Consider the following 144179-nt stretch of genomic DNA (forward strand, 5'->3'; position numbering starts at 1 on the left):
CAAATGCAGTTTATCTGCGTGGTAACTGCCAGTTACTCTCTGTGTTTTCTCATGACAATAAATCCTTGGTTAGTGTTTCGGTTGAAACACGAAATTTCGAAACAAAAGATTTTTTGAATATTCATTTATGGAAAAAATGCTTGTCATACAATTTCATAGTATGGAAAAAATTCTTATCATACAATTTCATATATGGAAAAAATGCTTATTTTGCTATTTTCATACATAAACTTTTAGTCTATGAAATTGTATGAAAGAGTATAATAATCATTTTTTTCAGATATGAAAAATGTATGATAATCATTTTTGTCAACCCGGGAAGTGTTTAAGTAATTCGAAAAAAAAATTGGCAAATTACGAAAAAAAGTTCAAAGGGTACACTGAATTTGCTTTTACTAATTAGAAACTTAAAGAAGCGAATTAAGTAAAAAATTCGTTTCCATGTACCATGTTGGGGGACGGAATGATTTATTATATATCCTGATTCAGCTTCAAAAATTATCGACCAAGTTCCCCGTATTTATCAAATATTTTTTGTGGTGATATTTTTTTCCTCTGTAAGACTTTCTTTTAACGACCTAATGATAAACGACTTTAAGTAAACATACCCAGTTTTTGTTTGTGTCAACAGGTTGCGATTTCATCTGTAAAAAGATCAGATTAATTAATTCACAAAACCAGCTGAAGATTTTTCTTGAAATTGAATTAAGAAAATTATTCAACTAACTGTTTTTGCCAGAAATTTCTGAAGTCGTAGACTGGTTATCTGAAAAACAGTTCATTTATTATGAAATTTGAAATTGATCACAATTTTTGAGTTGAAATAAAATAAAAGTCCATTTTTCGAAATCAAAAACGGTATCTCCAAATACGCTCCAAAAATATTTCTTCAGATCTTTACCTGATTTTTTTTTACCAGAGCGGAAGTTTCTGTGAAAACAAAGAAATTTCTATATTCATTTTCTATATTTCTATAATCATCAACAGATACTTCTAAACTTTGCTGAAATGCTTGCTATGTTATGACAAAGTTTGGCAAAACGAATAAATTCAATTGTTTGTTTTCCTAAAAAACTGAACTAACAATGTCATCTGATCTGGTCAAAACATTGATAGTGACACACAAGTCTGGAGTCAGCAGGGCTGCTCTGGTTTTCGGGATGGCATTCAACTTCTGATGAAACGCCTTAGCTGCATCCTTCACAACCGCGTCAATTACGTTACTCGCTGAAATATAAAAAAACCATGTTACGAAGCCAAAATTTTGTTTTGTAATCAAACAAAATTGAACAAAATGACGTATTTGATTAACGATTTGTTAAATCAAACTTTGCTCCAAAAGCACCCAATAGTTGTGCCAAATTAGTAAAACAAACATCACCACTACAAAAATAGGCTCTTTAAAATTCGTCGATGGGATTTGTGATTCATAGTTGCTTTCCTTTTTGCTGAAAAGAGTTTGACTAAAACTTCCAATAAGATGGCTCAAAAAAATTCCGGAAACACCAAAGAAATTTCGAATGACATTTTTTGTAGAAACTTGGGGTTTTCATTCATGCATTCAAAGTTAGCATCGGCTGTTAGGACTCATCAAAAAGATTATAGTTGGTATATAATACAGCACCCGTGTATGCTTATTTTGAGATGGAGATGTGGTGCTACATAAAAATGATTTATTACATCATAACCGTCCTAAAGTGTCCAATCAAGGTCGACGAAATTATCGGTGTCAACAATTTTTTTTTCTAGTAAATAAAAACACCTACTAGCAAAAATCCTACATCCTGCGTTGTAATATGGCACTACCTAGGAACATCATTCGGAAGGAGAGATGTTGGCTGAACTCCTCATTCGGCCACTTGAGATCATCGATGAAGTTCTTCAGTGCTCGCACCTTCCAGAACACGTCTTCACTCGAGTGGGTGCTAGACCTATGTGATATTTCTATGCTACGAGTAGGTAAGAGCAAAAGAGAATAATTGAAAACATTTAATTCTGTCTTTTAGATTTGCTTAGTTTTGTTAGAGATCACGTTCATGTGTCTTCTACGATCGCAACCGTCCAAATGACTGTTACGTTTGGCCTGCATGGATGGCCTTGAATAATACTAACAATACATAACAGAATATTAATAACACTTTATCCAAGGTTACTGTGGCAACAGTACTACACGGTACCACATTCCCCTGAGGACCACAAAATTTTATATAAGACCTTATAAAATTTTATAAATAGTATATAAGTCTCAGTTTACTAAATTGTTTTCATTTTAGCTCAGTTTTCCTTGTTTGTTTTCTTCATCACTTCCGCTTTGTTTCTTGCAGCGTTCCACGATCCCGACTCATCCAACGATGTAGCTCCGAATTTCCTTTTGAACAAATGTCTCTCTAGTAAGTCAAACGTGTTGTTCTCCAATGTTGTCTCTTTGTTATTGATGTTTAACTTTGCCAGTCTCATCCTGTAGGCCTCAAGTGCTGCCAGATTTAGCTCTGTTACATCGTCCTCACAACTGATCAACTTTACAGAGTGTGATACGGGGCTGCCGTATCTCTTTGGTCCCTGGTTCTTTGTTTGTCGACTGCTTCGTCTGACTGTCGTTGTATCCTCTTCTTTGTCCGACTCGTCCGCAAATACTGCCGGGCTTTTGTCAACTGGTTCCGCTTGTTGAGTCAGTAGTTTTTCTGCTTCGTTTTGTACCCGTCGGGTCAAAACCTGGTTTGTGATTTCTTCCCATTCTTTTGTTGTCATATTGTTATTCTGGAGTGTGTCCAGAATTTCCTTCTCACTAGTTTGCCGTGTGATCCTTTTACTCACTGGAGCTTCTTTCGGTGCAGACGACTCTATGTAGACGGCTTCATTACTCGTATCCCGCTTCTTAGATTCTTTTGCTGTTTTAACAGTCTTCGTTGTACGTGGCTCTTGCGTCTTGGTTTTTCCAGATCTTGCACTCTGGACTAGTGGTCCTGCCCTATTTGGCTTCACCCTTTTTCCTCCTAGATTTATGCCCCGCTTGTCTTTGTTTCTTTCGACGTAACAACGTTTGGCGAGTTTTGAAACTTATCCATTAGTCGATTGTCTTCTAATTCTTGATCGGTTGGCCCGTGGTCTTTCGCATCATGTTCTTCAGCCGACTCACTGTCTACTTCTTCATGATGTGATACTGTCTTCTGTTGTTTGCTCCTAGGTTCTTCCCCCGTTGGGCTCCTCTTTTTCTCCGAGCTTTGTGCTTTGGGCTGTGTATGCAGTTTTGATCTCGCTATATCGCTCTTTCGATATACTGCACCAGCAGCCGTTTTGATTGTTGACGGTGTCTTTGCCACTGTTTTGCCTTTCAGCGGTATTGTTAGGGCCTTTCCACTCTTTCTTTGCTCATGTTTTCGGAAGAAGCTTCCTGGCCAGCTATCATCCGATGTAGTCTGCTTGTCTTCGATAAATCCTTTTTGCCATGAGTATAGGAATTCCTTTCGCAGTTCGGGGTTTATCGTGCTCGTTTCATCTACAATTCTTCGTAGTTCGCTATCTGAGATATCCCGTCTAGTGACATTCCATCTCGCATTGGCCTCTAGTAGCTGCTTTAGTTCCTTTGCCCTAGCTCTTTCTTTGGCCGCCGCAGTGTTGCGTAGAAATAGTGGGCTGACGTCCCGGCTATTCTGTCCTTTTCGTATAATTTTTACATTGTCCCTGGATTGATCGATGCGTCTCTTCAGCTGCGATGCTGTTAACGCCGATCTCTCCAAATGTTCTTTATCTAAACGATCAGATTCCTTCAGAAATTTATCCCTTACAATTTTAAACTCAGTTTTTGGTAATCGACCGAAGTGCGCTTCAAACGGGGTCAACTTTATTGTTTTCTGTTTATTCCATCTTAGGTCCCTAATTATTGTGCTCAAGCACAAGTTAATAGATTGTACTTTTTCTTCGAGTAGCATTACTCCCAATCTTCGTTTAATAGTTTGTATTGTCCGTTCGACTAGTCCACATCCTCGATGATCACCGACTGGACCGAATTTTTGAATAATATTATTTTCAGTGCAAAATTTTTTCATTGTTTTTCCTTTAAACCCGGAAAACTGATCCGTTTTAATCAATTCTGGTATACCATGTGTGTCAATGTAGGTACGTAGAAATTTTATTGTTGATTTTCCCCCTGTAGATTTCGTAACTTTGACTGAAATTTTGAGTATCTATCAATAGCAACTAACAAATATATCTTCTTTCCCTTATGGTCTTCAAGTGGACCCGCATAGTCTAATTGTAATTCTTGACCAGGCTGTGTCAACAGTGGAAGTGGTTTGGCCGAATTTTTTGGGATTATATATTTAGCATTCTTACCATAAAGAGTGCAACTTCTACACTCTTCGGCCATATTGACTATGTATTTGTGCATGTGCGGCCAACATAAGTAATTGGAAACCTCCAACATTGCTTCTTGGCCAGGATGTCCTTGATGAAGTCGTCGGAGCACCGCTTGTCTCAGCTTCTCTGGTACGGCTAACTGATTGTCCACCAGTAGGCAGTCATCTACTACCGACATCTGGTGCCACAGAGTACCCATTAGCTCGAATCCATGTCTATCGTTCCGTTCCACCACTCGCCTGAGCCGATCCATCCAAGTATTTTCTGATACTAGTTCCGCCAGTAGACTTTTGTCGAATAATTTTTCGAGTGACAGTGGCCCATTTGTTTCCTTTAACTGCTCCGACAGTTGGTAATTGCTTTTCCGCGAATTATGTCCACCTCTCGTTTTCTGTTGCGGTGTGACCATGCAAGTCTCAGTTCCTGAACTGTAATCCGGTTGATCAATGCTGTCCATCGTTAAATCCACCTCAACGATTTGTTCAATCTCAGTTTCATCTCCTGATTGGGTTTGTCCCGGTGGTTTCGGGCTTTGCATCACCGAATTGGCTTCTAATTCCATCATTGATCGTGGTTTCTCATTCTTTTCCGATCCTATTAGTTCCCAAAATGAAACTAACATTGGTTGTAGCAGTTGATGTTGACTGACCACTATTTCCCGTGTCTGTTCTGATTTGTCTGTTCATCATGTTCCAATTCGCTTGTGGTATTTGTTCAAAGTCCGAATTCTCTGATTCTGATTTGTTTGGAGTCCTTTGTATCATTCTGGTTCTTTGGAACGTCGTTTCTGTTATTTCCTCCCTTAATGTGTCTATGTTATTCCGATCCTGAATTCTGATCATCTTCTTTTCTCCTTTCTTTGCTGTTTCGCCTGAATGCATATTTTATGATTCACGATTTGATAACTTTCCGATTTTTTTAACTGATTCGACCGACTGTATTTGTTGACGATTTTGAGATACTCTAATTTTTGAGTTTTCAAACTTTTCTCGTTGAAACGAACGTGAATCTTCATTTCTTTCGTTCCGGTCGTGCTTTGTCCGTTTTGGACCGTTTTGGTTGCCATAGCAACGGGTAGATGACGTGTTCTGATTGGATACATTTTGATCAATTCTAGAATATTCTAGAACGTTTTCGTTCCGGTCGAGCCTATCGTGATCACTCAGTCGACTGTTTAAACAGTCAAGAGCTTTATGAAAACTTTCAATCGATGTGACTACAAATTTCTCATCCAATACTGACTCCGGCCATGGTCCACCCTTCGGGTTTCTAGATAGGTAATCTACTATACCCATATCTTTCCCTGGTAAATGAATAACCTTAAATTGATAGGGTAGTAATCTGTCTACCCATCTAGTCAACCTAGATTGGTAGGTTTTGTTTGACTTATTTTCATCCAAGGCAGAAACCAGTGCTTTATGATCCGTGGCTATCACGAATTCTTTTCCTAACAAATAATGTTTAAATCGGTCAACAGATCATACTACTGCTAGCAGTTCTAGTTCATTTGTGTAGTATTTTTTTTCTTGTGTGTTCAAATATCTGGAGGCGAATGCAATCGGTATCCACTCCCCCTCCCCGTTTTGTTGTTCCAACGATGCCCCCAGCCCACTATGGCTGGCGTCACATTTTAACCTAGTAAGTAACTTAGGGTCGTAATAATGAATTTTTGTTATATTCGCAACCGCTGCTTTTATCAATTCGAATATCTCCGAATGTTCTTCTTTCCATTCGAATTTTTTTTACTTGAATTTTCACACTTTTGAGTTTTTTTTTTTCATTTTCTTCTCGCAGCAGAGGTCTCAACTTTTCAGTTAACGTAGCTGCGTTTGGAATGAATTTGGCCAGATGATTTATACTACCCAGAAATGATCTGAGTTGTTTCAGTGAAGTTGGCGGACTAAGCTTCAAAATCGCTTCCGTTTTTGTTATCTTTGGAGAAATACCCTCCAACGATAATTTATGTCCCAACCAATTCACCTCCTGTTGAATTCACATTTCGAAAGTTTTAGTGCTAAGTTTTCTTTTTCTAACTTTTCCAGCACATTCATGATCAATTTTTCATGTTCTTGTTCACTTCCCTTAGACACAATGAGTATCTAGAATGTATTTTCCGCATGGTTCAATGTTCTGTCCATAGCTTTTTGAAACTCCGCTGGCATATCTGCCAGACCGTAAAATCCGGTCAAAAATCTGTATGTTCCAGTAGCTTGCCCACCTATGATGTTAAAACTGCACTGTTTAGCTGTCTCTGCAGTCAGCTTAAGTTGACTGTAGGCATACTTCAAATCTAATACTGAGAAATACAGTGTACCGTTTTCATTTGCTGTAATTATTTGGCTGACCCCATCCAATAACTCATCCACATTCGGCATTTGGATATTTATTTTTGAACAACTGTCTATTTACGGGTTTGGCATCTAATGCCAATTTTATGGAGTCATCTTTTTTTACTGTTATTACAATAGGTGCTATAAAACAATCACTAGTACATTTGTCTAGACGTTTTATATGCCCCTCTTTTAACAGTTTTTCCATTTCCTCATACACGTTCCCTTGTATGTGTATTGGGATGCGTCTCTCTTTTTCTTGTAATGGACGAAGTGGGTATTTGAACTTTGAGCTGACAACGTGATTTTTCGAACACCCTTGAAGACCAAAAAGGTTTTTAAATTTACTATAGAATTTGTTTTTCCAACCTTCTGACTGTTCGCACAGTATCACGTCAAATCTCGTCTTTTCTTTCGGTGCCAACTTCTGTGTTGTGTGTATCCCTACTTTGCTCTGTAAGTCCAGCCCCAAAATACATTGCGTGCGTCGTTCTGTGATTAACAACGATCCTCCCACCACCTCCCACCCTGCTGAACGGATGGTCGTGGTGATTGTACCCAATATATTAATCGGTTGTTTGTTATAGTCTACAAATTTTGTAGTCAAGTTGAGATTTTCCCGTGGAATGAACCTCGTGTTTTTTGAAGACTCCAGAATTTGCTTTGAAGTCGCCCAATTCAAAAATGATACAGGACTGCCCGTATCAATAGTCATGTTTATAATTTGATGATCTATTCTCACCAAAGCTTTTAATGAACTTATTTGTTTTGATCGGGTATTTCTGCGAATATCAACCTTCTGTATGTCCTTGCTACTCTTTTTGATATCTCGGTTTCTATTTGATTGCTGTTTTATATACTCATCTATTTCTTCCATCGAAGACAATTCTGATTCAATAGCCATAATTTCGAACTCCTCACACGAGTCAAATGACTGAATTAAATTGCACTCTTCATCTGAGCTGGATCATTTTTCCGCAATCTCATTTACTTGCTGTGACTTACACATTTTGCAAAGTGATTTGGTTTAGAACAATTTTTACATGTTTTGCCCATGGCCGGTTATTTCTTCAAATGTCCTTCCCCAAACAGTCGACCACATCGAGTACACGTTTTCGTGTCTGTAAAATGTTTCCCCTCTTTTCTGTCTGATGATTTTTTCTTGTACATGTTGTTCGTTTGTCTCCTACCGTAAGCATTTTTATTTCCAATACTCATAATTGGTTCTTGTTTTATCTTCATTGTTCCATTTACCTGAGCTGTACTTGCAGTCGCTGCATTAGTTTTCTGAAATGCCTGAGTTGTCTGTTTACTTTGTTCAAACTTCAACGCCCTTTTCAATACCTCCTCTGATGAAAATGTTTCAAACGTTAGTGTATCTTGTAATACCACATTTTTCATTTTCGATATGAACAGGTCACGCACTAGTTCGTCTTCTAGTGTCCCTAATTCTGCTCTGGCTGCTTGAAATAACTTGTAGCGTTCATACACAACACTCTGTGATTTATCAAATGAAGTCTTGGCCAACGCTACCATCTGCTTGAATTCTAATTTTGAAACTTCTACATGCGGGTTCTTTTGTACAAATTTCTTCTTTCCTTCTGTCCCCAACGCCAGGAATAATCTAGAGGCTACTCTTTTCTCTACCTCGTTGTAATATACGTTGTGTCCAACCTTTGGTCCTCTAGTTTTTCTTTCTTCATTTTCCAGAAGAATCTTATCCCGGGCTAGTTGGTCTCGAGCTTCCCATTCTGTAATCGCCTGAGCGTTTTCATGTTCTCGTGGAATCTCTGGTCTTGGTAACGGTTCCAATAACACTTCTTTCGGTTCTTCTAACAATAGTTCCGGATTCACGCTCTCCTTTACTGTAACTGCCAAAAAAAATTGGTCTAGCCAGATCTTGAAATTCTAAGGAGGGTCGGAATTCGCGGTCGTCCAAAATACAGGGATTCCCATATCTGTTCTATTGTCCTGGGACAGAAATCCTGCTGGCTGCGCCATGTGATATTTCTATGCTACGAGTAGGTAAGAGCAAAAGAGAATAATTGAAAACATTTAATTCTGTCTTTCAGATTTGCTTAGTTTTGTTAGAGATCACGTTCATGTGTCTTCTACGATCGCAACCGTCCAAATGACTGTTACGTTTGGCCTGCATGGATGGCCTTGATAATACTAACAGTTCATAACAGAATATTAATAACACTTTATCCAAGGTTACTCTGGCAACAGTACTACACGGTACCACAACCTAAAAGGGAGAGTACACTCAATTAGCCTAAAACATTGAGAACACAAAGATTCTTTGCCACAAAGTAAATCGAATTGAAATAATATTTGAACTGGTGCCAAATAAAATATTGATTTACTCTAGAATTCTGTTAATTGGAGATATTTAAGAATTAATTGACGCAAGTTAGATGTCATTAAACTGTACTAAGGAGTACTTATTAGGCGGTAAGGGGTCAATTTCCTGAGGAGAGAGTGGGCCCTAAATTCGCCCCATGCAATTCTAAAATTCTAGAAATCTTTCCTTGCCAAAATTTTAGTCGACCTAGTTTTTAGGTCGACCAAATTGATTTTCTGAGCTCCCAGAACACTATTAAGACCCTATTTAGGCAAATAAATTTGCACCGCAGGCAATTTTTTGAAAAAAAAACAGGTCAAAATGCCGTTTTTGGCACTTTTTGGAAATTTTTGACCGATAAAAAATCGCGTTTTTTTGGCGCGCGCTGCCCTTTAACATAAGTATTTATTGGCGAAGGCGCCTTTAGAAAAATTTTAGGGTTGCTCGGCCGAAAATTGATGTCATAAAATAATACCCAAGGGGGGCCCTTTGGTTGGTGAGGGGTCCAATCCCTGAAAGGGAAGCGTCCCCCCCTAAATCGCCCCTGGATCCATATATATATATATATATTCAAATACTTATTTATTGTTGCGACTTGTCGTTTTCCTTAAATATTGCAAGTTGTCTGTTGTTGTGATTTTTTCTGGGATCTGTTCTTATCTGTTGTCTTATTATGGCTAATCCGAAAGGCTGAAACGGTTTGAGCCCATCGAAAAATAGATCTTTTCCATTATTAGCCCCTAATCTAGCAAATTAAACCCCCCCATCCCCACCTGAAATCTTTCTGGTCTGAAATCTATTTAGAAGGGATGCTACTAAAAGCGTGTTTGTATAAACGAAGAGACCGTATATCATCCCTGGTGTAGAGTTTGTAATTTAACTGATATATGAATATATGTATCCGAGTATAAATATATTTGAATAAATATAAATAGATTTGTCTAAACCGAAATCCAAACTCAAATACCCCTGTGAAATCCATTTCTCTGTCTGTATGTTTTTGGTGTATGAGTGTGCGATCGATGACTCAGTCGTGTCCATGTATCTGATTACCACTGGGCCGAACAGGTCACACAATTGGCGATGGAACCGACCTCGACACAGAAGACCTACAACAAGTTATTAATAACTTTTTTTAAAGCCGCGAAACTTATAACTAAATACTGATTTACAATTTAGTTAGGCTCGGGAGAATACAAAAAAGCACATGAGAATTTAATATTAAACATAAGCCCCCGACCTCGACCCGGGCTACTATTAAGTTGAAGTAAGATTAAAAATAAATATAATTTAGTGAAGCCTATTCAGTCGTAATAACTTGCATGTCGAGAAAAACAGGTGTAAACGTTTTGGTATTAAGATATATTTTTATATACATTTTACCACTTTAGATCGATGATTTATTGACTTACTGGCTCATTTTTTGTTCCGATCATTTGAAAAATGGGGAAGAATTTTGTATTTGGGTGTGTTTTAGCTTTTTGTTATGGGTCAAAAAATATATCACAAAAAAGACGTTTGAGTCGTGATTCGAGCGATGTTAAAAAGTTTTGAACAAATTTTCTCAGTGTTGAGAAAAACTTTTTTGATTTTTTATCTAATTCGAGCAAATAAAGGCGAGCAAGCAGGTATACATTAGTTTAATAATTTTTAAATTCAGACGTAAAAACTTGTTTTCCTGAGTATTTTTGGATTTTTTCAGCAAAATTATGGTTACCAAAAACTTTGAAATTTCAAAACCTAAATGTTTTTTTTTTCAATTTTGTTTAGCAATTGTTTTGATTTTCTTGTCAATTTTTGACCAAACTTGTTGTCCAATTTTCTATTTTATTGTGACGAACTAACTGTGATCAAAGCTAATTTGAAAAATTTTCGTTTGTATTTTCTTATGTCTTTAATTGACAGTATTTGCACAGTAACCAGCTATCCTTGTTGGAAACTAGGGCTTTTTGACAATTTAAGGGCCTGTTTTCACTATTTTACATTGTTTGTCCGACTTTCGAAAGGACGAAAAGAGTGACGAAACATTTGTCCGCGGGGTTTCCGACCAATTTCGAACTTTCAACCGGCAATTTTTAACTTAAGGCTTTCTATATAATGCAAAAAGATTGTAGACCTGAGCTCAATTTTTAACAGATATTTCAACCTAATTGTTTTTTCATGAAGTTATCGGGGTTTAAAGAATGCTAATTTGGCCATTATAGGACATCTCAACCGCGATGTTTTTCTTACTATTAACGCGTAAACCGAATATTAATCCGTCTTAGAAATCTTTCCAATTAGAATTGACGCATAGTATGTAATTAGATTAGTATGATTAGACAGTAATGAGAGTTCAAATCTGTTTGCAAGCATCCTGGCTCAATTGTTTTCATCTTGGTCCAAAAAAGTGTAGTTATGAATCAGTTTTGGTTGCTATGATTTGCATTTGAGTACTTTGTTGATATTTTTATGTAGGTTTTGTAAATTCAAGCCCTGAAATGAATTAGTTTTTGTAAAGCCGAAGCGGCACGTATTTCACGAGGCCAATATTCTAATTCCTTTTGATATGAGAATCTTCCCATGTAGTCATTTGGGAACGATATGACAAGGAAAAAGTTTCAAATCTCAAACTGCCACGTAATGATACAGTCGCGGAACATAAAAGAGGCAACTTTTTGATTTCAACAATTAAATAAACTGATTTTTTTTTCGCGTTTTTGTCGTTTTCTCTGCAAATAATTAGGATTTAGGGATCAAAATTTGACATATGCTAATTAACTATTTAAAACGGCTTCGAAGGGACCAAAAATTGATGTTTCTACAACAATAACACCTCGAAAACTAGTTGTGATATACTGGACCCACTACGCTATTACGAGGTTTTTTCATTTGATCTTTTCTGCTGTTTTGGATTCCACAAAGAAATATTTTTAAAAATTTTGCCTAACTTTGTTTCAAAGTTAGCCGATTTTGCGGAATCTGAAACAAAATTTGTAAAATTCGGAACAATTTATGGAACTCTTTTGCAGGAACTATTAAACTTCAGTATAATAAACAAACCTATGGAAGCTACTTACATTTGCGGAATCCACTTACATTTTGCGGAACCTTGAACATCCAGCTTTACGCTCGTTGCGGATTCCACGACAAAACAAAAGTTTACATTACAAATACTTGTCCGGAGAAAACACGGAAATTATGTAAGTGGAATCCACTTACAATTTGGAACATGTTTAAAGATTCCAGTGACCTTCAGAAACCTTTTTGTGCGCCTATGCAGTGGACAGATGGGCTTCGCGATAACCTTCAACGCAAGATTTCCCATTTTTTAGCCCGGCTAGGCTCTTTCCAATAAGTATTTCATCTATCTTTAATGATTGCAGTAAAAACGGCAAAAACGTGAAGAAAAATTTCATTGATTTGCTCAATGAAAACAAAAATTTGCAACTTTAATGTCCCATGAGTGTATTTTATTTCGAAATTGCAACTGACGACTTTGCATGAAGAAAGTGTTGATCTGTTGGTAGACTGAGAATAGATGCCAGCAGTCGAGTGGCATGGTCTGCATGAAGGAGTTGAATCTGCTGTAGAACATACACACCACTGTCTCCAGATAGAGATTCAGCTGGCCAGGGAACGACTTGAAACTCTGCCAACACAACAGAACACATATAATTATGTTTTGCGACTTTTTTGACTTCCTCATTATTGTTTTGAAAAACACTTCCTCGACGAAAGAAAACAATTGATGTATACAATGTGTTTTGTGAACACGTTTTTTACAGATTTCTCACTCATATTGAAGACTTTTTTAATTCCTCATTATTGTTTTGAAAAACACTTCCCCGACGAAAGAAAACAATTGATGTATACAATGTGTTTTGTGAACACGTTTTTTACAGATTTCTCACTGGCTATTGAAGCCATTCTGTTTGCAGTAGGCAGTAAACATTTGCCGATTTCTGTTGATGTTTCAGCAAACTTGATGTTTTCGCGGTTTATCCAAATTTTTTGTGCTGAATAATCCTCTATAATGCTGATTTGAAATCAACTACAAACAAATTTTCAAATTCATTATCTTAAATATGGTTAACTTTAGCGAAAAATCGATTTTACAATAAATGTTTGAATTTAACCAGCTTTTCGGTTGTGCAATTTATTTTTACGCTTAACACGGTTCTATTGATTTGGCTCAAGTTTGAGGACGGAAACACGGTGAATTGTAGTATTCTTACATAAACTAACTTTGTTTCCCTCCTTAAGATTTGACCCAATAACTTCGAAATTTTGCAAAACAGTTGCACCATGAAAACGCTGTTTAAATTCCAAAAAAAAAAATTGTCCTGATAAATTTTTTTGCCAAAACAAACAGTTTTTGAGGAAAAGATTTCGAAAAGTTTATTTTTGTTTATTTTATCAGGCATATTTTAAATCAACACGATAGAGGTTTATTCAGCGCAAAAAGAAGTGAAATATCGATAGACAGCGCGAACATAAGAGAACAAAAAACAATCAAGTTTCTTGAAAAATATCATCAGAAAGCGGCAAAATTTCACTGACTACTGCAAAGAGAATGGCTTCAATAGCCTAAATATTAGGGAAACCAGAGAGGATTCAAAAAAACTTGTTTTGAAAACATCCTGTTTCCAGTTTTTTCTTTGCTGTTTTTTATAAAAAAAAACACTGAATTTTTCGTTGTTGTGTAACACTTATACAAATGACACAAAAACAGGCAGTGTACAGTTTTAGTATAGTTAATATTATATATCAGCAAAATTGTACGTATAATAGATGAACCTAAACTCTTTCCAACTTAATTTACCTGGGTCTTTCTTAAATTGATCAAGAAAATTTTTTCGGGTCTTATCTTAGTTGTTGTACTACTCGTCTTACGATTTGAATGGGATGTTGTTGTGATGCAGCATGCCTTTCCTAATAAAACTGTTATCGAGAATCTTACTGTGAGAGCGTTTGATGCAAAAGAGCTTCTCAGCTCGAGGATGGCAATAAATTTCCGATTTTGGTAGGCTTAGAAATTTTCCGAAATGACAGCGGGTTTCTGCTGAGTTATTTTTTGTGTACTATATGTTGATATTCTATAATCAAGAAGATATCTAATTGATAATATGCAAAGAGGAACCAATTTTGCATTTATAAAGGCAGGCGTTGACGGTCCAACTTATTTGCTTTTCAAGTGTTGAGATAAGATTTTGATCTTTTGTCCCAATGATCAATGCCAAATATTGTAGATAACTTAAGACCAAGGCATTGATTAGCATGAATCTCATTTTGTTGGGTATACAGCCTCTGACATTATATAGTTCTTTTACACCCTGTGCCATTTTCAATATTAATGTTCTTGGTGTGTCAAATTTTTTTCACTAATTATAAATAAATAATATATTTCTTTTTTTCCTTTATTAGCTGACATCAATACGGTGCTCACGTTTTTTGATCTTTTTTCGTTACCAAATACTATAAATTCAAAGTTGTACAAGTTAGTTTTCAGATTAAGCAAGCAAAAGTAACCGAGTAAATTTTTAGCTGAATTCTCAAGTTTTCAAATATAAAGTTCTAGATTTTTTCTACCCGACAGTAAAATTGTATCATCTGCATACCGTAAAATCTGGCAATCTGAGGTGTTTTTCAAGTCGTTATTTTATAGGTTGCAAAGAAGAGTCCCTAGAATGTTCCATTGCGGCAGGCCTCTGTTTACTACGATTCAATCGAATTCAGCATCTGTTATTACTACCTTTTGATACCTATCAGTTAAGTAGCTTTCTATAAGATCAAATGAAGAATTCTCGAAACATATGTTTTGTAGTTTCTGAATTAAAAATTGATGATTTTCGAATCAAAAGCTTTCGATAAGTCTAGTAGTGCGGCCACTACAAACTCATCTTCATTAGTTTTAGCTGGAATTGTTTTAGCCAAGTATACTAGAGCTTCCATGCTTGAATACTTTTCCTGAACCTGAATTAAATTCGTGCAAGATTATTGTTTTGACTGAGATTTAAGGTGATTTAACTTTTAAAAAATATCAGAAACTTTTGACATGACCGGAAAAACTGATATTGGTCTGTAATTTAGTGGATCTTCAGTGCATCCCTTTTTATGTAAAGGGTTAATGTTTGCTAGTTTAAATTGATGAGGAAAACAGTTTGTTTTTAAGCATTCCTTGATTAAATGGCTGACTGGTTGCGATAGCTCATAAGCAACGTAAGCTGGAATAGAAGAAGGACCCAGGGGTTTCATTTAATTCGAAACAAGAAGAAGTTTTTTGCGTTCATATGATTTAAGGAAACGAAAAGAAGACATTTTCAAAGTAACCGGGATGAAGAGTATGTTATAAAAACTTAGTGGTAAAACAATTTTGCCAAGTTAACTGACTTTGTAATTGAACAGAATTAAAATTTTGTAGGCTCATCTACGATATCTTTAAAACAATTCCTGAGACATTCTTTATTGGTTGATATTCTTTTGTTGTTCCTCATTTCATTTATAAGGTTCCACTTAGAACTTTTTTCACGAAACCAAATTGTTTTGCCCTTCTTTGATTTCAAATACAGGAAAGTGTATATCCTTTTCAATCCACAAACCTTTGGACAGCTTTCATGCAGGTTTACTGTGTTTAAAAAACAAACACAGTACATAAAGCAACAAAAAACGACGCTGAAAACTGTACTTTGATAAATAATAGCTCTCTAATTGTATGAAATGAAGGAAATCTCCTCATACAACTCCAGAGAGAAAAAAATCCACCCTGTAGTTTTTACACAATTTTTTAAATGCTATGAATGAAATGGCAATGGAATGAAAAACTTTTCTTACTTAAAATACTTTTTTCTACTGCAAAAAATTCGCTTCTCAAGAGATTTTTGTCTACAAATATGAGACAAAATCGGAAAATTTTGCTTTTTATGAAGTTTTGTAATGATGATTGAACACTTTTTACAAATAAAAAAAAAACAAGATGCCCGCAAAAGTAAAAAGTCAGTAGCCTCAAATATTAAACAAAATACCAGTTTTGGGTCGAGACAGTCAAAACATAAAAAAAGCAAATCGTTTCGGGTTGAACTGACCTCCACAAAGAATGTCTCAACTGTCTGCAAGTGCTCTGCGATCCTCCCGAAGAACCGCTTGAACTCTTCAATCGACTCAGTCACAGATTTAGCTGAAATAGAGGTAAATAGAGGTAAAATAAGCCAAAAAACATAAAATTTTGTTGGTTGCTGACAAATTGTATCAATTAACTTGGAGAGGAAACTGCAGCTCAATTAAACTGGAGATGAATTATCAGCTCAACTTATGAAAACAATTATTTTTCTTATACTGACCACCTCGCGAAGGGAAAGAAAAGAACTATGATTTTACAATCGATCTAGAAAAAACTTTTAGGGGATAAAATTTGGCATCATATGAAAGCCGCCCTCTCAATCGTGATTTCTATTACAGAGCAAAATGTTCGAAAAAAATGTCCCAGCGTCGAGATACAGTGGCCTAAAACTTGATTCGAGCTTAGTTTTCATTCGTTTTTTAACATTATTTTAGATACAATTTTTCTAATTTTGCACATTTTTGTAAACCAATTGCTAATTATTTGAAAACAATTAAAAGAAACATTAAATAATGGCTTAAATTAATTGAACATTTTATAAATGTGTTATTTCCGACTTCATGAAAAAAGTTTCTGAAGATTTTTTCAATAAACTCCTGGGGTTCTGAACCTTCCGTGAACTTTCGTAGTTATCCGCACTAACCTCGTTAATAATAAAGAAATAGTTGGTGAACCTCCAATCAATTTACCTGCAGTGTCATCGCTAATTGAGTTATAAGAGCATAGATGATTGAAATCGGCAGCAGCCGCTTTAGTCAGACAGGTTTCCACCATCAGTAACACAATGTGCGTCATCATTCCTTCTCTGTCTGATTGGTTTTTGCCACTTCCTAAAAAAATAGAATGTTACGCGATTAACGCCATTTTTTCCCCAATTTTACACCCAAAAAAGTGTTGTGCATAGAACCTTATTTGTGCAGAACAAAGATGCGTTTGACAAGGTGCAGATTTATATTTCGTGCTTTTTAAGTAGAGAACCGTTCATGCAGAAAAAACTGAATGCCCGAAACTTATTTAAGCCAATCCATAATCAGTATCCAAAAATTGGAAAAAAAATGAGCGAGAAAATCAGGCAGTTTTGGGCCTTCCTATCATACGAACAGTACTCAATCATTGTTTATTACACTGTCCAGACTTGACACCATTTTTCATGCTTAATCCTTGCGAATAATGATTTCTCATTGTGGATACAACTTAACTTTGAGTAATCGGGCTTTCTATTTCTCAATTTTTTAAACAGTTTTAAGCTAGCCTTGTTTTTAAACAGTTGGTTGAAAACTTTTTAGGTAGTTTGTAAACAAGAATGTTGAGTGTGCACAAGTTGCAGATGACTAACCTTGACCTTCTGCGGAAGAAAGTTTCCCTGATCAAAAACGGTGATGTATTACAAAATACAACTGATTTACTCAGCACAAAAAGCTGGTTTTCAACGGAAATCAACCCGCGCATATGGGCATTAAGTCAGATAGTTTAGAGAATAAGCCCACAAGTCTGGGGATTGAGCAGATAAGAGTTCAGAACTTGTAACCCATATGTTTCATCTATGTGTCCCGGGTTCGACAAGGAATTCAAACAATTGTTCAACAAAACGGATCGTATTTTTAGTCCAGTTTTGATCTAGTATTTTTTGTACTAACTTCTCAGCAGATGACGAAAAAAAAATTTGAGGTTTTACCCACGCTGAGATAAAAAAAATTTTGGGTTTTTGAAATCTGATTTCGTCCAATAGGGTTTGAATATTATACCACACTTCGCCACCTCCAAGCATTCCTTAAAAAACTGAAAAAAGGGCGGATACAAACTACAGGCTAAACCGTAGTTCCTTAAAAAATCTTTAGGGTGGTCGGAACAAAAAGTTAACAAATAGTATGACCCAAAAGCGCTTTTATTATTCATTATGGACTTCTGGATGAGCAATTATGTACCAGAAGTCTGATTAGAAACTGTCAGCTGGTTCGAAAAGATATATGCTGTATTTAGTTTATGCTATTTTTTTGTGTTTCCTGCAAAAAAAACAATTCAGCTTTTATTTTCTTTCAAAAACAAACAAAACTATTTGATTCGGAATTGCAGTTATACTTTAAAGCTAATAGTAATGTATTTGCATTATAAGGCTTCGACTTTGTAACTAATCATAAAAATCTATGCTTTTGTGAAATATTTCACAATACGAAGCCAAATTGTTGTTCCGACTTTCGATACGAAAGTAACGGAACATTTGTGCTCGGGGTGGCTTTTTTTCAGACAAATTTCGACTTTTTAACTACTCATTTTTAAATCATTCAAAAAGTATTGTTGTCCTGAGCTCAAATTTGAAAAGATATTTCACCTGTGATCAGTTTTTGTAAAGTTACGGGGATTTAAAGATTGCCATTTTGGCCAATTTGGGACAATTAATCTGCGATTTATTTTGCGCTTTTAACGTGTGCGGAGAGTTAATCCGTCTTAGAAATCGTTCTAAATTTGTTGAAAGAAGCTAATTTGCCATAATTGATTTGTTCAAAGAGCGAAATCTATTCTTTTTTACTTTATATGGCGTTTGGGGGATGCTTTTCATAAAAAATTTCAATTTAAAAAAAATATTCATACTGTTTATTTCATTTAATTGCTCCATAAACCTTTAAAGGCAGTCGGAACATTCAGGGCTTCGCCCTGATAAGAGCAGTTTCGTTTTATTTTTAAGAATTACAAGTAGGTACAAGAACGGTTTCTTTGTTCTTCATGTGTTCTTTCATTTTCTTTGGTCGGGTTCCGACAAATTTCGATAGATATAAAGACTTGATTATCCAGAGACCTAAATACACTAAATTGTGCGCTTATCCAGGTCCAATGTAGAGCTTAGCCTCAATGCATAAGGATTTTTTTACCAGAAACACAGATTGAAAATTGAGTAAATTTCAGCAGAAATGAAAATCTAATCGATATAGGTAAGAAGATGTTTGCAAATTTCTTGTAAATTGTGCTAGTCAGTTGGTAGTACTTACTTACAAGACACGCGTTCTTTATACACAGTTGTATATCAAGTTGCATGTAGGCTTCAAGAATATACGATAAATTTTCGATAACTCAGCTAAAAACTAATTCTAGAAATCTAGTGCTTTTTTCAGCAAACTCACATGGCCATATATTGCTTTTGAGTAAACGTTAATGTACTATGTGACAGCGGAGAATTTTTAAACTGGTGATGTGATAATTCAAAAAACTAATTTGAACAATATTACGCTGCCAAAGTTGCAAAATTTGGTGTTTTTAGGTCTCTGGAAACTAAGGCACGTCTTCAAATATTTTAAAATGTTGCGGGAATGATGAAAGAAAAAGAAAAAATAGAAAAACAAAGGGAGAATTTTCGCTGTTTGTTCAGTTAGCGAATTGTAAACGCAAGTTTTACGCATTTTTTGGTCTCCATCTGGGTTCTTTACTACCCAAAGGTCATACTTGTAGTTGAGAAACATCTTCCTAGTGCAGACGGCTTGGATGATTCAGTAAAATCAATGATAACTTTTGCAAAAAAAACAGCAATTTAAAGAAAGTTAATTTATCCGTTTCTGTAATGAAAATGAAACTGCAAAAACTGTTCAATTAATTTGTTTTCCATAAGGGAACAATTTGTTTATAATTTTCAACTTTTTCCCAGAAAAACGAATGCCTACCCCCACCTGACTTGCCTGTAGTTGCCTTATTTTTGAGTTGTTTCTGTTTCTGGGCAGTTATGGAGTTCCCATTCGCATGTGACATCTCGATGATCTCAGCCAGGCTTCGACTGGTCACTCGATTGGCCACTACGTGAGCATAAGGGTCTTTCTAAAGGTCATTACAGGATTCTTCTATGTAAATATTTTCATAGAAAAACGTTTTATTTGACTAAAATTAGTTAATCAACTAATTAAATAGTAACTAAAATTAGCTATTAGTTAATTTTAAACAAAGTAGTAATTAACTATTTCATTATTTCCTTTTTTGTATAAAAATGGCTGGATAACTTACGCGTGAATTTTCGAATGGGTTCGTTTCGTTCATAATCTAAAAATCAGCAAAGCAGATTAATTTAGTGTTTTTTGAAAGAATTGAATTTTCTGATTTCAATAGAATATTTTCTAACCCTTTCCAAGAAGGCGATGCATGACTCCAGGACTCCTGAAGGCTTGCCAAATGGAAACATTGTTCTGAAAAAGTTTTATTAATTTGACAAAAGTAAAAACTGAGTTTTTCCGTAAAAAGTTTGTGAAGTTTTTGAGTCGTGAACGGCGTTGTTTGCTTATGAAACTTCTGCTTATGAAGAAAAAAATGTCAAGGAGTTTTCTATGGGCTGGTCAAATTTAGTATGTGATGGCGCCTAAGACGCCATCAAAAAAAAATTATTATCGTTTGGTCCAAAATGGATTTCGTTAAAAACTCGAATGTTCTCGGAATGTAAATCTTGCAAAATGTCTTGCAAAAAATCTAAGAAAGAAAATACGATATTTTGGCTTTTTTTCTTGCGAAATTTAGCTTTTACTTTTGCAAGATTCTTGCAATTTTTGCCTTCCGAATACAGTGGGGTGTACCAAAGGAGGGACCTTTTATTTGCTTAGGAAGTGGGATTCCTGAGAGCCCCTCCCCTCACGACACCCCCCCAAAAAAAAACTCGCATAAATATAATCAAGACTGCTCGTATCAGGGCGAAGCCCTAAATGTTCCGACTGCCTTTTAAGGTTTATGGAGCAGTAATAAAATTAAAAAATTAAATGTAATAAAACAAAGTGAAAATATTTTTTGTAAAATTTGAAATTTTTTATGAGAATCATCCCCCCCACTCGCCATATAAAAGTACAAAACTATAGATTTCGTTCCTTGTAACAAATCAATTATGGCACATTAGCTTCGTTCATCCAATTTGGAACGATTTATAAGACGGATTAAATCTCCGCTTACGCGTTAATAGCGCGAATTATATCGCGCGTTAATTGTCCCAAATTGGTCAAAATGGCAATCTTTAAACCTTCATAACTTCACAAAAAATGATCACAGGTGAAATATCTTTTCAAATTTGAGCTCATGACAACAATACCTTTCGAATGGTATAAAAAACTCCGTCAAAAATGGTTAGTTAAAAAGTCGAAATTTGTCTGAAGAAAAAACCCACCCCGAGCATAAATATTCCGTTACTTTCTTATCGAAAGTCGGAACAAAAACTTCAATTTTTGTTGCGATTCTTTCATGCTGTTAATAAAACGCTATGAAATTACGCTAATAAACCGCAAAATTAATTTTAAAAAGTTGAATTTTGACACCAACTAACGTGAAGTTGGATATTTTGGACAGCAAATATCCCACAAGTGTCTCTAGTAAGTTCTCCTCTATGGCCGCCTTGAAGTCACTTGTGATCTGTTGGAAGTCCCCATTGAGCAGTTTGTCCACCGGGAGTTGTTCTTCCGGGTAGAAACAGTCGTACTCGTCTTGGGTGAACAGACCAAGCAGGGGGTTACTGAAATAGGAGACAATGAAAAACTGAAAACGTTTTTGACAAGCAAAGAAAAAATTTCAGAGGGGTTTTTTGAAGAAAAAAAAACTAAAAAGAAACCTTCTTCCAAACTAAAGTTTGAAATTTACTTGAAGTTTTGTTCAATTTCAAAGGGAGGTTGAATAAGTTTTGATCCAAGTCTAAATAATGATGAATCAAAAACTATATTTTGAAGTAATGTTCAAAGGTTAATTTCTACTGTTTCCTCGAAAAATAGCAAAACGGGATATATTTTATATCCAACAATCCTGTTTTCTTTACCAAAAAGCCAAGAACAACGTTTGCAGCTTTAATAATTAATTCGACCCCTGCCGACCCAAAGGGTCCCCCTTTATACTATTTTCAGATGTGCAATTTTGGCTGACGGATTGGAACCTGATCTAAACTACATTTTATGATTGGATAAATTAGATATTTTACCACTGCAAAGTATTTAATATTAACCAATCATGATCCATCAAACTAACAACCCACTTATTTGTAAGTGCTGAAATTACTTGTAATTTCAGCACCAGAGAGAATTGAATTTAACTTAGAAATTAGTTGCCTCTCCAAGAGAACTTCAGCAGCCGCAATAAACCAGTATACCCTAGATCTATTGAGCCTAACAGAGACTAGTTAAACAACCTGAGACTAGATAGTATAAGAGTAAGATTAGGATCGGTATTAGACTAAGAAGTTGCACGAATCTATCCGGCCGAAAATAAGATAGCGTGACGAGCAGACGGTGTACCCTATCCGAAATTACTCTATGAGTTAAGACCAAATAAAATATAACTCATCTGGTGCGACCATAAGTCTCGAACAAGACCCTAATAGCTTAGAATTAACCAAAAATAGATTAGAAATTAGACAAAACATTTTTTAAAATGTTACACGACGATAATTTAATCGAAATGTCTCTACGACTCAATAGATCAGAGCCAATATTCCGAACGATAATAGAACTACCCGGAATTGGAAGAAGACCTCGAACCAGAGACGACATACGACAAAGAAGAAACTTACCAAATAGTTATATGATAGTACGGCAAAAGCCAACACAAACTTTTATATTTAGAATTTTATTAGCAATGAATTTAGATTTTCATTTGCAAACCTAAATCTTGAAGCCAATCTTCATGCTCATTACAGGCGCTAAACAAAATATTAATATACAATAACGATTGATAAAAAGATCTCAGATCGTTTTCCTAAAATTCTGCAGTATTATATAAAACATGTTTGGAAAATATTTATTGAAAATCAAAACAAAAATTAGTAGCATGACAATAAACTGTTAGTAATCATAAAATCATCAGTTGTCCCAGCTTCATCACCTAAAACATAGCAGCAATCATAAGCTCACTAATATCATTAAAACACTAAATCTTTTTCTTAAACAAATTTAAACCATTTTAAACTTAAATTCACTTAATTTTAAAATCAGATCATCAAGGCTTATCCTTGGATCTTAATTAATTTTCTATTTAATTAAATCTAAAACTTGATCATCAAGGCCTATCCTTGGATCAAAAAGAACAATTTTGTTCTCCCCCACCCACTTAGCTAGTGTCTAACGACCTCAAACGTCGATTCACTATCCAACCCTTTCAAAAAACCCAAGACTAATAGAAATTTTTGAACAAAACTAATCATTCAAATTAGGATAAACAGTGAAGAACTTCGGTTATTCATCCTTCACTTGAACCCTCCTCTTATCAGACCCAGGATAAATCTTAGACTTTGTAAGTTTAAAATAGTATCTAACGAACTACTCGCGTTCTAATTATACCTGAACCTTGTGGATCGATTTACTATTCTCCAACCCTTGAACACAATCACTACCCCTAAGTAAGATTAAGTAAGTTAACACCTTAGCTTATACTAGCCACGAGAAAGTAAAAAATCATTCTTCGGAATCGATATACTTTTCTCTCCAACCCTGAACAAATAGACCCAGGTTAAGCTAACCAAAAAATCGTAAGGACTAACAATTTAGGAAAATAGAAATCATCTAACAATTTTTTGCATCCGTCATCCTAAACCTTATGTCATTTAAAAATCTAGGAAACAAACAAACAATCGTTTTACACAACTGTGAAATAGATAACAAAAAATACGATCTTTTAATCACACCTCATACACAAACAGTTGGATATATTAGAACAAAACGACAAACACTAAAAAAGAAAATAATAACCAAACAAAGACAAAAAACACGAAAAAGATTTTCCAAAAATAGAAACGCATTCTCAGAATCAGAAGCCAGCAGTTTAGACGAACTTTATAAATTAAAAGAATCCATTGATAAAAATTGCCCCATTCACGATCAATTATATTTTTCCGACTCAGAAACGACTTCAAATTCATCGAAAAGAGGAAAAAGAAGAATAAAAAAGCAATATAAACACAAAAAGGTACACTTGTATAATTGGAATCAACCAATTAGACACATCGATAATTACCTATTAACAGTCATTAAACGAAAAAATGAGCCAAACACACACTCCAAGTGAAGATAGTCCAGATGATGACGATATCTACCCCTTCCTCGTAGATGCACCCGATAATAGAGGACAATATGATCTTTGCAAGAATTTCCTCCTAAATTTGTTTGAACCCGGAATCAGCCCATGTAAAGCAGAGTTCCCAGATGTAAAAATCAAAAGACAAATTATTGATCACTATCTGAAAGATATATGTAATTTAACACAACAATACGGAATCTACACCATAGAATTCAGTACACCAAACCCGAATCACCGCAGATATGTAATTCAAACAGACGATCTTGACTTAGAATTTTCAAAAGTATTCTTAGAATATATAAAAAGCATACAGTATCATAACTCACAAAGAGCAAACTCCATATTTACTAATGAAGTTTTTGCAATAATATATAGTTATATTTCAATATTAGAAAACGAAACCCCAATCTCAAATGTCTCACCGACAGAGACATCCAAACACATAAGGGTACGACATGAAATCACACTAATTTCAACTTTCCTACATATAATTAAAGAAAATTTCACTAAAGATGAAGTTTCACAACATACAAAACATGACTCACAAAAAATTTTGGCATGGTTTATAATAGATTATTTCACACATAATAAAGATCTAATTTCACAAGCAAGAAAAAATTTCAGACCTCAAAATTCAAACGATGATACCGCCATCACAGAACAATCAGACTACATTTGGGACCCCGAATGGTCTCATCTTGCATTCATAAATATCCCACAATCAATCTCAAGTCAAGCAATAAGTACAATATCTTATGCAAGAGATTATGTAAGAGTAGTACCACTAACCATTGATGCAACACCATTAAATTACAATAAATTTTTACCTGACACGCGAAATAACAGTTTAAATTCAACCGTCATACACAATGAAAACCTTAATGGAACTAGGAATCTCACTCAACAAGATATTCAGACACCATCACACTTCATAAACGAAGAAATCGTCCAAACAACAACAACTACACAACAAAGTATTTCACCAATACGTCCAAATTTAACAACACCAAGAAATACAAACACTTCACTAGCACAGGTAGCCTTAGAATCAACCGTTAAACCTTCGGTTGCTCCAAAATATTCACAAATGGATTATCAAACATATAGACCCATGACAATACCGTCAAAAGCACGCAGAACATTCACAAGAAACACTTTTGCGGAACACAATTATAATTATGCACATTCATCAAAAACAAACTATCCCCCACGGAAAAATAATAATAATCAGATTAGATCTCAATATTGGGATAATCCAATGGCAACAACCAACTCAGTAAATTTTCAAACTAATCCACATCCTCCACAGGATCGTAGTGAAAATTACCCATTCTTTCAACAGAATAAAAATAAAAAACAAGCACCTCATCAAACGGATTATCTATCCTCTGATGATGATTATTTACAACCAGATATATTTGCACCATACACTCAAGAATATCGTGGACAAAGAGTACAAAAACCACATACATATCATAGAATTTTTTCTCCACACCCAATAGATACACAAAATCAACAACCAATACAAATGCAAAACCCAATTAATACACAATCTTTTCAACCAATTCAGCCACAAAACCCAATGATTACACACTCGTATCAACCAACACAAATGTAAAATGAAATACCACTCCCATATTACCTGCAACAACACGAAATAACAAAAAATCAACTTTCAAATTTTTCACAAATGCCAAATGCCGCAGAATCATTACAAATGGCAATAAATCCCTACCTTATGGGTGGATCATCAATAACATCAAACAAACCATTAATGGTATTCACAGGAACAGACCCTGAATATTCTCTAGAAGATTATTTAAATGCAGTAACAGCAAATTTAATTTTAAATATAGGACCTGAACCAATTAATACGCCACTACATCAAAATTGGATACATCGACGCACAGCGTTGATACAGACCACCTTAGACGGCGCAGCCCAAAAATGGTTTTCAGTATTGCCTATAGAAATAAAATCAAATTGGAAAAGATTTACACAAGAATTTTCAAAAATGTTTGACTCCGAAAGAAACAAACAACAACAAAGAGTTTTATGTAATGAAAATCGCAGATTACCAAAAGAAACCATCAAACAATTAGCAGTACGTATCGAAACACTAGTTCGAAAAGCATATTCATTAAATACACACGACTATAAAAACACAAAAATGACAGAAATCTTAATGATGACCTTAACACCTCAATTAAGGAAAATAGCAATAAAAAAAGAGAGCATCCCATCCCTCCTCAATTCGAGAGCCCGATTTAGATTTTCGAAAACTAGTAGACAAACTAGAGCAATCGGAAATCACAATGAAACTTGAAGAAACAGAAAATCTGAAATTACAATATGTTAACCGAATTGAAACAAATACCACAAATATCAACAATATCCAGGAATCAGATACAGACCTCATTGAAAAAATCACTGAAATACTCAATGTTTATGAAAAACACCCAAACTTTAAAGGCAAACCATCTTTCAAAAAATGGTGTAATTATTGCCGACGATACGGACATAGTATTTCTGAATGTAGACAAAAACAACAGGACAATCAAAACAAACCTCAAAAATATAAAGAACCAAATAAATCATTCTATCAATACATGAAGAAAGATCAAAATCTACCAAACAAAAATGTATACAGCAACAATAGTTCAGGAAAACCACTTCCGAACAATACCAATTACACGAGAACTCAATCACCATATAACTCAAGTTATAGAGGAAGATCACCAGAACGAAAAAATACACAAAATTCGTCACAAAATCATTACTATAGACCAAATAGTCGAAATAACTATTCCAGATCAAATTCGAACACAACACAATTTGTTTCTAGATCTAATTCCAAATCAAGGAATAAATACTATCCAAACAATCAGTCACGAAAATCCTCATATAATAGAAATAGAAACTACTCCAATAATCGAAATAGAAGTTATTCAAACAACCGAAATCAGAATTACCCGAACAATCGACCAAGGAATAACTCATATAACAGATCAAACTATAACAGACCAAACGATAATTATCAAAACAGATCACGAAACAATTCACAAAATTGACATTCAAGTTATAATAATCGTTATAGAAATTATTCCCAATCACCACACAGAAATAATAACCACTATAATAATTCTAACAATCGCCACAGAAGTAGTACACCTAAACATCAAAGACATATTAATCACGTACAATCAAATCCAGAAACAACATCAGACCCCCCAGGTATTGATGAAACAGTAAATGACAAACTACTACTAAATCAAATAAACTGTGGATCATCAGATTCAGAAAGTGATACAGAAAACACTATCTCCATCAATATGATAGCAGTCGAAAATGACTACGAACCTATTATATATGAACAACCTTTTTCATCACATATATATGAAAATCAATTAGAACTCCTTCACAATTATTATATTGAACTTATCCATTCCACACAAACGGCACAAGAAACTAACGAAATTAACACTACAAATCAATCCAATGAAAATGACAAAACAAAATGCTTGAATACAAATCACATCTATCAAAATATACAAAAAGAACAACCCAAAGAAAAAATTTGGACAATACCATTTCTTTTAGAAAGTCCAAGAAACAAAGAATTTCAACCACCAGATCTTGAAATTGATTTTTTAATTGATTCAGGAGCAGAATCAAACATAATAAACATTCCCACAAGGAATGAGATAAAAACATTACACCCGAAACTAACACCTCTTAAAACCTCCAGTAAACTAGCAACAGCACAGGGGTCAACATTGGTAAACTATTCAATTATTTCTTCTCCCCACAAGGACAATAGAACAAAATAAAATTTTAAATAAACCATTTAAACAAATATTTCATATCACTGATATTAAACACAATATCATTGGAATACCATTCATCTCTAAATATATACCAACAATCAACATATTGAATAGTAAAATACTAATCAAAGATAAATACACAAAAACAAAAGACACATCCCTAACATTTTTTCAAAGACTAAATAAACAACCACCATTCTTTTCAAAATTTTATCCAATATATAACCAACAAAGGAAACACCTGAAACCACTATCAGGAAACATATATAATTTTTCAATAAAACAAGTTCACCAATATGATAAAAAACAAAATACACAACAACTCTATATGTCAGACTTTGAATTCAAACCTATCCATAAGTTTTTCGAAATCACAATTTCATCCATCAAATAATTGAAAAACTCGAATTCAGATATTATTTCGTTACATGTATACAACAATACACCTCATCAAGTGACATTACCTTTAGGACTTTTAGGATATTGCGAAACCAACGCTACGATATCACCAGTACACGAAAAAGCATACCGCGTAAATGATATACTCCAATTATTAGATATTTGTAAATCCACAATTCTTAATGAAGAATTATCCATAAATAACATAATAAGTAATGAAAAAAGAAATACAGATTATTTCACAAAAACCCCATATTTCAAACCTACATTCAACATAAATAACTATACAGAGGATCAACAGAAATTTTTAACAATGTTTAACTTCCAACATTCACAAATAACACAAGACGAATTTGATAAGTTAGCCAAACAGCTAATAAAATATTCATCAGTCTATGCAACATCCAATTTTGATGTTGGTAAAATCAGTTCATCACTACATCTCCCATTAAAACCTGACGCAGTTTTCAAAAAACAAAGAGCAAGTAAAGTACCAATTCATTTACACGATAAAGTGAACAGATTACTCGATATCTTAGAACAATACAAAATTATCTCACCGGTAAACAAAGAAGAACAACCAAAAGGTAACACATTTATCAACCCTGTTATCATCCTAGCAAAAGGAGAATCATTAAAAATAGTTCTAGACGCCAGATATCTTAATTCACTAATAGACGAATCAAAATGCAATTGGCCTATTGAACCAATACAAGTTATTTTAACAAAAATAAACGGAAAATACTTTACAACCGCAGATATGAATAGTGCATATAATCAAATGCCACTAGATGAACAATCACGACGCTTAACACAATTTGTTATTGGAAATCAGCAATATGAATTCAACCGCTTATTCTATGGAATATCCATAGGACCAGCAGCATTTTCAGCTTTTATGAGCAAAATTTTTAGACCACTAATACTCAAGAAAAACGCAGTCACCTATTTAGACGATGTTTTTATGCAATCACAGACAAAAAAAGAAATGTTCAATGTTTTAGAACACTATCACAAAATACTTCAGAACGAAAATCTGAAGGCCGCCCCCAATAAATCACACTTCTTTTTAACACGAGTTAAATTCTTAGGACACAATATAGAAAGAAAAACAATCACTCCATTAAAATCACGCATTGATGCTATTCAGAAGCTCCAACCACCAACAAACAAAAAGAAAATCCAAGAATTCCTTGGAATGTTAAATTTTTTAAGCAAATACGTCTATAAAATGCATTTATACCTAAGACCATTCTATAATATACTTAGACAACAAAATAACTTTGAATGGAACACAGAACATCAAGCACGATTTGAAGAAAGAAATTAAAAAACTCTTAACTGAACAAATTTAGAATACAATTCCAGGTCCAAATCAACCATTCTATGCAATGTGCGATGCTTCGAATTTTGGCATCGGCGCAGCATTATTACAATCAGACAATGGTACAAACAAAATGAATCTTATATCAGCAAATTCTCGATATTCACTCAAGCAGAGCTACGACTCTCAACTCTAATGAGAGAATGTACAGCCATAATATATACACTAACAGAATATGAATTTCTGATACTTGGATCAAAACATCCAACAGTTCTATTCACAGATCACAAACCAATCATTTTTCTCTTTACACAAAAATCCAATCCAAATCACCGAGTTTATAGATTTCAATTAATTCTAATGAAATTCCCAAACTTACATATAGTTTGGACAGCAGGAAAGAATCTTGCATTACCAGACACTTTAAGTCGAAATACACCACCTGAATTACTTACACGTAAAACTACAGTTGAAATACCCAAAAATATAAAATTTTACCTTGCAGAAAACGAAACATCACCCCGACTAGAATGCAAATATGCAGTAAAAACTGACGTTGAACAATCACAGATAAATAATCTACAACACTTCCCACTTTATTTAGATTGCCAAAATAACCACTACGAAGTTGATCTACTTGGAACATCAACTTTCAAACCAATTCCATATCCACAATGGATCAAAAATAACACCCAACAAAAAAGAGTAAAACAACACCCGCATAAAAAAGACTTTTTTCCGTTAATTGAAAAGGAAAATCTAACTGATAAAATAAATTTATCAGGACCACAAACAAACGATTCAAAATACACAATAAATCAAGTTTTTGACCTCCATGACCCACTTGATACAATTCCCTTATCTAAATTAGAAATTGAAAATATTTTTCTCCCCCCAACAGATAAAATTACACTTAATACTTTGAAACAATATCAAAATCTTGACCCAATAATTAGACAGCTAAAATCATGGCACAAATATAAAACTAAACCCGTAAAGGCAGATACAACAATTTTAGGAAATAAAACACTCCTCCGATATTTTCGAAAATTTAATAATACAACAATTAATGAAAACACAGACCTTCTAGAATACTAATTAAATGAATCTACAGTTCCCTGTCTCCCTTTAAGTATGATTCTCATAGCTTTTAATATTTCACATACACAAAATATTAAAGGACACTCTGGATCAGAGAAAACATATTCAAATTTCATACAAAACTTTTATTTTCCAAATGCACCAATTTGGATAAAAGTACTATGCAATGATTGTATAGTATGTCAACTAAATAAACCTTATCCAAATCAAAAACAAATGGCACAAAAATAAGATTTTAAAGGACAAAGTTTGTACTTTAACCACCGTATTTCATTTGACACAAAAGGACCAATTTCACCATCATCCGAAGGAAACTCCTACATTATGGTAATTGTTGACGCATTTACACATTATGTAGCACTCAACCCAGTTCCATATTGTAACGCTTCTTACGCTTACACAACACTTTATGAACACTGGATAGCCAAATTCGGACTACCAGAAATTTTAGTTACAGACAACGGTACGGAATTCATAAATAATGAAATCATCACACTATGTCATTTATATAACATCAAACACAAACCACGTACATCTCACGCACCTTGGACAAACGGCTTAGTCGAAGGTATGAACCGTTCACTACAAGAATATCTTAGATGTATCATCAATGGAAATGATACAAGATACACCGAATGGTCAGCAGATGTAAAACTATTTCCCTTAGCATATAATTCACAAATCACGACAACTCTAGGAATGTCACCATATGAAATGGTTTTTAATCAAAAGCCACGAAAACCAATTATGTTTACAGCAAACTCTCATAAAAATGCACAAAGTCATTGTCAACCGAATAAAGACTCAATTTGTTATAACCTACCTTTACACTCACACGATGAAGATCATTTTCATCACCCACAAATTCTTAAATTAGCCTCCGGTACACACACCGAATGGATCTTAAACAGAGATAAAAAACACAATGAAATTTACCATAAAGTAACAAAAAAGTTGTTACAAAGGCAAAACATTAATGAACAAATAAATTCACGCTTTACACCAGCCTCCGATTTAAAAATTGGAACATTTGTTTTAATACCCAATTTTAATACTCCAAAAGGAATTTCTAAAAAATTACAACCCCTTCGTAAAGGACCATACCAAATAATTGCCAAACCCACTGATGTCACATATAAAACCACCGACTCAGACCAAAAAGAAATTATTCAACATCGAAACAACCTATTACCTTATAACCCAAAAGAATACGCAATACGCGAACTAACTCAATTATATTCTTTCACAGGTTTAAAAGTTATTCAAAATAACCCACATACGGAAAATAAAACAAAGGAACAACATGACATTCACATCGAAAACCAAAATAAAAAATCAACTACAACGAAAAACAATACAAAAAAGCTAGATCAAAATATACCTCAAAAAGAAAGAAAAAATAGAAAAATGACAGAAAAAATAATACCCCAAGAACAAATCGACAAATCAGAACATAGAAAGTCATCACGACTTAGAAATCAACCACGTAAAAACTATAAAACATTCATCCCACAATCTAAAATATTAAAGAAAGTCGAATTTCAAAAACAGCTTTAATTTTATATTTCATAATCTTTACACCTCTAGATATTTTGAACTTTCATTTTTCAAAATAACATGCTGACAAACACGCAGCGACTGTAGTTCATAATTAGCCAATAGGATTAATCCAATCCGTCACCTTCTCTAACTCTAGCACAAATCAACTAGACGAACGATATTAAACTCCAGTCATATCTATAACTATAACTTTGCGACCTCCAGGTCAAAAATAAGCAAACCACTCCAATTTGACATCTAAAATAAATACCACCATAATATCATAACCCTCCCTTATCTAATAACCCAAAGATCAACAATATTTCCCCAACTCAGACCTCAAATACCCCCCAAAACAAATATGTTAAATTAGCCTAAAGTAAAAGAACGACCATTTTAATTAGCCTAAAGTATAACAATCTCAAAAATACCCCAGATCATTTGACAAATAAAAATAAAGAAAAAGAAGACCTCCCGATCACTATAAAATTTGCCCCCAACAATTTTTCACAAAACTCAACCCACTTGTCAAAAAACCAATAAATAATTCGACCACACTTGAAAATTGCCTCAAACAACAAAAAATATTCGATCAAGAAGCCATTTCTTAAATGCTCTTCTCTCGACCAGTCAACATAATTCTGAACATTCTCATAAACTTTTAAACGATATTTAAACTTTTAATCATATTTCTTTTTGATACATTTGAATCTTTTGTAATAATCTCAATCATTTTTTGCAATATTTTTTAAATTTTCTATTCCATATTTGAACTATACCTCCAACTTTTAAAAGCTATTGACTATATCCACAGGTACGATTCACAAAACTTATCTAAATGATACGAACCATTTTTAGTAGAACAGATATTTTTTTACTATTTGTAATTTTTATAACATTTCTATCATCCCTCATCTTGACAATATGCAAATGTATAAAGAAAGCAATCATCACATTCGCTCTAGCAACAATCCTCCTAATTCTTTTTCTAGAAGAATACTATAATAAACATAAATTTTTTCACTAAAAGAATAAATCAAAAACCATCAAAAATTGCTAACCAACAATCACACAGTCAGTCTTCACCGACATCATCCCAAGATAACCCAACACCACATTCAACTACCCAAAACCCCCAAACATCTACACGAATTTCCTTTCAAGATAACCCATATACCTTTGAAGAAAGACACGCTCGCTTATCTGAACCACTAGAACCAGTTCACCGACAAGCACCTCTAAGTGAACCAACATATAACTTATACCCAACACTACCACAAGAATTAAGTAGAATACGAAACATTAGTCAAAACCAAAATACAGTCGAAATAAATAGACAAATAATACATCCTCGACGAAACAGAAATTTTCAAACCCCCCGAGTTCATTTTGAAATACCTCAATCCCCATCACAAAGTACTCCAGAAAACCCCATTGGTATATTACCAGAAACACCTACGCTTCTTTCACAACGTAGCACCTCAAGCCTACCCTCAGATTACTTAGATTCAACACCAACATCTGAACAAATACGTGAAATTCCCTTTAACCCCACAACCCAAACATCACGACTACCATATTGGACAACACATTCATTCACACAAGGTGAACCAAATTTAATCAATGATCCAATAGATGTTTCTACGGATACAACAACATCCTCATCACTACCAGAAACATTATCACTACCATCAACACCATCAATAAGCCAGATTTCACCAACGCCTTTTAACTTAAATTTCCCAAATAACCTCGACGCTAGATATCGAGAACAATCATCAACAAATATTCCTTTAAGACTAGACTGGAATACATTCACAGCACCTCCACCATTATTTGGACAACACCCAGAAAGTAACCGATTCCACAACTGGGCACTCAATAGACTACAATATAGACAAGACATCCACGAAGACATTCGTGATCATAACATCCAAATACTCCAAAAAAATAGTCTACAATTAAAATTTGAAATCACGGTTAAACTAAACAACATTACTCAACATCCCTACCCATTAAACCCACCAAATATAACAGCTCAATCACTACCACCACCATTTATAACGACTGAAGTAATATACAAATACGACAGATATACCAAAAAGACAATTGGTTACATCACATTTTATAACCCATACTCAGGATTATCATACACATGTATATTCTAAAAATTTTAATTTTTCTCCAACTCCTTTTTCTCGTAATCTCCAATCAGAACATAAACCCTTCCCCCCGCACAGGACCCCAAGATTTATTAGTAACACATTACGATTGTGAAGAAAATGAACAAAAAACACTACACAAATATGCAATAAATCAGGTATCACAATGCGAAACAGAACCACAAGCTATAGAAACTACAAATGTAATAGCAACACTTTATTCAAAAGCCCGAGCAACAACAGTTATAGGATATAAATTCACAGCAACATTTTCTGAAAAGAAAGTACATTGTTCACAAGTCTCAAATGGAAATAAAAACCGACTTGACCACGAATCATTCTACCAGAGTAATATCGAACGACTCTTACATCTCAATCCCGAAGATTGTAAAAACGAGTTACTCCGACTAAATATCACAAGAAATAAAAACGCAGATAGAAAGTTAGTATATTTCCAAGTTTTTTCAGATTCTGTACATCAAGCAGAACTTGAAAGATATCAAGGACATATAAAATTAGATGAAAAATACCCATACAACGGCGCACACGGAAGATTAACGTATGACTTACACGATAAACACTGGATACCACATATTGGTATAAATAACCCATCAAACTGCAAAGCAGACACAAAAAATAAAGGATATCAAGAAATAATGTTTTTCGATTGGAAAATACAACTCGAAAAAATACAACTCACACGCGATTTATCTGACAACACAATGATCTATCAAGGAATTAGATTACCTTGTAAAAACGATCAAGGCTATTGTGACCCTACAACACGAACACAAGCAACAATTGTTTGGTTCCCCGAAGACACATGTACAACATTTCAAGTAGCTAAAATACACGCTCGTATGATAAAATTTCACGAGAAATATTTTATACAATCAATTCCATATGAACAAGTAAATCCATCACGGAAACAAAGTACTGATTTTCGAAACATCCATAATATAGAAAATAAATTGACACGTTTTCAAATATATCAAGAAACAGAACTTGCGTGTAAATACAGAAATCCACTACACAAAACACAATACTCCGAAATATTAGTTGAATATGAAAAAGGATTCGACATGACCACTGGAAAAGTAAAAATCGACACATACGCCACAAGTCACCCTATAAACGAAGGAACATCATATATACCAGTTAATTTTCAAAGAAGTAAAGGTTAACCTGGTGGACATCTAAAGCCCCATGACACTAGAAGCACACGTTTACAAGAACTATCACTAATGAATAGTACATATTTCGGTAATATCCACTATGATATTCACTTAGATATGAAATTAGACTACACAATTAGCCGAATTTTTCAAGAAATGTCACTCTCTGAATTAGAAACACTCCACCAACTATGCGAATTAGAAAGGACACAAATCCTACAATCACTTGCACTAGCAGTATTAAAAATACCCTACGCAGGATATTTACTATCAGGAAATAGATCAAATTTTTTAGACTATGAAGGAAACATTTTATGGTTTTATACCTGTAACAAAAAAGTATCACCACTATATGTTTTTGAAGTTAAACGATGCTATAAAAGAATCCCTATCTTTTATAAGAATAAAGTACATTTCGTTGACACACTTTCAAGACGAACCTATTTCTGGGATACCGCAGTCCCATGTGGATCAGAAAATAGCCACAATGTAGTACAACTAAACCCTGATGAAGATAAATATTAACTTCTTACCCCATACCCCACATTAATGCAATCACTCAAAAAATTTTCACCTGAAAGCATTAGAGCTGGTGCTCGAAACCCAAATATTGACCTACAATCAATTGGAATATATTCAAAATCCGATATCCAACATCACATTAGAACACAACAATTCCAAGAATTATTAACACAAATGGACACTATACAAAGACAATCAATTGACCAAAACTTACGCAAACTTGCCGAAACCGCAGGATTTGCAGATATTTATACACAAGACTATAGCGGATATTTTAAAGACATTAAAGACTATATATATCTAAACGGTGAAAAATACCGACCACAAGATATTTCACCTATAAATATTTTTAGCTTTGTTACACTCAAAAATGAAATTCTTGATTTTCTAGGATGGCCCTATTACATCTTAGAAAAATTAACTATTTTATACGCAATGTTTAACTTTATAGGATTTCTTTTTTCACTTTTAAAAGGAATTTATAATACATGCGCTATACACACACAAGTAAATAGACAAGCAAGTGTAGCACGCATACTATTTGCAGGATTTTTTGGAATTTTTTCATCATCAATAAACAAAATTCTTTTAGACGCACAAATAAAAGAATACAACACAAAAATAGCAACAAGACAGAACACATATGACGAAGAACATAACAATATAGAAATAACGCCTACAGCACCACAGTTACCACCCCTACCACATAACCATCCATTATCCCTAGTCCCACGAAATTTTCGAAATTTAGCAATAACACATAATCCAAATTTTAGACCAACCATATCACAAAGTCCCATCCAACATATAATGACAAATCATTCACTAGATGAAAATACATATGAACAAATTATAGAACAACCCCATACCACCGCTTTTCAGTCTCAAAATAATAATTTTTTTAGCCCACGATGAGCCGACAACTTGGATCCCTACACCGCTCAAATTCCCACCCAACCAACCTCAATACTCCAATTACAATATTTCCACTTTTCGCTTTCCCGCCACCCGATTTCCCAACCAATAATATAACATCAGGCATGAATTCAGACACTAATTCACATATCTCAGTTTTATACTCTATTTCACAACTCAATAACCCAAATATTGAAACCCCTGATGAATTTGCAGACTCTGAACCATCTCCATCCAATAATTTTCAAACCAACTCCTCAGTTTTTTCAAAACCCCCCTTTTCAACCGATCCCACCAAATAACCCACTCCCATCCAATTCTACACCCTCTTATGCTTCACAAGTCACCCCAACCTACTCTTCATTTCATTCAGACCGATCAACCAATTCTCCAGACACTCCCCAAATCTCCCAAGAACTAGATACTTTTATCACCCTACAATATCAACCCTTTCACCTTGACACCCCCACTATCAACCAGATTTCATCCACAATAGAATCATCAAACCCACCTACCCCTACACCCTCTTCAGCTTATACCGCATCATTAGCACCATCATCCACATCCACCGAATCATCAAATAGCACTAATAGAGCTTACCGCACTTTCAAAAGAATATTCCCAAACCATCCATTTCCAACAAAACCAGGAACAGCCCGTGAATATATTAATCATCCAAATCACACTAACACGAAAGATTTTTTAGCAATCACCTTACCTTCATTTCCACAGTATACTTTGAACACCCCTAACGACACTAACGACACACGTAGTTTTGTAGATGAACAAGTTTTAATGCCTACACTTCATTGGACATCATATTATCATTTTACTAACCCCCTTTGCCTACCTTTATCTAATACTCACATCGATATAGAAAGAAATCAAGATATGCTATAACGACTCACCACACCACTAACACATAGACAATTTACTTATATAGGATATAAAAAGTCACTAAAAACATACACTGCACCCCGAGCTAACGAATACACGCTAGAATATTACGATCATAACACTCAATATATTTGATCGCAAATTCGACCACATCATTTCTGAAGCACTAACCGACACACAAGCTTACGAAAGTTTTAAAGAAAGATTTCAATTATTTTCACTAACCTTCAATTTCCTTGCACCACATGAACGCGATTTGCACTGCTCACACGACATTATGTTACGCACTAAACAAACCCACACATATACATATTATCGCTTCATACAAAATCATTTTGATCTACACACTCCATCAAGACAACCACACCACCGTTTTCAGTTTATTAACTCTAAATATACTTCACCATTTTTTCTTAACTTCACATATTGCATCAAAGATACTAACCTTTACGGTATTCTTCGCAATTATGACCCCATAACCCAAATGTATATTTTTTTGTCCTATCACGAAGATCTTCAACGCAGAAAAATCCAGACCCTTCCTTATCCCACATGAATTAATTCAACCTATAGAAATCCCGATATTAGAATTCATCCACAACACTAAATACAATCATAAATTATATAATCTCATCCAAAACACACCTTATGAGTTTGCAGTTGGCACTGAAGAACTAAAAACTATTAAAGCACTTCAATTGCTTTGGCCACTGCTTCAAACTAAAAACATCATTCGCATACTAGCAAAATTACTAACAAATTCCGACATAATCCACGACATCTTCCCCCACGGTTTTTTCCCCGACGACTAACAGGTAAGTATGATTTATACATATTCTTCACTAATAAATTTGAAATAAATACTAACCCTTCTTTATCCATGTCTTATTTAGATTTTTAGTCTTCATCCCACGATCATAAGGAAATTACACAAAAGAAAAATAAAAAATAGAAAACTTCTTCAAATTCTTCAAAACTCTATTAATATTTTGCACTAGATAAATTCAATAAAAATCATACCAATGTAGTAAATTAATTTATAAATTACTTCCCTAAAAGCAGTAATTCTAATAATGATGAAAATTTCTAACTTAATTTTTTCCAAAAAGCTAGCAGTAAAATTGAAATTCTATGTAGTAAATTGATAAAACGAAATTGCAGTACTAACCTTTTGATATTTCCATTCACTCGCACAAAAATTCTATCCAAACTCGCACAGCTCGCCCACGAAGAATTGTTTAAATAATGAATTTCAGTTTCAAGCTTTCACACTCAACAACTCTAACACACGATAACACGTTTCAAACTTTCCTTTAACCCGGTTGGAAAGGAATTATATACTAAACAAAACTAACCAATGCAGCTTACTAAACACCACAAATCATAGAATAACAGCATGACTAAGGAAAGGAAACTAACGGTACCCAAACCGGATTAACCCAGTTTAAAACTGGATAATTTATTCTTTTTAAGACTATTATAAAGCCTAAGAAAGAAATAATAAAACACAAAAAAGTCGAAAGACAAACCCATACCAAAAACAATTTGATTTTTGAAAAAAGGACACAACCAACGAAACATAAGAAAAACCACAATAAACCCAACATAAAACGTTATCACATAACAGGACCTCTCACAGAAACTGCACGAAATCATACTCCCACTCCTGGCCTAACCCACCAGAGAGGACGTCCTGAGCATGCTCTATAGCCGGCCTAACCCACCGCGCTACATCCACGCTTTGTGACCACACTCCTATTTTTATTAGGAGGTACTCAAGGGTGAGTAACTCTTCAAAATAACCGAACTAAAACAAAAAGCTTTTGTGAAAACAACTAACCAAAATCATAATTAAAACACCGAACTAATAAAAATTTTATAAAATGTAAATTTGACCTTGAAGTATATAGATCACTTACAACACCAAAGACGAACATCCAAGGACAAAAATGACCCCACTACACTCGAAAAAGAATGGCCAACCACAACCGATATGCCGTCCACAATCACAACTCAAAGGATTTAGAGTACGACTTGACTTCGCAGAAAAGGACTTCATTGAATTAGACCAATGACCACCTCGATGTTCAAGTATACGTACAGATCCGAGTAACCAGGCATCCCCTCCACGCACAATCCCCACGCCATTCCCAGACTAGGTTGAACACAAAAGAAGTTCTCTACATGAAACAGAAAAACCTGTCATAGCAAATCATTCTGAACTCAGATTTGAGTTTGTTGAGAAAACCCAGTCGTTGTCATGAGAAGATACAACGATTGATCCTGGAACTTCTCTAACAGGAGAACCCAGAAGAAATATGATGTTCGCCAAATACCAACGTCCATCATCCATCCTCTGAATTACAGAAAAACTATTCTAAAAAACTCTGTAAAACCCGGATGGGTGGAACCTGATCTAAACTACATTTTATGATTGGATAAATTAGATATTTTACCACTGTAAAGTATTTAATATTAACCAATCATGATCCATCAAACTAACAACCCACTTATTTGTAAGTGCTGAAATTACTTGTAATTTCAGCACCAGAGAGAATTGAATTTAACTTAGAAATTAGTTGCCTCTCCAAGAGAACTTCAGCAGCCGCAATAAACCAGTATACCCTAGATCTATTGAGCCTAGCAGAGACTAGTTAAACAACCTGAGACTAGATAGCATAAGAGTAAGATTAGGATCGGTATTAGACTAAGAAGTTGCACGAATCTATCCGGCCGAAAATAAGATAGGGTGACGAGCAGACGGTGCACCCTATCCGAAATTACTCTATGAGTTAAGACCAAATAAAATATAACTCAGGATGTGCAATTTTCTAAAGGCGCCTTGAGCGCCTCATATACACTAACTTTGAGTGAAAAACGCAATGAAAAAACATTTTTGGCATGTTTTTTTTTAAATTTGGTCAAATTGGGGTCTTTATACCAATTTGTGAGAGCTCGGAAAATCCGTTTGGTCGACCTAAAAAAAGTTGACGAAACTTCGAAAACTTTTTGAAAGTCCCCCCCCCCCCTTGAGAAAATCCTAGATCCGCCCCTGCTTTAATTTAAGACTTTATATAGGACAATTTTTCCAGCTGATACTTATAACAGTTTTATAGTCACCAACACGAATCAACACGAAAATCATTTTTTAAAAGAAGTTTCATGTCTGCAAGTTGGTCGACTAAAGAGGTTGGAAAAAATGACCAAACTTTTTTTTGAAAATTCGCACCCATTAAAAAGTTCCTGCATACACCACTGTGTGCAACTTACACATTTGAGGTCATAGCGGGTAGTTTGATCTCTCTAAAGGACGCACTGGTACACACGAATGCGAGATGCAAGAGAGAGGGGTCAATTGGGGATCCCTCCAGAGCCCTTCTGAGGAGTATTTTGAGGTATTGGAGGTACTTCTCAGTACACCTGATGCCATATCGCATGCAGAACTCATCTATCATCAGTTCCTGGCCAGCTGTGTACCAGCCCTGCAAAATTACAATTAAATTTTAGTTCTCAAAAGTATTATAATATAAAATCAAATATGACAATGGATTTGTTTTGTGTTTATCCAGTTTGATGAGAAGGACTGAATTGTTTGGCATTTTTCAAACGATTCATGAATCATGGACAAAATTCAAGGAAAGATTACACGGAAGATTACAAGAAATTGCACGCGTCTTCAAACACTTTCAGACATTTCTGTTATTTAATTAGTTTTTACTTGTACGCATTTTGAACTTCGCCCACAGAATGAGATGGACCCATGAAATTTCTGAAGTCAACTTTTGCAAATTGGTTCGAAAATCCTCAAAAACGGAACCTTATTTCAGAAATTTGTGAAAAAATGTTGTAAAATTTGTTCATTTTGAGGGTTTAGGATCACCGCAATTTTTGAAATGCCTGACTCAAAAAAAATCGTTAAAAGGGCGTCAAAATTATTTTTTTGAAATGAACTTTAATCATAATGGTTGTATGCGCTTAATGACTATGTAGGTACTGACCATGGACCTGTAGGGGTCTTTGATCTTGTGATCGAGTAGTATCTCGAGGAGAATGGTGAACAGACGGTGGGTGTCCACTTCGTCCGAGGGGGACAAGTAACTCAATCTACTGTACATTTCTATCTCCTCCATATTGATTATGGCCTCTGAAAGCAGGGAAAACATTTGAAGAAAAAAAGAACATTTAACGAACATTTTTGGGAAAAAATCATCATACTGAAAAATCTATTTGCTAATAAGATGGAATTCATTGCAAGAATAAAGTAATTAACAAACAAAGAACAATCTAAAAAGCAGAAATAGTAATCAAATAATTAATTTTCGTGGCCAAACAGTATTTAAAACTGTGAAATACATAAAGCGTGAAAATTGATCAATCAGTTTTTATAGTTTGAATTTTGAAATTGCTGGCAAAAAGTTGCTTTGAACACATTTTTGCGTGAAACGAGAATTGCGTCAAAGTTTAGTTTTCAGGCACTTGCGGGTCTCAATTAGGCTCAACATGATTAATAATAATAACTAGCTTTTAATAACATTTACAATGAAGTTCCAATTTTATAACTCTTACGGTCTTTTGGCGTTTGGACTGAAAAGTAACTCATCAGCTAAAAATATATCACCTTAATGCCATTAATTTGCTTGCGTAGCTTGCTTGCTTGCGTTGCTAGGTCTGTAATTCTTTAGGTCTGTAATTCTTTAGGTCTTAAATTCTTTAGGTCTGTATTTCGCGGGAATTGATTTTAATGACTCACCGTCGTTGGCTGAGTTGTCCAGATCCATGGGTGGCTCTGGTTTGAATGTCTGTCTGGTAGCTGAGGATAACTTATCCAGCCATAGATCTCTGCCGTCACTGGTCAATGCACCTAACTCAACCTGCACTCGCAACAAGTTTGTATTTGTTTGTTATTGTTTCATAAAAAAACATACGATTGTGTAAAATTGAAATTAATCAAATTTTATTTATATTACAGTAGTTTCTACTGGCGTACATACACAAACTTTTCGAGTTGCAATAATAACCTTTTTTGCTACTTCCAATCCTACTCAATTTATTTACAGAAAAATTTTTAAAGAACTTTTAGCAATATGTTTGTACCTTAAGTTTCCCTCTTTTTGCTGAGAAGTAGAACAGTTGGGAGGACAGAGTTCCTTCTGGGAGATCCTTGACTGAAACAGACTCTTCGATAATACAAATATAACTATCTTCGCGTAGGGAAGTCACAATATGAGAGTTAAGAAGATTGGATCTTCATTAACTAACTCGATTCTTTTACCCCCCCCCCCCCCCCCCTCCTGTCATCTATCCGGATTTATATAACAATGTTTCAATATGTTACTTTCAACCCTCTCACTGTCTAAACCATTTAAAACAAGGTAATGATTAATTAGTATGCGTAATGGTAATAATCGGTCATGTTTTTTGCATGCCCAGTTAGCGGGTTTTCACCAATGCATCGCACATAAATTCAGCTTTCTAACATTTATTTTCTATTTTTCACGAAGGTCTCAATTTTGTTCAATACTGTTACAGTTTTCCTACGGGGTTCATAGAAACAACTACTCCGAAGAAATTCAAAATTATTCGACTTGAAGCAAACAAAAACTAAAGGACAAATCTCAGTATTTGGTGTATCCCCTCGCGCTGAAATAACTGCTCTAATTCGTCGAAACATGCTGTCAATTAGGTTCAGGCATGTTTGTTCAGGAATGCTAATCAATTCGAACTGAACCCGTTCTCGATCCTCGTTTATGCCTCTGGGGGGCATCGGGATATGTCTGTTGTCTACGCTTGAGGTGACGCCACAAATGCTCGATCGGACTAAGATTTGGTGACTGTGCTGGTCAGAATTTAAATCACATTTTTGCTGAACCAACATTTTGTCACATTGGAAGTATTTTTTGGGTCCTTGTGCAGATAAATTACATCTTTTCTGGGCCAGATGAAATGCTCGATAGTTCCAAGTAGGTTATCTATCAGAATTTCTAAATAATGACTGGCATCTATATTTCCTTGGTTTTTGCAAGCATGGCCTGCCCCTTGCTAAGTCATGCAGCCCCAGAGCTTCAAATGTCTGCCTCTATATTTCAGTGTCTCTTGCACATGCTGATTGCGAAGGGGTCTATGAGATTTTTCCAACCCTCTGTAACCTATTAGATCCCGATCAATTAATTTTAGTTTCATCCGACCAAATTACACGCCTCCAATCCTTGATAGCTCGATGATGATAAAGACACGCAGAACCTAGTTTTTGAGATTGATATCCGGAAAGTAAATTGGGCTTTTCATTTTTGATCAGAGACTTCATACAGGCATTCCTGAGAATCCAGCGAACTTTCGGCAAAGAAACCCGTTTTCCTGGGTCAAACAGCTCACACACTGCAGCTATTCCTGCATCTGAAAAATCGACCCTAGCAGTTTTTGATCATCTTGGTCCATTTAATTTTGCAGACGATCATCATTTTTTGCAGCTGAGATACTTGTGTTTTCCGTATTCTGCATATAGTAACGTGGTTCAAATTTGACTTCCGGGCAATCGCTTAAATTGAAACTCCCCGTTGAATCAATTGACATACATATGACTGCATTGAAGCTCCAACTGGCTTCATTTCGTTAATTCAGCATCCTAACGTTTATACTCCATTTTTTCGAAAAAGTTTTAAAAATGTTCAATTTTGTTACAGTTTTGAGTCATTTTTCTTCATTTAAATCTTTTTTCATTTGCTCTTTACTCGCTAAGTTTCAACTTTTATAACATTTAACTTTTTTTTATTTGCGTGTTTATTTTGGATATCAAAGATCAACCAACCTAATTTAACAAAATGAAACCAGTTGGAGCTTCAATGCAGTCATGTGTACGTCAACTGATTCAACAGGAATTTTCAATCTGAGCAATTGCCCGGAAATCTAATTTGATTTATATTATAACCAGAAAACCGAAGGCAAACGTATCTCACTTGCTTACAAAAAACGATGGTCGTCTGCAAAATTAAACGGAACAAGATGAGCAAAAAACGCTAGGGTCGACTTCTTCAGATGCAAGATCGTATTATTTCAGATGCAGCATCAGTATAAACGTTAGGAAGCGAACATGCAAGTGTGGAAAAATGACTTAAACAGTAGCAGTATTGAACAAATTCAAAACCTTCGTGAAAAAAAAGTGTGGTATAAACGTTAGGAAGCTGAACTTACGTGGGATGCATTGGTAAAGGCCTGTTAATTAGGCATGCAAAAAAAAACAATGACACAGCTTTTAAATGCTTAAGATGTGTGAGGGCTGAAAATTTAAACATCCTTACAGTTTTGTGAGGCGCTAAATATACTTATTATTATCACATTTGTAAATAGTCATCCTAAGCTAACTGGTGTACTAAAATGTTTATGTTCGGCCTTAAAAGCCAAATTTTTTTAGAGAATGTTTAACGTGTGAACATTGTCGACCATTTATTTATGACCTTCAGTTAGAACAGAAGACGTTATGTTCATTGAGAATGGACTTAATCAGCGGAGGGTAATTCCTACTGGTAACAAAAGTCAATGCTACCCTTAAAATAGTAAAAAGCTATATGGTATCTACTAAATAATCTCCAGCTCTATAGATAAAAACAATAATTTAGTACTATTGTTTTCTATCGAGAATTCGATTTCTGCTGCTGCGTTCTGATTGGCCTAAACTTAACCGTTTTAACAATCTCCCCCTTTTCTTTTGAAAGATGGAGATTTTCGAGTAGATCCAAAAGATTTATTCCCGAGGAAAAAGTCCAACATACCGGCTATTCAGCTCGTCCAATAGAAAACCTTCTTCTGTTGTGCCCTCGGTTAGGAATTTCTAGCACTTTTTTGGGTACGTTCCTGATCTTGATTTCTTTCTTGAGGAAATTAAGAAAACCACAAATTTTACTAAACTTTTACTATCGACAACCCTGTTCCTACTTCAAAACTTAACTTTCGAACAGCTTTTGACATCCAATATCATTTGAAACAGTTCGATGGCGTAACAAGAGTTCAGAAAAAACTTTGAATCAAAAATTTTTTCTTTTTAGCTTTTTCGATTAGTAGCATGAAGTTTCAAAGCACTTTAGAGAGTGTTTTCTTACTTTTCGGATACTCCACCACATCATCCATGGCCTCGTCCTCGTAACTCAAATAGTCCACTGTGAAACCATCCAGGGGCAGAACGTCCGTAGGCTGGCCACTATTATCCAACAGGTCATAGCATACAATAACCGACCATAGATTACAATTCGTTTTTCTAGCGTTGTCGGATCTAGGGAGGAGACATGCCCCCACTCTCGGGGATTCGACCCCCTGAGCGCCCAAAGGGTGTCCCTGTTGGTACTAATTTATGACATCCATTTTTGGTTGTCCAATTGACTTAAATGTTTTCTAATGAGCGCATTCGGCGCAAATATATTTCTTTTTTATGGGGGCTTGGAGAGCGGGGGGGGGGGGGGCAAAGCAATGACTAAATTTTTCAGCAGAACTTTTTCGCCGATTGGGTCTGTTTTTTCTCACATAATTATGTCATTTCATTATTGTATCATGTGACCTGTTGTCCTTGTAGCAACTGAGCACAAAGTTAGCTCTGGATGCCTCGAGGAGTATGACGTAACGTCTCTTCCACGTCTTGTTCGTCATTTCCTTCGAGGAAATGAAGAGTTCACTGAAATTTTTTAAATAAATTTTAGATCGACCATACATATCTAGAAAAAAATTATTCAATCACAATGGCAGTCAACAGCTAAGATCTCTCGCTTTGGCCATAAATGGTCCTTGCTGATCTGCTGGCTCGCTAGAAACATCATGTTCAAATTGTAGCAATTAACCGAGCTAACGATTTTATGAACTGAACTATGCTTTGTGGGCACTCAACTCGAATTCTACAACCCAAGCTTCCGTGAATATATAATTTTAAGCATTCATCAGGTGATCTTATCGAAAGAATAGATCTCTGGCAGCTAATACAAACTTAATTGAAGTCGCTTTTGACACCTATCTGGGGATATGCTAACTCTACCCGTAAACTTTTTCTTTGCAAAATTCGATGATCCGAGGAGCTCTTGTTCCGACCAGTGAAAATGGGGAGGCACTTTGTATTCGAGTGTTTTTTTTTAGTTTTTTTCTTCTTTTTTTCCATGCAAAATCAGCTGACACAAACAATCATTGGAGATAGCTGAATGATATGTCATTTTGAAGCACTTTCAGTCTAGATTCGAATGACATTAAAAAATTTTGAAAAAAAAAGATTTTTTTTTGTCATAATTCGAGCAAATAAAGCAAGCGAGAAGGCTTACAAGCTTGCAAACGAGCAGGCTTTAAGACCTTAAAACTTAAATTTATGCAATTAAAACTACCTTTTGGATCAAAAATGGCAATATTTCGAGGAAGTCGTCCCAAACTGCCCGCACCGATGTCTCATGGATCAAATCGAATATAATGGATTTTGCTTGGTAAAAAAATTGTCTAAATATTCGATAGTCGTGGCAAATTTAGACAGCGTAATTTATTTTAATCCATTATAAACGATCAACTTCAAAAAATATAAATCCATTTAAATACAATTTAATCGATTATAATTCGTTTTTGTTTTCAATGTAATCGAATTTTTTTTTGTAGATAAAATTCATGAAAATTAAAAAGGAATGAGTTAAGTGATAGGGGTATAACTCATAAAGTAATTTCGGATAGGGTACACCGTCTGCTCGTGACGCTATCTTATTTTCGGCCGGATAGATTCGTGCAACTTCCTAGTCTAATACCGATCCTAATCTTATTCTTATATCTACTAGTCTCAGGGTGTTTAACTAGTCTCTGCTAGATGCAAGAAGTTATTAGTGATTTTAATTTTCCTAGACTGTTAGTCCTTACGATTTTTTGGTTAGCTTAACCTAGGTCTTTTTGTTCAGGGTTGGAGAGAAAAGTATATCAATTCCGAAGAATGATTTTTAATTTCTCGTGGCTTGTCTAAGCTAAGGTGTTAACTTACTTAATCTTATTTAGGGGTAGTGATTGTGTTCAAGGGTTGGAGAATAGTAAATCGATCCACAAGGTTCAGGTATAATTAGAACGCAATTAGTTCGTTAGATACTATTTTAAACTTACTAAGTTTAAGATTTATCCTTAGTCAGGTAAGAAGAGGGTTCAAGTGAAGGATGAATAACCGAAGTTCTTCACAGTTTAGCCTAATTTCAATGGTTAGCGTGATTAAAAAATTTCTTAAAAGGTGGGTAGTGAATCGACGTTTGAGGTCATTAGACACTTGATAAGTGGGTGGGGGAGAACAAAATTGTTCTTTTTGATCCAAGGATAAGCCTTGATGATCAGAATTTAAAATTTAAAAGATAGAAAATTGATTTAGATCCAAGGAAAGCCTTGATGATCTGGTTTAAGATTAAATAAAATTAAGTTTAAAATAATTTAAATTTATTTGGTTAATGATTTTAGTTTTTGATAATATTAGTTGATTTATGATTGCTGTTATGTTTAGGTGATGAATGTGGAACAACAGGATGATTTATATATACTAACACTTTATTGTCATGCTACTAATTTTTATTTTTGTTTTCAATAAATACTTTTTCAAATATGTTTTATATATTACTGCAGAATTGGAGGGAACGATTTGAGATGTTTTTATCAATCGTTATTGAACAATAATAATTTGATCTAGCGCCTGAAATAATCATTGAAGATTTCCTTCAAGGATTTTATGTTTGCAAATGAAAATCTAAATTCATTGCTAGTAAGATTCTATATATAAAAGTTTGCGTTGGCTTTTGCCGTACGACCATGAAACTAAATGGTAAGTTTCTATGTAGTCGTATGTCGTCTCTTGTCCGAGGTCTTTTTCCAATACCGGGTAGTTCTCGTATTGTGCGGAATAGCGGCTCTGATCTATTGAGTCGTAGAGACATTTCAATTAAGTTATTGTCGTGTAACATTTGAAAATGTTTTGTCTATTTTCTAATCTATTTTTGGTTAATTCTAAGCTATTTTGTTTTTTAAGGTCTTTATTCGAGACTTATGGTCGCACCAGATGAGTTAAGTGATAGGGGTATAACTCATAGAGTAATTTCGGATAGGGTACACCGTCTGCTCGTCACGCTATCTTATTTTTGACCGGATAGATTCGTGCAACTTCTTAGTGTAATACCGATCCTAATCTTACTCTTATATCTACTGCTCTCAGAGTGTTTAACTAGTCTCTGCTAGGCTCAATAGATCTAGAGTATACTGGCTTATTGCGGCTGCTGAAGTTCTCTTCGAGAGGTAACTAATTTCTAAGTTAAATTCAAATCTCTCTGGTGCTGAAATTACAAGTAATTTCAGCACTTACAAATAAGTGGGTTGTTAGTTAGATGGAATATGATTGGTTAATATTAAATATTTTATACTGATAAAATGTCTAATTTATCCAATAATAAAATGTAGTTTAGATCAGGTTCCAGGAAGTTCTGCAAAACTCGAACCCGAAGGAACACGATAATCCCAATGTTCACTACCCCTCTCCCTCGTACCCCCGCTACGTCAATTGTCACCCCACGTTCCTCCGCTGCTGCACTCCCCCTTCCCCGTTCCTCCTTTTAGCAACCCATCCCCCCGCGCCGCGCCGGATTAGGTAACTTTGGGGAAGTGTTAAACGTAGGTAAACGTGGGCAGATTGTGCAGTTGGAAAAAAAACTGATATAAAAGAATAGCAAACTTACGTATCTCTATGAAAAATTGCAATTGAAAAAGAGACATCAAAATTTAGTAAAAAACGAATAAATTAACAAACCTAACTATAACATTTTCATAAACAAATGATAAAAGCTCGCAAAAATATTTTAAAAAATTGATTACAATCTGTTAGAATTGATTAAATTGGAATATGTCTCTTTCGATAAAGCTTTTTGAAATTTAGTTGAAAGTAATCGATTAAAATTGATCAAGAATGAGTTTCATTGCTACAGAAAGTAATGACAATATAATCCACTTGTAATCAATTGTAATAGTTTTTCACTTTTGAGAGACAGACAATAATAATCCTATGTAATCGACTTTTATCGATGAAACTTCAGTATGAGTGGGCATGTTTCGACCGACTGGACTGAAGCAAAAATGTGTTCGACTGTGTTCGATTTAAGCGTGCTATGTTTCGACTGACTCGACCTAATTTGGTTTGTGTTGGACTATGTTTCGATCACACATTATATTCGAATTTTTGTTCGACTATATTTCGACCACACTTTCTGCTCGACTATGTTTCGACCGTAATTTACTTTCTACTTTGTGTTCGACCATGACTCGAACTAGTGTTCGACTATGTTTCGACCACGAATTTAGAGTCGAACAGCATCCGTGGGCTTGATCGAACTCGGTCAAAACCTAAGTCGAACACCTTAACCCGGATATAAGTGAAGCCTTTTTGGTTGGTCGTCAAGATGGTGGTGTTAACTCACCCTGTGCACTTGACGTTTTCTGGGATGCCGAAGGAGATGGAGAGACTGCAAGTGAGAGGGGGAAAAGTTTTCTTCAGTGGCATCATCTTCACATCTCTCTTTGCGCCCAACTGGTACACTAGTTTGTACTCTGGGAAGTCCGGGTTGGCCTTCATGTAAAATCAGTTCTCGAAATTTTAAATGGAATTACTATACGATAAATTCGGGACTTTTGAAAAGTGATTAATGATCGACTTAGATGCTTCAATTTGACCGAAGTTCTATTAGTCCTTAGAACTAATCGTCACAAAAGGGATTGTTTTTAAAAATGAACCGACGAAGATGAAAACCAAAGAAGCAAACTTGATAAGTCAAAGCAACTTAAAAAAAACTGTTCTAGAAAATTTACTGCAAGCAAAAAAGAAGACACTTAAGAGTAGATGTGTGAACCTCAATTCTGTCCGGGTATATCTGGAACTGAGCAATGGCTAGTTTGTGTGTGGCAGCCAGTGACTTCCCAATCGGCCCCTCTTTCCTGAAGGTGCAGAAGGAGACTTCGAGCAGAGGGCGGGGACCGCCAAAGGAGAAGGTTGCTTCTTCATTCACACCTTCCAAATAACTTCTAAAATGAAACCAAACATGAAAATACGTTAAACTGGAAATCAGTTTAGACAGAACCGGAAATAGATCAATCGAAAATAGAGGCGGAAATCATATTAAGTTGGGAAAAATGGGAAAAATCAACAACCAAAAACAAACATCAAAGTTTTTGACGAGTTTAGTGGTTTGTAAGTCTTCAGGAGAGCTCGGAATATCAAATTGGTTGAAAGGAATATCAATTTAAAAAAGGTCGGCAAAACTTCTCATTTTTTTGGAAAAACTCCCCCTTCCCTTGTATCATCGCACGCCTCATCTTCCTGCTTCAAAACTCCTGTCATAGTCAGAGTAAAACGTAAACTTCTCTAGAAAACCAACTGACGGGTCATGAGTGGGTTCCAGATTGAGTCGCCGGGTGTTATCTTTTCCTCTGGCCGATTTGAGATGGGCTATACTCATGCACTTGGAACGGGTGAAGTTCACGGCCACATCACGCATGTGTTCTATCTTCACCTGAACAACAAGATGAACTCGTGACCAGTCATTTCAGCCCCAAAAACAGTCTTTTCCCGAACTGACTGCTTTTGGAGAGGAAATGATTGGGAGCCAGATGAACTAAATAATGATAACAATTACAGAATGTCTGGAAATATTTTTTAAAAATAATTTTCAATAGGTCGTATTGCAACACAAAATGTTCTCGTAAGTAGCAAGTATTAGACCCACTCTTGATCGAAATAAGCGGAACCCGCAAAACATTTGAATGAGAGGGAAAGTCGATTGAGAAGTAGATCATTTAAAAGTTGTTGATTGCTAAACACCCCCACCCCCCCCCCCCCCCCCCCCTCAAACACACATATATTAGGCACATTTTATGCTTTTATAAGAAACCCACAATCTTTGAAAAGGAATCCAAATATTCGCCGATAATTGTTTTTTTTTTTCTAAATCCAGTATACGTACTGTAACAGTGAATACTGGAATCACAGCTCCCATTGCAAAGTCAGCATCAGGGGATCCAAAGTAGCTGGCTCTGAAATAGCGAACAGTTGAAAATCGAAAGGTTTCAAAATATTTCATTTGAATTTAGTTGAGATAGTTCACCTTTCTTCCATCCATGTTTTGGACTTGCGTATTTTGTAGTTCATCCGGGAGAGATATCTAAATGGAACAATGTTCAAAGAGTTAAATTAGTATTTTAAACAAAATCGGGGTCAAGGGATAATATCAATTTCCTTAAATTTAAGCAAAAAATATTTTGAAAGGGCTTCAGTGCCTTGATTATAGGGACCTTGGCATCATTCACATGAATAGTTTTGAGCGAGGAGTGCACGCTAAAAACTGCTTTTTCAAATAAAACTATTCATTTTTTACCAAGATATTGCCACACATTTTCATTTTAAAATCTTTAATTTTTACACGGTAATCAGTTTGTTATTTTTATATTATTTGAAAATTAATCAATTGAGCTCGCCTCTTGAGTTCGCCGTGTGACTCGTCTGCCATGTGATCGTTCTGACTAGCCTCTACTGACTCCAAATTCTTCATGAGGTCATCCGTCTGTCTGCTCAACTCCCGCACCACGTCATACTCCATGTCTTCATTCGCCCAATTCACCGGCATCTTCTGCAAACACACACGAATCAATGCAGTCCAAAAAACATGGGATCAAGGGATCGACTCCAGGAACAGGCCTAACTCATAAACACTGACATTAACTCAAAAGACATGAATAATTTTAAACCTGCCTTAATCACTGGCTTCTTCTAGATCCGTTAAAATTGAGCTTTTGAAAAAAAGCGGCTCTTTTCCACTCCCCCTCACCTTTCAAAAAATTGATTTTTAAGCTCGTTTTACGTGTTTTTACGGCTAAATGCGTGATGATACGATAAAGAGTCTGGAAAACAAATCTGTTCATAATTGTCAGTTGTCACTTGGTTCACCATGACAAATTTCATTGCATTATGACCAAATTGAAGAAGTTTTTCAAAATGAATAAGAAAAGTAGGCGAAAGTCACCAGCGGATTTAGGGAGGCGGGTCCCTCGTCAGGAATTCGACGCCCTTCCAACCCAAAGGTTCCCGTTTGTGCTATTTTGAGATATCGATTTTGGCTGACTGACCCTAAAATTTTTCTAACGGCGCCTTGGCGCCAAAACTATACTAATTTTGAAGAGGGATAGCAAAAATGCTCTTTTTAGCCCGTTTTTAAAAAATTTTGCGTGCGGCGCAGAAAATTTAGTCAAAATTGGGTCTTTATAGTGTTTTGGGAGAGCTCAGAAAATCAATTCGGTCAAACCTAAAAAAAAGGTCGACCAAAATTTTGGATTTTTTTTGAAAATCTGCCCCCCCCCCCTCTCGTCGAGAAACTCCTAGATCCGCCCCAAGGTAAAACAGAAAGGAGCCGAAAATTTTCCAAGAAATAAACACAACATAGTGTGAGTCCGAAACCTGGACTTAGCCAATTTTTCCTATTAACTATTCTACTACTGGAACAAAAATTAAGTTTTATCCGTATAATGCACTGACATTTTTGCACAAAGAAAAAGAATCTAGTGATCAAGAGAGCAAGTATGGTGAAGTGTTAAGTCTCTCCGCCTATCTGGTCTTAATGCTCACATGACATGATTGCTGGTTCAAATCGCAGGTGCGCTGCTATTTGCTGGGTGAAATTTTGCATCTACGTCAAAGCTTAATGTGCGCTAAGTATATGCGCTCTTGTTAGTTTAAATAATTAACATGTGGGTTACGCCTCTGGGCCGGTTGGCAAAAAAGTCTGTCAACAATTGGTGTTCCAGGGCCTACGTGTGATGCAACAGTTTTCAGTCGACGAAACAACCAAAAAATGTATGTGGTAACTAAATCAGGGCACCAACGGGGTCGTATTTTTCTTCTTGAATTTAATCTGAGCGCACGAGATTGAGGGTTCAATTCCAGGGTTTTTCCTATTTTTTTTGCTCAAAAATGCATCAATCAGTTTAAACTACTCACTCGCAAACTACTCGCAGAAATCAATTTTACAACTGCTAGGCAGATATTCTTTAGGGTGTTAAAAAACAAAGTATCATATATTTAGATCTAGCGCATAAAGTAACAACTCATGGTGAAACACATAATCGTGGTTGAAGTTTATAAAAATTAAAAGTTTATTTAAAAAAGGAATATTTGAAGCCTAATATCTAGCAACAAACAAAAAACACCCACAAGTGTAATTTTTCTGCAATTATGCATAAGTCGGAACTACAAGACAAAAAACTGCCCAATCATGCAATAATTACTTCTCTGTCATAATTTTTTTCAATGAACTATTTAGTTTTGACCAATGAATTAAGTTTTCACACCAAGTTTGTTTATACTCTGACTTGTTCAAAACGAGCAATCTCCTTGGGTTGCGCTGGAAAAAAACGGATGTTGATGTTATAGTATCAAACAGATACTGATATAAGAAACGCGCCAATTTTAAACAGAACGGAGTTATTTACAACAAAATTGGCTACTTTTTCTGGATAAAATTGCGGCCTCTCTCAGACTCAAGCTTTGATTGTCTGATCATGATAATTATACACGTTGTCCAAATGGAACTCTTACAAGAATTGTTGCAAGAAATCTTGCAAGGTTACTGCAACAAATTGCCTTCAATTTGGAAGATTTTTGCAAGATTTAGACTTCACTCGCAAAATATAGAGCAAGACTTCAATTACTACTACAAAATGTTTTCGACTTTTTTTTGCTGTTTTTGGTTTGTTCAGTTCTTTTTAAAGTTTCTGCTAGTCTCTTACAGATATTCAACAAAATCTCACCACAGTTATAACGATATTAGGTTTAATATAAGGCACCAAAATAGCCCGAATTGTATGCAGAACATTTCGACCGCTAATTGATCTCTATTAAAATGGCAATGAATTGTAGAAACTTGCAAATTCAGATGCTTGAGCGACATGCATCAGTTATAAATCAACAGTGAAAACTCTTCCTCGTTAAAGGAAAGCAAATTTTGCAAGTATATTGCAAAACTTCTCACAAAGTTTGCATGTTTTAGGGACTGAACTGAATCGTTTTTTTTTCCTGCAGATTCCACTATCAATCAAATCCGCAGTTATCCATACCATAACATAGCTTGGCTTTTCAATGAAACAAGTGAATTTCTATCTGAACTTTAGAAAGATACTTGTGAAAAAGCTTACAAACATCTCTGGGTCGTGTTCGCATTGTTTCCGCTCTCTCAGCTCTGCCTTCACTAGAGAGATCAATTTAGGCTGCTTGTTGAGCTGAAAAGAATCCACAGATTTGATTGACATAGAGTCCTTTCTAGGTCAGAAGTTTTCGCTGGTATGATTTTTATTCAGAATTTTTCAGCGGCAAAAATCATATTTCACAGCATAAACAAAGAGTAAGACAGAAAAAAAATCTGAAAAATCTGATATTCTTGTCGCTTGTTTACATTGAATTTTTTTTAAAGAATGAGCTTTTACTTTAGAGCTTTTTTGTTTGATCTCTTTGCTACCTGCATGAGTGTGGCCAATTTGTTGTGTATCTGAGTCCTGATCTTGAGAACCAGTCTCAGTTCCAGCATCATCTTCTCCTTGTTATAGGACAGCGCAGACACATCCGACGCCTTCTGACTTCGATCTCCTATACATTAAATGAAATAGTAATTGAATTCGTTTAAATCACGATAATGTACATTTTTTAGCGACAGAGTGATAATAATAAATTGTTTTCATGCTTATAATACAAAAAATGCAGTTTTGTGTTCTTTTTGTAAGCCATGTCTGAAACTTGAGAGAACTTCGTCTTGATTTTTCAGCTATTCTAGATAAGATGGCAGGCGTGGATTGGATTCCATGCCCTGATAGATAGAAAGAAATTTTAGTCTTAGGTTTTTTTGCTTTCGGCCGCGTCATTTAAATGGGCCCCTGTAAATGTTCGAGGCGTTTATTTTTCAGTTCATCCGATATTTAAAACTTGCTTTCCAAAGATTTTTGTGTCACACATTTTTTTCTGCAAAACATGCATACCGCGAAACTTTTAATATAATACATCCTCATAGATTTTTGAAAGGCTGAGCTCTGAAAATCAATTTGGATGTCAAATAGTAAGTTTTCCAGCTAGAAATCCGCAGCTCCTTTTTGTGGCAATTGTTGGCTAAATGCTCGCTCGGATCTTGCCTTCAATGATGAGGTGGAAAAATGAGTTCCACTTGTTCTTTAGCTGGTCAGCACTGGATACATCCCGGAAGCCCATGTTCTCCACCTGTCTGGACACATTCAGAGCAAACACATCTTTCAATTCCGCCATCGTCATCGCTAAAACGGGCGAATAAGAGAATAACACAATTGTCTGTTAGTATTTTTTTAAGACTCAGACCACTAAAAGTAACATTATTGATCAACATCAATAATAAAACTCCCAAAAACGGCGCAATTTGCATAAGTCAAACGCAATGGTACCTCCGCTCTTGACACATTTCTGCACACTGTAAAGCCGCATGTATTTGTCGAAGAAGTTCTCAATCAAGTCAGCCAGTGTTTTGTCCACACTTCGAATCCCGTTTAGGTCACCTCTATAAACAAATTGGCTTGTTTTCTGGCTCACATAGAACAAAAAATAAGTCGCAATCTTCCTTCAAAAAACAAACGGAACAAGTTAGAAACAATTTTGAAATTTTTTGAAACTTTTCATATATTTTTTTATCAATTTGGTCAAAAATTTTATACTTGAGCAATCAGCAAACATTCGTCTATTTATCATAGAACACTATTTTGAAACTAAAATTGATAATCTTAACAAAACCTAATGTTAAATGATAAAAAAAGGCATTCAAAACAAAAAAAAATCAAAAAAACTCGAACCTGATTATGATCACTAAGAAAATGATGGTTAACTTTTTCAAATTTGAAACCATTACAAGTGGTCGCCAAATAGATTTTTTTCCCAATACGACTTATTTTTAATTGGAAAAAGTACAAAACCAGTGAGCCTTGTTGACAAAAAATGCTTATCATACAATTTCAGAGAATGAAAAAAATACCCTTCACACAACTTTATACCCGAGTGTAAGTGTCGTTAACACCCGCGCAAATTGTTGATATTTTCTGTTGCAATCCAAATGTAAGCAAGAGTGGGTCTAGGACAACAAGCCGACGGGACTTCAAGCCGACGGGACTTCAAGCCGAAATTAAAACTTTACAAGCACCCCAAAACGCTATTTTATCATCTGCAAAATGTTGCTTTTCTAAAATTTTGGCGAGTTTAGTCCATAGTAAGCGTTATTCATGACAATGCACTACTTGTGATTCGCATCCGTTAATAACATCAGCCGGTTTTGAAATGCATAAATTATAAACATGAAAAATGCCTTCAACCATATTTTCCTTTTCAACTTTCCGGAACATCATTTGGAGGCTTAAATTATGAGCAAACGCCAATAACTAGTGAAGAAAGATCATGAAATTGAGAAATTCTTCAAAAAAGTTTTCAAATTGTTCATATTTCACGACTTTATAAGGAATTATTCGGCTTGAAGTCCCTAATTTTACAATTCGGCTTGAAGTCCCGTCGGCTTGATGTCCGGCACCCAGCAAGAGTAACAGGATAAAAGAACTACTCGCCGAGCGGCCTATTCTAGATGTACTAAAAACAGACTTGCCAGTTGGAGCGGGTTTGGATCCCCTTACCGATCCCCTAAATACATGTAAGAAAACTCGATCGACTATAGCCCTACTTGCCTTTTTAAAACCGTTTTATCGCTCTAGTTTGGTTCAGCCTTGATTATTGCTGGCCGTAAAAAAAGCAATATGTCTCAAGGACAATCACCTGATGTTTTCGCTAGCTTGCACCAATTTATCATGCAGATTTGTCACGAAAAAGTTAATGTTATCAAAGCGACTTAAAACAGGTTTTGAATTGCGACACGAATTGTTTGTAGTACCGAAAGTACGAAAAAAATGAATTTGTCCGAACAACTTTAAGTTGCTTAAAGGAGATTGAACGCACATTTGCCAAAAAAAAATTAATGTTAAGATTTTCACACTGAATTAAATGCATTAAATTTCACACTGTCTTATCATTTTTTGCATGTAAAAAGTGTTTTTACGATGGTTTTTATTTTGCTTAGAAACGAGTGTGCAATGAAAATAAAATTTAAAAAAAAATTGTTTCCTCTTTTTTTTTTATGGAAACGCTCAAATCAAACAATTTTCATACACGAAATTTTTATGACAAGCAATTTTTGTATTTTTTTTTCTATGCCAGAAATGCTAACATGTAACAGCCACTGCCACAGTAGTGTTTTAATTGAGTTGCAAATTAGTTTAATGCAAAATTAGAAAAACTTTCGATCAAAAAAATTTGTTAATTTGTTTATTTTTTTATTTTCTTTATAGTTATCGTATGACACGCATTTTCCCATAGATGCCAAATATGAAAAGGTATGATAGGAGTTTTTCTTGTATGAACGTTGACCCGGGGAGCCCAGGCGAAGAGGATACCGTTGCTTTCGAAATTCAGTCAGATATAACAGAGTTATGCTCCTTCTTGTATTTTATAAAAAAAATCTGTTTCTGAACGTTATAATTGTTTCCCAAATGACGGGGAATAACCTACCACAACAATTGCAGTAGCCATAGCTTTCTAGAATATGATTAGAACCTAATCTGTTGCCGGTCCAGGTCAAAGTCGTACTGAGACACTTGACAAAGACTACTTATAAATTCAGTGTGTAAATAATCTATACAAAAACTATGCAAACTCATTTAAAATTTTAGCTGTTTTTATGAATTCAATTTTTCAATTTCATCATTTATTCATAGGGAGAAAACTAAAAATATGGTTCCAAAAACTCCCAATAGTCCCATATATAATTGGCAGTACAACATGACGAGGCCAAACTGTGCACAGGAATGGCGCTTAGTTTCGTGTCTGTATGTTACTGGATTTCAGAGACAAGTCCTTACACAGTTTGGCCTCGTATTGAAAATGTTTTTAAGAAAATGTTTGAGTTTTTCCGAATTAGATTGGTCACAGAAAATACAATGCCTAATTGCCATCGGGTTATCATTCTGCCTTTGGCGAAGTTCAATTTCTGTCATAGCAAAATTAAAATAGGTAACTTATAAGGCGATTGGTTTTGTTATAAGTATGCTCCCGCTGTTTTTGATTAGTCCCATTCAAAAAATTTGTGAGTTATTTACTTGAATATAGACAAAAAAAACTTGAAAAAACTTTAGTTATATTGACTAATTAGGTTTTATACGAAAAAAATTATCAAAATATATCTTACTGGCCAACCTTAGAATCAGTAAAAGACAATTGAAACTTCAAAACAACCAACCCAACCGTTAACAAATGCTCGTTTCATTATGAGGCCAAACTGTGCACTGGATAGGCGCTTAATTTTATGTCTTTATGTTCCTGGATTCCAGAGACAAGTCTTTAAACATGTTAAAATTTTGTCAGAACGATCAAAGAAAAAGATAGAACAAAAGAAGAACAAAGGCAGCATACTTGATGCGGAATGCGCTTACAATTCACAAAATACACAGTTTGGCCTCGTAATGTTTGTTTGGCCTCACCTGAGGAAGTTGGTGACCCTTGACCTGATGTGTTCGAATTGGACTGGGGTGAGAGTGTGTTGCATCTTATCAGACAGACTGGTCTGTTTCTCAGCATTGAAGGGAAGGGCGATACACCTGGACAGCAGGACATACAGCGCGTACCTAGAAAAACAGAAACGCAAAAAACTGGCTGTTTTATTAAAAGTTTTAATGAGCAATTAAGCTCAATTATCCTTAGTTCTGGATTTTAAAACAACCTGGTGCTAAACTACTTATGTATTACTTCAGGGTATTGTTAAAATTGATTTGTACTTTGTTCACTTACCTGTCATGTCGCGTAACTTCAATCACAGAATCATAAATGCCACCAGAAGAGCTCCTTCTCAGTGTCCTTTTCGTCTTAACATCTATTTTCGGCTCACTGTATGTCGGGTCTTCTTCCGCTTCAAGCATTACACGCAGATTTGCCTCGTTGGCTGTCACGTGACCATCAGACACGTGATCATTATTCACATTACTGAATGACTTTTCCCGACTTGCGTTGGGTAAGAACTGTTTGGGGGGTCGAACAACCCCCCTCGCATCAGGTTGAGCCATTGTTGTATTTTCTGTTATCTCCATGTAAGCTGCACTAGACGATGTTGGTTTGGTATCAGATTGAGAGGAATTCTCTTTGCTTGTTGTTTGTTTGGGGATCTGTAAATACTGTTTTGATCCCCCTGCTTGTTCATTTGAAGGTGATTGGATGGCGGGAGCGAGGCGTGAATAGCCATCGTCTTCATCGTCACTATCAGAAATCATTGTTTTCTAGTGGTCGCTAATAGGAATTCAATTTTGTAATTTTTTTAGCAAATTTTTTTTGATAAAACGGAATATTTTTCTCAAAAGTAAACTGAATACAAAAAAATTGAGTCACTTTAATTATCGTATGAATCAAAACGTGTATGCTACTCAAGAAATTTCTACTGTATTCAAATCTCTTTTTTGCTACAATCTTTTACTATTATGCTAGAACATTGTATGTAAAAAACCATAAACTCTCTTACACCATTTGCCAATTTTTATTTGACCGACTCAAATCAGTCATGAAAATTCTGTCAAAGTTAGTTTATAGTCACGAAACTAAGTTGAATTAAGATTCAGCGGCTGACCGAAACAAACATGGGTCAATAAAATTGCACCTCCTTTCGAACTGTTTAGATTGTTAGCTAAATTAGCTAATATCGTTTTTGTTTCGACCAGCGGCGGATCTAAGATTTTCTCGAGGGAGTGGCTGATTTTCAAAAAAGTTTCGAAAAATTTTAAGACCTTTTTTTAGGTCGACCAAATTGATTTTCGGAGCTTTCCTAAAGCACTAAAAAGAAGGCGCCTTTAGAAAAATTTTAGGGTCTGTCGCCAAAAATGGATTTCTTAAAAAGTACCAAAGGGGGCAGGGGGAGGGAAGGGCACCCCCTCCCTAAATCCGCCACTGGTTTCGACTATAACAGTGTCGGTTTTCGCGGAGCAACATTGGCGTTTAACAATGAAAAACGATTTGAAGTAAAGGGTTAGCTATGTGCACAGAAACCAATCAACAAGAAAAACCGCTCAAAAACCGCTCAAATCTTGCGCGGTTTTTGAGCGGTTTTTTTAGATAAACCGCTCAAAACCGTTCAAATCTTGCGCGGTTTTTGAGCGGTTTTTTAGGTAAACCGTTCAAAAACCTCTCAAACCGCTCATTTTGAAGCAAGATTTTGAGCGTAATTGTCTAAAAAAACCGCTCAAACCGCTCAAATCTTGCTTCAAATAAGGTGAAAAATCTCGACTCGGGACTCAATGTCCATTTATTTTACAGAAAAGTACAATTTGTCTCTAAACTTTTTAAAGAATGGGACGGACTGTTTATGTTTCGTTAGAGTTTTCTCCACAACAACTTCGAGTTATTAATTAATTTGAGTAAAATAATTGAGCTGAGGGATTCACCTTGATAGGAGCAGTCTTGTTTTATTGAAAAATGTCTATGTTTAATCTTCGTTTTCTTTTCTTACCAATTACACTTGGGTCTAAAACAGGAGTTTTCGATTCAATTTTTTACAAAAGGATATGTTGTGGGCCAAGTTTTTCCGTCAATTCGAGATTATCATTGCGCGATATTTACCGGTTGACGTTTAATGCGTAGCTAGAGGGCAGCCTAATTCATCCAATTAATTTATGAAAGCGAGGAAAAATTTAACCACCCTCTCAATAAAAACACAGAATTAAAACGGAGCTTCGCATCACTTGCGATACAGTACAAACAACAAAACATGTCGAAAAAACGAGAAAAAAAACAAAAATGAAAAAAAAAAACGAAGTATTCTAAAATGTTTGTACTTCACAAAAATAGTTCATCTAGGCAAAATATCAGGCAAAATACTTAAACGTTTAATGGAAACAAAGCCGACTCAGGGCAGACACCAGTTGGGCCTAAAAACTCGATTTTGTACGAAGAATCTACAATGAGCTATTCTTCCAACTCTAATGAGTTAAGGGTGATGTTCATAACACATAGAGTAATTTCAGATAGGGTACACCGTCTGCTCGTCACGCTATCTTATTTTCGGCCGGATAAACTCGTGCAACTTCTTAGTCTAATACCGATCTTAATCTTACTCTTATATCTCCTAGTCTGAATAGATCTAGAGTATACTGGTTTGTTACGAGTCGGTCTCTTGGAGAAAGCAACTAAGTTCTAAGTTAATTTCAAACCTTTCTGGTGCTGAAATTACAAGTAATTTCAGCACTTACAAATAAGTGGGTTGTTATTTTGAAGGAGTATGATTGGTTAGTCTTCAACATTTTATAGGGATAAAATGTGTAAATCATAACCAATGATAAAATCTAGTTTGAATCTGGTTCCACCCATCCGGAGTTTACAGTGTTTTTGTTCTTTGACATTCTTCTGTAATGGAGGATGAATGATGATCGTTTGTATGTCGCGAGCATCATTTCTGTTCCGTTCTTGGAGAAAGATGTCTTATCCGTCTGCTCCAGGAAGCTGGCATTGTCGATATGAATTGTCATTCGACAACGACAGTGACCGCCAATTGTTCTTTGTTTCTGGAAATCATTCTGATTTTTAAATGGTTTGTTATGATCATTTATTCTTGTTTTGTAAAGAATGGTGTTCCAATCTCGTTTGGGAATGGCGTGAAGTTTTGAACTTGGAGGATGTGCCTTGTAACTCGGATCTGTACGTATACTTGAACATCGAGATGGCCATTGGTCTGGTTCAATAGAGTTGCTTTGCTGCGATGCCAAGTCGTACTTAAAAACCTTTGAGTTGTGATAGTAGGCAGTATATCGGTTGTGTTTAGCCATTCTGTAGTTTAAGTGTGATGGGGTCGTCTAGTTTCTTGATGCTGGTCTTTGTGCTGTGTAAAATCTATATACTGCATTATATCATTTACATATACACATTTTTGTTAATTCTGTTTTTAGTTATGAATTATTAAATTTTATTGCAAAAGCGTTTTTGTTTAGTTCTGTTATTTTTAATGAGTTACTCACCCTTGAGTATTTCTCTTCAAATTAGGGAGTAAGTCACAAAGCGTGGTTGGAGCACGGTGGGTTAGGCCGGCCATAGAGCATGCTCAGGACGACACTTCTGGTGGGTTAGGCCTGGAGTAGGATATAATTTCATGCTAGCTTCTTGTGGGGTCCTGTTTTGCGTTAATTTTTCATGTCTTTTTTATTACTGGTTTTTCTTTTGTTGTCTGGTTGTGCCCTTTTCTTAAAAATCAAATTATTTGGTTTGGGTTTGTCTTTCGACTTTTTGGTGTTTCACTCGTTCTTCTTTGGACTTTTGAATAGTCTTCAAAAGAATAAATTATCCAGTTCTTAAGCTGGTTTAATCCGGTTTGGGTACCGTGGGTTTTCTTTTCTTAGTCATGCTGTTAGTTTGTGGTTGGTCGTGTTTAGTAAGCTGAGTTGGTTAGTTTGGATTATTATATAATTCCTTTCCAACCGGGATAAAGGAAAGTTTGAAAGTTGTTAGTACTGGTTATAACTGTTATCAGCGAAAGTTAAAACTTAAATTCTCTATTTTAAACAATTCGTCGTGGGCCAGCAGTGCGCTTATGGATAGAATTGCAATTTTAATACTTTGTGCGGGTTGAAATTTTTAATTTATTATCATCTTAATTAGATTTACTGCATTGGAGAAAAGAATTTATATAACAATTTACTGCTGTTTGGGGGTAGTTTTACTGCTTTGTTCATTCCGGTTTCTTAATAAAAGTTTATATATAATGGAAAAATAATTTCTGTTTTTATTCGGTTTTTCTTTTTGTAGATGATTGTGCTCTGAAAGCCAAAAAAAATTACTTTTGATGAAAAATTGTTGATATTGTTTTGAATTTGTTAGTTTAAATTATTCAATTCAAATAACCTTAATCATCGGGGAACAAGCCATGGGGAAAACATCGTGAATGACTTCTGATGAGGTTAGTAATTCTGCTAATATGCGTATGATTTTTTTAGTATGAAATAGTGGCCAAAGCATTTGAAGTGCTCTGATGGTCTTTAGTTCATCGGTGCCAGGTGCAGATTCATACGGTGTATTTTGAATAAGGCTGAAAATTTGATGATTATTTTTAGTATTATGAATAAATTCTAGAATTGGGACTTGGATGGGTTGTAGGAATTTATGTGGGACAGTTAGTGGGTGGAATTCTTCTACATTAAAGGTCTTGATTAGGAGACAGAAAAAATACATTTGTTTGATGGGATCATAATTGCGGAGGATGCCTTGGAATTTAGTATCATTAATAGTATATGTGAAGTTAAGAAAAACTGGTGAAGTTTATTTGGGGTTAATAAACTGATATCGATGGTGAGGTTGTCGTGATGGTGTATGCAGAGTGTAATGACTTCGTATAAATCTGTAGTAAGTGTATGTATGTGTTTGTTTAGTACGTAACATGATGTCGTGTGAACAATGCGAATCACGTTCTTTGGGTGTGAATGAAAGGTTAGTGAGAAAATGTTAAATTTGTTATAATAAGATTCATAGGCTTGGAAATCACAAAGTGCTTCTGAAATGAAGTGGTCATGTTTTTTGTCTAATGAACTGAGGGTAAAGACATCAGGTGTTTGAATGAAAAAGTTTTCTATTAGTTTTGTGTTAGCAATTTATCGTCATAAAGGAAGTGATCTTGGTTAGGTCGTATGATGTCAAGATCATAATGTTCGATGGAATAATCGTTAGCTTTATGTGCGGCGAACATTTTTTAAATTTTTTGGTATCATAAGTGTTTGAATTGTCTAGGGGTTAGTGCTGTAGTTAGTCGGAAGAGATCGTTTTTGCATCTTTCCATTTCTTTTGGTATGTTAATTAGTGATAAACCATGTGGTATTTGAGAAGTGATAAAATGATGTCCAAGGGAGGGTGGGAATTAATACATGTTCATCGATTTAGTTTGACTGTTCATGGTTAGGGTCGGAATAAGCATATGTATATTGGGGAACGGAAGGTAAACATATTTGGAGGTATTCATTAGTATTTGTGTGGTTAGGATGATTAATGTATGATTTTGCTGTTACGGGTTGAGAGAGAAATGGGTGATTTGGGAAATTCCCTTTCAATGCTTTGTAAGCGCGGTTCGTACTGGATGAATTTTGGTTGGATGTGGAAAATTGAGCTAGAGATGCGGTGTAATTTGAAGAGGATGTGGAATTTGGTGGGTTTAATCATGTTAAGGATGATGATAGTTGATAAATGGTTAGGATTTGAGGGTGCTGTAATTGTTGTTGGAGTGTTAATAAATTGTTTAGTTAGTTCATAGTTATTAATATGATAATTGTGTGTCATCTGGGGAAGTTTCGTTGGAGCGTTCGTTGGTGAAAGAGGAGTAAGTGGTGTCAAGTTGGAAAAATGAGAGGGAGTTGAGGGAGAGTCATCTCTGGTTTGGGAGTAGATGGGTTGAAAAGTGGGGTTGGGAACGGACGGGCTGGATTCAGAGTTTTCGATTTCATCTGGAGTTCCACGGACTAAAATTTCAAATTGAGAAATTGTGTGGTAAACTTTGATATTCGAATTAGTATCAGAATCCATGCCGGACGAAGTCCTAATATGGGGTGATTCAGGTGGGGGAAAAGCAAAAAGTGGGATGATGGGGATATTTTTTTGGAGATTGGCTGGGTGTGAAATTGAGCGGTGAAGGGATCCAACTTGCAGGCTCATCGTGGGCTAAAAAGATGGTTGTTATGAGAACGAAATCTTGTGGTGTGGTGTTGTTCGATTATTTGTTCATATGTATCGTCATTTTGGGATTGTTGTGTCACTATGTGGTGAATTAGGCTTTGGTGTAATTAGGTCTTGAAGATATTGTATCTGTAAGTGCTATGTTTCGAAAATTTTGGGGTACTAATGATAATGGATGTATTTGATGTAGGTTTGGTAATTGTGGTGCTGTGGGCGTTGTATTTGTGTTGTTCTGTGAATCGTCATATGTATTTGGTGTAGTTGATTTTTTTGTATTGTATCTTTTATTTGTGCATCTAAAAGTATTCTATTTATCGATGTAGAGAAAATCTGAAAAAATCCTGCAAAAAGTATGCGTGCTACGCTTGCTTGTCTGCTTACTTGTGTGTGTATTGCACATGGGTTATGGATTCCCTTTAACAAATAGAAAAGAAATCCGATAAAATTAAACATTGCGTACAATATAGTCAATCTTTCTAAGATGTATAGGTCCATCCTAGAAAGGCAAGAACTCGTTTTTTAAGTTTACAAAACTAAAAGTATTGATTGGTCAAACATTTTGTGGTCTATTTTTTTCGCCATTTGAATAAATGTAATCTTTGATGACTTTAAAATATCCGCTGTTATCTTGTGCGTAAATATCTGAAAAGCCTTCTTTCTGCAAATTTGTTTAAAATTCCATCTATTGATTGTCGTTGTATTGTGTACATTTTGGTAAGTGAAAATTTTGTTTACAAATGTGATGTGGTATGTCAGATTTAGAAGTTATGCCGATCAATTGTAAATCGAAATTTGGATTGCGGGCAATAGCCCTAATGCTTTCGGGTGAAGACCTTTTTAGTGGTTGCATTAGTGTAGGATATGGTGTGAGTAGATAAAATTTGTCTTCTTCGGGATTTAATTGTACTATAATGTGGCTTTTTTCTAGACCACATGGGACTGCTGTATCCCAAAAATGAGTTCTTCGTGAGAGTGTGTCGACAAAATGAACTTAATTCTGTAGAATATTGGGTTTCTTTTGTAGAATCTTTTATCTTCGAAAACATTTAAAGGTGATAATTTTTTGGTACAAGTGTAATACCATAAAATACTTCCTTCATAATCAAGGACGTTTGATCTGATTCCGGATAATGAATATCCTGCATATGGTATTTTTAGAACTGCTAATGCGAGTGATTGTGAATTTGTGTTCTTTCAAGTTCGCATAATTGATGTAGTGTTTCTAATACTGATAAGGACATTTCTTGAAAAATTCTGCTCATTGTGTTATCTAATTTCATATCTAGGTGTATAACAAAATGAATTGCACCAAAATAGGTATTGTTTATTAGTGAAAGTTCTTGTAATCGTGTACTATCTTTGTCTTGTGGTTTTATTTTTCCACCAATGTTTCCTGTGTTTTTAAGGAGGTTTACTGGTATGTATGTGTTTTCGTCATTTGTTGTAAGATATGCTGCATGTAGATTTTTTATGTTTTTTCCTGTATTCATGTCGAAACCTTGTTCACATTCAACAAGAGTTTTTGAATATTGTGTTTTCTAGAGTGATTTATAGTATTTGCATGCAAGCTCCTTTTCTGGATACATTTGGAAGCGTGTAAATTTGTTTTCTACATTGTGAATGTTTCTAAATATAAAATTGCTATGTGTGGTTTGTTCAGTGCTTACGTTTTCAAAAGGGATGGATCCAGTAAAAAATTGTTGATGGAATTTGATCATTCTGGAATGTATTCTCGCTACTTGAAATGTCGTACAAGTGTTTTCAGGAAACCAGACAATTGTTGCTTGTGTTTGAGTAGTAGGATCACAAGATCCTTGGTCATTTTTGCAAGGGAGTCTGATTCCTTGTTAAAGTATAGTGTCATCGCTTAGATCTCTGTTGATTGTACTTTTTCAAATTTTTCCAATCAAAAAACAAAATTTCTTGATATCCTTTATTTTTTGTGTCTGCTTTGCCGTTTGAGGGGTTGTTTATTCCAATATGTGGTATCCAATTTTTGTCATGAAGATCATAAGTTAATCTTCCATGTATTTGTCGTCTAGTTTAATATGGCCCTGGTATCTTTCAAGTTCGGCTTGTTGTGCGGGATCTGTGAAAACTTGAAAGTTTACTAATTTTCAGTTTGTGCCTTTGTTTGATGTGATTTTTAATCTTAGAAGTTCATTTTTACAATCCTCAGGGTTGAGATGTAAGAGTCTTTCGATATTGCTTTGGTTGAATGATTCGTTATCTAATCTATTTTTGTTTCCATTTGAGACTTGTGAACACTGTACTTTCTTTTCGGAAAATGTCGCTGTGAATTTATATCCTATTAGTTTTGCAGCTCGTGCTTTCGAGTACAATGTAGCTATAAATGTCCTGTTTGGTGGGAAGCATTGTGATTTGGTTCGGAAAATAAAAAGAAAAAAAATGTTTTGAAAAAAAAATACCTTTAGAATATACATGTGTATGATAATCCTGAATAAGGGTTATAAAAATTTATATATCCAATTGTCTTTTCAGAGTATCGATCGAATTTGTAGACAATTTCTGTTGTTATAAATGAGAGAGGTAAAAATTGAGCTGTTATATTTGGAGGAGCTAAGGGGAATGAATGCTGAATGATATTATTTAGTTTTACTGTAGTTTCGAGTTAGAGTGTCAAACTATTTCGTTGTAGTATTTGTATATTATGTTCTTGTATATCTTTGTGGATACCTTTTCTATATTGTAATCTGTTTAGTGCCCCGTTGTGTAGTCTGCTACTTTCTTGATGTTGACCAAATAATGGGGGAGGTGCTACGAATGTGTTCCAGTCTAATCTTAGTGGGGTATTATTAGATGATTGTTCTTGATATCGAGCGTCAAGTTTTTAGGAAAATTCAAATGAAAAAGTCTTGATGATATTTGACTTAAAGAAGGTGTTCAGGGAAGTGAAAGTGTTTCTGGTGATTTTGATAATGTTGTATCAGATGAAACATCAATTGGGTCGTTTACTAAATTTGGTTCACCTTGAGTGTAGGTGTGTGCTGTCCAATAGGGGAGACGTTTTGTAGTTGCTGGGGGATTAAAAGGATTTTCTCGAACTTGTTCCGATGTGGGAGTTGAACCTAAGTAATCTGATGGTATATTTGAAGTGCTTTGTTGTGAAGCATATGCTGGAGTATCTTGAATTGTACTACTAGAAAGGTCTAGAGGATTTGATGATGGTGATTGAGGTATGTTAAAAATTACTCTTGGGGTTTGGAAAATTCTATTTTGTCTTGGATGTATAATTTTTCTATTTATTTCGAGTGTGTTTTGATTTTGACTGATGTGTCTTACTATATTAAGGTCTTGTAGGAGAGGGGGGTTTATGTTATATGTTGGTTCGTATTGTGGTTCGCTTGAAGGTGCGTGGCGAACGACTGGTTTTAGTGATTGGGATAATCGTGCGTGTCTTTCTTCAAAAGTATATGGATTGTCTTGAAAAAAATGCGTGTTGATGATTGGAAATTTTGAGTACTTGTTGGCGTTGTTGGAGATTCTTGGAATGTTGTCGGTGGGGACGGGTGTAGGGGTTGTTGATTAGCAATTTTGGAAAATTTTCCAAGTAGATTTTTCATGAAGAAATTTTATGTTTAATGTAATATTCTTCAATGAAAAGAAATAAATGTATTGTTGCTAAAGTCAATGTGGTGATTGCTTTTTTGTACATTTGCACATTGTCATTATGAGGGATGTCAAAAATGTGAGAAAACTTATGAAAAGTAGAAAACATCAGTTCTAATAAATAGATGTTGTGATCAAGGTGTAGGTGATCAAGGATTTTGGCAAGATTTATATAGGCTTCGAATAGGGAAAAATATTAGGAAAAATTGCAAAAAATTATTAGGAGGATAATTAAAATTTCTAAGGTATCAGCTAAAAATATTATGAAAAATTTCAAAAAGATAGAATGTTTTATGAGAAAGTTTCAAAATATTCATTGAAATTTATTGACCGTCGCAGAAAGAAGCAGAAATGATTCCTTCTGCCGACTTTTTTTTTATTTTTCGAGGCTAAGTTCGAGTGTGGTCGGATTATTTATTGGTTTTTTGACAAGTGGGTTGGATTTTGACAATTTTCGTTGAAGGGTAATTTTATCGTCTCGGGAAGGTCTTCTTAGTTTGGTTTTTATTAATTGGATGATTTGGGGTATCTGAGAGATATCCGTACTTTAGGCTAAATGATCTTTTTCATTTTGTTCTGTAGACTAATTTAATTTTTTTGCTCAGGGGTTTTTTGAGATCTAAGTTGAGAGAAAAAATTGTTGATCTTTGTTCTACTTGATATTAAGACTTTGTTTATTTCATTGTCAATTTGTAGTGATTTGCTTATTTTTGACCTGAAGGTTTTGAAGTTATAGTTATAGATACGTTTGAAGTTTATTATTTGTCGGCTAATAACGTCGGACTGAAAATGAGATGATGATTCGGAAAGATTTCTATTGGCTGAGTTTGAACTAGATTTGTTCAAGTGGTTTTTCAGTATGAAATTGAGAAAATGTACTGTGTTCAAAATGATAGAAAGAGCTTTCAAAGCTATTTAAAATTGAAGTGGTTTCTGAAATTCGACTTTCTTTAGTACTTAAGGTTGTGGAATGATTGTTTTATAATTCTTTTGTGGTTGATTTCGAAGTCGTGATGATTGTCTATGTTCAGACTTTTCTTTTTGATCTTGTGATAGAATTTTTTCTAAGAATTTTCTATTTTTTTTCTGTTTGAGATGTTTTGCTATCTAATTTTGGGAAGTATTTGAGGAATTAATTCTTTTTATTTTTGTTGGGGTGGTTTTGGGTTAAGATTTATATCAGTGGCTTAACTTTGTTTGGAGTCTGAATTGTTTTGAACAATTTTCAGTCCTGTGAAAGAGTATAATTGAGTTAATTCGCGAAGAGCGTACTCTTTTGGATAATAGGGTATGAGGTTATTTCGATGTTGAACAATTTCTTTTTTGTTCGAATCTGATATTTTGTATGTTACATCAGTGGATTTATCAATTATTTGATATGGTTCTTTTCGGAGTGATTGTAGTTTTTTAGATATTAATTTTTGTCTTGTAAAGTTTGGAATTAAAACAAATGTTCCTACTTTTAAATATGTAGCTAATGTGAATCGTGAATTGATTTGGGTATTTATAATTTGTCTTTGTTACAACTTTTTTGTTATTTTTTGATAATTTTCATTGTGCTTTTTATCTCTGTTTAAAATCCAATCGGTATGTGTACCGGAAGCTAATTTTAAAATTTGTGACAGATGAAAGTGGTCTTCATAGTGGGTATGTAGTGGTAAACTATAACATATTGAATCTTTGTTTGGTTGACAATAGCATTGTGTGTTTTTGGAGGCGTTTGCAGTGAACATTATCGGTTTTCGTGGTTTTTGGTTTAAAACCATTTCGTAGGGTGACATTCCTAAAGTTGTTGTTAATTGTGAATTATAAGATAAAGGGAATAGTTTTACATCTGTTGACCATTCAGTGAATCGTGTGTCATTTCCATTGATGATACTTCTAAGATATTTTTGTAATGAACGTTTCATACCTTCGACTAGTCCATTAGTTCATAGTACGTGAGATTTACGTGTTTTATGTTTATTATTATAGTGTGTTAATTCCGTAATTAATAAATTCAGTGCCATTGTCTGTTACTAGGATTTCGGGTAAACTGAATTTGGCCATCCAGTGTTTGTAGAGTGTTGTATATGCATAAGAAACATTACAGTGGGTTACTGGATTGATAGCTACGTAGTGGGTAAATGCGTCAACTATGACCATTATATATAAGTTTCCTTCTGAGGTTGATGATATTGGTCGTTTTGTGTCGAATGAAATTCTGTGATTGAAATACAAACTTTGTTCTTTAAAATCTTGTTTTTCTGCAAATTGTTTTTGGTTTGGGCAGGGTTTATTTAATTGACATGTTACTGCATAACACTTCAATCCAAAATGGGGCTTATGAATAAAAATGGAGTATGTTTTTTCTGAGTGTCCTTTAGTGTGTAGGGTATGTGAAGTATGGAAATCTATTAGCATCACACTTAAAGGTAGACAAGGTACTCTGAGATCAGCTTCTTGATATTTTTAAATATTTGTGTTTTCATTTATCGAGGTATTAATAACTTTTCTGAAATATCTAAGAAGTGCTTTATTTCCTAGAATCGTGATGTCAGCTTTAATGGGTTTGGTTTTATAATTGTGCCAAAATTTTAGTTCTCTAATTACTGGGTCAAAGTTTTGATGATTTTGTAGTAATTCTAGTGTAGTTTTCTCTGAAGTTGGTAGAAAAAGTTTTCATTCTATCTTTGATAGGGGTACTGTATTAAGTGGGTCATGAAGGTTAAAAACTTGATTTTTTGTGTATATTGAATCATTACACATTGGGCCTGATAAATTTTTATTATCAGTTAGATTTTCTTTTTCTACTAAGAGAAAAAGATCTTTTCTAGATGGTTGTTGTCTAATTTGTTTTTGCTGAGTATTGTTTTTGATCCAATTTGAGTATGGGATTGGTTTAAATGTAAACTTACGTAGTAGATCAACTTCATAGTTATTGTTTTGACAATCTGAATATAATGGAAAACGTTGTAGATTGTTTATTTGTGATTGATCTATGTCAGTTTTTACTGAATATTTACATTCTAATCGTGGTGAAGTTTCTTTTTTTATAAGAAATAAATCACTTTTTGTGGTATTTCAACTGTTGTTTTTCTTGTCAGCAATTCTGGTGCTGTATTTCTCTTAAGAGTATCTGGTAGTGCAACATTTTTTCCTGCTGTCCATACTATGTGTAAGTTTGGAAATTTCATTAAAATTAATTGAAATTTATAAACTCTTTGGTTTGTGTTCGATTTCTGTGTGAATAGAAATATTAAGGGTTTATGATCTGTAATTAGGACCATTTCGATGTTTTGATCCAAGTATTAAAAATCATATTCTGTAAGGGTATATATAATGGCTGTGCATTCTCTCATAAGGGTAGAAAGTCTTTATTCAGCTTGTGTAAATAGGCGAGAATTTGCTGAAGTGAGATTCTTTTTATTTGTACCAATGTGAGATTGTAGCGTGGCTGCACCGATGCCAAAATTTGAAGCATCGCACATGGCATAAATTGGTTGATCAGCATCTGGAATTGTGTTCGAAATTTGTTTTGTGAGAAGTTTTTTGATTTCTTCAAATCGTGTTTGGTTTATTTTCTCTAATCAAAATTGCTTTGTTGCTTAAGATTATTATAGAATGGTCTTGGGTATAATTGCATTTTGTATACGTATTCACTTAAGAAGTTCAACATTCCAAGAAATTCTTAGATTTTCTTATTGTTAGATAGTAGTTAAAATTTTTGTATTGCATCTATGCGAGATTTCAATGGGGTTGTGGTTTTTCTTTCTATTATTTTTCCAAGAAATTTTACACGTGATAAGAAAAAATGTGATTTATCTGGGGCTGCTTTCATGTTTTCGTTTTGTAATATCTGATGATACTTTTCTAAAACGGTGAACATTTCTTCTACGGGTTGTGATTTCATGAAAACATCGTCTGAATATGTAATTGCGTTTTTCTTTAGTATGAGTGGTCTGAAAATTTTACTCATGATTGCTTAGAAAGCTGCTGGTCCTATGGATATACTATAGAATAATCTATTGAATTCATATTGTTGATTTCCGATAAAACTTTGTGTTAATCGTCGTGATTGATCATTTAACGGCATTTGATTATATGCACTATTCATATCTGCTGTTGTGAAATATTTACCGTCTATGTTTGTTAAAACTACTCGAATTGGTTCAATGGGCCAATTACATTTAGATTCGTCAATAAGTGAATTGAGATATCTAGCATTTGAACTATTTTTAATGATTCTCCTTTGGCTAGAATGATAACAGGAATAATGAATGTGTTTCCTTTTGGCTGTTCTTCTTTCTTTACTGAAGAAATGATTTCATATTCTTCTAGAATGTCTAATAGTCTATTAACTTTGTTGTTTAAGTGATTTGGTACTTTGCTTGCTCTTTGTTTTTTGAAAACTTCGCCAGGTTTCAAAGGTAGGTGTAGTGGTAAATTTTTTTGTCCAACGTCAAATTTAGATTGTGCATAATTTTTGTTCATTTTAATAGTAAATCAGCTAACTGTTCAAATTCAATTTGTCTTATCTTAGAGTGTTGAAAATTGATTATTGTTAAGAATTTTTGTTGTTTTCTTAAATATATTTTGATATTTTAAATGTTGGTTTAAAAGAAGGTGTTTTTGTGAAATTGTCTGTATTTCGTTTTTCATTGCTTATAATATTATTTATCGATAAATTTTTGTCAAGAACTGTTGTCTGGCATATATCTAAAAGTTGTAATATTTTTTTTACTCTATACGTTAGTTCTTTTGTGGGGGAAGTTGTTGCGTTTGTTTCATAATAACCTAAAAGTCCTAAAGGTAGGGTTATTTAATATGGTGAATTTTTATAGACATGTAAGGAAATGATGTCTGATTTTGAGTTTTTCATGTACTTAATAGATGAAAAAGTTACTCGAAAAAATTTATTAATTGATCTTAATTCAAGGTCAGACATATAGAGATGTTGTTTGTTTTGACTTTTGTCATATTGATGAACTTGTTTGATTCGGAATTCATAAGTTTTACCTGAGAGTGGTTTTAGGTGTTTTCGTTCTTTATTGTATACAGGGTAAAATTTTGAGACAAATGGTGATTGTTTGTTTATTATTTGAAAAAATGTTAAAGCTGTGTTATGCATTCTTGTATTTTTATCTTTTATAATGATTTTGCTGTCTGAAAAATTAATAGTTGGTATATATTTTGTCATAAATGGAATTCCAATGATGTTGTGTTTTATATCTGTTATATAAAAGGTTTGCTTGATTGGTTTGTTCAAGAGTATGTTTTGTTCCCTTGTTTTAGTGGGAACAAGGAAAAGTTGGATTGTTCCATAGTTTGTTAAGGTTGAGCCTTGTGCTGTGGCTAATCAGCTTGCTGTTTTTAAAGGTATTAATTTTGGATGCAAAATTCTGATTTCGTTCCAGGTGGGAATGTTTATAATGTTTGATTCTGCTCCGGAATCTATTAAAAAATCAATTTCAAGATCTGGTGTTTGAAATTCTTTGCCTTTTGGACTTTCTAAGAGGAACGGGATTGTTCAAATTGTTTCTCTTGGTGGTTCCTTTGATACGTTTTGGTAAATGTGGTTTGTATTAGAACATGGTACTGGTTTGTCTACAGGTTCGATTACTGTCGTTTCTTTTTCTCTCATTTGCTCTTTTGTTTTGTTTTTATTTCTAGGTCTTGTATAATAAATTAAAAGCAGGTCTGTATGATAATCATAGATATGAAATATGAGAATGAATTGGTTGTTCGTACATAAAAGGTTCGTAGTCGTTTTCAAAATTTATCATCTTAATCAAGATTGCACTTTCTGTATCGCTTTCACTGTCTGTGGATTCGCAATTGATGTGATTCAATTGTAATTTTGTACTTTCTGTGTTGTCAATATCAGGGGGTTTGAATTGATTTCTTCAGTTATTTGTACTTGATTTATTTGTTTTGATGTTTTGGTGTGTTACTTCTATATTTGTTTTGAGAATCTGGATAACTTGTTTTATTCCTATGGGGTGATTGAGAGTAGTTTCTTTGTCTATTGTTTTTGTTCGAATTTCTAATTTGTGATTTATCGCGTGATCTAATTTGATAGTTGTTGTAATAAGGTCTTTGATAATTTGATCTGTTGTTGGAATAATCTCGTGATCTATTGTTTTGATATCTTTGATTTCGATAATTTGAGTAGCTTCTATTCCTATTGTTGGAATAATTCCTATTCCTATAGTACGAGGAATTTCTTGATCTATCCTTTGAATACTGTCTATTCCTAGAGTGTGAATGGGAATTAGTTTCAAACGAACATTCTAGTCGGTTTGATTTTGATCGTGAATAGTTGTTTTGATACTGTATATTTCGACTATTTGATTGACTATATCTGTTTTGTGAGAAATTATGCAAATTTCTCACAAAACAGATATAAAAGTTAAACCAAAGAAATTCGAAAATCAAAGAAATTCGAATAATTTCTCACAAAACAGATAAAGTCAATCAAATAGTCGAAATATACAGTATCAAAACAAACTATTGATATCTTTGATTTCGATAATTTGAGTAGCTTCTATTCCTATTGTTGGAATAATTCCTATTTCTATAGTACGAGGAATTTCTTGATCTATCCTTTGAATACTGTCTATTCCTAGAGTGTGAATGGGAATTAGTTTCAAACGAACATTCTAGTCGGTTTGATTTTGATCGTGAATAGTTGTTTTGATACTGTATATTTCGACTATTTGATTGACTATATCTGTTTGTGAGAAATTATGCGAATTTTTTTGATTTGGTGATCGTCCTCTGTAGTTGGAATTATAAAGTGATAGATTTCTAGAATATTTTGAAATGTTTGGAAGTGATTTTCCGGTACCATTATTACTATGAATATTTTTGTTGGGTGAATTTTGATCTTTCTTCATGTACTGATGAAATGATTTGTTTGGTTCTCTGTATTTTTGTGTTTTTTTTGTCTTGCTGTTGTTGTCTGCATTCAGCAATGCTGTGTCCAGACCTTGGGCAATAGTTACACCATTTTTTGAACGATGGTTTACCTTTAAAACTTGGATCTTTCTCGTATATATTTAAAATTTCAGTAATTTTTTTGGATAAACCTGTATCTGAGTCTTGTATGTGATTTATTTGTGTAGTAGTGGTTTGAATTTTATTTACTTTGTGTAGCTTGAGAGTTTCTGTTTCTTCTAGTTTCATAGTGATTTCAGCTTGTTTTAAATTATCAGTTGGTTTTCTAAAGTTTAGATCTGGTTTTCGATTGAGGAAGGATGTGATACTCTGTTTTTGATTGCTATTTTTCGTGAATGAGGTGTTAGAGTCATCATTAAGATTTATGTCATCTTTGTGAGTTTATAATCATGAGTGTTGAGTGAATATGCTTTTCGGACTATATTTTCAATTCTTACTGCGAGTTGTTGAATCGTTACCTTTGGTAGTCTACGAATTTCATTGCATAAAACTCTTTGATGTTGTTTGTTTCTTTCAGAGTCAAATATTTTTGAAAATTCTTGTTTTAATCTTTTGCAATCTGATTTTATATTTATAGGTAAAACTGAAAACAATTTCTGAGCTGTGCCATCAAGTGTGGTTTGAATTAATGCTGTGCGTCTATGTATCCAGTTTTGATGAAATAGTGTATTTACCGGTTCAGGTCCTATATTTAAAATTAGATTTGCTGTGACTGCATTCAGATAATCTTCAACAGAGTATTCAGGGTCTGTGCCTGTGAATACAGTTGGCGGTTTATTTGATGATATTGATGATCCACCCATTAGGTATGGATTCATAGTCATCTGTATTGATTCCTGCGGCATTTGGAATTTGGGGAAAATTCGTAAATTGACTTTTTGCTATTTCGTGTTGTAAATAATACTTTTGAAAATTCTATATATACATCATCTGTTTGAAATAGATATCTAACATTAAATGTATTTGGTGAACTATGGCATAATTTCCATACTGTTGTGAAATGTTACAAACTCCTTTTAGATAGTGGTCTAGAAGTTGATTTTTGATTTTTACTTCTGGAAATTCTCTTGTACCTGGACTATCTCCTTTTTCGAATAAATTTGCAATTAAATTTTGACAAAAACTGTCTTTGTCCTCTATCTTCAGCTAGTGAGTTTACACAAAATGGGAGAATGGAGTTTTCTTCTTGATTTTTTTTTACTTTGGGTCATTGTTGTGTTTTATGACTGTTAGTCTGTAATTTTCAATGCGTTTTATTGGTTGATTCCAATTGTATAGGCGTACTGGTTTATTTGCGTATGTCTTTTTTAATCTTCGTTTTCCATTTATTGATGACTGTGATGTAGTTTCAGAGTCAGAAAAATGTAATTGATCGTTAACTTGTTTTTTTTTATTTATCGATTCCTTTACCTTGCAAAGTTCTTGTATTTCATTGGTTTCTGATTCCGAGACTGCGTTTCTTCGCTTTGAAATCGATTTCGAATGATTTGTTTTTGTTTGCTTATAATTTTTTTTCTAAGTGTTTGTCGTTTTGTTTTTATGTATCCTATTGTTTGTTTTTGTGGTGTGACTACAATGTCGTATCTTTCGCCGTTAATTATTCAATTGTGTAGTATAATTGTTTGTTTCTTTCCTAAATTGTCTCTCGACATAAAGTTAAGTATGACGGATGCAAGATTGGGGTTAGTGATTCCTAATGTCTTAAACTGTTAGTTCTTACGATTTTTGGTCATCTTAACTTGGGTCAATTTTTGAAGGGTTGGAGAGAAAATTATATATCGATTCGAGAGAATAGTTTTTACTTTCTCGTGGCTAGTCTAAGTTGAGGTGTTAACTTACTTAATCTTACCTAGGGGTAGTGATTTGTGATCAAGGGATAGAGAAAAGTAAATCGATAAGTTTAAAATAGTTCGTTAGGTACCATTTTAAACTTACTAAGTTTAATTATTATCCTGGGTCCGCTAAGAGGATGGAATCAAGTGAAGGGTTAATAACCGAAGTTCTTCATTGTTTATCTCAATTTGAATGGTTAATTTTCTGAAAATTTTCCATTAGTCTTGGGTCTGGAGTAAGGGTTGGGTAGTGAATCGACGTTTGAGGTCGTTAGACACTTTGTAATATGTGAAGGGGTGAACAAAATTGTTCTATGTGATCCAAGGATAAGCCTTGATGATCAGGGTATAAAAGTATTTAAAGTTTAATTTTAATTGAAGTGAACCGTAATTAAAGATCCAAGGGAAGCCTTGATGATCTGTTGCTATAAATAAGTTCAATTTAAGTGAAAACGAGGAAAAGCCTTGATAGTTTAATTAAAAATTTAATCGAAAACATTTAGTTTCAATTTTTGGTGATGGTAGTAGTTTTATGATTTGCTGTTATGTTTTAGCTGATGGAGCTGGGACGAAGAAATGATTTATATTTACTAATAATTTGTTTTTTATACTAACTAATTTTTGTATTTTTATATTCAATAAAAAAACTTTCCAAGATGTTTTTAAAATTTACTGCAGATTTTTGAAGAGAACGGCTAGAGATAATTTTATCAGTCGTTATAGTACAACTATTAGGTTTAGCGGCTTTAATGATCGCTGAAAAATTTTCTTCAAAGATGTTATGTTAGTAAATGAAAATTTAAATTTACTGCCAATAAAATTTTCTGCTAAGATTGACCTTCAATTAAAATTAGTCGATTCTAAACTGCTATTTTTGCTTGCCATGAATTTTAAACATCGCACACTTATTCAGTTGCGAAGCTCAGTACTTTGTTCGACGAAAGAAAAAATTTAGTAAATATTGATCCTAAATTGAAAGGCCTATTACAAGGGCTAATTGAGAATGTAACTGCTAAGGATGATATCATCGTTGGATTGCAAAATCGGGTGCATTTTCTAGAGAATTAAGTTAATGAAATGGAAAGATATAGTTCAAAAGATTGTGTTATTTTGCAAAATGTACCTTTACGTTCAGGAAACGTTACCCAAGATGTCCTGGCCTTTTTTAACGAAGTTATGGGCGTGGAGGTGAACAGCTACGACCTGAAGGCATGCCATCCTTTCGGCCCTGTGAATCAAAACCAAAAATGTGTGGTTATAGTGAAATTTGTCTATTCTGATATAAAAAACAGAATTTATGACAGAAAAAATTTATTGAACGATTTTTTGCACCCTGTAAATAAGCAAACAGTGTATATACTAGAGAGACTTACTCAGCGAGATTCAGAGCTTCTTGATTATTTTCGGGGTTTGCAAATGTACACAGTTACATATAATTGTGCTCCTCAAGTTTTCGTTTCGAAAGCAGATGGTGGATTTCAATGGCACAACTTTGTTGATATTAAGGATGCTGATCAAAATTTCAAAAACAAGAACCCAATGATGGCAAGACAAGCAAATAATGCTAGAAAACAAAATCCTCGTGTGGTATAAAATAATCAAAACAATTTTTCTCGCTCTCCTATTGTTTCAGTGAGGAAACGTGACAGAGAAGTTACCCCGAATAGTGTGAAAAGAAATCATCTGATTGATGAATTGTACAGTAGGGTATCGGATCCCGTCAAATTGTTGCAATTTGTGAAATCACTTCAAAGAGATTCTCCACAGTCCAAATTCGTCAACAACGGAAATAATAATCATGAGAAAGATTTTGACTAGTGGCAAAAGCATTTCAACTCTATTTACAGTTTTTTGCCGTAAATCTCTTTCGTTTGATTTTAGAAAAAATCTTTTGCGAGATATGACTGACCTGAAAACAACGCGAACAGCATTTTCCCTAAATGTTCGATCCATAAGAGCCTATCATGAACAATTATCATTTTTAATTGAATCCTTTGATAACAAGCCTACATTAATCGGGCTGACTCAAACATGGCTCTCAGACAATGATCCTTTTGGCATATATAACTTAGCAGGTTATGACAATAATGTCTGTGGAAACCGCGTATACCTTAGAGGTGGGGCCGTTGCAGCTTTCATTAAAACTGGCCTTAACTATAGTTATTTTAAATTACTAGTCAGTTTGGAGCACATAGTTATCAAAACGTGTTTTGTCGATCACAGTTCACTAAAGGTTTGCATAATATATCATCCACCAAATCTCAAACTAGAACTTTTCGAATTTATTTGAAGGTTTGCTTGCTCGAACTAGAATTTTTTTGAATTTAATTGAAAATTTGCATTGCTTGAAATGAAAGCACTAAGCGGTGAAATTTTGCTAATGGGTGATTTAAATATCGATATTATAGGTAGCCAGCGCAACTTTATTGACTACAAAAATCTTCTGCTTTCTTCTGACTTAGAAGTTCAAAATATCGAGCCAACTAGAGTAACTAAAATATCAGGTACATGCATTGACAATATAATTGCGGCGGAAGAAACTCAGGTAACAACAATAAATTGTACTATTAGTGACCATTATGGACTTATGTGTGACCTAAAAAATATTTCAGAAAAGCAAAACGTGGATTCTTATCAATCGGATTTTAACTATGATTTACTACTGAATGATGATTATTGTTTAAAATTTTTATTCTCGCTTAAAAATCGATTGAACAAAAATATTGATGATAATCCTGAACTTTACATCATTGAAATGACCAAATTTTGATTGATGAATTTACAAAGTATTGCTTGAATAAATCCGAAAAAAGAATAAAAACAACCACCCATGGATTAATCTGAAAATTAAGAAATTGATGAATAACCAAAAAGTATTACAAAAAAATTGGATTCAGACACCATCTATTGAAAACAGAAATAATTTCACCTCAAGTAGGAACAATGTTATTAAGGCTATAAGGGTGAGTAAACGCCGGTACTATGATAACATGATAACGAGGAAGAAGAACTCGTCCGGAATTTTGGATGCTTTAAAACATTTTTGTGGTAAAAAAATGTGAATACTGCTTTGTTCGATGTTAATGTTTTCAATGGAGTCTATTGGAGAAAAAGTAACAAAAAACTTCAAACAAAACGTGTAAGGATCAAGTTTTCTAGTTAATTAAAACACGTTCGTTATACACGATACCAATCGATATGAGATACTAGAGGAATTTAAAAACTTGAACAATAAAAAGTCTACTGGTCATGATGGGATATGTAGTAAAATGGTAAAAGTTTCTGCTCCGGTGCTGGCTGACCATTTAGTGCATTTTTTCATATCTGCTTCGAAAAAGAATGTTTTCCTAATTTATTCAAAAATGCAAAAATTTAGCCATTGCATAAAAATGGCGACAAACCGTCCAATTAGTTTGTTGTCGTGTATGAAAAAATTTTTGAAAAATTATTTTCAAGCGCATATCCAAATTTGCCTCTAAAAACAATTTGATTGATAAGCATCAGTTTGGATTTCGAAGTAATCATTCCTCTACTCATGCCATTTTGTCCATTACTGACTTTTTTCGTGAATCAATTGATTATAAAAAATTGATTATAAAAAAATTGATTATAAACTATCTTACAGGGAGAAAGCAATATGTTTATTCAAATCAATCGGTCTCGAATATGTACAAAAGGTGTTCCTCAAGGTTCAGTTTTGGGGCCGTTTCTAATCTTTTTATGCACAAATGATATGCCGTCGGCCAGCAACGTTAAGCTAACATTATTTGCAGATGATACAATGGTAGTTGATATTCAAAATTTTGCATCCAAAACGAAGATCCAGACAGACTTAAATGAAATATGTAATTGGTGCAATAATAACAAACTGCTCATAAATCAAAAGAAGTGCAAAATAATGAAGTTTGGACGAGATAACCTAAATTAAAAGTTTTCTTTTGGTAATAATGTAATCGCCGAGGTTTCTGATTTTAGGTATTTAGGAATTCAAATGGACAACAGACTCAAATTTGAAAGTCATTTTAATAATGTTTGTGGTAAATTACCTAAAAATAATGGTTTACTATTCAAGGGTAGAAATTCTTCTCGAAAAATGTGCTGGTTAAATTTTATAACTGCAAAGCCACTCATTTCCTTCGTTTGATTGCATTTGGTACAACATCAAAAGCCTATTAAAAAACATTTGTGATGCAAAAACGTATTTTTTAAACTATTTGTTTCAGGAGAAAATTTAAGCATGCCTCATATATCGTACCTTCGTTCGAGATTGACACCATTTTTCAGACAAATGTTCAAAGAAACTTTTAATCAGCTTCGTGGTAAAATTCCCCTTGAAACTTTCATTTTGGAATCTCTAAATAATCGTCGGGTTACTCGGGCCTCTGTGGCAAAAACTTTACCAAGCATGAAAACTAGAACACAAATAATGCAGTGTTCATGGAAAAATGTGTCTCTCGAAGGTTATAAGATTTTGAAATCAAACGAGCTGATACCAGATAACCTAAATAAATTAACTGGGCATCAACTAAATGGGTATTTCAAAAAATTGTTTTCATTGTTTCTTAAAGATAATGGAGATCTTCTAGATTTATTTTTTTGAATCATCAAGTCGGATATTATCTCGCAACTTCTGTCATAGGTTTTTTCAGGGTCTTGCCTCGATAAGCTTCATAGCTTTCTGCATGATCCTTGGTGGGTTTGATTTGTACATGCGGTTTATTGCTTACCTGTCTGTATGATATTACTCTCCTATAGGTTACCTAGTAGTAAGGATTTTTTTTGTGGATTTGTTTTGATACCAGCAGTTTTGTTTTATTGAGAGTTTGCTATCATTTATTTTTTTGAGACCAACTATAAAAAACTGCAAAACCGGTCTTTTTGATCGAACTTTTAAAATTTAAACTCTACTAACTTAAACTTGGCTTTCACTTCTCTTTAAATATACTTTGAAATTTAGTTTAAAAATTTTGTTTTTAATTACCATTTACTCATATCATTAGCTCAACTGCATAAAATTTAGAAGCCAATTTCCCGGGTTGACCTCCATAAACCGAAAATGCTTATCATACAATTGCCTACTCAAATGTATGGAAAAATGCTAAGCATACAATTTTCATACATTTAAAAAAAAATCTAAGTAAAATTGAAATTGCCCCAAAAAGTTTTCGTTTTTTTTTCAACTTCAAATCGAACTTTTGTATTCAAACAACAATTTCCAAAAAAAATTTTTGCATGCAAATTTTAATTTTTTTTCTGCATAAGGTAGTCCACGATGCACAAAAATTGTTTTTTTTTGTTTCTCTTGATAATTTTTTTTAAACGGGCTGTTTTTTTTGTATGGAATGTTTATATATGCCTTGATCAATGTCTGATAAGTTGACTGTTCAGTTTTGAAAAAATCATCTTTGAAAAATTTTGCCAAATTTTAAAAGTTTGATGCTTTCACTATATAATTTGTGAAGTAATCAGTTTTACATTACAGATCGTTTCAAATGCATTGTCAAACTTTTGGGAACACCATGTTGCCTTTTGGGAACAGATGTTGAGTATACCATGTGCCAAATTTTAAAAATTTGATTTTTAGATAAAGTTTCCAATGCATTCTCAACCTTTTGGGAACACCATGTTGCCTTTTGGGAACACATGTTGAGTACACCATGTGCCAAAATTCTACAAAGTTTTACAATTCAGATTGTTTCCAATGCATTGTCAACGTTTTAGGAACACCATGTTGCCTTTTGGGAACACACGTTGAGTACACCATGTGCCAAAAATTAAAATCTTGATTTTTGATAAAATTTCCAATGCATTGTCAACCTTTTGGGAACACCATGTTGCCTTTTGGGAACACATGTTGAGTACACCATGTGCTAAAATTCAGTTTTAAAAAAATGATTTTCGAAAACGTTTGCCAAAAATTAAAAGTTTGATGCTTTCACTATATATTTTGTGAAGTAATCAGTTTTACATTACAGATCGTTTCAAATGCATTGTCAACCTTTTGGGAACACCATGTTGCCTTTTGGGAACAGATGTTGAGTACACCATGTGCCAAATTTTGAAAGTTTGATTTTCAGATAAAGTTTCCATTGCATTGTCAACCTTTTGGGAACACCAAGTTGCCTTTTGGGAACACATGTTGAGTACACCATGTGCCAAAATTCTACAAAGTTTTACAATTTAGATTGTTTGCAATGCATTGTCAACGTTTTAGGAACACCATGTTGCCTTTTGGGAACACACGTTGAGTACATCATGTGCCAAAATTTAAAAGTTTGATTTTTGATAAAATTTCCAATGCATTGTCAACCTTTTGGGAACACCATGTTACCTTTTGGGAACACATGTTGAGTACACCATGTGCCAAAATTCAATTTCAAAAAAATCATTTTTGAAAACTTTTGCCAAAACTTAAAAGTTTGATGCTTTCACTATATAATTTGTGAAGTAATCAGTTTTACATTACAGATCGTTTCAAATGCATTGTCAACTTTTTGGGAACACCATGTTGCCTTTTGGGAACAGATGTTGAGCACACCATGTGCCAAAATTCTACAAAATTTCACAATTCAGATTGTTTCCAATGCATTGTCAACTTTTTGGGAACACCATATTGCCTTTTGGGAACACATGTTGAGTACACCATGTGCCAAAATTCTACAAAGTTTCACAATTCAGATTGTTTCCAATGCATTGTCAACTTTTTGGGAACACTATGTTGCCTTTTGGGAACACATGTTGAGTACACCATGTGCCAAAATTCTACAAAGTTTTACAATTCAGAATGTTTCCAATGCATTGTCAACTTTTTGGGAACACCATGTTGCCTTTTGGGAACACTTGTTGAGTACATCATGTGCCAAAATTTAAAAGTTTGATTTTTGATAAAAATTCCAATGCATTGTAAACTTTTTGGGAACACCATGTTACCTTTTGGGAACACATGTTGAGTACACCATGTGTCAAAATTCAATTTCAAAAAAAATCATTTTCGAAAACTTTTGCCAAAACTTAAAAGTTTGATGCTTTCACTATATAATTTGTGAAGTAATCAGTTTTACATTACAGATCGTTTCAAATGCATTGTCAACCTTTTGGGAACACCATGTTGCCTTTTGGGAACAGATGTTGAGCACACCATGTGCCAAAATTCTACAAACTTTCACAATTCAGATTGTTTCCAATGCATTGTCAACTTTTTGGGAACACCATGTCGCCTTTTGGGAACACATGTTGAGTACACCATGTGCATAAATTCTACAAAGTTTCACAATTCAGATTGTTTCCAATGCATTTTCAACTTTTTGGGAACACTATGTTGCCTTTTGGGAACACATGTTGAGTACACCATGTGCCAAAATTCTACAAAGTTTTACAATTTAGATTGTTTCCAATGCATTGTCAACTTTTTGGGAACACAATGTTGCATTTTGGGAACACTTGTTGAGTACACCATGTACCAAAATTCTACAAAGTTTCACAATTCAGATTGTTTCCAATGCATTGTCAACTTTTTGGGAACACCATGTTGCCTTTTGGGAACAGATGTTGAGCACACCATGTGCCAAAATTCTACAAAATTTCACAATTCAGATTGTTTCCAATGCATTGTCAACTTTTTGGGAACACCATATTGCCTTTTGGGAACACATGTTGAGTACACCATGTGCCAAAATTCTACAAAGTTTCACAATTCAGATTGTTTCCAATGCATTGTCAACTTTTTGGGAACACTATGTTGCCTTTTGGGAACACATGTTGAGTACACCATGTGCCAAAATTCTACAAAGTTTTACAATTCAGAATGTTTCCAATGCATTGTCAACTTTTTGGGAACACCATGTTGCCTTTTGGGAACACTTGTTGAGTACATCATGTGCCAAAATTTAAAAGTTTGATTTTTGATAAAAATTCCAATGCATTGTAAACTTTTTGGGAACACCATGTTACCTTTTGGGAACACATGTTGAGTACACCATGTGTCAAAATTCAATTTCAAAAAAAATCATTTTCGAAAACTTTTGCCAAAACTTAAAAGTTTGATGCTTTCACTATATAATTTGTGAAGTAATCAGTTTTACATTACAGATCGTTTCAAATGCATTGTCAACCTTTTGGGAACACCATGTTGCCTTTTGGGAACAGATGTTGAGCACACCATGTGCCAAAATTCTACAAACTTTCACAATTCAGATTGTTTCCAATGCATTGTCAACTTTTTGGGAACACCATGTCGCCTTTTGGGAACACATGTTGAGTACACCATGTGCATAAATTCTACAAAGTTTCACAATTCAGATTGTTTCCAATGCATTTTCAACTTTTTGGGAACACTATGTTGCCTTTTGGGAACACATGTTGAGTACACCATGTGCCAAAATTCTACAAAGTTTTACAATTTAGATTGTTTCCAATGCATTGTCAACTTTTTGGGAACACAATGTTGCATTTTGGGAACACTTGTTGAGTACACCATGTACCAAAATTCTACAAAGTTTCACAATTCAGATTGTTTCCAATGCATTGTCAACATTTTGGGAACACCATGTTGCCTTTTGGGAACACATGTTGAGTACACCATGTGCCAAAATTCTGTTTTAAAAAAATCATTTTCGAAAACTTCTGCAAAACTTTAAAAGTTTGATGCTTTCACTATATAATTTGTGAAGTAATCAGTCTTACAATTCAGATCGTTTCCAAGCATTGTCAAAAGTTTGATTTTTGATAAAGTTTCCAATGCATTTTCAACTTTTTGGGAGCACCATGTTGGCTTTTGGGAACACTTGTTGAGTACACCATGTGCCAAAATTCTACAAAGTTTCACAATTCAGATTGTTTCCAATGCATTGTCAACTTTTTGGGAACACCATGTTGCCTTTTGGGAACACATGTTGAGTACACCATGTGCCAAAATTCTGTTTTAAAAAAATCATTTTCGAAAACTTCTGCAAAACTTTAAAAGTTTGATGCTTTCACTATATAATTTGTGAAGTAATCAGTCTTACAATTCAGATCGTTTCCAAGCATTGTCAAAAGTTTGATTTTTGATAAAGTTTCCAATGCATTTTCAACTTTTTGGGAGCACCATGTTGGCTTTTGGAACAGATGTTGAGTACACCATGTGCCAAATTTTAAAAAAATTTAAAATTTGATTTTTAGATAAAGTTTCCAATGGATTGTCAACCTTTTGGGAACACCATGTTGCCTTTTGGGAACACATGTTGAGTACACCATGTGCCAAAATTCTACAAAGTTTTACAATTCAGATTGTTTCCAATGCATTGTCAACGTTTTAAGAACACCATGTTGCCTTTTGGGAACACACGTTGAGTACACCATGTGCCAAAATTTAAAAGTTTGATTTTTGATAAAATTTCCAATGCATTGTCAACCTTTTGAGAACACCATGTTACCTTTTGGGAACACATGTTGAGTACACCATGTGTCAAAATTCAGTTTTAAAAAAATCCTTTTCGAAAACTTTTGCCAAAATTTAAAAGTTTGATGCTTTCACTATATAATCTGTGAAGTAATCAGTTTTACAATTCAGATCGTTTCCAAGCATTGTCAAAAGTTTGATTTTTGATAAAGTTTCCAATGCATTGTCAACCTTTGGGAGCACCATGTTGGCTTTTGGGAACATATGTTGAGTACACCTTGTGAGAATTCAGTTTCAAAAGAAATCATCTTTGAAAAATTTTGCCAAAATTTAAAAATTTGATGCTTTCACTATATAATTTGTGAAGTAATCAGTTTTACAATTCAGATCGGTTTCAATGCGTTGTGTTTCCAACACATTGTGTTTCCAATGCAGAAAATCAAACTTTTGGAAACACCATATTGCCTTTTGGGAACACATGTTGAGTACACCATGTGCCAAAGTTTGATGCTTTCACTATATAATTTGTGAAGCAATCAGTTTTACAATTCAGATCGTTTCAATGCATTGTGTTTCCAATGCATTGTGTTTCTAATGCATAGTGTCAACCTTTTGGGAACACCATGTTGCCTTTTGGGAACACATCTTGAGTACACCATGTGCCAGAATTTAAAAGTTTGATGCTTTCACTATATAATTTGTGAAGTAATCAGTTTTACAATTCAGATCGTTTCCAATGGATTGTCAATCTTTTGGGAACTGTAGTGTTGAGTACACCATGGGTTTAGTAACTTGTGTTTGGTTACGAACACATCCCAAAAACTTTGAGAATGTAATTTAGAAAAAATCAATTTTTTGGTATATGGAAAAATGCTTGTCCTACACTTTAAATTTATAAAAAATGCTTATCGTAGAGTTTTTTTTAAACAATTTTCTGAGTCTATGAAACTGTAGGAAACCATTTTTTCATATATGGAAATTGTAGGACAAGCATTTTTGGTCAACCCGGGTTAAAACGATTTCGGTAAGCAAACTTTCATATAAATCTAAGCATATGCACAAGAAAGGAAAACTGACATGTGGTTGCTAATTCGCAATATCCTGGCAAACACAAATAGTAATTTTAGAAAAAACAAAAGACTTTGTAAGTTTGCTTTGTATTGTTTTTTTTTGGTGATATGTTACAATAGGTGGTAATTTTGAAAAAGTGCATATATTAAATTTGAGAACTATGATGGATACCATGTTGCCTTTTGGGAACACATGTTGAGTACACCATGTGCCAAAAATTAAAATCTTGATTTTTGATAAAATTTCCAATGCATTGTCAACCTTTTGGGAACACCATGTTGCCTTTTGGGAACACATGTTGAGTACACCATGTGCTAAAATTCAGTTTAAAAAAAATCATTTTCGAAAACGTTTGCCAAAAATTAAAAGTTTGATGCTTTCACTATATAATTTGTGAAGCAATCAGTTTTACAATTCAGATCGTTTCAATGCATTGTGTTTCCAATGCATTGTGTTTCTAATGCATAGTGTCAACCTTTTGGGAACACCATGTTGCCTTTTGGGAACACATCTTGGGTACACCATGTGCCAGAATTTAAAAGTTTGATGCTTTCACTATATAATTTGTGAAGTAATCAGTTTTACAATTCAGATCGTTTCCAATGGATTGACAACCTTTTGGGAACTGTAGTGTTGAGTACACCATGGGTTTAGTAACTTGTGTTTGGTTACGAACACATCCCAAAAACTTTGAGAATGTAATTTAGAAAAAATCAATTTTTTGGTTTATGGAAAAATGCTTGTCCTACACTTTAAATTTATAAAAAATGCTTATCGTAGAGTTTTTTTTAAAAAATTTTTCTGAGTCTATGAAACTGTAGGAAAACATTTTTTCATATATGGAAATTGTAGGACAAGCATTTTTGGTCAACCCGGGTTAAAACGATTTCGGTAAGCAATTTTTCATATAAATCTAAGCATCTGCACAAGAAAGGAAAACTGACATGTGGTTGCTAATTCGCAATATCCTGGCAAACAACAATAGTAATTTTAGAAAATCAAAAGACTTTGTAAGTGTGCTTTGTATTGTTTTTTTTGGTGATATGTTACAATAGGTGGTAATTTTGAGTATAGTGCATGTATTAAATTTGAGAACTATGATGGATACCATGTTGCCTTTTGGGAACACATGTTGAGTACACCATGTGCCAAAATTCAGTTTTAAAAAAATCATTTTCGAAAACTTCTTCCAAACTTTAAAAGTTTGATGCTTTCACTATATAATCTGTGAAGTAATCAGTTTAACAATTCAGATCGTTTCCAAGCATTGTCAAAAGTTTGATTTTTGATAAAGTTTCCAATGCATTGTCAACCTTTGGGAGCACCATGTTGGCTTTTGGGAACATATGTTGAGTACACCGTGTGAGAATTCAGTTTCAAAAGAAATCATCTTTGAAAAATTTTGCTAAAATTTAAAAATTTGATGCTTTCACTATATAATTTGTGAAGTAATCAGTTTTACAATTCAGATCGGTTTCAATGCATTGTGTTTCCAACGCATTGGGTTTCCAATGCAGAGTATCAACCTTTTGGGAACACCATGTTGCCTTTTGGGAACACATCTTGAGTACACCATGTGCCAGAATTTAAAAGTTTGATGCTTTCACTATATAATTTGTGAAGTAATCAGTTTTACAATTCAGATCGTTTCCAATGGATTGTCAACCTTTTGGGAACTGTAGTGTTGAGTACACCATGGGTTTAGTAACTTGTGTTTAGTTACGAACACATCCCAAAAACTTTGAGAATGTAATTTAGAAAAAATCAATTTTTTGGTTTATGGAAAAATGCTTGTCCTACACTTTAAATTTATAAAAAATGCTTATCGTAGAGTTTTTTTTACAATTTTCTGAGTCTATGAAACTGTAGGAAACCATTTTTTCATTTATGGAAATTGTAGGACAAGCATTTTTGGTCACCCCGGGTTAAAACGATTTCGGTAAGCAAACTTTCATATAAATCTAAGCATCTGCACAAGAAAGGAAAACTGACATGTGGTTGCTAATTCGCAATATCCTGGCAAACACAAATAGTAATTTTAGAAAATCAAAAGACTTTGTAAGTGTGCTTTGTATTGTTTTTTTTTTGGTGATATGTTACAATAGGTGGTAATTTTGAGTATAGTGCATGTATTAAATTTGAGAACTATGATGGATAATGTAATCTTTTGAGTTTAAACCTTTTGTACTACTTGCAAAGATAATTTTTGTAATTATAGTAGTCTGCCAGGTAGAAATGCTAATCAAAAAATCAAGTTTTACACTTCATTTGCCAAAAAATGTAGCTTTTGAAATAATTTATAAGAAGTGTGCGAAGCATAACAAAATGCGATCCAGCTGTTTAAATTGAAACTACCACCTGTAAAATATCACCGTTTTTTTTGCAAAAAATTTTATGATTGTAGGCTTTGCGCTACATCTGAAAAACAACCAGTTTCCTTCTTTTCACATGGCGTTGCTGTTTTTGCCTAAACCTTGTAACGTTGCAATTAGCAGACAATCCAAGCAACTCTTGCAACAAAAATGTTTTAGTTATTGTTCTGATTCAATGAGTATCAAGAAAGTATCAAAAATGAAAAGAAATATTTAAAAGGGTTCAATTCTAACTTCACTTTGTTACATTAGGTAGCACAGCCATCAGTTATTTTTAGTTATCACTTCCAAAATCCAATCTTTATATTCAGAAACTCGAGTAAAAACCGAAGTTCCATTCCTACACCCTATTGGACCATAGCTGACCACGCCATACAAACATTTGGCTTTTTTGTTTTTCTCTACGAACATTAGCGGTCCCCCGCTATCACCGTTGCACATACTTTTGTTCTGAGAGTTCGTGCAACATATTTCTTTATCAGGATCACCATGCAGTCCTGTAAATTGAAAAGAGATTAAGTTAAATTTTTGCCGATGTTTTGCCGAATCTTTTGCTATCAGACTCAGGTCTCGGTAAATGATTTATTGCCATTATCTGCAAAAATATAACAATCTTCCTTTACAACCACTTTTAACATTGTTCACTACCCAAAACCTGAAATCAACTTCTTAAGATCCAAAAAAGCAGCAAAGAACTTTGACAAATAAAATTTAAAGATAGATAAAATGCTATTTTTCTGATTCCTAATTTTTTTTGAAACTATTGTCGGTTTTAACCTGCTCATCAACTGGTTAAACATGTTATATTTACCGATGGATATGTTCAAGCAGCTGCCGGTTTCCCTTAACTGGACTTCCTGTAAGACATCTGGGTCGACTGGGATACCCTTCATTACTTGAATTAACAGCTCCTCCCTGCTTCTAAATGACGTATTGTAGCCCATCCCTATTGCAACTAACTTTGAGTGCTTTGGGTTTGGTTTTTCGCATATTGGCAAAACATCTAGTCGAGAAACTGTCGAGTTCAGCTTTAAAAGAGCAATATCATTTGCAACTTGTGCAACTCCAGTTTCGCTTTGAGCTGCTGAAATGGCCTGGTAGCTAAAACGAAAATTTATCAACTCCCCTATTTTTTATGCAAACTTTATCTCGGAAATATAGTTTGTGTCAAGTTATAGACAACAAGTTTTTCGGTAAGCTAACTTAAACGAGCTTAGTTAACCTTTGAGCTTGACCTTTTCGAAACTTTATCAAAAAATTGCCTCGTAACATACTTCTTCATACTTACTCCTTGCCATACTTCTTCATACCATACTTTTTTCCCATAGCGGATTACTTTTTTGAAATTTCAGAAAAACTTAGAATGAAACTAAAGCAAAAACAAAACACGGGTAGCCGGTCACTTAGCAAGTAGCACAGAGTGTTCTGTCATAGTTTTTAAAAACTACAAGAAAAATTGTTTTTTCTTCAAATTAGTGTACTTTTTAATGCCTGGTGTGATCACAAAGATCTGACGTATAACTATAAAATAGGCATATTTGACAATCATATTAAAATAGGCAAACAGAAAAACAGTTTTTGATGGAAATGGGTTCTTTTCCAGTTCCCCCTTTCAAATTCAATTTTGAAAAACTTATTTAATGTTGTCATAATGAATGAAATTTGGCATGCCGAACAAACTGACAACTGTGAACAGATTTGTTCTTCATTATTTACAGCGTAATATTACGCATTTAGCCGTAATAACACGTAAAATAAACACAAAAATTCGGTGTTTTCAAAGGAGGAAATTGGAAAGAGCCTGGAAATGACTAGAAACACACACAAAAAAAATTAAAAAATCTTTTTTTTAAAGTTTTTGCAGAAGTTTTTTTTTGAAATTTGAAGTTTTTGACTCCCAAAAGGACAAAAAAATCTCCAGAAACTAATTTCACTCAAATAAAATTAAAGTTAATTATAAATAAGCTTCAAATAACTATAAGCTTCAAATTAATTATAAGTAACGGCTCTAAATAAGACGAAAATTCGCCGAAAATTGAAAATCGGTATTCCTCGACACTAGAAAAAATGATGGGCATTTTAAAATATGGTTCGAGTCACGACTGAAATGAATTTAAAATGGTATATTACTCAAACCAGTCGGATGATCATTTTTTTTTGGTACTTGATTTCGCGTAAAAAAAAACCCCGAAAACAAAGCTCCTCCCCATTTTCAATGGTCGGAACAACAACTCAGGTTGCTTTTCAGACTACAATTCGAGCTAATAAGTTTTTTGGTAATAGGGGATTTGACGACGCAGGAATCATCATCCCTGATTCGGCATTCTTCCACGAATCAGTGTCACAAGTGTTCTGATCACGATTAAGTATTGACTACTCATCAGTGCCTAAACCTGTCAACCTGAGATGATTACTTTACGTAAATTGCAACTGAATCAAACTATTGCTATTCCAAAAAACAGTGGCCATTGAGAGATGATTGCGCGCTATTTTTGAAATACATTGCTGTTTTAGAAACTATTCAGAGCTAATTCAGAGCTATAAATTTCAGCGCTAGTTCTTTTCAGTGCTGATTCACATATTTCAATCTTTATAACTGATAGGTGGCCACTGTTAGGGGCCTGAAACATCGTAAATCTTTCCAGCGACATCCAAGCGCGATGCCCTGAAACTGCGGCAAACAAAACCGTTCAACAAATTATGCTTCACTAAAACATCACGTTTATTGGAAACCCTTTTCTCAAAACAACAAGACTGCTCGTATCAGGGCGAAACCCTGAAGACTCCGAATGCCTTTTAGATCTACGGAGCTGTAGTAAAATGAAAAAAAATGTAATCAAATAAAATGAAATTGGCAATACTTAAACCCCAATAACTTAACGAAAAATGATCACAGGTGAAATATCTTTTCAAATTCGAGCTTAGGACAACAATACCTTTTGACTGATATTAAAAAGTTCCATCAAAAAAGTCTAGTTAAAAAGTCGAAATTTGTCTGAACGAAACGAGTCGGAACAAAATCAAGTATGCAAGTAAGGAAAAAACAGGGCTCTTTTTCCTTTTCCCCCCACCTGCAAATTTTTATATTTGAAGTTACTCTTCACTTTGTCCGATAGTCATGAAAATTGACATACAGACTGATTAGGCCATGACAAACATATTTGGTCTTCATAATTAACCTTGTAAAACCATTCGTTAGATCATAAAATTCATGTTTGAGTGAGGTGGGGGGGGGGGGGGGGAAGGAAAAAGAGCCAAAAACAGTTGTATTAATTAGAGATTGCTAGATTGGTTCTGATCTTCAAGTGTTCAACGTGGAAAGTTAGATTATATAAGGACAACAGTAAAAAGATCTCCAAAGACAAAATATCAATTTAAAATATGCCGGAGGGATCTTTACCATTATTACCCACAAGTCCTCCCAACATAATAAAAATCAAGGCGAATTTTTTTTTAATTTGGGCGTCTATTATCTACTCGGGGTTATAATTTGAAAGAACCGAAAAGATCACGTAGTTTAATTTGCAAGAACTGTGCTTTGTAATTCTATCAAACAGACAATATCATAGCTTCAAATTGAACTGTGGCTAAACTGTGGCTAAACTGTGGCTAAACTGTGGCTATGTGCATGCATGGTTTTACAATATTAAGTATGAAGAACAAAATTGTTGCCAATTGTTAGTTGTTTCACCAATCAAGACTTACCCTGGGTGAACAAAGATAGAGCCGGATAATACATGCAGGTGTGGTCGCTTCTGAGTGAAATCCCCAAATTTGGCTACCGCGTTCACTAAAACAGTCAATTTACACCATTGGATAAAGCTAAACGCTTTTTTAGGTTTTTTCTCTTAACTTTGCGGACAATTAGGGACAATTTTAATTAAGAATTCAACCAAAAAATTTACCATAGCAGGAGCAGGTAAGTAGGTTTACCTTTTAATAGGTTCTTAGGATAGATTCTTAGGTTCTTTAATTAAGTTTGTGAAAGCTGATACAGCATTGTTGGTTTTCCAGTCCCCCCTTTTAAGCTAAGACTAAACTGCAAAAAAGGGATTAGTTAGGCTATCTCTCCCCATCCTCGTGTGGGGGTTGAGCTCAATAGGTACATGATACATGAACTTGAAAATAGCTTGAATGATATGAGTTCATGAACCAGATTCTCCAACGAATATAGAACGCAAAAATTATGTCTAAGCTCAAAAATTTTAATCAGTATGAAAAAGAATCGGCTCTTTTCCAGTTTCGCCCCTTTCAGATTCAACTTTCAAAAGCTTATTTAACGTTGTCATAATGCATTGAAATTTGGCGTGGTGAAGAAATCGACAACTGTGAACAGATTTGTTCTTCATACTCTACAGCGTAACATCACGCATATAGCCGTAATAACACGTAAAACAAACATAAAACTTGGTCGGTATTTTGAAAAGGGGGGAACTGGAAAAGAGCCGAAGAATCAATAAATTGAGGCTTATAAAGCGACTTTTTTCAGCACTCAGAGGAAAAATGTATTGCATAAAATATTAAGATGCTGCGGAGAACAGTGTTTGATATTCAGATACAAGGCTAGAACATCAAACCCTTAAGTTGCTTTCCTCGATGAGGCAGTGGTCGCCCAAACAAAATTTGCAAAAAAAATTTTGGCTCTTTTCCAGTCCCCCCTTTCAAAATACCAAGTTTTATATTTGTTTTACGCGTTATTACGGCTAAACGCGTGATGTTACGCTGTAAGTATGAAGAACAAATCTGTTCAGAACTGTCGATTTGTTCACCACGCCAAATTTCTTTGCATTATGACAACGTTAAATAGACTTTTCAAAATTGAATTGGAAAAGGGGGGGGGGGGGGAAACTGGAAATGAGCCTAAATCTTTATATAAATTTCGTTTTTCTCTTTTTCAAAATTTTTCTCGATACTCAAAAATAAATTCAGTCGATCACTTGATTACATGCTATAACATATCAGCCACCTACATAATTTTATTGACGTCTTTTATGGTCATATTGTTTGTTCTCATTTGTATAAGGCGCCATCAGCGGTTTTGAATAGATTGCGGCGTCCAAAGCTTTAGGATTACCGACATCAAAAGTTGTTCCTCCGCTAGAGAACGGTTGAACATTCGATGGCTGTGTGACATCATACGACTTAGGTGAGAATCGAACCCACGCCAAACTCCCCGGAACCCACTATGTATACGCTGAGCTATATAGCTGATATTGCTAAGCAACTATACTGGCTTTATACTATACTTTCATACTTTAATGCTATGTAGCATTAACATCCTCCACCCCAGAAGGAGCGAGAACCGGAACGAGCTTAACGAGCGGCCGAGTGTAGTTTCCGGAAACGGTCCTTAGGTTTGCGGAGCGGGCGGTGTTGTCTTTGCCGTAGTTTAGCGACGTTATGCGTGCTAGTGGGTAGTGGCCCCTAGGGCTAGTGGATTCAACTAACCACACCATATCTCCCGTTTTCAAAGAGTATTCGGGAGGAGCATGCCACTTAACTCTTTTATTGAGTGTAGGGACGTACTCACTTAACCATCGCTGCCAAATTGCGTTTGCGTACGACTGCGCACGGGCATAGTGTTTAGAGTGAGAATAGTTTTCACTCGACCTTAGAGACGGAAACGTTAGACTGTGCTGACCTAAGAGGAAATGATTCGGCGTCAAAGCCTCAAGACTATCGGGGTCGTCAGAAACGGGAGTGAGTGGACGGGCGTTTAGTGAACCTTCAACTAGGCACATGGTTGTGTTCAAAATCTCGTCAGTCTACTTTCCTGACCCTAAGATTGCATAAAATACACGCTTACAACTGCGCACTAATCGCTCCCATGCTCCACCTTGCACAGAAGAAGCTCTTTTTCGGCTCCTACAAAGTTTGTTCCGTTGTCCGACCAATTTATTGAGGGTGTTCCTCGCCTAGAAATAAAGCGCTCGATAGCCATCACACATGAACTTGTGTCCATGGATGGAACCAACTCAATGTGAATTGCGCGAGTCGTTAGGCAAGTAAATAGAAAACCCCAGCGTTTCTCGGAAGATCGACGAATGGTTACATGAAATGGTCCAAAATAATCGACGCCGCAGTTCGAAAACGGTGGCTGGCGGTAACCTAGACGCTCCGCGGGAAGGTCAGACATCATTGGAGTAACGGTTTTCGCTTTTCGCTTTCTACAGCACACGCAATGTGTTTCAATAGCTCTTAGTGCAGATCTTAAGCGTAGTACAACAAATTGCTGATGAATGACGGAACGAAGGTGATGGCGGCTATCCAAAATTATTGGATGGCGAGTTTCGAATACGGTTGCAGAGAGACGTTGGATACGGTCAGTAGATCTAATTAAACCGTTCGGCCCGATAAAAGGCGAATACGATGATATACGGCTCGACGTTTTCACATATTTTTCAGCTGCTAATTGTTTACTTTCAGCTGGGAATGACTCTAACTGCGAAAGTTGCAAAAGTTTTTCCTCTGAAATAACAAGTTCTGCTGGATCAATTATGGCCTTATCTGGTGATCTGAAATGTCTATGCTTAGGTGAGAGTTTCAACATATATGCGACCAGTCGCTTTATCTTGGAGAACGAGCTATACTCTTCCCAAGGGAAGGCAAAGTCATCCGAAACTGCATTGCACGGAAAATTGGAAGAGACCTCTAAACCCTCGTTTAGATCGTAGACCGGACCATCCAGGCGAATTTTGTCAGTAACTTCCCTATTTGGATTGAAAGGCCAATCAGAAGTTTTCAAAAAGAAGGGCCGTTTACCCAACTGCTTTGCTTGAGGGAGTCAGCAGTAATACCTCTAGTTCCGGTGTCAGCGGGGTTGTCTCCACTCAAAACATGGAACCATTGGTCAATTGATGTTGACTCCAGAATCTCGGCTACTCGATTGGCTACAAACACGGGCTGTTTGCTTGTCGAGTTCAACCACTGAAGGAATGTTGTGCTGTCAGTCCACATGAACACTTTGGAAATACTCAGTGTCAGATATTTCTCGATATCATCCTTCAGGCGACTGGCAAGAAGCGCAGCCTGAAGTTCCAACTTCGGAATTGAAAGCATCTTAATCGGGGCTACTCTTGCTTTACCGAAAACAAACGCCAGTTGACATTTGTAACAGGCGTTTTTCTGAGCTCGAAGGAATGCTACAAAACAGAAAACGTCCAATGAGCTATCACCGAACATGTGCAGCTCAACCTCATTTACTGAGAAGTCAAAATAGCAACGAGGTATTTTGAGCTGCCCTAAAACTGGCAAGCCAGAGTGCCATTCAGTGAATCTGCGGCACAACTCAATTGGCAGTGGGTCGTCCCACTGTTGGCCACTCAATCTCCAGATATCTTTCAGTAACAAACGTGCGCGTACGGTATACGGGGCGACAAGACCTATGGGGTCGAACACGGAGGACACAAAACTAAGGACCGATCGCTGCGTAACAGAGTCTTTGAGTTAGCGGTTGACTCCTCTGCTCACAACCAACGTATCGGTGACGTGGTCCCATTTGAGACCGAGAACATGCGATGCGGTTTCGGGATTAATCGCAGCGGTAAAAATTTCCTTACTGTTGTTAGCGCTGGTCTTAGGGGGATTTAGTTTCGAAGACAAATTGGGAACGTTGCTAATAAATTTTGTAAGATTAAACCCACCCAACTTAAGCAGTTCAACTAAACTGCGACTTAACCTTAAAGCAGTTTCTGAGTTTTTCACAGACCCAAGGTAGTCATCCATGTAAAAGTTGTTGAGCACGGCGTAAGCGGCATCGGGGTAACGATCTTGGTTATCGACGGCTGTTCGGCGAAGAGCATAGTTAGCACATGTCGGAGAATGTTTCGCTCCAAATATATGCCTTGTATATTGAAATACACTCACATCTGATGTGGGGTCCTCCCGCCACAAAAAACGCAAGGAACGTTGATCGCTTTCTAGTAAGCCGACCTGCATAAACATGCCTTCGATATCTGCCGAAATTGCGTATTTGTGCTCTCGGAAGCGCATTAAAACGAATAAAAGGTTCTGAAGCAGATCGGGGCCGACGAGAAGGGAGTTATTCAGTGAACTGCCGTGAAACCTAGAAGCACCGTTTAAAACGCGCCGAACTTTGCCGGATTTAAAACTGGGTGGTGCGGTACGTACCATTCTCGGTCTGAATGGTTTTTTGAGTCGTGAGGGCTAACCGGGACCACGTAACCCTTCTCGACATCACTTCGGATATCTGATGCGTATTGAGTTTTCAGGTTTAAATCTTCCTCTAGACGCTTTTCAAGAGACTTAAACTGGACCAACGAAGCGTAAAAGTTATCGGGAAGATGAATGTTGTCATCAGCCCAGAGCATTCCGACAATATAACGACTGCCATCACGAATCGTGGTTGAGTCAAGAATTTTTTTTGCACGTTTATCAGCTGAGGAACGGGGATCAGCTTGTTTAAACGTGCCATACGACTCTAGCTCGTACCATTTCTTCACTTGCTCAGCAAGTGCTACGTCCTCAACATTGCACTTGAAAGTGTTGGCTCGAACACCAATTGGTGATGGAAGTGGGCCACTGAGAACCCAGCCAATGGGCATACGGACAGCGATAGGAGTGTTTTGATTTCGTCCTTGGAAGTATTCGAGAGGCTTGATTGCATGAAAGACATCCTGCCCTAATATCATCTCAACGTCGGAATAGTTGTAGACAATAAGTTTAATTGGCTGCAGATGTGGAAACCTGTCTTGGAGAATGGTAACGTCAATGGTTTCGGAACCAACGCTCAAACTGTCTTTCACAAAAGGCGTAACCCTAAACGAGTATTCATGGTGGTCGAATTTGGCAAAAACATTCACTTCGACTTGTTGCGTGGGAACGGATTCCGTCGAATTGAAGCCGTTTACCAGAATATCTAGCTGTTGGCCAGTTAAATTTAAACGCTGTGCTAGGCCCGCCGAGACCCATGAGTGGGTACAACAGGAATCGCACATTACAAGAGCAGTGGTCACATCTGTGTGTGAACTTATTTCCAATTGAAGTACAGGAAGGAGTCCCGTAAGTTTCTTGTAAGACGACGAACCGACTACGTCTGATGACGAAGTTTGCGGCTTATTCCGGTTCGGCGGGGCTGTACTGTTTGAAATCGAATGGCTTGCATTATTGCTATTGTTTAACTCTTTGTTTGCAGAACTTACGCTGAAAACTTTCTCAGCACCATGTAACAAGACATTATGGGTGCTTTCACAACCAGGCTTAGTGCATTTGCGGGCTTTAGGGCATTTTCGGAACATGTGGTCAGGTTGAAAGCAAGCAAAACACAACCTATTTTGTGCGGAGAATTGAGCTCGTTGAGTTGGGGTCTTTTCCTTAAACACAGAACAACTCCAGAGTGGGTGTTTACCATTGCACTGGAGGCACGGAGCATGAATTGGTTTTTCAACTTTTGAAGCAGCGGCAAAAACTTTTGTAGGTGGTTTATGGAAACCAGTCTTTGGAGTCTCCTCAGCTCGTGACTTATTCTGACTCACACGCATAAGTTCATGTGCCTCAGCCTTGTCGCGGAGCCTCTCATTAAAGTCTAAAACGGTTGGCTGTCTCCAACATTTCTTTACAGAGTGGAGAGACCATGACTCTTTCATATTTGGAGGCAATTTTGAAATAACTTGATTCAAAACGGATGTACTCTTCAAGTCATACTCATATCCTAACGATTTTAAAACTGCGACAAGACTGGATATACAGGAAGCGAAACTGATAATGCTTTCTGAATTGTGCATTTTGAGAGGTGGAAAAATCGAAAGTTTTTCAAGATGAGCCGCCACAATCGTCTGTGGTTGTCCAAATTTCCTCTCTAGAGTTTTCAAAGCGTCCTTGTAGAATACGCCACTGTAAGCGAATTCGGCAATTGCATTCTTCGCTTTGCCTGAAACGAGAGTTTTGAGATATGTCAGTTTGACATCATCACTTAAAACGTTTGCATCGATTGCACTTTTGAACTGACCAAACCATTCAGGCCACTGCAACGGATTTCCGTCGAAAGAAGACAATTTCCATTCAGGCAAGGGACCTTTTTGGCTCAGTGTCAAGATTTCAGCTAGATCTTGATTTGTGATTGGTTTACTGCTCGAGGACGTAAATGGGCCATATTGTTTGTTCTCATTTGTATAAGGCGCCATCAGCGGTTTTGAATAGATTGCGGCGTCTAAAGCTTTAGAATTACCGACATAAAAAGTTGTTCCTCCGCTAGAGAACGGTTGAACATTCGATGGCTGTGTGACATAATATGAGTTAGGGGAGAAGGTGACTGTTGGAGGATTGAGAGGACCAACGTTAGTTGGTAAAAGCGGTTGGTACACAAAATTTGCGGAATTACTTGGGAAAAAGGTTTGTTGAGCAATGGGCATTGAGCTCGTCGGGATATTAGAATGATGAAAACTACTCTGCATCAAAGGGTTGTAGTTGTATAGGTTGGTCAAAGGTAGCTGTTCCTGTGGCTCATACGTACTGTTTAACTTTGGATTTGGCAAGCTGACACTTGTATTTGATGTATGAGGGACGTTAACATTCTGTGAGTTTATACACGTGGTTTCGAAAAAATCAGCAAATGGATGTGAGTTATTAAATATCGTCAAATTTCTACTGAAAGGCGGTTCAATACTTGAAAAGGACAAGAACTCGGAAGCTGGTTCCAGATTGACACTTTGGACTGGCGCCACGGGCTGAACTATTTCCTGAGTTGAGAATTGAGTGTTCCCCCAACTTCTTGTCCTGTCTTCCTCCGTTTGGTTCTCCTGAACGGCCATTGCCAATTTCGATCTGCTACGACGAAGTTCGCAAATTTCAGAGACGTCTTCCAGATATTCAGCCTCTTCGATAGTTGCTTCAGCTAGCTTTTGACGGCTTTCCTCTACAACCACATCAAGATCAAGTTGACCCTTCATCGACTGAATCTGGATCTCTTGCTTTTTCAAACGAAGCTTAGCCTCTACTTGGCGTTCAACTTCCTCGCGTCTAATTTTTGCAAGGGCTGCTTCTCTTCGACGCTCACTCGAAGTCATTGATGCAATCTTAGAACGCTGTGAAAGGGGTTTCTTGGAACGGACGGATTCGCTTGGCGTTGGGGTTCGTGCAGTTGCTACCTGGTCCTCTTGATGTTTAATTTGAAAGAAATTTTTAGCTAGACCTAATACATCGTCATGTTTTGCAGTGGTAGATCCTAGGTAAAACTCAAGTTGATTTATTGTTTCAGCAGCGTTGTTGCTGTGCATAGACAAAGATTTAAGCTCATCATTTTTCTCTATAATTTTTTGTAAGCAAATGCTAGATTTTTCTATGTACGTTTCAATTTTAGCTGGTCTATCATTCGCACTTATATATTCCGTAATTTTGGCATGGTAATCGAAAAGATTTGTTTCTAACTCTTTCCTGGCAAGATAAATTTTGTTTAGCTTCTGGCCGAGATCAAGCTCCATTTTGAAATATTTGTTTCTAAATAAGAGCAAAAAAAAATAGTGTCGGTTGACGAAATCAAACTAGAATCAATTCAAGTAGCCGCGTCCTATACCGAACGAGAGGATCCTCGCAAGACCCTTACAACTCTCGTTGCCTACGGAACAGAAGGACAACAAATTACAAGATTGAAAATAAAGATGAATTTAACTAATGGAAAAAAAACAAATCAAGATTTATAATGCCTAACAAATGTTAAATATTCTTCAACTGTTGTCATTTGTGTAATCTTTTGCTTATCTGCTTTTCTTTTCCTTGAACTTGGTCGACGACTTTTAATTTTATTGATAAGTTCGGACAGATTGCGGAAATAACGTCGAATGATTCTCAAATTTTTTATTTCTAAAAACGCCGGAGGATGAATTAATTTAAGCTTACGAATTAGTTCTTTATTGCTAGCTTTTCTTTTTGATATTAAATGTTTGGTCACACTAATTGTTAATATTCCTGTTTCAACCAAACGTCCATAAATATTAGGGGTATTTCGACGGTGTACGTAAATAATGGCTGATATTTTGTTTTTATATTCTTTTAAAATTTTAATCAGACTTTCTGGTGTAAGTGGGTTATCGTTGTTTGATCTATGCTTGCTCAATGAATTATTTATAACATCGTGCCAAATTATAAAGTTTTTCTCTATCATACATTTTGGGGAATTGCTTAAAAGATATTGAACAGTCTTTTGCCGGTTATTTGCATTCAAATTAAAGCTTAAACCTGGAACTGCTTTAAAAGTGTCGTCGAGGCGTTTTTGTAGAGTTAATGGTAATGTATTTACGGAGTGATGGAGAGAACTCGCAGCAATGATGAACACAATTTAGAGTGATAAGCGATACGATTGTGTTAATGGCAATCAATTTAAGGAGTCTGTTGATGTAAAGTCGTCACATAGAAATGAAAAAAAAAAATTATCACGATAAGAACTCTAAGAACCCTTAGCTGAGGGTTTTGTAAGGTTTTGCTAAGGCTTCGATTCAGTACTATTTAAGTTAACGCGTACGGTTTATCGGTTAAACTCAACGACGTTACGGCGAAACGGTAGTAGTAACGGTCGCGGCGGTATGCGGCCGAAAACGGGGCAAGCCGAGCAAATTTTTTAAAGTTTATCCAACCACTGGAGGAAACCTAGGTAGGGATTCACTCAAAAAACTTGCTCGACACGATTGACGGTTTAAACGTTTGAACGGGCGAGACGAAAACGGTGTTTTCCAATTTTGCTCTAAATTCGGGCAAAAAAAAAAATTTTTTTGTCAGTGAAAGTTTTGGGAAAAGTTGGAATAACTTTTTTTTTTCGAGAATTTTTTTTTTTTGAAAATTTTTATTTTTTTTTGCAGAAATTTTTTTGGAAAATTTTCTGAATTTTTTTTCGCAAAATTTTTTGGGTTCGAGATTATCCTGGGGTAATAGGGTACTGGGTATGAACTAGGATTAGGTATCTAGTACGGTCTTAATCGGTTTGCAATTAACAACATCGTATGTAATTTTATAGCACTGATAATCAAAAAAGTAGTTTTTTTTTGGTTAAAAAACTAGCACAAATTAGAGTCTAAAAGTTAGTTGAAAGCACAGGTTCGATCTTACAAGTTTTTTTCAGGTTGTTCACCTGGCCTGAGTCCAAAAGTACACGAAGATTCCACAGAAAAACCACTTTCCGCCTTGTGTGATGTCGGCCTTCTGGCTTGTCGGCTTTGTTTTGACTTGTGGTGCTTTCCCCGTTTTTGACTTGAGGTCACACGAAATTGTGGAGGGCTCCTTGATTTGGAGAATAAGGTCGCTCAAAATTGTGCAGGGATCGTTCCTTGCTTCAATTTGAGGTCGCACAAAATTGTGCAGGGGTCATTCCTTGCTTCAATTTGAGGTCGCCTAAAATTTTGTTCGAGCTGGGCCTTCTTTCAAAAATTCAAAAATTGAGGTCACACAAAAGTGTGCAGGGCTCCTTGCTTTGCAGATGGAGGTCTCACAAACTTGTGCAGGGGTCGTTCCTTGATTCAATTCGAGCTCGCATTAAATTGTGTTCGGGTCGGTCCTCAGTTGTGTGCTCCCGAGTCGCGGCACCAAAATATTCTGGCCTTTTTTATAACTTATAAAAACAGGAAACAGAATCGGTTTAATTTAAGAGAATCAATAAACGGCGAATTTTAGTAATTTTTTATTGCACGGAATTAGCAACAACATTACACGTATCAAGTTAAAAAGTGGGCTTGTTCATGCCCTGATTTGTGTGACTTATGTGTTTTTTCACAATGAGTTCATACTTAGTTCACGCAGTTTAATTAACAGAAACACAATTGCAAACCAATTTTGAACCGATTAAAATATTAGCATTTTATGTTCTCTCAGGTTCGGCTCAAATAGGATTCTCAAATGAAACGACTTAGGTGAGAATCGAACCCACGCCGAACTCCCCGGAACCCACTATGTATACGCTGAGCTATATAGCTAATATTGCTAAGCAACTATACTGGCTTTATACTATACTTTCATACTTTAATGCTATGTAGCATTAACATACATACTTTTATTGACGTCTTTTGAAGCGTCTCACCGTTCTCGTTTGCGGGGAGATAGCTAAATTGATCATTGCAGGGGATGGGGGTGATGAGATTGCTCAACTGATCCCAAAACAGAATGGCAGTTTGGGAAACAGAACCGGTATTAGCAACAATTTTTCCATGCTATGTGCTGTGTACAAAACATCGGCTCTTTCCCACCTTCCCCACCTTTCAAAGTTTTTTTTTGCTTGTTGCTTTACGTGTTGTTATGGCTAAAAACGTGGTAATACGATAAAGAGTATGGAGAACAAATCTGTTCACAACTGTCAGTTTGTTTGCCATGCCGACTTTCATTCAATTAGGTAGTTTATTTTTAAAGTTGAAATTGAAAGTGTGTGTGTGTGTGTGTGTGTGTGTGTGTTTGTGTGTGGGGGGAGGGGGTTGGAAGAGAGTCAAAGTATTTACACAACTCTGGGTCTTTTCCATTATAGCACACCCAAGCAGTCTCTAACCCAACATCATAATAAAAAGTGATTCCACAATTCTCAAACCTGCTCGGGATAGGCAATGGGCAGCAGTTAGAACCCAGTTACTTTGAATGAGTGTCCCCCCGCAGACCCCGCTTTTGTCCATTTCTAGCAGCGCATAAAAAGGTCGCTTGGGGGCATCGTATCCATTTATCACGCTTCTTTTCAATTCTTTTGCTTCAAAGTTGGCAAACATCTGTGAGCACAAAACGGCAAAAAATATGCGCGACATTTTTTTTTATTAAAGTTTGATTTTATTTTTTTTCTTAGTTTGAAAATAGTGTGTATTGCTTGTCTACCAAATATTTTCAATAAAGATTTTCCCGGCGTTTGCCTGTTTTTCCCCGCCATCATGTAAAAAAGGATCTATCCTAGAATTGGATATTTTCCAACTCCACCTACGAAAAATTCCAGCTCTGCTCTTCTTTCACCCATGTTTGAAAACACAAAAAAACTATTATAGTGTGTGAAAATGCAATGCGACTTTGCATTGTTGACGAAAGCCCCCACCTCACAAAAACATCAGTTGTATGTTATAATTATTGGTTTCACAAGGTTCAGTAAGAAGACTAAATATGTTTGTCATGGCTTATTTATGTTGCATCCCAATTTTCTCAATAGTCGGATATTGTAATAAAAGTCGGCTCTTTTTCCTTTTCCCCCACCTGCAAAATTTTAATAATAATTTTTCTGTTCACATTGTCGGATTGTTACAAAATTTGGCAAACGGACTAATTAGACCACGACAAACATATCTGGTCTTCATGACTAACCTTGTAAAACCACGCGTTACACCATTAAATCGATGGTTAGTGAGGTGGGAGGTGGGGGGGGGGGGTGAGAAAAAGAGCCTAAAAGTCTTTTACTTAAAGCAATTGGCAGTCGGGATCTTTTTGGCTCTTTTTCCTCCTCCTCCCCCCCCCCCCCAGCTCACACAAACATGGTCTAACGAGTAATTTTACAAGGTTAATTATGAAGATCAAATATGTTTGTCATGGCCTAATCAGTCTGCATGTCAATTTGCATGTCAATTGGGTTGTTTTTCCTTCCCCCCCCCCACCTGCAATTTTTTACATGTGAATTTGTTGACGACAGTGTCCGATTGTTATGAAAGTTTACATTCAGACTAATAAGGCCACGACAAACATATTTGGTCTTCATAGTTAACCTCGTAAAACCACGGGAGGAGGAGGAAAAAGAGCCAAAAAGATCCCGACTGCTTTAAGTAAAAGACTTTTAGGCTCTTTTTCTCACCCCCCCCCCCACCTCCCACCTCACTAACCATCGATTTTATGGTGTAACGCGTAGTTTTACAAGGTTAGTCATGAAGACCAGATATGTTTGTCATGGCCTAATTAGTCCGTTTGCCAAATTTTGTAACAATCCGACAATGTGAACAGAAAAATTATTATTAAAATTTTGCAGGTGGGGGAAAAGGAAAAAGAGCCGACTTTTATTACAATATCCGACTATTGAGAAAATTGTGATGCAACATAAATAAGCCAACAAGCACTTTTATAATGTAATAAAAGTCGGCTCTTTTTCCTTTTCCCCCACCTGCAAAATTTTAATAATAATTTTTCTGTTCACATTGTCGGATTGTTACAAAATTTGGCAAACGGACTAATTAGGCCATGACAAACATATCTGGTCTTCATGACTAACCTTGTAAAACTACGCGTTACACCATAAAATTGATGGTTAGTGAGGTGGGAGGTGGGGGTGAGAAAAAGAGCCTAAAAGTCTTTTACTTAAAGCAATTGGCAGTCGGGATCTTTTTGGCTCTTTTTCCTCCTCCTCCCCCCCCCCCCAGCTCACACAAACATGGTCTAACGAGTAATTTTACAAGGTTAATTATGAAGATCACATATGTTTTTCATGGCCTAATCAGTCTGCATGTCAATTTGCATGTCAATTGGGTTGTTTTTCCTTCCCCCCACCTGCAATTTTTTACATGTGAATTTGTTGACGACAGTGTCCGATTGTTATGAAAATTTACATTCAAACTAATAAGGCCACGACAACTATATTTGGTCTTCATAGTTAACCTCGTAAAACCACGGCTCTTTTTCCTTTCCCCCCCCCCACCTCACACGAGCATCAGTTTTATGGTGTAACGAGTGGTTTTAAAAGGTTAATTATGTAGACCAAATATGTTTGCCATGGCCTTATTAGTCCGTATGCCAATTTTCATAACAATCGAATAATGTGAACAAATTTTTCATTTGTAAAATTTTGCAGGTGGGGGGAAAAGGAAAAAGAGCCAAAACCACTCGTTACATTAATATATTGAAGCTCGTGTGAGGTGGGGGTGGGAGGAAAAAGAGCCGTCAATTGGACAAGGTGAACAATAATTGAAAAGATGAAAAAATTTGCAGGTTGGGGGGAAAAGTGAGTTGTGACTGAAGGTCCAATTCATAGAGTAATTTCAGAAAAAGTAAACCGTCTGCTCGTCACGCTATCTTATTTTCGGCCGGATAGATTCGTGCAACTTCTTAGTCTAATACCTATCTTAATCCTACTCTTATATTTGCTAGTCTCAATTAGTCTCAATAGATCTAGAGTAAACTGGTTCATTGCGAATAGGTCTCTTGGAGAGGCAACTAAGTTTTAAGTTAAATTCAAATCTCTCTGGTGCTGAAATTACCAGTAATTTCAGCACTTACATCTAAGTGGGTTGTTAATTAGATGGATCATGATTGGTTAGCATTAAATATTTTATAGGGTTAAAATATCTAATTTATAACCAATAAAAGTATACAGTTTGGATCAGGTTCCACCCATCCGGGGTTTACAGAGTTTTTGAATCTTTTATCTTCTATCTGTAATGAAGGATGGATGATGATCGTTGGTATTTGGCGAGCATCATTTCTTGTTCCGTTCTTGGAGAAGAAAGCTGCACGAAGCTGGAATCGTCGACATGAAGTTGTTAGTTGTTGTTCGACATTGATTGTGACCGCCAAAGAAATCAATATGATTTCAAGATGGTTTGTTATGATCGTCTGTTCTTGCTTGGTTGCGGAGAACTATGTTTCGGTCTGAATTGGGAATGGCGTGAAGCTCGAGTTTGGAAGGAATGCCCTGTAACTCGGATCTGTACGTATACTTGAACATCGAGATGGTCATTGGTCTGTTTCAATGAAGTGCTTTTCTTCGGAGTCAAGTCGTACTTTAAATCCTTTGAGTTGTGGTTGTGAGCGGCATATCGATTGTGCTCGGCCATTCTGTAGGTTGTGTGCGATGAGGTCGTCTTAGCTGCTTGATGCTCGTCTTCGTGATTGTGTATGATCTATATTACTGCAATATATGTTTTACATAATTAAATGTTTAGTTAGTCTTTCAATTAGTTATGATTTTTTATTAGTTTTTTTTGCAAAAGCTATTGTTTTAAGTTCAGTTATTTTAAAAGAGTTAATCACACTTGAGTACCTCTTATCAAAATTCACAACGCGTGGATTCTAGCTCGGTGGGTTAGGCCGGCTATTTATTAAGTATGCTCAGGACATCGTCCTCTTCTTGTGGGTTAAACCAGGAGTGAGGGTATGATTTCATGCTGGTTTTTTATGGGGTCCTGCTTTGTGTTAACCTTTTGTGTTGTGTTTGCTCCTGGTTTTTTCCTTTTGTTTTAGTTGTTTCTTTTTCTCAAAAATCAAATTGTTTGGTTTGGGTTTGTCTTTCGACTTTTTGGTGTTTTATGCTTTCTTTTTTAGACTTATTAATAGTCTTCGCAAGAATAAATTATCGGTTCTTTAAGCTGGTTTAATCCAGTTTGGGTACTGTGGGTTTTCTTTTCTTAGTCATGCTGTTAGTTTGTGTTTAATGGTGTTTGGTAAGCTGCGTTGATTAGTTGGGATTATTATAAAATTCCTTTCCAACCGGGTTAAAAGAAAGTTTGAAATTTGTTATCGTTAGTTTGAGTTGTTATCAGTGAGAGTTGAAACTTGAAATCATTATTTTAAACACTTCTTCGTGGGCGAGCTGTGCGAGTGTGGATAGAATTTGTGTGCGATTGATTCTTGAAAAGGTTAGTACTGCTAACCTTTGTATAAACTTACTGCTGAAGATTTTAAGTTTACTGCATTGTGGGGATTGAAATTATTAAATTTTTTTTCAGGGTATTCAGATTTACTACATCGGGGGAAAGAATTTATAGATCAATTTACTGCTGTGGAGAAGAAATTTACTGGGTCGTTTATTGCTGTTAGTTAATAAAAGTTTAGAAATTTGAAAAAAAATTGCTATTTGAAAAGTTTATAATGTATAAAAGAGTTTGTAGTTTTCATTTCTGTTTTTTGTTTTCTTGTTTGTGGATGATGGTGATCTAAAGACTAATGAGAGAACATTTATTAAGAAATGGTTAGTTTATTATAAAATTATTAGTTATAAATTAATTAATTCATATTTAACTATGCATCGGGGAAGAAACCATTAGGGAAGATGTCGTGAATTGAATTTGATGTGGTTAGTAATTTTGCTAATATGCAGATGATATTTTTAGTTTCGAGCAGTGGCCAAAGCAATTGAAATGCTTTTTTAGTGTTCAGTTCTTCAGTGCCAATGGAAAACTCGTGATTGGTGTGTTGAATGAGGTTAAAAAGCTTGTGATTATTATTAGTATTGTGAATGAATTCTAATATCAGGATTTCTATAGGTTGGATATTTTCATGCGAGAAAATGAGGGGTCGGGATTCTTCTACATTAAAGGTCTTGGTGAGTGGACAAAATATATACATTTGGGTGATTGGGTCGTAACTTCTGAGGATGCCTTGGAAGTTAGTGCCTTTAATACTGTATATGAAATTTAAGAAAACTGATGAAGTCTACTTTGAATTAAAAAACTGAAAACGATGGTGAGGTTGTCGGGATGATGTGTGTAATTTAAAGTGATTTTGAATGAATCTATAAAAAGCGTAAGTGTGTGTTTGCTTAGTTCGTAACATGATGTCGTGTGAACAGTGCACATCTCGTTCGTTTGGAGTGAGGAAGTGAAAGGCTAGTGAAAAAGTTTGAAACTTATCGTGAAATGATTCATAATCTTGGATGTCGATTGGTGCTTCGGAAATAATATGGTCGTGTTTCTTATCTAGTGAGCTTAGTGTAAAGATGTAGGGTGTTTCGATAAAAAATTTTTTTGTTAATTGAGGGTTAGCGAACTTATCATCGTCTAAAAATTGGTCTTGGTTAGGTCTAATGATGATGTGATCATAATATTCAGTAGAAAAATTATTAGCTCGGGGTGCAGTGAAAGTTATTAATAGCTTTTTATATCCTATGTGAGTAAATTGTCTAGGTGTCAATGCTGTGGTGAGTCTTAAAAGGTCTAGTTTACTTCTTTCTTTTTCGTGAGGTGTATTATTTAATGGTATACAAAGTGGATTTGAAAAATAATAAGATGATGACCAGTGAAGTGTAGGGATTAGTACATGCTCATCAACATAGTGAGGTTATTCAGTGTGAGCGTTGGAATGGCTAATGGTATATTGGGGGAATAGGGGTCGGGAACTTTGGAGAAAGGCTGGAGTAATAATGTGGATAGGGTGGTTTACATAATCGCAGGCTGTTCCGCGTTTGGAGGGAAATGGGTGGTTAGGGAATTTTCTTTTGAACGTTCTATATGCTCGGTTAGTTGTGGATGATGAATGGGTTGATGTTGAGGATTGATCTAAAGAAGGGGTATAATCTGAAGAGGGTGTAGGAGTTGGGGGGTTTGATGATGTTATATTTGATGATAATTGGTGAATAGTTAGAGTGTGAGGATGTTGTATTCGTTGTTGAAGTGTTATCAGGTTATCTAGTTCTTGTGAAATTTGTGTGGTTTCTGGGTAATCGTTGTTGGAATGGGGAGTATGTCAGGGTTGCTTGGGAAATATGAGAAATGGATGAGGGGGAATCATTTGTGGCTTGGGAGTGAATAGCGCGAAAGGGGGTTGGGAAAATAGTGATGGGCTGGGTTCGGAGTTTGCAAATTCGTCTGGGTTTTCGATGTCTGAATTATTAAACTGGGAAATTGTATTAAAAACGGTAATACCTGAATTAGTGTCAGAATCCATGCCGGATGATGTGTTAACATGGGGTGATTCAGGTGGCGGGAAAGCAAAAAGTGGGATGATGGGAAGTGGATTTTGGAGGTTGGCTGGGTGGGAAATGGAACGGTGAAGGGATTCAACTTGTCGGCTCATCGTGGGCTAAAAAATGATTTCTCTGAGATTGAAAATTTGTGATATGTGGTTGTTCAATTATTTGTTCATATGTATCGTCAGTTTGAGGTTGTTGAGTGACAAGATGTTGAATTGGACTTTGTATATGATTTGGTCTTCAATTTTCGATGTTTACTAGTGCTAAGTTTCTGAAGTTCCGTGGTACTAGTGATAGTGGATGGTTACGATTTAAACTTGGTAGTTGTGGTGCTGTAGGTAATGTGTTTGTGTTATTGTGTGATTCGTCATATATGTGTTTGGCGTAGTTGATAATTTTGTATTGTATCCTTTATTTGTACATCTAAAAGTATTTTATTTATTGATGTAGAGAATATTCCAAAAAATCCTGCAAAAAGTATGGGTGCTACGCTTGCTTGTCTATTAACTTGTGTGTGGATTGCGCATGTGTTATAAATGCTTTTTAACAAAGAAAAAATAAATCCAAAAAACTAAAAATTGCGTATAATATAGTCAATCTTTCTAAGATGTAAAATGGCCATCCTAGAAAGGCTAAAAGTTCGTTTTTGAGATTTACAAAACTAAAAATATTGTTTGGTAATATATCTTGGGGTCGATATTTTTCGCCGTTTAGATAAATATAGTCTTTTATGTCTTTAAAATATCCGCTGTAATCTTGTGTGTAAATGTCTGAAAATACTGCTGTTTCTGCAAGTTTTCGTAAATTTTGATCTAATGATTGTCGTTGTATAGTGTCCATTTTTGTAAGTAATTCATGAAGTTGTTGTGTACGTATCTGGTGTTGCGTGTTGGATTTAGAATAGATTTCTATCGATTGTAAATCGATATTTGGGTTTCGGGCTATAGCCCTAATGCTTTCGGGTAAAAATTTTTTTTGTGGTTGCATTAATGTTGGATATGGAGTAAGCAGGTAGTATTTATCTTCATTGGGATTTAATTGTACAACATTGTGGCTATTTTCTGATCCACATGGTACTGCTGTATACCCAAAACCATAAGATGGTTCATTCATAACCAAGGAAATTTGATCTATTTCCGGATAATAATTATCCTGCAAATGGTATTTTTAGAACTGCTAATGCAAGTGACTGTAGAATTTGTGTTCTTTCAAGTTCACATAATTGGTGTAGTGTTTCTAGTTCTGAAAGGGAAATTTCTTGAAAAATTCTGCTAATTGTGTAGTCTAGTTTCATATCTAAATGTATATCATAAAAAATTGCGCCAAAATATGTGCTGTTCATAAGTGATAGTTCTTGTAATCGTGTGCTTTCTGTGTCTTGTGGTTTTAATTTTCCACCGGTTCGTCCTGTGCTTTTCTGAAATTTTACTGAAACGTAGGGATTTTCGTCGGTAAGTGAGTGTGACGTGGCCATCGGGTTTACGATTAAATGTCCTGTATTAATGTCGAAACCTTTTTCGTATTCGACAAGAATTTCTGAATGCTGTGTTTTATAAATTGGCTTGTTGTATTTACATGCGAGTTCCGTTTCCGGGTATATTTGAAACCGTGTTAACTTATTTTCTATACTGTGGATCTTTCTAAATTTTTGGTTTATAGATCTAATTTGATTGGGATTTACTCTTTCAGATAAAATTGATTCAATAAAAAAATTTTTGGTGAAATTTAATCATTCTAGCGTGTATTGTCGCTACTTGAAAAACTGTGCAGATTTCTTCGGGAAACCATACAATAGTTGCTTGTGTTCGTGTTGTAGGATCGCAATATCCTTGGTAATTTTTGCAAGGAAGTCTAATACCTTGGTAAAGAATTATGTCGTCTTTTAAGTCGCGTGTAAGTTTTACTTTTTCGAGTTGTTTTTTCCAATCAAAAAACCTTATTTCTTGATATCCTTTATTTTTTGTGTCTGCTTTGCATTTTGAGGGGTTATTTATTCCTATGTGTGGTATCCAATTTTTATCATGAGGATTGTATGTTAATCTTCCGTGTGCTCCATGGAAGGGGAATTTTGTATCTCGTCTGATGTGGCCTTGGTGTTTTTCAAGTTCTGCTTGATGTGCTACATCTTGAAAAACTTGAAAATTTACAAGTTTTCTGTTTGTTCCTTCGTTTGGTGTTAAGTTGAGTCGTTTTAATTCTTTTTTACAGTCTTGAGGGCTGAGATGTAGTAATCTTTCAGTTTTACTTTGTTAGAAAGATTCGTGGTCCAATCTATTTTTATTTCCGTTTGAAACTTGTGAACAATGTACTTTCTTTTCGGAAAATGTTGCTGTAAATTTTTATCCTGTTAGTGTTGTCGCTCGGGCTTTTGAATATACTGTAGTAATTAGTTTTGTTGTTTCTATAGCTTGTTGTTCGGATTCCCATTGTGTGACTTGATTAAAAGCATATTTGTGTAGTGTTTTTTGTTCGTTTTCTTCATAATCGTAATGTGTCACTTATAAATTTTGGGGTCCTGTGCGAGGATAGGGGTTGTGATTTGGTTCAGAAAAAATGAGAAAAAAGAGGTCGTGAAATGTGAATATCTTTAGAATATACTTGTGTCTGAGTATGGGTTGTAAAAGGTTATGTATCCGATTGTCTTTTTTGTATATCTGTCGTATTTATATATTATTTCTGTCGTTATAAACGGGGGAGGTAAAGATTGAGCTGTGATATTTGGAGGGTCTAATGGAAATGGATGTTGAAAAATGTTGTTTGGTCTTACTGTAAGTTCGAATTTTAGTGTGAGACTGTTTTGTTGTAGTATTTGGATGTTATGTTCTTGTATATCTTTGTGAATATCGTGTCGATATTGTAATCTCTTTAATGCCCAGTTGTGTATTCTATTACTTTCCTAATTATGACCAAATAATGGTGGGGGTGCTGCGAATGTATTACAATCTAATCGTAGTGGGACATTATTAGATGATTGTTCTTGATATCGAGCGTCAAGTTTTTAGGAAAACTCAAAGGAAAAAGTGCTGGTGATATTTGACTTAAAGAAGGTGTTCAGGGAAGTGAAAGTGTTTCTGGTGATTTTGATAGTGTTGTATCGAATGAAACGTCAACTGGCTTGTTTACTAGGTTTGGTTCATAGTGAGGGTATTTGTTTGTTACCCAATATGGAGGGCGGTCTGTGGTTGTTGGGTGATTAAAAGGAATTTCTCTAATTTGTTCTGATGTAGGGGTTGAACCTAAGAGCAGTGGCCAAAGCAATTGAAATGCTTTTTTAGTGTTCAGTTCTTCGGTGCCAACGGAAAACTCGTGATTGGTGTGTTGAATGAGGTTAAAAAGCTTGTGATTATGATTAGTATTGTGAATGAATTCTAATATCAGGATTTCTATAGGTTGGATATTTTCATGCGAGAAAAAGAGGGGTCGGGATTCTTCTACATTAAAGGTCTTGGTGAGTGGACAAAATATATACATTTGGGTGATTGGGTCGTAACTTCTGAGGATGCCTTGGAAGTTAGTGCCTTTAATACAGTATATGAAATTTAAGAAAACTGATGAAGTCTACTTTGAATTAAAAAACTGAAAACGATGGTGAGGTTGTCGGGATGATGTGTGTAATTTAAAGTGATTTTGAATGAACCTATAAAAAGTTCAAGTGTGTGTTTGCTTAGTTCGTACATGATGTCGTGTGAACAGTGCACATCTCGTTCGTTTGGAGTGAGGAAGTGAAAGGCTAGTGAAAAAGTTTGAAACTTATCGTGAAATGATTCATAATCTTGGATGTCGATTGGTGCTTCGGAAATAATATGGTCGTGTTTCTTATCTAGTGAGCTTAGTGTAAAGATGTAGGGTGTTTCGATAAAAATTTTTTTGTTAATTGAGGGTTAACGAACTTATCATCGTCTAAAAATTGGTCTTGGTTAGGTCTAATGATGATGTGATCATAATATTCAGTAGAAAAATTATTAGCTCGGGGTGCAGTGAAAGTTTTTAATAGCTTTTTATATCCTATGTGAGTAAATTGTCTAGGTGTCAATGCTGTGGTGAGTCTTAAAAGGTCTAGCTTACTTCTTTCTTTTTCGTGAGGTGTATTATTTAATGGTATACAAAGTGGATTTGAAAAATAATAAGATGATGACCAGTGAAGTGTAGGGATTAGTACATGCTCATCAACATAGTGAGGTTATTCAGTGTGAGCGTTGGAATGGCTAATGGTATATTGGGGGAATAGGGGTCGGGAACTTTGGAGAAAGGCTGGAGTAATAATGTGGATAGGGTGGTTTACATAATCGCAGGCTGTTCCGCGTTTGGAGGGAAATGGGTGGTTAGGGAATTTTCTTTTGAACGTTCTATATGCTCGGTTAGTTGTGGATGATGAATGGGTTGATGTTGAGGATTGATCTAAAGAAGGGGTATAATCTGAAGAGGGTGTAGGAGTTGGGGGGTTTGATGATGTTATATTTGATGATAATTGGTGAATAGTTAGAGTGTGAGGATGTTGTATTTGTTGTTGAAGTGTTATCAGGTTATCTAGTTCTTGTGAAATTTGTGTGGTTTCTGGGTAATCGTTGTTGGAATGGGGAGTATGTCAGGATTGCTTGGGAAATATGAGAAATGGATGAGGGGGAATCATTTGTGGCTTGGGAGTGAATAGCGCGAAAGGGGGTTGGGAAAATAGTGATGGGCTGGGTTCGGAGTTTGCAAATTCGTCTGGGTTTTCGATGTCTGAATTATTAAACTGGGAAATTGTATTAAAAACGGTAATATCTGAATTAGTGTCAGAATCCATGCCGGATGATGTGTTAACATGGGGTGATTCAGGTGGCGGGAAAGCAAAAAGTGGGATGATGGGAAGTGGATTTTGGAGGTTGGCTGGGTGGGAAATGGAACGGTGAAGGGATTAAACTTGTCGGCTCATCGTCGGCTAAAAAATGATTGCTCTGAGATTGAAAATTTGTGATATGTGGTTGTTCAATTATTTGTTCATATGTATCGTCAGTTTGAGGTTGTTGAGTGACAAGATGTTGAATTGGACTTTGTATATGATTTGGTCTTGAATTTTCGAGGTTTACTAGTGCTAAGTTTCTGAAGTTCCGTGGTACTAGTGATAGTGGATGGTTACGATTTAAACTTGGTAGTTGTGGTGCTGTAGGTAATGTGTTTGTGTTATTGTGTGATTCGTCATATATGTGTTTGGCGTAGTTGATAATTTTGTATTGTATCCTTTATTTGTACATCTAAAAGTATTTTATTTATTGATGTAGAGAATATTCCAAAAAATCCTGCAAAAAGTATGGGTGCTACGCTTGCTTGTCTATTAACTTGTGTGTGGATTGCGCATGTGTTATAAATGCTTTTTAACAAAGAAAAAATAAATCCAAAAAATTAAACATTGCGTATAATATAGTCAATCTTTCTAAGATGTAAAATGGCCATCCTAGAAAGGCTAAAAGTTTGTTTTTGAGATTTACAAAACTAAAAATATTGATTGGTGATATATCTTGGGGTCGATATTTTTCGCCGTTTAGATAAATATAGTCTTTTATGTCTTTAAAATATCCGCTGTAATCTTGTGTGTAAATGTCTGAAAATACTGCTGTTTCTGCAAGTTTTCGTAAATTTTGATCTAATGATTGTCGTTGTATAGTGTCCATTTTTGTAAGTAATTCATGAAGTTGTTGTGTACGTATCTGGTGTTGCGTGTCGGATTTAGAATAGATTTCTATCGATTGTAAATCGATATTTGGGTTTCGGGCTATAGCCCTAATGCTTTCGGGTAAAATTTTTTTTTGTGGTTGCATTAATGTTGGATATGGAGTAAGCAGGTAGTATTTATCTTCATTGGGATTTAATTGTACAACATTGTGGCTATTTTCTGATCCACATGGTACTGCTGTATACCCAAAACCATAAGATGGTTCATTCATAACCAAGGAAATTTGATCTATTTCCGGATAATAAATATCCTGCAAATGGTATTTTTAGAACTGCTAATGCAAGTGACTGTAGAATTTGTGTTCGTTCGAGTTCACATAATTGGTGTAGTGTTTCTAGTTCTGAAAAGAAAATTTCTTTTAAAATTCTGCTAATTGTGTAGTCTAGTTTCATATCTAAATGTATATCATAAAAAATTGCGCCAAAATATGTGCTGTTCATAAGTGATAGTTCTTGTAATCGTGTGCTTTCTGTGTCTTGTGGTTTTAATTTTCCAACGGTTCGTCCTGTGCTTTTCTGAAACTTTACTGAAACGTAGGGATTTTCGTCGGTAAGTGAGTGTGATGTGGCCATCGGGTTTACGATTAAATGTCCTGTATTAAAGTCGAAACCTTTTTGGTATTCGACAAGAATTTCTGAATGCTGTGTTTTATAAATTGGCTTGTTGTATTTACATGCGAGTTCCGTTTCCGGGTATATTTGAAACCGTGTTAACTTATTTTCTATACTGTGGATCTTTCTAAATTTATGGTTTATAGATCTAATTTGATTGGGATTTACTCTTTCAGATAAAATTGATTCAATAAAAAAATTTTTGGTGAAATTTAATCATTCTAGCGTGTATTGTCGCTACTTGAAAAACTGTGCAGATTTCTTCGGGAAACCATACAATAGTTGCTTGTGTTCGTGTTGTAGGATCGCAATATCCTTGGTAATTTTTGCAAGGAAGTCTAATACCTTGGTAAAGAATTATGTCGTCTTTTAAGTCGCGTGTAAGTTTTACTTTTTCGAGTTGTTTTTTCCAATCAAAAAACCTTATTTCTTGATATCCTTTATTTTTTGTGTCTGCTTTGCATTTTGAGGAGTTATTTATTCCTATGTGTGGTATCCAATGTTTATCATGAGAATTGTATGTTAATCTTCCGTGTGCTCCATGGAAGGGGAATTTTGTATCTCGTCTGATGTGGCCTTGGTGTTTTTCAAGTTCTGCTTGATGTGCTACATCTTGAAAAACTTGAAAATTTACAAGTTTTCTGTTTGTTCCTTCGTTTGGTGTTAAATTGAGTCGTTTAAATTCTTTTTTACAGTCTTGAGGGCTGAGATGTAGTAATCTTTCAGTTTTACTTTGTTAGAAAGATTCGTGGTCCAATCTATTTTTATTTCCGTTTGAAACTTGTGAACAATGTACTTTCTTTTCGGAAAATGTTGCTGTAAATTTTTATCCTGTTAGTGTTGTCGCTCGGGCTTTTGAATATACTGTAGTAATTAGTTTTGTTGTTTCTATAGCTTGTTGTTCGGATTCCCATTGTGTGACTTGATTAAAAGCATATTTGTGTAGTGTTTTTTGTTCGTTTTCTTCATAATCGTAATGTGTCACTTATAAATTTTGGGGTCCTGTGCGAGGATAGGGGTTGTGATTTGGTTCAGAAAAAATGAGAAAAAAGAGGTCGTGAAATGTGAATATCTTTAGAATATACTTGTGTCTGAGTATGGGTTGTAAAAGGTTATGTATCCGATTGTCTTTTTTGTATATCTGTCGTATTTATATATTATTTCTGTCGTTATAAACGGGGGAGGTAAAGATTGAGCTGTGATATTTGGAGGGTCTAATGGAAATGGATGTTGAAAAATGTTGTTTGGTCTTACTGTAAGTTCGAATTTTAGTGTGAGACTGTTTTGTTGTAGTATTTGGATGTTATGTTCTTGTATATCTTTGTGAATATCGTGTCGATATTGTAATCTCTTTAATGCCCAGTTGTGTATTCTATTACTTTCCTAATTATGACCAAATAATGGTGGGGGTGCTGCGAATGTATTACAATCTAATCGTAGTGGGACATTATTAGATGATTGTTCTTGATATCGAGCGTCAAGTTTTTAGGAAAATTCAAAGGAAAAAGTGCTGGTGATATTTGACTTAAAGAAGGTGTTCAGGGAAGTGAAAGTGTTTCTGGTGATTTTGATAGTGTTGTATCGAATGAAACGTCAACTGGCTTGTTTACTAGGTTTGGTTCATAGTGAGGGTATTTGTTTGTTACCCAATATGGAGGGCGGTCTGTGGTTGTTGGGTGATTAAAAGGAATTTCTCTAATTTGTTCTGATGCAGGGGTTGAACCTAAGTTATCGGATCGAGTATTCTAAATGCTTTGTTGTGAAGCAGTTGGAGGTGTTTCTGGTAATATGCTAATTGAAAGATCTAAGGGACTTGATGCTGGTGATTGAGGTATATTGAATTGAACTCTGGGAGTTTGAAAATTTCTGTTTCGTCTTGGATGTATTATTTGTCTATTTATTTCGAGTGTGTTCTGGTTTTGACTGATGTGCCTTACTCTGTTAATATCTTGTTGTAGGCATGGGTTTATATTATATGTTGGTTCGTATTGTGGTTCACTTGAAGGTGCTTGGCGGACAACTGGTTCTAATGGTTCAGATAATCGTGCGTGTCTTTCTTCAAAAGTATATGGATTTTCTTGAAAAGAAATACGTGTAGATGAAAGGGGATTTTGGTTACTTGTGGGTGTTCTTGGATTTTCTTGGGATGTCGTTGTTGGGGACTGGTGGGGACTGGTGTCGTTGGTGGGGACTGGTGTGGGACCAGCAATCTTGGAAAATTTCTTTGAGTGAAGTTTTTTATGATGAGAATTTATGTTTGTTCCAGTATTCTTCAATGAAAAGAAATAAGAGAATAGTGGCTAATGCGAATGTGATGATTGCTTTTTTTATACTTTTACATATTGTCTTAATAAGTGATGTTGAAAATGTGAGAAAAATTACAAATAGTAGAAAGATATCTGTTCTACTAAATAGATTACGGAACAATTAAATAGTTATGAAATTATCGTTCCTGAGGAGGTTATCAAATATTGTGGAGAGGGTTATATATACTTCAAAGGTTAAGTAGAAAATTAAAAAGGATTAGACAATATTATGAAAAGTATGAATATGTTTTCTATGATATTAGTTAAAAATATTGTAACAAATTCTAGAAGATTTGAAAGGTTTATTAAAAGGTTGAAAAATATTTGTTTGAATTTAGTGACCGTTGTTGAGAGAATCATTTAAGAAGTGATTTGCATTGTCGAACTTTTTTCAATTTTTTGAGGCTAAATTCGAGTGGGGTCGGATTATTTATTGATTTTTGACAAGTGGGTTGGATTCCATCAAGTGTTGTTGAGGGGTTATTTTGAGATGTCGGAGAGATCTTCGTAATTTTGTTTTTATTTATGGAAAAATTGAGAGTATCCAAGAAATATTCGTACTTAAGGATAAATGATCATGTGCTTTTTGTTCTTTAGGCTAATTTAATAATTTTGCTTGAGGAATTTGTGAGTATTAAGTTGAGAAAATATTGTTGATCTTTGTACTTCTGGATAGGGGAGGGTTGTAATGTTGAGATTATATTTAATTTAGTTGTCATTTTATAGCGGTTTGCTTATTTTTGACCTGGAAGTCTTGAAGTTATAGTTATAGATAAGCTTAGAGGTAAATATGTGTCGGCTAGAAAAAATCGTTATGCTATAAATAAAGTGTTTTATTCGGGATGATGGCTGAACTTGAACTAGATCTGTTCGATTATTTTTCAGCATGATATTTTGAAAATGTGGATTGTGCAAAACAACTAAAAGAAAATGATGGAGATTGAAAATGAAAGTTATTTTTTGAATTCAACTTTCTTTAATATTTTGGATTGTGGAATGAAGGTTTTATAATTTTTTCTTGATTGACTTCTGAGTCGTGAAAATTCTCTATGTTCATATTTTTCTTTTTCTGTCATTTTATCTGTTATTTTCCTAGTTTTTCTTTCTGTTTGAGATATTTGTGTTTTGGTTCAAGGGAAACTTGGTTAACCTTTTCTTTTTGTTGATCTAATTTTGTGCTTGTTTGTTCATCGGTGTGGTGATTTAGTTTAGTTTCTGAATCGTTTTGAACCTTTTTTGAACCTGTGAAAGAATTGAATTGTGTTAATTCACGGAGTGCATATTCTTTTGGGTAATAGGGTAATAGGTTATTTCGGTGTTGAATAATTTCTTTTTTTGTTTTTGTCGATCAATTTGTATGTGACATCAGTGGATTTCTCAATTATTTGATATGGTCCTTTTCGGAGTGGTTGTAAATTTTCAGAAATTCCTACTTGTGTTGTAAAATTGGGAATTAAAGCAAGTGTTCCTATTTTTAGATCTGTTGCTGGTGTAAAGCGAGAATTAATTTGGGTATTTATGTTTTGTCTTTGTAGCAATTTTTTTGTTATTTTTTGATAAATTTCATTGTGTTTTCTTTTCTATTTAAACTCCAATCGGTGTGGGTACCGGAAGTCAATTTTAAAAATTTTGGATGATGAAAGTGGTCTTCATCATGGGTATGTAGTGGTAGATTATAACAAATTGAATCTTTATGGGCGTTTGCTGTAAACATTATTGGTTTGAGTGGTTTTTGGTTGAAAACCATTTCATATGGAGACATTCCTAATGTTGTTGTAATTTGTTGTAATTTGCGATTTGTTTTTGATTTGGATAGGGTTCATTTAATTGGCATATTCATACAATCGTTGCATTATACTTTTTTCCAAATTGGTGCATTAGGAAAATAAATAATTTTTATAAAATTAGAATATGTTTTTTCTGATCCGGAATGTCCTTTTGTATTTAAGGTATGGGAAGTATTAAATGCAATTAGCATCATAATTAAAGATAGACATGGTACTTTAAAATCAGGTGTTTGATATTCTAGAATGACTGTCTTTTCATTTATGGTGGTATTATTGAATTTTCCGAAATATCTAAGGAGTGTTTTGTTTCCTAAGATTATTGTATCACTTTGTGTTGGCTTTATTTTATATTTGTGCCATGATTTGAGCTGTCTGATGACGGGGTCAAGGTTTTGGTATTTTTTTAATAATTCAAGTGTTATTCTTTCTGTTGTTGGTAGAAAAATGTTGTCTATTTCGAATTTTGATAGGGGTATTGTATCAAGTGGTTCATAAAGATTAAAAACTTAATTGGTCGAATAGTTTGATGCTTTTGGTAGCGGGCCCGATAAACTTAAGGTATCAGTTAGGTTTTCCTTTTCCATAAAGGAAATGTGTCCTTTTTTATGTGGTTGTTGCTTAAGTCGTTTTTGTTGAGTATTAATTTTGATCCAATGTGAATATGGAATTGGCTTGAATGTAGATGTTACTAATAAATCAACTTCATAATGGCTGTTTTGACAATCTAATTAGAGTGAAAAATGTTGTAGATTGTTTATTTGTGACTGATCTATGTCAGTTTTATTGCTTTTTTACATTACAATTGTGGTGAAAATTCATCTTTGGCGAGATAAAATTTTAAGTTTTGTGGTATTTCAACTGTTGTTTTTCTTGTTAATAGTTCAGGTGGTGCATTTCTACTAAGATTTTTCCTGCTGTCCATACTATGTGTAAGTTTGGAAATTTCATTAGGATTAGTTGAAATCTATATACTCTATGGTTTGGATCTGATTTTTGGGTAAAAAGAAATATGGTAGGTTTATGGTCTGAAAACAAAACTGTTGGATGTTTGGATCCAAGTGTCAAAAATACATATTCTATTAAGGTATGTATGATAGCTGTGCACTCTCTCATAAGGGTAGAGAGTCGTAATTCAATTTGTGTAAATAGGCGAGAGTTTGCTGATATATGATTCATCTTATTTGTTCCACTGTGGGATTGTAATAGTGCTGCTCCGATGCCAAAATTTGAAGCATCGCACATTGCATAAAATGGATGATTTGGATCTGGGATTGTAACCAAAATCTGTTCAGTGAGAAGTTTCTTGATTTTTTCAAATCGTTTTTGATGTTTTGTTGTCCATTCAAAGTTATTTTGTTGTCGAAGATTGCTGTAGAATGGTCTTAAGTACAATCGAATTTTATATACGTATTTGCTTAAGAAGTTTAACAATCCAAGAAATTCTTGTATTTTCTTTTTATTTGTTGGTGGTTGAAGTTTTTGAATTGCATCAATTCGTGATTTCAGTGGGGTTATAGTGTCTTTTTCTATGATGTGTCCAAGAAATTTTACGAGTGTTAGGAAAAAATGTGATTTATCTGGGGCTGCTTTCATGTTTTCGTTCTGTAAAATTTGATGATATTTTTCTAGAACTGTGAACATTTCATCTTTTATTTCTGATTGCTCTAGATTGTGAGTGGTCTAAAAATTTTACTCATGAAGGCTGAGAAAGCTGCTGGTCCTTTGGATATACCATAGAATAATCTATTAAATTCGTTTTGTTGATTTCCAATAACGAACTGTGTTAGTCGTCGTGATTGTTCGTCTAAGGGCGTTTGGTTATATGCAATATTCATGTCTTCGGTTGTGAAATTTTTACCATTTATTTTAGTTAAAATTACTTGAATTGGTTCTATTGGCCAATTACATTTGGATTCATCAATTAGTGAATTGAGGTATCTAGTGTCTAGAACTATTTTTAATGATTCTCCTTTGGCGAGGAGAATAACAAGGTTAAAAAAGGTGTTTTCTTTTGGTGGTTCTTCTTTAGTTACTGGAGATAAGATTTCGTATTGTTCTAGAATGTCAAGTAATCTATTAACTTTGTCATGTACTTGTTTGTACTTGATTTATTTGTCTCTGATGTTTTGGTGTATTAATTCTATATTTGTTTTGAGAATCTGGATAACGTGTTTTATTTCTATGAGGTGATTGAGAGTAGTTTCTTTGTCTGTTGTAAAGCTTGAATTCCTATTTTAAGAATTATCTCGTGGTCTATTTTGATAATTGTTATGTTTTGATCTTTGGTGGTTTGATCTATTGTTTGAATAATCTCGTGATCGATTATTATATCGCTGATTTCGGTTATTTAAATAGCTTCTGTTTCTATTGTTAGAATAATTTCTATATCTATTGTACAATGAATTTCGTGATCTGTCATTTGAATAGTGTCTGTTTCTAGAATTTGAATGGGAACTGGCATCAAACAAATAATTCGGTCTATTTAAGTTTGATCGTGAGTAATTATTTCGGTAATGGTTATTTGTACTGTGGTATCGACAATATCGATTTTGTGAGGGATTTCGTTAATTTCTTTTATCTGGTGATCTACCTCTGTAATTATAAGGTGATTGATTTCCTGAATGATTTGAGCTATTTGGTAGTGGTTTTCCAGAGCTATTGTTACTATGAATGTTTTTGTTTGGTAGATTTTGGTCTTTTTTCATGTATTGATAGAATGATTGGTTTGGTTCTTTGTACTTTCGTGGTTCATTTTGATTGTCTTGCTGTTTTTGTCTGCATTCAGCAATACTGTGTCCGTATCTTCGTCAATAGTTACACCATTTTTTAAATGACGGTTTACTTTAAAATTTAGGTTTTTATCATATATATTTAGGATTTCAGTGATTTTTTCGGATATATCTGTGTCTGAATTATGTTTAATATTTATTTGTGTTGTTGTTGTTTGAAAATTATTAACGTACCGTATTTTGAGATTTTCGATTTCTTCTAGTTTCATAGTGATTTCTGCTTGTTCCAGTTCTTCTACTAGTTTTCTAAAATCTAGATCTTGTTCACGAATTGAGGAAGGATGTGATGCTCTCTTTTTAATTGCAATTTTTCGTAATTGAGGTGTTAGAGTCATCATTAAAAATTCTGTAGTTTTTGTGTTTTTATAATCATAAGTTTTTAGTGAGTATGTTTTTCGGACAAGCGTTTCGATCCTTACTGCTAGTTGTTTGATCTTTTCATTTGGTAGTCTACGAATTTCAATGCATAAAAGTCTTTGATGTTGTTTGATTCTTTTTGAATCAAACATTTATGAGACTTCTTGTGTGAATCTTTTCCAATCTGATTTTATTTCTATAGGTAAAACTGAAAACCAGTTTTGAGCTGCGCCATCAAGTGTGGTTTGAATTTACGCTGTACGTCTATGTATCCAATTTTGATGAATTGGCATATTAATGGGTTCAGGTCCTATGTTTAAAATTAAATTTGCTGTGACTGCATCTAAATTATCTTCTACAGAATATTCAGGTTCTGTGCCAGTGAATACCATCAATGGCTCGTTTGGTTGTATTGCTGATCCACCCATGAGGTATGGATTCATTGTCATTTGTAGTGACTCTACGGCATTTGGCATTTGTGAAAACTTTGTGAGTTGACTCTTTGTGATTTCGTGTTGTTGTAAATAATAGGGTAATGGTATTTCGTTTTGCATTTGCGTTGGTTGATAATATTCGGTGTTTACTGGATTTTGCCCTTGTATTGGTAGATATGGTTGTGTAAAGGATGGATTTTGTGTTTGAAATTGTTGGTGATTTTGTGTATTAGCTGGGTTTTGTGGATAAAAATTTGTATTTTGGGATGAGCTGGTTTTGCACAGTATTCTTGTGTATATGGTGCAAAAATATCTGGTTGATAATAATCATCATCATTTGATGATAAATAATTAGGTGTATAATAATGTGTTTTATGTTTACCTTGGTTTTGTTCATTATTTTTATTCTGTTTAAAAAATGGATAATTTTCACCTTGGTCTTGTGAATTTTGTGGGTAATCATGAGAATTTACTGAAGTTGTTATTGGTTGTCAAAATTTTTGTCTTTGTGAAAAAAATGATTTTGAGTATTTGGGCGAGAAGATTTAGATGTTTGTGTACTATTTACATAATTATAATTGTGTTCTGCAAAGATATTTCTAGTGAATATTCTTTTTTGTTTTTGAATTGGTTTCATCATTGGTCGGAATGGTTGATAGCTCATATGTGAGTATCTTGGTTCAATGGTGGGTTTAACCGTAGATTGTAGTGTTACTCGTAGTAAGATTGGACTTTTTGGTCTTGGAGAAATGAGTTATAGTTTCAAGGTGTTGCATCAGTTGTGAGTGGATATACCTTAATATAATCTTTTTGTATAGAAAATGTGACATTGGCTTGACTGGAAATATCTGTTGGTATGTTAATAAATCATGGATGAGACCATTCAGGGTAAAAAGATAGTCTGATTGTTCTGCTTATACAGTATCATCTGCTGAATTTTGGAGTCTGAAATTCTTCTTTGCTTGTGAGATTATATCAAGATTATGTGTGAAATAATCTATGATAAACCATGTAGTAAATCGATCCACAAGGTTCAGGTATAATTAGAGCACAAGTAGTTCGTTAGATACCATTTTGAACTTACTAAGTTTAAGTAAAATCTTGGGTGAGGTTAGAGAGGGGATTAGGTGAACGATGAATAACCAAAGTTCTTCACTGTTTATCCTAATTAGAATGGTTAGTTTTATTGAAAAATTTCTGTTAGTACTGGGTCGTAGAAAGGGTTGGATAGTGAATCGACGTTTTAGGTCGTTACACACTGTGCTAACTGTGTACGGGAGAACAAAATTTTTCTATTTGATCCAAGGATAAGCCTTGATGATCAAGATATAAATTAATGATATAAAATTTAGTTGGTAGAAAAAGTAAATGGAGATCCAAGGAAAGCCTTGATGATCTATTTATATTAAAAAATTTAATTTAGGTAAGAGTAAAAATTATAATTATTGGTAGAAAGGTTTAGTTTTTGATGATATTAGTGGTTTTATGATTTGCTTGTTTTTTTAGGTGATGAAGCTGAGATGATTTGTATTATTACTATCAATTTGTGTATTTACTAACTAATTTTTATTTTTTTATTTTCAATAAACATTCTTTTTAGTTATCTTTTCAATTTTACTGCATTCTTAAAGAAACGATTAGAGATCTTTTTATCAATCGTTATTGTACAATAATAAGTGTACCGCCTATTGTTATTGGTGAGGAATTTTCTTCATTGATACTATGTCTGCAAATGAAAATCTAAATTCATTGCTAATAAAACTCTTAAAATAAAAGGTTGTGTTGGCTTTTGCCTTACGACCATGAAACTTATGGTTAGGTTCCGTCGTAGTCGTAGATTTTCTCTAGTCCGAGGTCTTCTTCCAATACCGGGGAGTTCTCGTATTGTTCGGAATAATGGCTCTGATCTATTGGGTTGTAGAGATATTTCGATGAAATTTTTATCGTATAACATTTTTGTGATTTTGTCTAAATCTTATCTATTTTTTGTTAGTTCTGAACTATTTTGTTGCCTATGGTCTTATTAGAGAATTATGGCCGACCAGATGAGTTGTGACGGAAGGTCCAACTCATAGAGTAATTTGAGATAAGGTACACCGTCTGCTCGTCACGGTATCCTATTTTCGGCCGGATAGATTCGTGCAACTTCTTAGTCTTATACCGATCTTAATCTTACTCTTATATCTGCTGGTCTCAATTAGTCTCAATGGATCTAGAGTTTACTGTTTTATTGCGAATAGGTCTCTTGGAGAGGCAACTAAGTTTTAAGTTAAATTCAAATCTCTCTGGTGCTGAAATTACAAGTAATTTCAGCACTTACAAATAAGTGGGTTGTTACTTAGATTGATCATGATTGGTTAGTATTAATTATTTATAGGGTTAAAATATCTAATTTATAATCAATAAAAATATACAGTTTGGATCAGGTTCCAAAAGGAAAAAGAGCCATTTTTTTCCAACCACCTGCGAATTTTTTCAAAAAAACTTTATTTAGTTTTTTATTATAACAAAAATCAGTATACGGACTATTAAGGCCATGACCGGAATTTTTTTCTTCAAAGGTAACCTTGTAAAACTCCAGTTTACACCAAAACAAAGGAATTTTTATTGATCATAAAGCAAAATTGCGCGTTCTGTTACAATTTTGTTTCTGCCTCGTCTGGGCCCTGGGGTAGATCGGAAGAACAACCCGTGGCTCTTTTTCTTTTTCCACGCAACCTCATTGGAACACCAAATTTATGGCGTAACAAGTGGTTTTACAAGGTTAATTATAAAGACAAAATTTATTAGCCATGGCCTTATTAGTCCATATGCCAGTTTTCATAACAATCGAACAACGTGAACAAATTTTTCAATTGTAAAGTTTTGCAGGTGGGGTGGGGGAGTAAAAAAAGCTTTATCCGTTAACTAGAAACTCAGCAGCTAAAGCTGGAGGAACCTGTTTGACGGTTTTTGATTTTTGTTGTACTGATGCGGTATGAAGTAGGTAATTTCAGAATGAGGCTTCAAAAATGAATGAAAATTTTTATGACTTTGGATTTTTCCCAGAAACAAATTTTTTATTTTCAACCTATTAAGCGCAGGTTTTTATGCGCGGAGGCTTTCTTATTCTGTTGCTTTGATTAGACCCTGGATATCAAATTGAGTTGTTTTCGAGAAGTCAAAAAGTTTCAGAAAACGGACAGGAAATCAAAACGTTGATTTTTCCGAGTCACAATTTTTTTACTAAAAAACTTTTGGGGTAACCGCTGATGCAAGAGAGATTTCCACAACTCAATCAACGCAATGAATACAACATCTCAGATTCGGGATAGCAGTTTTTGAGAGAGGACAAAAGCTTCAAAAACAGACAAAAATTCAAAAACTTGACTTTTCTGTGGTTCATAATTTTTTATGTAGACATTTTTTATATAAAATCGCGTATGCAGGCAAGTTTCTTACAAACTTTCCTACACAAAGAAGCCAAAATTGCAGATTTGGGAGGGTGGTTTTGAGAAAATGTAAGAAACCAAAAAATATTGTTCAAAAATTCCCCCACACATTTTTTCGCGGGCTGTAAAAAGTGAAGAAAGGTAAGTAGTAAGTACTGGTGGTTATTTTTTATCAGTTCATGAATCCAGTTGATTTCGATTTTTTTGTTAGCAAATGAATACAGCTAAATACTTTGTTGAATGCCATAACAAAGTTTTTCGTATTTTTATCTGAAAGCACAGTTTTCAACTTTTTTTCGTCTTTTTTGTTGAAATTTTGTGCTATTCCTAGAGCAACTCACTATCTTCATTTCGATTAGTTTTTTACCATGTTATAACCATTACCAAATTGCATGATGTATATATACATCTACACATATTGATACATTTATATTTTAAATTTTAAAAAATTTTGTTCTTAAAATTCAAAAATTAAAAAATTTATGAATGTTTAGAATTTGGTTTAAACATTCATCATTTTTTTTTGGAATCGCGGTAAAGAACAAGCCGTCATACGGTTTTTTCTTTTTGCGAAACCAATTTGTACATTCTGGCATTTTGTTATTTCAATTTTTGCTTTGCTTCTAGAAAAAATTTTATGGCTGCGTGGAGGATGTTAAAGGCGATAATAGAAAAAAAACACACTTCAAAATCTTAAAAAAAACTCATGCAATCGACGGGAGTTGATTAAGAACTTTGACACAATCGGTCCAGAGTTGTCATCTGGAGTTCAATGAAATTTGATTTTTCTGGAATTTCTGATAGCGTTTCTTAATCCTGTAGGAAGTCGATGAACAAGAAGTTTCTTGACACAAGCAATTTCCCAACAAATAATCGAAGGATGAAGTTGATCTATCACACTACCTGATTAAAATTTTTAAATCATTTATAACAGCGCATTTGAGCATTGTTTTTCTCCATTTAACTAGCGAAGCAGTTTATCATATGTGTCCAAAAACAGCAAGGGTAGTTTTTTCCTACAAGGGGACATCTTACTTCCATGCAATTACAGACTTGTATTTTTAACTCATGATATTGGAAAACTTTTCAAGAAAAACATATCAAAATTGATAATCAATTTTTGAATAGGTGGGGCGTTTTAAGCAAAAACAAACAGTTTAAAATTTGCAACAAAATCTTAACAATTGATGCTATAATGGAAACTTTGAAATGTTTCTTTGGCTTCAAGAATAATGACACATTGGCACATTGCAGTATCTTAGATCTAAAAATTTTTTCGATAACGTTGGTCATAACACTATATTTCTTAAACAGGACCTGACTGACCTAGAAGCGTCCAGCCTAATTAATTGAATTAATAGCTCGGAAAAAGAAGCCGGTATGTTTTTGTTCCGACTTTCGATACGAAAGTAACAGAATATTTGTGCTCGGGGTGGGTTTTTTTTTCTTCAGACAAATTTCGACTTTTTACCTAGCCATTTTTGACGGAATTTTTTAACATCATTCGAAAGGTATTGTTGTCTTGAGCTCAAATTTGAAAAGATATTTCCCCTGTGATCATTTTTTGTAAAGTTATGGGGGTTTAAAGATATGCCATTTTGGCCAATTTGGGACAATTAACGCGCGATATATTTAGCGCTTTTAACGCGTGAGCGGAGAGTTAATCCGTCTTAAAATCGTTCCAAATTGGTTGACAATTAACGCGCGATATATTTAGCGCTATTAACGCGTGAGCGGAGAGTTAATCCGTCTTAAAATCGTTCCAAATTGGTTGACAGAAGCTTATTTGCCATAATTGATTTGTTATAAGGAGCGAAATCCATCGTTTTATACTTTGTATGGCGTGTGGGGGGATTGATTTTCACAAAAAAAAATCAAATTTTAGAAGAAAAAAAATTTCATTTTATTTTTTCTTACGTTTAATTTTTTGATGTTATTACTGCTCCATAAAACCTTAAAAGGCAGTCGGAACATTCAGGGCTTCGCCCTGATACGAGTAGTCTTGTTATATATTGGAAAGCGTTCACTGAACAAAATGGATAAGTGTGTTTGGACTAACGCACAATTTGAAACAAAATGATTAAGCTATGATTCAGGACGAGGAGAGAAATAGGAATACAGCTATTTAAAATGATTTATATTTGCTTTCACTTCGTTACATGAGGTGAAACGATTTTCAATTGTTTTTCGTGATTGTTTCCAAAATCCAATCCATGTATTCAGACACTCGAGTGAAAACCGAAATTCCATTTACGCACCCATCTGGGCCATAACTGGTTAGACCATACAAACATATGGCCTTATTGTTTTTGTCCACGAAGACTAGTGGTCCCCCGCTGTCACCATTGCACACAGACTTGTTCTGAGAGTTAGTGCAGCATATTTCTTTCTCGGGATCACCGTGCATGCCTGTAAATTGAAAAATCTTAAGTTTTTAGAGCAAGTAAGTTGTATTTTTTGCTCTCGCGTACAGAGGGGTTGTCAACGTTTGATGTAAACAAAATACATGCCGAAGCCTAATTCCAACAGTGTAGTTGGCATATTTGCTTTTAAAGAAAATCATTTATGTTTTGTTTGCTATCATCAGTATCATTGGGGGCTGAATTACGGTGGAAAATTTGCGAAAAGTTGAATAAATAATTTATTCGCAGAGGATTTATGCAGTTGAAAATATGCGAAAACTGAGGACAGTTACACAGTCCCCCGCAAAAACTATCCCTGCTTATGTTTTTTGGGGGAAAGGGAATGGTAATTGAAATCATCTGTAAAAACTTCAAACTGTTTTGAAAAACTATCGTCACTAAAAGAGTTGTCGGCTCTTTTTCCTTTTCCCCCCACCTGCAATTTTTTACATGTAAATTTAATGTCCGCATTGTCCGATTGTTATGAAAATTTTCATACAGACTAATAAGGTCACGACAAACATATTTGATTTTCATACTCAACCTCGTAAAACCACTCGTTACACTAATATATTGAAGCTCGTGTGAGGTGGAGGGGAAGGTAAAAAGAGCCGAGTTGTCAAACCTTTGTGCTGCAGTAATCACACTATTTAACCTACAGTTGTTCTTTAAGGTCAATTTTTGGGTGGTTCAGTTATTTTTGAAAATGAGATATTTTTTTCATAAATTAAAATGATTTTTAAAATCAAAACTACCGCTCACATTGTTGTATGTTTCTGAAGTCAATATACATTTTTTCAAGGTTATCGAAAAAACAAATACTAAAGAAGTATAGTCGTATTTTTCAGAATCACGGATTCTTAGCCTGTGATACCACCCATTTTTCTGCTAATTTGCTGATTCAGATATAGTTACCTCATTCTTGACTTTTGAACTCAATTCCTTATAGGGCTCAAAAAATATCTCAAGTCTAACACAAAAAAAAAGAAAAATTTTAGTTATTTTTATTGATACAAACTCAGTGTTCTTAAAGTTCTACGCTACTTGCAACCGGGTTCTTATTTTTTGTATTTACCTATCGATTGGTTCAAGCAGCTTCCTGTTTCCTTCAACTGGACTTCTTGTAAAACGTCAGGATAAACGGTGAAACCCTTCAAATATTTACTGACTATGTTTTCCCAGCTTTTATATGTTGTATTCAAACCCATTCCTATTGCAACCAGCTGTGCGTGCTTTGGGTGTGGTTCTTCGCATATTGGCAAAACATCTTTTCTTGAAACTGATTCGTTCAGCTTCAAAAGAGCAATATCATTTGCAACTGATCCAATTCCGGTTTTACTTTGATCTGCTGGAATGTATTGATAGCTAGAACAGCAAACTGGTTGATTTTCTGAATGCAATTTTCTCTTCTTCCGCATTTAATCCAGAAATATAGACAAGACTGCTCGTAATAGGGCAAAGCCCTGAATGTTCCGGCTGCCTTTTAAGGTTTATGGAGCAGTAGTAACATTAAAAAATTAAAAGAAACAGAAAAGAATGAAAAAAAAATTTTCTCTAAAGTTTGAAAATTTTTAAAGAAAATCATCCCCCACACTCCATATTGAGTACAAAAGGAGAGATTTCGCTCCTTGTAACAAATCAATTATGGCAAATAAGCTTCTTTCAACCAATTGGAACAATTTTTTAGACGGATTAACTCTCCGCTTACGCGTTAATAGCGCGAAATATATCACGCGGTAATTGTCCCAAATTGACGAAAATGGCAATTTTAAACCCTCATAACTTTACAAAAAAAAATCAGAGGTGAAACATATTTTCAAATTTGAGCTCAAGACAACAGTATCTTTCGAATGAAGCAAAAAAATTCCGTCAAAATTGGCTAGTTAAAAAGTCGAAAATTGTCTGAAGAAAAAAGAAACCCACCCGAGCACAAATATTCCGTTGCTTTTGTATCGAAAGTCGGAACAAAAACGACAATTTTGAAATTTTGAGCAACAATTAATCGGTCCGCAATTTATAGCGGAATGCTACCCCGGGTACCCAATTTTTGGGGGCTGACCAATTAGAAATTGGCATATCAATCGTTTAGCACATAATCGGAACTTGTATCGAAAATGAATCGCTTAAGTTTTTTTTCAAAAGCCAGTCGCGTATCATGTTTTATGCGGCTAAATTGGAATAAAGAAAATTTTGCCATGCCTCGAAACTAGACAAATCAAGAGTAAAAAATTAGCTTTTCATCAATTGTATAAAGCGTATAGGATTAGCTGAACGTATAAAATTAGCTTGCAAAAATCAAAAAATATATATTAATTAAGTAGGCTAAAACCTGCTAAATATGAAGTCATATAATTATTAATTTTAGTATTCCGAATGTAGTAAGAAAGCCCTTGTTTGCAATAACCAGTGGCATGGGTTACGTTTTTTTTAAACCTACGTTGCTAAAATTTTACATTCTAAAACAACGCAACACAAGACGCTAACCACAACCATTGAAAATTCTTCAAGACTGACGGGAAAAAAATGAATTTTTAAACGGTTATCTTTTTAATTTTTGTTAGAAATTCGACAACAAAAAACTTGGCTCTTTTTCCTTTTCCCCCCCACCTCACACAAACATGAGTTTTATGGTCTAACAAGTGGTTTTACAAGGTTAATTATGAAGACAAAATATGTTTGTTATGGCCTAATCAGTCTGCATGACAATTTTCATGACAAACGGACAAAGTGAACAGTAATTTCAAATTGAAAAATTTGCAGGTGGGGGGAAAAGAAAAAAGAGCCAAAAATTTTACTTGCGATAAAAAAAGTACTGTTTCACTTGATTTTTTCATTTCTAAAAAGCAAACAAGTTAACATCCTTCCCCACCCAAATAGACTATTTAAGATCCTCCACCCCAGTGCTTATATTAAATTAAATTTGCTTAGCGCTGCATGTAAAATGCCTTTTTCTGATTGGCTGAAACTTCCCAACTTAGAACCAAGTTAACATCCTCCCCCCTAAACATGTTTAATGGGGAGGATGTTAACTTGGTCCGTAATCACATTAAAGAATTAAATGAAATAAAACAAAATGAAAAAAATTAAATGAAATAAATAAATAAAAAACAAAAAAAAAAAGCAAAATGAAAAAAAATTCCTTGTAACAAATCAATTATGGCAAATCAGCTTCTTTCAACCAATTGGAACAATTTCTAAGACGGATTAACTCTCCGCTTACGCGTTAATAGCGCGAAATATATCACGCGGTAATTGTCCCAAATTGACCAAAATGGCAATTTTAATCCCTCATAACTTTACGAAAAAAAATCAGAGGTGAAACATTTTCAAATTTGAGCTCAAGACAACAGTATCTTTCGAATGAAGCGAAAAAATTCCGTCAAAACTGGCTAGTTAAAAAGTCGAAATTTGTCTGAAGAAAAAAGAAACCCACCCGATCACAAATATTCCGTTGCTTTTGTATCAAAAGTCGGAACAAAAACGACAATTTTGAAATTATGAGCAACAATTAATCGGTACGCAATTTATAGCGGAATGCTACCCCAGGTACCCAATTTTTGGGGGCTGGCCAATTAGAAATTGGCATTTCAATCGTATAGCACATAATCGGAACTTGTATCGAAAATGAATCGCTTAAGTTTTTTTTCAAAAGCCAGTCGCGTATCATGTTTTATGCGGCTAAATTGGAATAAAGAAAATTTTGCCATGCCTCGAAACTAGACAAATCAAGAGTAAAAAATTAGCTTTTCATCAATTGTATAAAGCGTATAGAATTAGCTGAACGTATAAAATTAGCTTGCAAAAATCAAAAAATATATATTAATTAAGTAGGCTAAAACCTGCTAAATATGAAGGCATATAATTGTTAATTTTAGTATTCCGAATGTAATAAGAAAGCCCTTGTTTGCAATAACCAGTGGCATGAGTTACGTTTTTTTTAAACCTACGTTGCTAAAATTTTACATTCTAAAACAACGCAACACAAGACGCTAACCACAACCATTGAAAATTCTTCAAGACTGACGGGAAAAATATGAATTTTTAAACGGTTATCTTTTTAATTTTTGTTAGAAATTTGACAACAAAAAACTTGGCTCTTTTTCCTTTCCCCCCCCACCTCACACAAACATGAGTTTTATAGTCTAACAAGTGGTTTTACAAGGTTAATTATGAAGACAAAATATGTTTGTTATGGCTTAATCAGTCTGCATGACAATTTTCATGACAAACGGACAAAGTGAACAGTAATTTCAAGTTAAAAAATTTGCAGGTGGGGGGAAAAGAAAAAAGAGCCAAAAATTTTACTTGCGATAAAAAAAGTACTGTTTCACTTGATTTTTTCATTTCTAAAAAGCAAACAAGTTAACATCCTTCCCCACCCAAATAGACCAGTTAAGATCCTCCACCCCAGTGCTTATATTAAATTAAATTTGCTTAGCGCTGCATGTAAAATGCCTTTTTCTGATTGGCTGAAACTTCCCAACTTAGAACCAAGTTAACATCCTCCCCCCTAAACATGTTTAATGGGGAGGATGTTAACTTGGTCCGTAATCACATTAAAGAATTAAATGAAATAAAACAAAATGAAAAAAATTAAATGAAATAAATAAATAAAAAACAAAAAAAAAGCAAAATGAAAAAAAATTCCTTGTAACAAATCAATTATGGCAAATCAGCTTCTTTCAACCAATTGGAACAATTTCTAAGACGGATTAACTCTCCGCTCACGCGTTAAAAGCGCGAAATAAATCGCGCGTTAGTTTCCCAAATTGGTCAAAAAGGCAATATTTAAGCTCACGTAACTTTACGAAAAACGATCACAGTTGAAATTTGAGCTCACGACAACAATATCTTTCGACTGATATAAAAAAATTTCCGTCAAAAAATGGCTAGTTAAATAGTTCAGTTTTGTCAGAAGAAAAAAACCCACCCCGAGCACAATTATTCCGTTACTTTCGGAACAAAGTCGGAACAAAAAAAGACGTTAGGCATGAACAAGACGACATGTCTAAAACAGTTCCTATTAACAAGGTGCTGCATAAAAGAAATTTAAAACGAAGTTATTTTGTAACTTCAGTAGGGTGATGGTAAACGGGAAAAGTTTAGACGACAATGTTATGAACTGACCCCGGGTGGACAAACATTGTCGTTGACAATACTTGCAGCTTTGGTCGCTTCTGAGTGAAATCTCCAACCTCTGCTAACGCGTTGACTAAAAAAAATCACCTAAATAATTCAAATAAAGATTTCTGGAATAATTTTCTTGCTCGCACTTTTATTTTTTTCTAAAGCTGGTTAAATTTTGTTAAATTTTGTTTTTTATCCTGAAGAATCTATAGCTCCTGCTCATTTTCGTTTTTTTTTCAGGGCCAGTCATTTCGATTTCTTCATTTATGCTTTTTTTTAAATTTTCATTTGGCGTTACAGAAACTCTTAGCAGATTTCAAATTTCTACAATCAGCTTTTTACCCACAATGGAAATTCATGGATTAAAAACGATTATATTGGATTTTCATGGTCAGACTCAATAAAATTTCAAATACAATCGATTAACAATGGGCTTCAGTCTCAATGTTTATACATCAATAAAATCAATTATAATAGATTATAATCAATTATAATGGACTTTTTTATAAAATGGTGAAGTTTGCTCAAATTTTTTAAAGTAAGGTCACTAAATTTTAGTACAGTTGCTACTTTTCACGTTTCATAACTTTTTTTTCACATTGTACTTTTTGTTTTTAAACTTACACCTTTTTTCAATTTAGCAGTAAAAACGTTTTTTTAGGTTTTATTAAAGGCTATTTGCGAAATATCTTTATCTGCCCCCTAGCACCTTCTGGCGTTCATGTACGGGGGGTGAAAGGTTGAACAGTAGGGTTTTTAATGGTTGAAGGGTGAATGGTTGAACGGGGGAGGTGACAGGATCCCCCCAGTTCCTCCATCAGCAGTTCACCCCCCAACCCCCTCTTCAGCTTACTGAACGTGTTTCCTTAAAACTTTAGGGGGGGAGGGGGGTAAAGTGGTGGAATTTAGGTTGAGTACCCTCTCCCCATGTTCGATAGTAAAAAACTGGACATGGTTCGGGCGTGAACAGAAGTAAAACAAAAAAAAATAGAAAAGAACGTAACTTTGTGCACTGGTTTCGGTTTTTTGTTTCATGATGTTTAAAATTTAATTTGAAACTTATATTCGATTCGTTTGCAGAATAAACGCAATATTCTGAGTAAAAAACTTTTTACAGAAAAAAAACAATTATACTGGAATTTTCGAAAATTTTGACCTTTTTTTTAGGTAGACCAAATTGATTTTCGGAGCTTTCCTAAAGCACTGAAAAGACGCTGTTTCGGCCAAATTTTCTGCGCAGCAGGCAAGTTTTTGAAAAAACAGGTCAAAAAAGCTTTTTTGGGCAGTTTTTGGAAAATTTTCAGAAAAAAAATCGCGTTTTTTTTGGCGCGCGCTCCCCCTCAAAGTTAGTATATATTGGCGCCAAAGGCGCCTTCAGAAAATTTTAGTGTCCGTCACCAAAAAAGGATTTCTTAAAAAGTGCCAAAGGGTGTCAAATCACCGAGGGGAGGGGGTGTCCGCCCCCCTCTATATCCGCCCCTGCATGAGTATAAACAAGATTATGGTTTCCAAAGTTTTTATGTTTATTATGATTAATACTTTAAACATTAGTCAATTTATCTGCTCTGAAAATAAAACAGGAAAAAATTAGACAACATTTAACTCCTTTTTTGATCAAAGAACCATAGTTTTGCTTGCGCTGAACTGCCTTATGTCTTCTCATATGATAAACGGCAGATAGTTTTTGTGTAAATGCTTCTTTTTTTCGGTAGATCCACTCTATTTAATGTTTACCAAAATTTATCAGTTTTGGACGCTATATGTACAACTCGCCGAAAGAACGAAGTTGCTGAAGTCAGTTTTGTAACGCTTCTTACATGTTTGCGAGGACAATACAGGGCTGCCTGCTTCTAATAAAAGTAGAAAAAAAATCAATCATAATGGATTTTTGTTCCGATTTTCGAAGAAACCGGAATATTTATGCGCGGTGTTTTTTTTCGCCCATCGATTTCAGCCAACTTTCGCCGATCGAAATACTAGTTTTCAACAAAAAACTTTTATTACCCAGTGAAGTTATCGACTTCTTGAGTTCAAACTTGAAACAATATTTTACCTCCCATTTTGTTGTAAAGATCTGGGGTTTGAAAATTGCCCAATTGCCCATGTTCCTGACTAAATTAAGCGAACTTAGAAGTATTTATACCTGGCGAGTTATCCCACACAACAGAATTGTTCCAAATTGAATTGAGGCTAGCTAATCGTCGCATTAATTTCGTAGGACTCAAATTATTACAGCTTGATATTTTTTGGTCTATAAAATTATCAATATAATCAATTCCCATGTTGCCCTCAAAATGGAATAAATAGTCGATTATAATCCATTGTTTTTATCAAATTTAAAACTAATTATAATCCATTTAAAATCAATTAAAATGGGTTTTTTCAAGTTTATTTTTCTTTCGCTGCGTCCAAAAAATTTCAATATTTATCTGCATTTATTAAAACTTTCTGCATTTATCATATTAGTAATGCGGAAGTTTTGCCAATTGGTTGCACAGTCTACACTATTTTTAAACCTAAACTTTCTCAAATTGCAAAACAATTTTGTTAACCTATCGTCCCCTAATTTTTGCCCCTTTGCCCTCGTACAAACACCCCCACCCAACCCCTTTTTTTTAGGTAGACCAAATTGATTTTCGGAGCTTTCCTAAAGCACTGAAAAGACGCTGTTTCGGCCAAATTTTCTGCGCAGCAGGCAAGTTTTTGAAAAAACAGGTCAAAAAAGCTTTTTTGGGCAGTTTTTGGAAAATTTTCAGAAAAAAAATCGCGTTTTTTTTGGCGCGCGCTCCCCCTCAAAGTTAGTATATATTGGCGCCAAAGGCGCCTTCAGAAAATTTTAGTGTCCGTCACCAAAAAAGGATTTCTTAAAAAGTGCCAAAGGGTGTCAAATCACCGAGGGGAGGGGGTGTCCGCCCCCCTCTATATCCGCCCCTGCATGAGTATAAACAAGATTATGGTTTCCATAGTTTTTATGTTTATTATGATTAATACTTTAAACATTAGTCAATTTATCTGCTCTGAAAATAAAACAGGAAAAAATTAGACAACATTTAACTCCTTTTTTGATCAAAGAACCATGGTTTTGCTTGCGCTGAACTGCCTTATGTCTTCTCATATGATAAACGGCAGATAGTTTTTGTGTAAATGCTTCTTTTTTTCGGTAGATCCACTCTATTTAATGTTTACCAAAATTTATCAGTTTTGGACGCTATATGTACAACTCGCCGAAAGAACGAAGTTGCTGAAGTCAGTTTTGTAACGCTTCTTACATGTTTGCGAGGACAATACAGGGCTGCCTGCTTCTAATAAAAGTAGAAAAAAATCAATCATAATGGATTTTTGTTCCGATTTTCGAAGAAACCGGAATATTTATGCGCGGTGTTTTTTTTCGCCCATCGATTTCAGCCAACTTTCGCCGATCGAAATACTAGTTTTCAACAAAAAACTTTTATTACCCAGTGAAGTTATCGACTTCTTGAGTTCAAACTTGAAACAATATTTTACCTCCCATTTTGTTGTAAAGATCTGGGGTTTGAAAATTGCCCAATTGCCCATGTTCCTGACTAAATTAAGCGAACTTAGAAGTATTTATACCTGGCGAGTTATCCCACACAACAGAATTGTTCCAAATTGAATCGTCGCATTAATTTCGTAGGACTCAAATTATTACAGCTTGATATTTTTTTGGTCTATAAAATTATCAATATAATCAATTCCCATGTTGCCCTCAAAATGGAATAAATAGTCGATTATAATCCATTGTTTTTATCAAATTTAAAACTAATTATAATCCATTTAAAATCAATTAAAATGGGTTTTTTCAAGTTTATTTTTCTTTCGCTGCGTCCAAAAAATTTCAATATTTATCTGCATTTATTAAAACTTTCTGCATTTATCATATTAGTAATGCGGAAGTTTTGCCAATTGGTTGCACAGTCTACACTATTTTTAAACCTAAACTTTCTCAAATTGCAAAACAATTTTGTTAACCTATCTTCCCCTAATTTTTGCCCGTTTGCCCTCGTACAAACACCCCCACCCAACCCCATTGTTTGCCCCCCCCCCACACACACACACATACACACCTGAAGCAACCCAAACCCCAGCCCTGACCACCTGAACCCCCCGCCCCTGACCTGAACAACCCCACCTGAACTAAAATCCTCCTCCCAAATGAACCAACCCCTCCCCCGCCTGAACCAATCCCCTTCCCCACCCGTGTTGGTTTGGCGGGGGTGGGGTTTCTTCAGGTGTGATGGGATTGTTTTAAGTGGAGATTCAGTTTCGCTTGGGGGATTCAGGTTCATATGAGGGTTTCAATTTCAGGTGGGGGTGTCGTGTTTAAGGTGGAGATCAGATATTTCATGTAGGTGATTCAGGTGGTTCAGAAATGCCATTTTGGAAATTACGCGATCCCTTTCATTTTTACCACCATCCAACAGTTTCTAAACACTTTGGGAAAATCTTGAAAAAAAAACAATTAAGTAACATAAAAAGAGAAACAAAATCAAGTTGGGCAGAAAAAAGTTGAAATTGAACAAAATGTAACCAAATTTTGTTTAAAGAGCGTAAAAAGCACTTTTTATTGGCATTGAAATTCAAATCTCATAAAGTGGGGAAAAATTATCATTGTGGAGCTTCATTGTCTTTATCTATAAAAGTGGAAAAAAATAAACAGTATAATTCACTTGCAATGAATTTTTAGTGCTCTATTAAATAGAAACAAAATAAATTAGAAACAAAATATTATAATCACTTTTTCCATTGTGTTTAGACACTCACTAAAATCTCAAATTGAATAAATTTCGATCCATGGAGCTCCACTTCGGCTAAAAAAATTACAGAATACAATGATGAATTTTAACAGAAGTATATTGGTGCGTTTTTTTGTTAAGTTTGGGTGCTCTTTTCCAGTTCCCCCTTTGAGTTTTACTGAAGTTGAGTACTGATGTGCTATTTTTTTGGCATAAACTGCATCAAAACGAGCCTGCGTGAACATGTTAACAAGTTTTCACAACATTAAGCCATGTGAAAAGTTTTTGAACAGCTTATTTTTGCAATTTTACGTCAGGGGTGGAAAAAAGGAAAAAACCAATTTGAGCACCAAAAATTACTCGAAATTGGATCATTTTTGACTTCTTTCAGATAGTCAAAATTTGCGCCAAAACAAATGGACCCATTGGGCTCTTTTCCAGTTCCCCCCTTTGATTTTTTTGGAAATTTAATTTATGAAAACTTATTTAAACTGACTTTTCATGTTATAAACTGCATTAAAACATGTCAACGTGAACAGGTGAACAAGTTTCCACAACCTTTTTACATGCAAATTACCGTGTGAACAATTTTTGAACAGCTTTATTTTGAAACTTTACGTTCTCGAACTGCGGCGTCGATTTTTTTAGACCATTTCATGTAACCATTCGTCGATCTTCCGAGAAGCGCTGGGGTTTTCTGTTTACTTGCTTAACGACTCGCACAATTCACATTGAGTTGGCTCCATCCATGGACACAAGTTCATGCATGATGGCTATCGAGCGCTTTTTTTCTAGGCGAGGAACACCCTCAATAAATTGGTTGGACAACGGAACGAACTTTGTAGGAGCCGAAAAAGAACTATTCTGTGCATCAAAAATTGGAACGCAGAAGCTCCACTGTCGCTCGTACACAAAGGCATTAAGTGGAAGTATAAGGCATGGTGGATTATGGGAGAGAATGGTGCGCAGTTGTGAGCGCGTGTTTTATACAATCTTAGGGTTAAGTAAATTGAATGACGAGAATTTGAACACAACCATGTGCCTAGTTGAAGGTTCACTAAAAGCCCGTCCACTCACTCCCGTTTCTGACGACCCAGATAGTCTTGAGGCTTTGACGCCAAATCATTTCCTTTTAGGTCAGCACAGTCTAACGTTTTCGTCTCTAAGGTCGAGTGAGAACTATTCGGGAGTGAAGGATGTTAATGCTACATTGCATTAAAATCGAAGGTATGAAAGCTAGTTTTTTTTTAAAGCTAGTATAGTCGCTTGGCAATACCAGCTGTACAGTAATTTAATTGGTCAAAATTGGTTTGCAATTGAGTTTCTGTTAATTCAACCGCGTGAAATGAATTTGATTTCATCGAAAAAATTATAAATCAGCGCATGATCAACCCCACTATTTTGACTTGATACGTTTAATGTAGTCAGAATATTTTGAGCATATTTCGTGAATTTAAAACCGATTCTGTTTTGTTTATACTGTATAAATTGAGCAGAATTTTTTGTTGCCGCGACTCTGGCATTTCAACAGGGCAACCGAAAATTCAAAAAACCCGAGAATCAAAAAGTCTTCCGAGAGACAGAAACCGAGGACTGACCCAGCGCCAAGGCGGAGAAAAACAAAGTCAACACAAAACGATAGTGCAATTGGCCGAACGACCACATGAATGACAACAGCGAATCAGCCAAAATTAGCTGTACCGAGTAATTGGCTCAACAAGAACCCAAGCTACCACGGCGGAAAGACCTAAAGAGTTAGAGACCCATATTTTTGCGCCCCGTGCAGTGAGTGACTCACTACCCACCCGACGACTGAAGTGCCGACAGCCCTTCTCAGCACCCAAAAAATTCTCATTACCCGAAATTTTGTGGTTTTTTGGTCTACAATCCGATTAATTTTTCGTCCCGGCACAAGACTTGTAAGATCGATGCTTTTTTGTCCGTTGTCCAATTCAATTATGCTATAACCTGACCTATGAGTGCTTTGATTTGTAGGTTTTTGTGTCATGATTAGGATTTGCTAGATTCCAAATTTTGCTGTAAAATTACATACGATGTTGTTAATTGCAAACCAATTAGGACCGTAATAGATACCTAATCCTAGTTCATATCCAGTACCCTAGTACCCCAGGAGAGTCTTGAACCCAAAACTTTTGTGACAAAAAATTTCCAGACTATTTCGGAAAAAATTTTAAAAAAAATCTCGAAAAAAATTTTATACCATTTTTTCCCAAAAATTTCACTGACAAAAAAAATTCTTGCCCGGATTTAAAGCAAACCGAAAAACACTGTTTTCGTCTCGCCCATTCAACCGCTTCAACTGTCAATCGTGTCGAGCAAGTTTTTTGAGTGAATCCCTACCTCGGTTTCCTCCAGTGGTTGGATAATTTTTAAAGATTTGCTCAGCTCGCCCCGTTTTCGACCGCATACCGCCGCGAACGTTTCTACTACCGTTTCGCCGTAATGTTGATAAGTTTGACCAATAAACCGTATGCGTTAACATAAATAGTACTGAACCGAAGCCTTAGTAGAACCTTACAAGCCCTCAGCTATTATTAAATTTATTATTGTCATATTTTTTTTTCTATGTGTCGACTTTACAACAACAGACTCCTGAAATTGTTTGCCAATAAAACAACCGTATCGCTTATCACTCTCAATGGTGTTCATCATTGCTGCGAATTCTCTCCATCACTCTTTAAATACATTACCATTAAAACTAGAAAAACGCCTCGGCACACTTTTAAAGCAGTTCCAGGTTTAGGCTTTAATTTGAATGCAAATAACCGACAAAAGACTGTTCAATATCTTTGAAGCAAATTCCACAAAATGTATGATGGAGAGAAACATTATAATTTGGCACGATGTTAAAATTAAAATATTGAG

The 144179-nt window shown here is 34.9% G+C and overlaps 1 protein-coding gene across 3 annotated transcripts; it reads right to left on the reverse strand.

Annotated features, from left to right (window-relative positions):
* Nucleotides 1-608: 608 nt before the first annotated feature.
* On the reverse strand, nucleotides 609-60560 carry LOC134853049 (calcium-dependent secretion activator 1-like; the record flags this gene model as incomplete). Of its 3 annotated transcripts, XM_063868974.1 has the most annotated exon segments (32): nucleotides 609-644; nucleotides 728-766; nucleotides 1085-1227; nucleotides 1807-1931; nucleotides 9998-10139; nucleotides 12505-12661; nucleotides 16095-16186; nucleotides 16819-16959; nucleotides 17466-17492; nucleotides 19795-19930; nucleotides 20114-20149; nucleotides 20229-20292; nucleotides 21408-21593; nucleotides 41271-41482; nucleotides 41999-42144; nucleotides 42567-42584; nucleotides 42751-42871; nucleotides 43095-43165; nucleotides 46094-46191; nucleotides 46546-46659; nucleotides 50438-50586; nucleotides 50867-51038; nucleotides 51396-51526; nucleotides 51977-52046; nucleotides 52118-52174; nucleotides 52488-52639; nucleotides 55197-55280; nucleotides 55517-55644; nucleotides 56181-56318; nucleotides 56463-56575; nucleotides 59586-59729; nucleotides 59893-60560. In XM_063868974.1, coding segments are annotated over 32 exon segments (3918 nt in total), but the record flags the coding sequence as incomplete, so codon positions are not given.
* Between the last annotated feature and the right edge of the window lie 83619 nt (nucleotides 60561-144179).

The sequence above is a fragment of the Symsagittifera roscoffensis genome, chromosome 8, assembly GCF_963678635.1.
Source record: "Symsagittifera roscoffensis chromosome 8, txSymRosc1.1, whole genome shotgun sequence".
Classification (NCBI taxonomy): Eukaryota; Metazoa; Xenacoelomorpha; order Acoela; family Convolutidae; genus Symsagittifera; species Symsagittifera roscoffensis.